This window comes from Crocodylus siamensis, chromosome 2 (genome assembly GCF_052110815.1).
Source record: "Crocodylus siamensis isolate JL-2025a chromosome 2, ASM5211081v1, whole genome shotgun sequence".
Lineage (NCBI taxonomy): Eukaryota > Metazoa > Chordata > Crocodylia > Crocodylidae > Crocodylus > Crocodylus siamensis.
The window spans coordinates 268,831,939-268,976,117 of record NC_143396.1 but is presented as its reverse complement, the minus strand read 5'-3'; the positions used below and the strand labels follow the sequence as shown (position 1 = coordinate 268,976,117).

Genomic DNA, 144,179 nt, shown 5'->3' with positions numbered 1-144,179 from the left:
CTAAAAATCATCTTAAAGACAGAGATGTTGCTCAGCCTTCCTGCTGACACAAAGCTCAACTGTACACAGGATTTTATATATGTATTGGCATACAGCATTAGAGGCATTATCATAAATTTATCAGATTAGTAGGACAGGACGCAGAATAACCCAGCCCTTCATTAGGGAGAGCATTGTTTTGCACCTGCCAGGTCACTTCTGACTTAGCCAGAGTGAAGCTCAAAAACAGGATGCAACAGCTGGATCCAAAAGGACTTAATTGGCCAAAGGGTGCAAGCACTTAGCATCCTCAGAACTTCTACACTTCCTACTGACCAGAGTCTGAAAGGTTTTAGGCACTGAATTCCTGCTGAATTCATCTGGGCTATGGACAGACATTCAAAAAGCCTGAGCTTGAATGGATTCAATCTTTGCAGGTTAGTTTAACCTGCCTAGATTGAATCAGTTTGCAACTGTAAAGACATTCCCTCTGGACTGAGGAAATGCAGACACATGTCTGCAGTGGCTCAGGCTAAAAGCCAGGGGCATTAGTGCAGCCCTTCCTTCCCTTCTACAATGCTGAGCTGAGGGAGGTGTGGCCAGATCCCAGCAGAATGCTCTGATTAGGGAGGGGTTTAAACCCCCATCCTGCCTACACAGTCCCAGGCTGTTTCCCACTCACTGCTCAAAAGGCAGGAGTGTTGCTAGCCCCCAGTTAGCACTGAGGCAAAGGTGGAGGGGGAGCGGGGGTTCAATGCATGCATCTTTTGATGATACTGAGCTTTTCAATCTCCCTCCCTGCTTCATCATACTGTTTGCAAACCTGGTGAGGGAACCAGCTGGGAGCTGATAGTACAGCATTTATCAGCCCATCAACAAAACAAAAGCCTCTCTCTTTAGTTCAAGCTCTTCTTAAACAGCTTTTTCCAAGGAAGGAATGGAGCTGACCTGTTGATTAGCATTAAAAAGCCCTAAAAAGCAGACTGTTCTGTCTGCCTGTCCCAGTAAAATTGGAGACACACACACACACACACACACACACACACACACAGATACCTCTCACCATTAGTTAGGATACCACATGCCTAGGATCTATGGGTTAGGGGTCTGTGCTGTGGGACATGGGAGGGAGGGACAGGGTGGATCCCTCCTTGATCAGTGAGTGATGAGGAGGGGTTGGGCAGAGGGAAGCCAGGAAGACCCTGATGTGCCTGTAGTCTCCACCAGGGCTCTGGCTAGAGAGCAGAGGGGTAGGGCCTACTCTGTTCTCTGGAGCAGACAGCATAGCCCAGGGCTACAAAGCATCCGGGATGTTTGAGGACTCTGGTTTAACTTAAACCAGGAAGGGGTCTGAGACAGACACTGCATAAACTGGTTTGACCCAAATCTGGTAAGTCTGATACTACTTTCAACCAGGTTTACCTTAAACTAGTTTTAGCCATTTTGAAACTGGTTTATGTACACTGAACTTATGTTCTGTTACAGAAGGGTGGGCTATTATTTTGGGCAGAGGGCTGCTTACTGAGTTCCAGCAAGTCATCAAGGGCCACATGACAGGCAGCCCAGGAAAGATTAATATTAATTTTCTAAATTTTTTAGGGGCCCTGTGGGATGGATAGAATGGCCTGGCAGGCCACATCTGGCCCACAGGCTGCATTTTGCCCACCCCTGTGTTACAGGCTTTAAACCAGTTTCTGATCACTTAAACTGCTTTCTGTGTAATGTCTGTCCCTAGCCCTGGAGTTTGGTGCCTAATACCTCTGAGGATTTTGACCTACATACATAGGTTTCTGCATACCTTGGCACCCAGGGCATTTATACACATGCTCTTGAAGGCACAGGGGGTAGTGCTTTAATTAGAGAAGCTCTGAGAGCCGCTTTAATTAAAGTGCCCAGAGCGTCACTTGTATCAGTGCCCCCACACTGAAAAATGGCAGCAAGGTGCTTTAACTAAAGCTAATTGAATGAGCTTTAGTTAAAGCATGCCCCCCCACCACCATTTTTCAGCATGGGGATACTGATACATGTGACGTTGGAGTCTGTTGGCATACTGTAATTACCATGCTCCAGCAGACTTGATTAATTAAGTCTACGCTGATGTGTTGTAATTACAGAGTGTCAAACCAGCCTCAATGTACATGTATAGCTGCCCCTAAGGTTCACAAATGGGCACATTGCCTATGTTCTGACTCCTTGGTACAGCTCAGTCCCTTAGCCCCAGTGGATTCTCAAAGGAGGTATCCCCCACCTATCTTGCTTACAAGTGACTTTTGCAGAGCATACCTGATGGATCAGACTTTGCACGTACCACAAAAAGAGAAAAAAACCCTTCTTCTATTTCATCCAAGAACCCACCATTTTGGTGCCTCCCTGCTCAGCTTTCTGATTCTTTTTTTAAATCCCATTCTTAGGCATCTAACTCTACCACTCAATGGCAGGGAGGAGAGAAAGAGAGAGTCCAGATAACAAACTTAGGCTGAGCAACTAAAACTTAATTGTGCAAAATTGAATAGTGAAGCATTTAATCTTATTGCTGGAAAGGGAACTGTGCTTCATCTTACGTTTCAGATGCTTATTCTCTACCCAAGCCCCAGCTTTCTCTTGTACACTTGCAAGGAACAGAGAAGGTACCCTTGAACTTCAGATTTTTTTGCCACCACTACAGATGGTTTTGCTTAGCATTGGTCCTGCTATCACCTCAGGCCCAAACTGATAAGACACCTCATGGTATCAGACACCATCAGATGGTCACAGGACACTGATGTCAAACACCTCACCGGCCATTATCAATATGAAGAGGGCCAGCTAGAAGTGAAAGTGGAGACAGACTGAAAAATACTTCCCCTTATACTGTTGATGCTACTAAATGCTTCACCCCTGGCAAATATAGATTGCATGCCTAAGTCATGCCTTACAATCTTACAACTATGTACTAATGTGGTTATCATGTATGGTGTCCTGTCTCTCTCATGACCAAAGCATCACATGAAAATTTCTTAACTACCAGCATTCTACTCCAGGAAAATGTAGACTGCATGATTAACCAAATGACAAGACCACTTAAACATCCCACAAATGAGTTGTTATTTGACTATCATGTGCAGGGTCCTGTTTGTCTTCTAACTGTACAGTACTGCGCAAAGATTTTAATATCACCATTTTCTTAGTAAAGCTTTTCAATCTGACTTTCCCTTGCACCCAGCCTGTGTTTGCTCTGAAACTAGAGTTTAACTTGTGGCACGTTCAATTGGATTGAGGCTCTCAGATCAGATTGCAGGAGATAACGCAAACTTTTCAGGTATGTCTATACTATTTTCCACTGTGCCCCTGGGAGTGCTGCTCTCAAGTATGCCTTGATAATTCACTCTCTCTGCATGCGCCAAACCCATTAACAAGGCAGTGAAGATGCAAGAAGGGAACCCCATTCCTCTAATCTCAAACATGCCAGAGGCAGAAATCGCAAGAGTCACAGCAGGAGTTGCCCTCAAAGCAGCTTTACCACCTCACTTCTAGGACTAGCTTTTGTAATGTGGGAGGGGTTGGAAACAGATGTGCTTGAGAGTGGCTGTCTCACACTTTGAACATACTGAACACTCTGTTGCTTTATTAAACTATTTCAGTTTTACTGCTGGGAATTTATCTCATGCCCAGAGAGGAAGGCGCCTTTTCGAAAATGTCTTTTTTTAGAGGTCAGGATATGCAAGGTGAGTAAAACTCTTTTTGACTCAAACAGAGTAGTTTTACCCAGCTACTGTAAATTGACTCTGAATTTACCAGTACTCTAACTAATCTTTTATGTATTAAGAACATTACTGGGCAGATTAGTGTTCCATAGTTTCATAGGTGTTAGGGCCTGGTGGCTCTATTCTTAAGTCAGAGAGGGTTTTTAGGGCTACTGGCTAGAAACAGGACTCAGGGGTTCAGTTGTGATCTCCTAGTCTTTTTCTGTCAGTTTTTGCAGAATGCTCTGAAGTTGCTAATGCATTAGGAAGCTACCCAAAGGAAAATCCATTGTCTGATAAAAATATTTTTGAATGGCTGTGCTGATGTTGCATTTTTTAACATAGATCTTGTCATGTGCAACATAGGGCAATTTTATGCCCTGAGAGAGATTTACAGAGTGATCCCTCTGTCAGGGCAAAAAATAACTGTGACTTCAAATGAGGGGGGACAGCTTCTCAGCATCTGTGCACTTGTAACATCAAGGACATTAAAGGCTCTCAGGAGGCAGATTTCTCTGTACATTAACTTTTCCACTGCCAACGTCCCTCCACTGTTAGAGAAATTCCCCATTATAGCTGGGTGTAGGAGGACTAAGCAGGTGAATAAGAACATTTGATATAACTAGTTTGAACTGGACATGAGGCCTATGTCTTCTTCTAAGTAATCTAAGCCTTTGCCACCACTAGCCTCAAAATTACATACTTTACCACGGCAAATTGCTTAGCTCTTCCATTTTCCCACTGGGAAGCCTAGTGCACCCCTAGTAGCTGCTCTGTTTTTTTTTTTTATCCCCTCAACAGGCAGACTTACACACCTCAGCCATGTCAGGATCCACTATGCTCAGTCCACTTGAGCCAGTGATTCTAACAGACACATAGCATTGGCTGTCAGGGGAAGGGGAAGGGGAAGGGAAGATGGAGCCTAATGGTGCTCAGCAGCCTAGTGCAGGGGTATCAAATATACAAGCCACAGAGTCCTATCATCCAGGTCATGGTGCTGCCAACGGGTCTTGGACTAGAGTCACATGCTGCATGCAGTATGCACTGGGCTGGGCTGCGCGCTGCATGTGGCACCCATGCAAAGCCAGGCCATGCCATGTGCTGGATACAGCATGCAGGGTTGGTCTATGGGTTTGATCTGGCCTGTGGGGCCAGTCTAGCACCATTCATCCAGTCTGCAGGCTGGCCCTGAACCATTCCCTGAACCATTCATCCAGTCCACAGGGCCTGCATGAGTTTGACACCCCTGGGCTGGTGGATAAAGCAGTCACCCAGGAAGTGTTAAATCAAGCTTTCAAGTTCAATTCACCAGAGGGAGTTTGAACCCACATCTCCCATTTTCTAGGAAAATATCCTAATCAACAGACCATGGGCTAGATAGGGCCCAGGCCATCTGCTATTCCCCCTGGTAAAACTGGGATACTGGGGAAAAAGGGATACAAGACTCACAGGACCAGGAGGAAAGCATGTAAGGGGGAGCCTCACTTTATAGCTGTTAGGGTAGACCAGGGCATAGTGGTTCAGTCAAGAAGCCAGATAGAACAAGTGTTTCCATGCTGAGTGCCAAGGTCGAGCCAAGTTTCAGTCTGCGTCCAGAGTATCAGGCCAGAGTTGCAATGCAACCAGGAGTAAGGCAAGCCAGTGATCATATCAGGAGATCCAAGCCAGATGCAGATGCAGTCAGGAACAGGCAGAGCAGGAACTGTGCAACCCATCACAGGAACAGGTAGACACAGCAGCAGGAACAAAGACAAGCAGGTACTAGGCAAGGACCCAGGCAGGAATGAGGTTCAAGCTAATCAAAGGCGTGGATTCAAGCTAAGGATCAAGGTAAAGGGTTAGGGTAAGCAACGGTCAGATGGGATCTTTCCAGAAACAAGCACATTGGCAGGGTTCAACACAAAGCAGGAGACACAGCCAGTCTGCTACTCGGGCAGCTCTCTGCTGTATGGTCTGAACTTAAATATGCCAGTGTTGGTGGAGCCCTTGAGGGCCCCAGGGACAACTCAGCCAGAACCTGATCACCTCCAGCTGGAGCCTGGACTCATTACAATAACCCACCAGGGTGGGCACTTGTAAGAGAAAGAGAGTCCTGGGCACTGTTCCCTACCCGCAAGGATGTTTGTGCATGAATAATAAAAAAACTAATACAGAAGTAAGAACTGTAGAAAATACAGAGAATGGAGCAGGTGATGGGAGAAGTGGTCACTGGTGGAAGACATGCCATTGAAGAAAATTGGTTGTAGCTGCCTCCTTATATGTGTGATGGTACCCAATGACCACATACTGCTGTGTGGGTGAGTCATGGATAGACGGCCAGACTGTGATATTTGCTCAGCATGAGTAAGACCACTACACACAGCAGTGAATGGGGCTCTTTGTGATAAAAGGAATTATTCCAGTAGGAGATCATTGTGAATAAAGTTATCAGAAGGCCAGGTTTAATTCAAACCTGGCCGTTTATGGTTGTTAAGATCACCCACCATGTATTTGGTTTTTGGTAAGTGAAATCTACCATTGAACTTATCCCTTCTGCAGTTTTAGATGTAAAAAAACCCCCAAAAAACAAAAAACCACCCCATGGTACTGGGGGATCACGGAGTACTTGGGATGGGCTGAACAAGAACTAACTCACAAAAAATAAGGAGGGTTTTCCTGGGACCAGCGGCAAACCCAGAGGCTGGAGAACAGACTGATTTGATCGTGTGCGTGCAGCTGTTCTTCACAGCAGGAAGTGGAGAAGCAGCACGACCCTTGGAGAAAGACAAGACAGAGTTCATTTTGGGCAAAGTACTCCCTGGAAAGGCAGGTGTAGAAGTCATGAGCAAGGAAATTCCCTCTTGTTTGCTTGTACTGCATTGAGGGAAAAGCAACTTTCTGAACAGTCTTTGTAAACACACAGGATTTCACCAAAGTATAAACTTGACTCATTATCAAGTTGTCTTCTTAATGAAAATGTCCCACATGGCCCTGAAAATGAGGGAAGCAGCATATGCCAAAGGGCAGAAATGGGAGAGACTGAGAATAATGATTTATCTGGTCTTTGTTTGCTGTGAACATGGGAAGGCTTGCAGACAAAAACAGATATTCACACAGAGAGGTTTTCCAGCTACTTCCAATGCCCATCAGCTTTTAATCTGCTGTGTTTATTTTGAGAGTCAAACGGCCCAGAACAAGCCCACAGACAACCACGACTGTGCCGGCACTCCAAAGCAAGGGTGGCAAACATCTGGCCCACAGAGCTGTTCCCCCTGCCCACTAGGCTACCAGTGGGCCAGAGAATCTGGGGAGCAGCGGTGGGAATAGACGGCCACAGAAGCTGGGGCCCTGTGCCCCTGGCGGAGAGAGTCATCACTGGCAAGTAGGTGAAAAGCCCTGCAGTCCAGATCCAGCCTGGGCTGCAAGGTGAGTTGATACCCCTGCTCTAAAGGTTCAAAACTGCATCAGATGTGCAGGAACAGAGGATATTGTTGACTTTTGTATTGTGGTGAGCCATACAAATGCTCTTCTGTTTGGAGAAAAGGTGGATTCAAGGCAGCATACAAAAGTGTGCCATCAAAAGATACCGAACTACCACTCCCTTCCCCCCCCTCCCCTTGCCGCAACACACAAGGGCAGCGTTTGTGGAGATAGAAGCGAGTTGCCCACCTCTGTATCTAACTTGCAGGTTTGTTGAGGTGGCTACTTTGCACAAATAAGAGCAGTCATCTTCAGTTTCATACCCTAAGGCGCAAGGGATAATAAGGTGTGCCACAGTACTATAAACCACAGGAGAGCTTTGGGTGCCTCAGGCAAAGTGATACGTGCTTGCCTAGCATAAAAACTGCTGGTGCCAAGCCACTTTTCATGAGGAAGCAGCTACATCAGGGGCAAAGAAAAAAATATGAATGTTTGATAATGTCAAAGAGTACATCACAGAATCTCTCCTGATGAAGTGGGACCACATTCTTTCAGGATTGGAGTAGTGATCTCCCTCGCACAGCTTGGAACAAGAGCCCAACATGTTCTGCCTATCAATGGTGATGTCCAAATGTGTACAGAAGGTACAAAAATCACTCACTGTTGGAGAGAATAGTTCAGTGATTTGCCCATGCTATTTTTTTCTCGTTTATCTCATATTTCATGGCCATGGGGATGACTCATGGGCTTTGGTGACTGAAGGCAAGGACACCCTGTGGTGTATTTGGCCTTCAAGTGGGTAGCATAGATGTCTCAGAAGTTAATTACTGGACCCCAGAAGTAAGTCAGATCTGCACTGGAATGGATGGAGGTTCATGGCTATTGTTGACTTTGTAGCAGGAAGGGCCACATGAATGTCTCAGCACGCATTTACTGAAAAAAAACAGTTTGGAAATCTAGTGAAGGGATACAGGAAAGATGAAAGGTAGAGCTAAACTTTTGTTCCAAGGTAATTGTAATTTGCCTTGAGAGCTTACAGCAGAGAAAACACAAGGCTTTCAAGGCTAGACAAAGCTACAAAACAGGTAAATTATTTGCTGCCTCAATTTAAAAAAGGAATAAAAGGTAATTTCCCATCATGCAAGTGCATGTCCAGTATCTGAATTTCAAGAGAGCAGTGATCCACCTCTCTGTCTGTGGAGTATATATAATCTGGCTGCTTGTTGCAAAATAGTACTTAAGAATCTAGTCCATGTGGAGAGAAGTAGCCAGGCAAACTGCTGATAGATGTGCAGAACTGATAATGAGTCAACATGGGCTTTGGTTCCTCCATAAATTAGAACTGGAAATAGATAAAGACATTTTCTGAAGATTATACATGGGGTTGGGGCTCATAATGATTAGCAGAAAGGACAGAAATCCTTCTTCTTCTCTCCATCTCAGACACTACCATGAAGAAGGGTTTTGGGTCCTAGCAATGTGTCTGGACTTTTGACAGAGTAAAGGAATGGATTAAGTTACTGGTGGATACTTCCCAGAGGTATTACTTAAGCATTTGTGTCTTAATTAAATAACATTCCCAATGTCTTGGCTTCCTTGCAGCGCACCAGAAAATTAATAAAGTGTCTTCAGAAACTACAGTCTAAAGAAAAAGGTAGGCAGTCATTTTCTCTTCAGTATGCAACCATCACTTTTCATTTGAGTTACTCATTACTCTGTGTAATTTAACTAAAGCTTGAACTCTAGGTGCCTTGTTCTCATTTACCCAGTTCTGGCTGCATAAAAGGGCCTTGCAATGGAAATGGAATCTGTTTCCACTCACTACACATTCCCTTTATGTAGCCAGAAGGGTGTAAAGGGGCCTTATGTAAGTGAAACTCTGACCATAGATGCTCAGGAACCCATTGTTCTTAGAAGAGAAGATGGATCATTTTAATATACAGGCTTCTGTAAAAACAGAGATGTCCAGCCTGAATTGGCTGCCCAATTGGTGAATTGAGCAGAAAGAATTATTCCTGTGTAGATGTTAACTTTGTATTTTAATAAATGTTTTAAATAAAGGGAAAGTTACTTCACATTGGTTTCTCTGCAGTTTTGCTTCATTCTAATGAAATATTTACCATGCTGTAATTGCAGTCCATCCCTCAGGCAGAGGGATACTGCCAGACATATAATAAATATTCACTAGGCCTCAGTGGGGCTTTTTGAAAATGAAACTGCCCTCAATAGATAACAATTGTTTGATAATGACCTGTTTTGAGATGAGCACCAGGGCTTTGTTCACTAACTGGATTAATTATCTTTAGAGATGGTGAGGGCTTAAGTTGCAGTTCACCACATCATAGTTTGCTAATCATTTCTATATTTGGAAGAGTTTACTGTACAATGCATTGCCGAGGAGAATTTCGAACAGGCCACATAGGTCAAGTTGCCAAATTACTTCTCAACTTCAGGCACTTGCTAAAAGACACTCCTAAGAGATACAGGAAAGTGGTTCAATTATAAGCAGAAAAGCCAGCCAAGTGAGATCCTCAGGGCACTTACAGAAGTTATATTTTTTGTGCGATGAAGCCTCTGAAAGCGCTCTACAGACATTATGTAAATAAACATTTATGGCTGCAGAGTACTTTTAAAATGGCTGATTGCACGGAAATTTAACTGCTGTCTAATGAAGTATCAGCCAGGGGTGCTCTAAGGCAGAGTGCCTTTTAGGAACCTGAATGAGGGATCTGCCTGAATCCCATGCACCTTTGTGGGGCTAGGCTGGTACTTATATGTAAAAGTACCAGCCCAGCCCCAGCCCCAGGGCTGTCACAGAGAGAAGACAGAAAACCTTTGTCTCCTCCATGTATAGCAGGTGGAGGGAAGGGGGGAGGAATATGAAAGGGAGACCCCCTTGCTTGTATGTCCACCCCAGCTACCCCTGCTGGGGTCCTGGGGGAGCTAGGCCAGGTCTGCAAGTTTGGTGGGGGTGCTCCCTTTCCCTCCCGCCCCCTGTACAAGCATCTTGGCAGCAGTAGAGGCTGCCACACCTGGAGCCGTGTGGTGGTAGTGGGGAAATGAAGCCCCCAGCAGGAGTAGCTGGGCTAGGCTCACACAGCAGAGGGGCTTCATTCCTTCCCCCATCTGAGGCTCTTGACAATGGCATCCTTGTGACTGCCACACCTGAACCTGAGGTGGGGAAGGAAATAGAGCTATTTCTGCTAGGATCTTGAGGGGAGCCAGGCCAGACCCATGATGTGGGGGGCTCCGCTCTTGCTCCAGGCATGGCAACTTCTGCTGCTGTCAAGATGCTTGTGTGGGGGACAGAGGAAATAGGCTCGCCCAGCTCCATCCCTTCCCCTTCCACTTCCCCTTCCCCTTCCCCTTCCCCTTCCCCTTCCCCTCAGCTGTTATTTACAGTTGCCAGCTGGTGGGGGAGAGGCTGAGGAGAAGAGACTTCTGGGATGATGCTGGAGCATCCCCACCTGCTGGTCAGGGCTGGTGCAGGCAGGATCCGAGTCCCTCTGCCCCTCTCCCCCACACAATCACAAAGGACAAATGCCTGTTGGGTTCAATGGTGCTCCAACTCATGGCATTCTATGAAAAGCACCATGGGTTAAAGCACCTCCCCAACATGCTGCCTGCACTTGTGTACACACCTTCAGTCTTGCTCCATCATAGTCAATGGAGGTAGTCTGATGTAAGCCAGCAGGAGGATAGGGATGTATTTTTTTTCTTTTTTAAATAAGGTGCTCTGATCTCACCTGACCTCTGTGCAACAGAGGAGGTTAAAAGAGCCCTGTGGCAGAATACTGTTGGTGTCACTGGGCATAACCCCAGGTAACTCAGAGGGATGGAAGACCACGAGCATTGAGGAAGTCCTTCTGCTCTGGGCTCAGACGAGCCAGGACCCCCTCTTGCCCAACCTTTGTAACCCTTTCTATGGTGCCTGTAATCTCCTGTCCTTCTGGAAAACAGGCGAACTAAAACTGTTATCTGTGGAATGCAAGGGCACCGCTCGGAGAGAGAAGGGAGGAGGGAAAGGGGAGGAAGATGGGGGCCAGCTGGTGGAAAATCACTGGGAATGACTGGGGTATAAAAAATGCCACTGTTGCAGGGTTAAGCACACAGGATTTGAGACCATACACTCTCTCTGTGCCTTTTACTTGAGCTCAAATAAACTCTTGTCTGCTTCTCCCCCCAGTGTGTTTATTGGTGCGATGCACACCGGGCAATGAACCCAATTGTTGCCTCCCTCGGGCACCTTGTGCCGGCAACAATACCATCTCTCTCTTTCCCCAAACTCTGTTATCTGACAATTTGGTTACCATGGTCACTGCAAAGGGCAGGCACCTCTTCCCCATCTCTTAAAGTAACCCTGAGTTGTAACCTGAGCTGAATACATTCCTGAATAAACATTTCCCTCTGCCTATGTGACTGGCATCACATACCTGGGTGTGTGGCTTAAGCTCCCTATTGTTCTAAGCAATGCCAACATGACTAGGAGGGGGCTAAAGACCCTGCCAGTCTACCCGGCAACCAGTGATGCATTTCAGCTTGGTTGGCTGCCAGCTAACAGTTGTTTGCATTCATTGGATTAGGTAATTGAGGTCGTAAGTTCTATATAAGTGAAGGACTGCCCAGGAGAAGAGGCAGTAGTCATTATGAAAACTCACAGAGAGAAGCTGGACCTTCTGAAACTTGCTCTTTCTCTTGAAAGTCATGATCAATGAACTGCTTGCCTCCAGAGGGAATCTCCACATGCCTCTGGATAATACTTGTAAGTAAGCTAGCTGAGATTTAACTAGATATATAGATTGCAGTATAGATGCGTAATCAAAGGCTACCATTCCACTTTGCTCTAAGGGATTTCTCTGATATTGCTCTACCCTGTATCCTATTTCAAACCTAGTCCTTGTAGCCAATAAAGTTCTCCTTTGTACCTCGCATGGGAGACTTATTGAGAGAGAGTCTAGATTATACCTTAAGGTCCTCTTGGTTCAGCTGACTAAGGGAGACCATTATTTGTGCTTCAAACTGAGGGAAGCACCCCAAGTTCTTGTAGTGGGTCAAGCACCCTCAAGGGCTAAGTGTTTCCCAGAGGGCATAGGTCCATGATCAATTCAGACGCTGGGTGGTGGCTACGTTACCCCAGGCTAGCGGGTGTGCTCTAGGAAGGGGGTCAGCGAGACATGAGGCACCCCCAGGGAAGCACTCAGGGCCTGGAAGGTGGCCAGGAGCAGTGAGGTGGCTGGCTCAGGCCAGGAGCACCTGCTATGACCCATCACGCACCCCACACTTCAAAGGCCATGCTACAATTTGCACAAAGGCCAATGGTACCCAAAATAGAAGCTGTAGCACAAAGCCACCTGTTTTCATTTCCATCACAGATGCCCCAGGATTGAAATCCTGGATTGTTGGTCCCACAAGTCCACATCACAACTGCAGGCCACCTTTGTTGTTTGAGTTTCAATTTTCATAAGTGTATGAAAACTTATATAGACTTTTTACTAATAAGACCAGAAGAATCAGACTTGTCAGAGTTCATAGGATTCTTTAAAAAAGGCCAGAAGTTTAAAATATTTGCTTGGTGAGCAAAGACTGAAGATCATCATAAGGATCTCAATAAAAATCAGAGTAGCCAAAAACTTATCAGGCTTTCCATAACAGGTATATGGAAGAAGTAATCAAACAACAGTGGAAGGATCAGTTAACATAAAAAAACTTTTGTGGGAAAAGCAGAAGTGGCCAAAGGTGACTTGTGTCTAACCCAACATTTTGAAGCACAGGAGAAATTTAAAAAAGTAATGACCAACCTGACATCTGAGAATGCATATGAAGGCCAAATAGGGAGGACATCTGGGATTTTGTGAACACATTTTGTAAATCCTATTTAAAAAGTGCTACCGTAGAGATGCAAAAAATATACCAGCATGAAAAGAAAAAAGAAAAGAAAAAAAAAGAAGGAAGAAAGTTGGACGAATGCCTTTCAACTTATGGGCATACTTCTGTTTTAAAGCAAAACAATAACTGCTTCACTTCAGATTTCAGCAGGATTAGGTACAAGCCTCATACGTCAAAGTAGCTCTTCCATTGAAGCCAGTGGAGTTACATCACTACAGCTATGGCCAAAGACCTTCCTCAGTGTGAGTAAAACTAAGTCCTGAGGCAAATATTGGCTCAACATCTATAAAACACAGAACCCAGTCCTGAATCCAGTTCTTCATTCCCTAAAAACCTAAAATCTCTCCCATATTACAAGCAAAGAGTAAATATATCTACTACTGATCAGGAAGCCTCCTTCATGAAGGATGGAGGAGGCATACATGGTGAGCTGAAGGCTGTTTGTCATAGCTTTACTTCTTCTATCCCTTTGCATTGCCTATACTTCCTCTTCAGGTTTTCATCTCTTGCTTTCACCCTATTTTGTCAGTTGGCAAGTATCTCTAGCAGGAGATGAATGAGTAGGTCTTATCATACATCAGTTTTCTCTATGCTTCTTAAAAAGTGGAGTCCTATCACTCTCTCTCAACATGGTTCCTTTGTGATAGAGAAAGGACTATGCAAGAGAAAAATATTTTTTCCGTCTATAGTTCAAATATTTTTCTTTTCCCTTCCACTTAGCACCACAGATACATAGAGTTGTTACACTGCCTACAACTGGGTTTTAAACATTTATTGTTCATGTGGTTAAAAAATAATGTAATCAAATGCCAAACAATTCTCTACAGATTGGCCTTCTAATGATATTTCATGCTCTGTGGAAAGTGTGCTCATGCTGACTAGTGCCTTCTTCTGTCAGTAGCTCTATTCTGTTAGGACCTTCAAAGTGGAGTGGGGAATAATAAGAGATCAACGATAAGGATCCCACTCTTTCACAGCTCCCAGAAGGGCAAGTTACATTTGCAGCTCAAGGAAGGCATGGTAGGGCTGGAGAAGCTATGCCCACGGCTACCCCTGCGTGTAACCACCATATAGTAATGTTGAGCCTGAAGGAAAGGAAAAACTGCTCATCGCAAAGGGCTTGCTTGTATTTTCTAAAATACTGATCCAGAATCTCTGAGAGGCATTCTGCCCACTCTTTTGAAAGCACTGCTTTTTGATACGGTGCATTTGCAGCATAGACATGCTCTTAGTTAGCTCTATATTTATTTTTTCATTATGTAGTACATCAGTAACAAAACATTAGGTGCATAATCAATAAGTATATTAAAAACATACATAAAGAGTCAAGAAGCTTTCCTTATGCTATTTTGTTACACTGGGAAATTTTCTTTTTGAGGGTATAATTGGTAGACAATATTATTTTTGGTGTGTACACACATACACACACACGTGCGTGCATACACACACTACAATTTCTCCTATACAGTTCTCATGAGAGATTTACCATGAAAGAATTTTTTTATCTCCATTCATGCAAGCAAATAAAATCAGGATCTGCCACAGTGAAGAAAAGGTTATCGCATTATCAGCACCTGAGAGGTTTGTTGGTATCTTCTGCACAAAGTAGGACAGTGACCTGTTATACACTCTACAAATGCAAACTGACAAGATCCAAGCAGACTAATTGTGTCAGAAGCAGGTGGAAAGGGACTATCTGAAGTCACCTTGAGATAAATATAAGCAACAGTCTTAGTAAACAAGGACAGATCCCAAAGATATTTACTTGGGCTGTAATCTTAACCCTACTGAAAGAAAAAAAATGGAGAATGTGCTGGGCCTGTTTTTCTTGTCACTGGGATGGAAAGAGTCAACAAACATTTTAACATACTTTTGTTTTTGGGAGATAGGTACAAAAGAAGTGTTGTTTTAAACAATGAGGTAATGGTAAAAATACAGAAAGCACTGGAACAGAATTGACATCTAAAAATCACATACCTATGAATGATCATTCCTTACCACGAGTTAGAGCATTTAGGGATAAAGACATCATTGGCAAAAAGAAAGGTTAAAAAACCTTGATTGTCTACAGCAGGGGCAGGCAATTATTTCAGGTGGAGGGCTACTTACTGAGTTTTGGCAAGCCATAGAGGGCTGCATGACAGGCAGCCCAGGGTAGATAAATATTAATTCTCTAAATCTTTAGGGGCCCCGCGGGCCGGATAGAATGGCCTGGCGGGAGGCATCCAGCCTGCGGGTCGCATTTTGCCCACCATAAATAGACCTTGTCTTTGGAGCAGAATCACCTGTGCTAGGCTGTGTCCCAGTAAGATGATCTGCCTCACTGGGAGACATAGACATCAACTGTTGTGCCAAGTTGGACTGTGGCAACTTAATAGGTGCATACAGATACTCTCCTGGTGGCCCATTGCCAGGGCATGCCGGGAAACCTGGGCGGGCACTCCTGGGGCTTCAGGGGCATGATCCTGCAAGAGAATTCCCAGGGCATGTAGGATCAAGCCTGTGAAGTCCCAGCAGTGCCTACATGGGGAGCCTGGAGAGGGCAGGAAGCTCTGATCTGCCTACATTTTCCTACCATAAAGCAAACAGACATCTGCCACAAAAAAGAGTACACATTTTTTCCACCTATTATCACAGCCACAATTTTGGGCATTTGTGGCACAAGAATGGGTATGAACATATGTTTGCTAGGGCTTTGTGCTGCCATAAACATTTATGGTGGCACAAACATGACGTCTGTTTCCAGCCTAAGTTACCTGTATCACAAATAATTGTGTGGGGGGAGGGAGGGGAGGGAGGAAGGGAGGGAAGAGGAAAGGTTATGCTACAAAGGTCACAGATTGGGCATTTTTGTAAACTGCAGAGATGAAAAATGCACAAGGATAAAGGCAGATATTTGTATGCTGTGAAAGAGAACAGCTACGATCAAGGTTCAAAAACAACAGTTAAGAGCAGCAGAAGGAAACCTTGAAACAAGTCCCATGACAAAACAGATGCAGAGAAGAAAAGATGTGGCAAGAAGCATGTGCCCACAAGCTGTCTTGTGTTTGGGTAAACAAGCTGCAGAAAATGCACACAAAAACTTGATGCTCTTTCTACTTAGGCTAACCTGGGACTTGAGATTCTCCAGCATTTTATGTCAATGGATTAAACTAACGTAAACCCAGGTAATTAGGCCCTGGGCATGGGGCAGTTGTTTATTTTCTGCAGTTCGCCTGCAATAAGCAGGAGTATCGTCATAACCCTGAGTGCTCATCAAGTTCTGTTCTAATGAGAGGTGGGGACTTGAGTCAGTGAGCCAAATGCATTCCTGCTGTAACTCCATTGCAGTGGCATCACAGAAGGGATGAAGATGGCTCACACATGGAAGTATGTTCTGCACAACTATAACACATCTGAGATTACTGTCAGGGATTACATGTACACCAGGTACTTGTTATCTTTCATGCACCATGCAGTCAAAGTATTCAGATTTTTATGAATGGGGCTGTCATTGCTAATGGCAGAAATTCAGGGTGGAAAGGAACTAAGTGAATTAGGAACTGTGCAAATTACTGTATGTTTCCTCACTTTATCTTATGTATCATTTTCTTCACTCTCCACTCCTGAGTGTAGCCATGCAGGATTACCCTTTGTGGTCTGCAACTTTCCTCTTCATGAAGGTCACCTGATGCAATTTGGCTTTTTGGAGAAGTAAAATCGTTGGTCTCTAGAGCAAACAGGCAAAAAGAAGTTCAGACCAACATGACTCTGGCTTTCCTTGGACAACAAAGCTCCTTTTAGTCTAGTAATCTTGGAGTAGTAGTTATTTTGGGGCTACCTGGTTTTTTGGGTTTTTTCCCCAATTTAAAGAATTCCATAGCCCTTTCTTGCAAACTTTGCCCCCACTCCTTGAGCAATCACTTCACTCCTCCCCAGTATCCTTCTATAGTCTGCCTATCTCTAGTCCTCTTTTCAGATTGTTCCTCCTGCCATCCTGATTTAAAAATTTACTTCAGACCTCTTTAGACTAGGGAAGCCTGGCTTCCCCAGCTCATAGCACCGTGGTTCCTTCCCCACAGAGCGTTCTCCAGCAAAATGCAGCCATGCCTGGGTTGTCGTCCCCCTTAAACAGACCATCCTACCCTTCCACCTAACCTCACTTTAGCTTGACACCAACAGGATTAGTTCTCAGAAACACTGCAGGATTGGGCTGTCAGTAAACAAGGAGACAAAACCTCTGTAATGGCTCTACCTGCTTCCAAATGTAGAAGTGTTTACAACTTCTTTAGCTCCTTCAGATGACCTGAAGGTCTGCAGTATTCCTGAAAAAATAAAAGTCTTGCACTTCTGTGACAGGGAAGAAACCAGAGTACAGGTGAAATATAGCCACTCACCAGTATGAGAGCACTGGTGGTCCAGGGCTGTTATTTGTTATTTCCAAAGAAGGAAGTTTCCTTTTCTGAAGGCAAAACAAGAGAACCGAGCAGGAATTACATAAAATGTTTAAAAATGGGATCTATTAAAGGCAGGCATGTAAAGGAAGATGTTCTTGCCAATGTATATTAAACCATTTAGATTTTAGTGCATCTATAACTACTCAGCAGGAAAGTCACATTAACTTCAGTGTTTTTCAGCGGTTCCCTTTTTCCAAAAATGTTATGGATACTATGATAATAGAATGGTTTATACAGCAAAGAAAATGACAAGCAGGTATACCCCTAAGTTAAAAGAAAACACAACCGCTTAATTAAATGCATATGTGAAGCTAACTATGCACCGAATAAAAGCACATTCTACTAATAACTCATACTTTACTGACTCTTGGGGCACGTCCACACAAGCATGCATGTGAGCTTTGTGGCACTTCATAGGCTTTTGAGATGCCACAAAAAGCACCCCACACATGTGATTTGGTTCTCCATGCTGCTTATTTACAGCGTGGAACCAAACTTAGATACCAGGAAATCCCAGGATCAAAAAAAAAAGTGCGCTAAAAAAAGCAGCGTGGCACATGGGCAGCAGCATGAGATCCCTGAAAATGGAGCCTGGTTGGCCAAAGCCACACTCCAGCTGCTGGCCAGGCTCTGCATGCCCAGATTGCTGCTGCTGGAGCCCAGGACCCCAGGTAAGTCTGCTGGGGCAATTTGCCATGCGCCATAGCACACATGCAGGGGCATTCTCCAGGGACAACTAGCAGTGGCATAACTATGTGCTGCTGCTATTTGTCCTCAGGGAAACACACATGCACGCTCATCTGGATGTGCCCTTGGTTCCCATATTGCTCTGCAGCCCACTTCTGTCTTGAACTGAGTAGTGGTTATTCACACAGAATGTCCCACTGACTTCATTATGAGACCTCACATGAATTAGTACTGAGACTGAGTGCTTAAGATTCCCAACCTCTTGGACTGGATTAGATTCTTTTTCTAAGGCTTTCCTTGCATGCTGAAAGGAAAAAACAGCACTAAGAAAATGTGGCAATGCAAGTAGGCAGCTTTATTGAGCAGCATCTCCTTTATACATTGCTACAAATGTTAGATTAGATTAGTTTGGACCTGCTAAACATGAAATCAGCTTGGTCGGCTGCTAGTAGCTTAATGCTGCAAAAACAAAAATTGCAGACAGTAAAGTATAGTTGCATCCTTGTCCTAAGCTTCTTTATCAAGCACCTCAGAGACCTTATTAAAACTGGTACGATTTTTTCAGTGCTCCTCATCTGTCGACTGAAGCATTCATAAAAGTGTGGGGGGGAGGCAGAGAAATCACCCAGGAATTAAATAGTTGTTTTTCTTCAAATAATTTTTTTAACTTGCCACTTTGATAGATTTTGTTATTTATCTACCAGAAACCGCAACTACTGTTTTTGCTGATTATAACTAAAGCACAGTTTTCAAAACACTTGTGCCTCAGTTATACTGAGAAGGTAATGGTGATAACTGCCCAACCAGATGATTAATTAGTGGTGCAGACAATCATGAAACTACTATATATTTAAATTCCCTGATTCTGTAATTCCCTTGTTCTGTAATTTAAATTCCCTGATTCTCAGGGGCGGGCAAAATACAGCCCCTGGCATCCAGCCCACCAGGCCATTCCATCTGGCCTGCGAGGCCCCTCTAAAATTTAGGCACTTACTACCTGCCAGTGGCTGCCTTCTAAAGGCTGACCAAGTGCCAGTGGCAGGAGCCACTGGCTGCAGGAGGTGCCAACTATAGCACCAAACAGTTCAGGCTCTGGTTGCTACACGACCAATCCAACCCCTGCCCTGCCCCACCCCACCACCAGCAGCTTCTGCAGATTGGGAGCTTCAACCTAGCTGCAGAAGCTGGCACCCCTCTGGCTTTACCCCAGCCCTCCCTCCCTCCCTCCCTTTGAGAGTGGAAATTCAGGTAAGAAGCAGGGGGGAATCACCAGTGATTGCCCCACTCCATGGAGCTTGCAAGACATGGGCTTCATGCCTCTACGTGCTGCTCCCAGCTAGAGTGCTAAAAGCACCATGTGGAGGCACAGAGCCAGCCCATTCTGATGGCACAGGACTTCCCACAGCTCCTGGCACTCTAGCATGCCACTGTGCCAGGCCAGGCTCACTCTGTGCTGCATTGTGTGGGTCCCAGCCATGGAGCGGGAATGATGTGCTGCTGGGTTGGCACCATGCAGGTCCCAGCCATGCAGGGGGTGGTGGGAGCTGGGAGCTCAGGTGGGCAGGCTGTGGGAATGAGGGAGGGTGGGAGTGCATGGTGACCCCCTATACATGCACCCCCCCACACACACGGTGGACAGCCCCTGCTTCTGGCATGGTGGACAGCCCTGCAACTCTGGCTAGCACTGCACATGACAACAAAGAGCTCCCAGCACCACTGAGGGAAGCCCCACACCATGGAGCTGGCTGCTTTCCCTGCCACGTGCAGCTGCCGGGGACTCTGCCGTATGTGGCAGGGAGCCCTGCCATTTGTTTCTGTGGTGGAGCTGACTCCATCACATGGGGATTCCCCTGGCGGTTCTCAAATGCCAGGAGCGGCACATGCACCATGGGAAGCCCTGTGCAAGAGAGGTTGGCCAGCCTGGCTATGCTCCTTGTCACCATGTGCAGCTCTGGCCAGAGCCACACACTGATGGACAGCAGGTGGGGTAGGGCAGGGTTGGGTGGGGTGGGCCCTACCCCCAGTGTGGGGCTTACCTCATGGCCAGAGCTGGCAAGGTTGGCAACTCAGGGTGGTCCTCCCTGTCAGCAACAGTATGCAGCTGCACCTGGTGTCCTTGGCCCATGGGATACACCATGCAAGTGCCCAACTGGGCCCCCTCCTGGAAAGAGCTGTTGCTGCTGGTGGCCAACTGCTCCTTGTGTTTGGCCCCAAGGCTGTACAGCTGGCAATGCAGGCGCTGGCCAGGGCTCCTCAAGCTGCTGGTGGGAACTGGATCTGGGGAGCTGGGTGGGACAGGATGCTGCATGCCCAAGGGTTCCTCCTCTGGTGACATGTCATCAGATGTGGCAGGCTGGAGCAGGGGCTTGGGCAGGCTGCCCATGCTGCTAAAGATACCATGGCTGTGGCCTGGGTCCCAGGGTGCAAGAATTTCCATCAGTTGCCACATAAAGGTTCACGGTGGCCCACTGTTCCCTGTAAGGCCTTGACCTTTATGCGGCACTGCTGTTCAGGCTGGTTGTGCCTGCATTCATGCATCTGGCCTGGCAGGGCCTCATAAATGTGAGTGTTGGAGTGCCTGCCCTGCTCAAACTGGCACAGCAATTCTGCTTTGTCCCAGAGTGCCATGAAGTCACCAGTCTCCTCCTGGCTCCAACTGGGGCCCTGGGTGGAGTGCTGGGGCATGCGCACACATGTGGTCACAGGCCTGGGTGAGGTGGAGAATGCCATGTGCTAGCTCTCTGGTCTCCTGCATGACTGTCCTGGTGATGATGGCCCTAAGCAGCTGCCAGTAGCACCCAGCACAGGGGCAAAGCAAGGGCTGTATGGCAAAGGCATTGCCCCACAGCACCTGCAGGCACAGGGCAGGCTGCTGGAGGCTTGCTTCAGGCAGGTGGCAGTGGCCCTGCTGCCCAGAAACTGCCTACAAGCAGCCCTGGGGAGGCTCACAGGCCTGACAAGAGACTACAGCAGTCTGCAGTACCCTTCAGCACCCTGCTGGCCCTGACGACACTGCCTTGGCAAATGCAAAGCAACGCAGTGCTAAGCAGAAGCACTAGGGTGCTTGCAGGTAATCACAGGCAGCCTGTGGCCTGCCCAGGGAGACACACAGGACCTACAGTGCCCTCAGACTCCCTGGTGAGTGTTGATGAGGAATGGAAAAGTACTGAAAGGAGTGTATATGTGTCGGGTCAGGATATGGGGGGGCAGATGTGATGTGGGTAAAGGCCGAGCAAGAACAACACAGCAGTCTTCAGGATAAGCTTATCAGGAGACAGCTTGAGAAAACTTGCTCGGCCCAGCCAAACACCGAGACTGTATGTGATTTATCAGTATATAAAGCAGCCTGTATTTTACTCTCATTGAGCATCAGCCGCCTCTAGCTGATCTCCTGTGGCCATGCAAAATAAAGCACTTCTGTTAGCCAGACAGTGATCCTTGTCTGAATTTCCACCTCATCTTGGCGCCCAACATGGGGCCTGTCCTCACACAGACCGCCCCGAGTAGGACCCTTGTCTCAACTCTTCAACTCCGTCACTCCGAGAAGGCTATCCTCGACTCGGTTCTTTGGCTCTGCGGCCTCTACACCCCGGACCCTGATCTACCATCTGTCTGTTTGGCTCTGGAAAAATCCCTGGCCAGGGTGAGTACCCACCTGTTTCAGTGTCAGTAAGTCCTAGGTGTGACAGTGGGTAGTGGGACCTCTAAGCTCCCGCCGCGGGATCCTGCCCGGTTTATGTTTCTAAAATATAGGCCCTGGTCAACACAGTACTTAATTAAATGGATTAAATGGAACCAGTATACCGATTGTGACCCCAAATTGCGCTGGCCCTTAGATGGGTCATGGGATCATAATATCCTCAAACATCCACAAGTCTGAAAAGCACTTCCTTGTGGCTTCCTGTAAGGATAACGAAGAAAAATTTAAAAAGCAAAAGCCAGAAGAGCATCCTGCCGACTACTGTTCTCGCCTGATCCAAGCCTTTAAGGCACATTCTGGCATTCAAGACCCAGAGGCTAGCATTTCTGCCATGGTTATTCAGACCTTTGTTTTGGGGCTGTTACCTAGGATTTCTGAGTCTCTGCAAAACACTGTGATCGGATGGGAAGCCAAACCCCTCACTGAAATTTTGGCTGCTGCCACTCATTTCTATACTGAAGTCCAACAGCAAAAATCGAAGGCTCAGGACAAGCTGATGGCTTTGCAAATCAGAGATCTCCAGGGTGGCGCCAAACCACGGTACCCTGCAGAACCATTTCGCTCAGCCCAACCACCTGGTCCCTCTGAGAGTCCCAAAGATGTCTGCCACTACTGTAAGCAGAGAGGCCATTGGAAGAATGAGCGCCCAAACAAGCCCAGGGGGCCCCCTCTCTCAGCTAGTGCTCCTCCATTTCAGCCAGGTGCCCACCAAGCTCCACTGCCCGGACCAGCTCCTCTCCAGTTCTTCAAAGGTGAAAATAAGTATTAGGACAGCTGAGAAGACCCAGAGACTCTAGCCCCTTTACTTTCTGCCTTTTCCGATGCTACAATACCTGTTACTGTGGGAGGATGAACTGTTCCCTTTCTTGTTGACACCGGTGCTTCCTTATCTATGCTTAGTTCTGGTTTAGTTTCTAAGGTTCCTGTTTCTGATAAAGTAATCACTGCTGTAGGTATTGGGGATCAACCCATTGACCACCCCGTTACACAGCCGCTCTCATTTACCTTGGGTCCCCTTACTGAGCAACATGCCTTTTTGCCGAGCCCCTGAGCCTCTGTAAATCGGTTGGGGCAACACCTCCTTTGCAAATTACAGGCAACAGTACACTGTTCTCCAGATGGGGTTTTCCTCACATTACCCCAGACTCAAATTCCTGCCTTGATGATGACACTGATGGAACAGGAACCCAAGTTCAGTTCTTCCTCATTGCAACAGGAACTATTGGCTCACCTTCCTGAGTCCTTTTAGTCCCACTCCACAACCAATGTGGGACTCCTCAAGGGTGCCATCCCAGTTTCTATCAAGGTTAAATCAGGAGTGTCTCCCCCATTGATCCCGCAATACCTGCTATCAGTTGCTGCCTCCCGAGGCATTGCTCCTGTAATACAAGGTCTCCTAGAACAGAGTGTCCTTGTACCTGCCCGCTCTTGTTGTAATACCCCGATCCTACCAGTCTAAAAGAAGGAGAAGTGTGAACCTGAGGGGTTGCCTGTTTATCATTTTGTTCAAGATTTGCGTGCTATTAACAATTTTGTGATTCCCTTGACAGCTGTGGTACCCAACCCACCACTGTATTTTCTCAAATACCTGCTTCTGCTCTTTATTTTTCTGTGGTGGATCTCTGTAATGCTTTCTTTTCTATACCAGTTCACCCTGACTCTCAATATTTAAAGCAAGAAAGTCCATAAAGTTATTTGATAGCTTTGTCAGAAAGCATTTGGTAAGATCATATTGTGGTGGAAAGCCAGTCTGAAGGCCTTCCTTCTTGGCACTACCAGTGCCAGAAATTTTTTAAACAGATGCTTCAGAAGCAGGCTGGGGGGCTTTTATGGGACATCAAAATTGTAGTGGCCATTGGAAATTGTCAACTTTTTGTAAGCACATACAATCTGGAGTTTGTATCAGTCTGCAGAGTGCTCAAGATACTTCAAATTTAAGAGGATTTCAGCATACAGGAACTAGTGGAAAATAACGCAGTGGTATTCTTTCTTGTCCAGTGAGGGATGTAGGAGTAAATTTAGTCAGCTTCTGACCTATTTGACTAGAAAAACAGAGAGAGACCAGAAGGCTGATACTGCTTATTTCAGTTACGTGTTCTGAGATAAGAAATCCTGCATGCCTTGGGTTATCCATAGGTTATCTTGATATATTGCCCTGTGCACAGTTTGTTTAAGTAAACTTCCTAAATTTCTGTGTAATTTACTATTGTTTTGTTTCTCCAAGGTCATATTTTTTTTCTCTTTCTCTGTCTTAAGTATAAATATGCTTGTAAACTTAGAGAGTGCGAGAAATCCTTTGAGACAAGTGGGTGATTCCCCTTGCTGTATGGAATTCTCCCTGTGATCACAGTATAGCCCAAAATAAAGAAAAGCTGGCTCTGTCAGTTCTGATTCAACCACAATGTGAAGTTTGATTTCTTCCACAGGGACTAACAGGTGGGAATGGCTGACATTCCTACTTCTAAGGATTCTGTTGCTGGTCCAGAGAGTGTAGTACTTGTGGCTCTGTCCTTGGCAGATAGTGGGTATAGGCCTTGTCTCTGCTAGCAAACTTGGTAGCATCCATTAACCAATTGTTGAAACAGCAGTGAAGCTATAGCATATTTAAAACTCTGATGTCTTAAATTGTCATGTCAGAGATGCACGATTAACTCCTGGTTTCTGTGCACACCATAGCCTCTACTGCTGCTGCTGATTCTGTGTCTCTGGGAAACAATAGGGAGGATGCCACAGCCAAAACCACCACCCTGTCAGAACTCTTGGCTCCGGTCCTTCAGGCCGCTCTCTACCTTTCTTCCCCGGTCTCCCCTGACCTTCCCGTTCTCCAGGATGCCGCCCCAGATGCTGAAAAGGACTCCTGGATCTCCACGGGCTGCTCTCTCCACTCCAACTCCTTGTGGCAGCACCTGTCTGGTCGCCTTGTAGCCCCCAGGGCCCTGTTACCCCTATTGGCTCAAATGGCCCACTCAGTGGCCCATTCAGCCAAAGGGGGGATGGTAGCTGAAGTTGGCCACCATTGGTATGCCCCCAGTTTTTCCACCGTGGCTGCCCATTTTTGTCGCCAGTGTCCGCAGTGTCAGCAACACAATCCTGGCTGGCCACCCCACCAGCCACATGCATTCCACAGGCCTTTAGGTCTTTACCCCTTTTCCCATCTCCAGATGGACTTCATCAAGTTGCCCAGCTCAGGGCCCTGGACATATGTGTTGGTCATTGTCTGCCTTTTTAGCAGCTGGCCTGAGGCATACCCTTGCTGATGGGCTGATGCCCTCACTGTGCCCAAAAAGCTTCTTTTTGACCTGCTGTCCTGTTTCGGTCTACCCCTTTCCCTGGACTCAGTCTGTGGCTCCCATTTTGTTTGCCAGGTGGTCCAACAAGTTTGGAAGGTCCTTTCCATCTGATGCCAGCTCCACACCCCAAATCATCCTCAGAGTGGGGGTAAAGTGGAACAGAAGAGCTTTGATATTAAGCTTCGCTTGGTGAAGACTTGTGAACAAACTGGTCTAAAGCGGCCAGAGGCCCTCCCATTGGTACTTTTCCAAATCTGAAATTCTGTTCAGAGGTCCTCGGGTCTGACCCCTTTTGAGATTGTTATGGGTTGACCCATGAGGGGACTTGCCGCACCTCTACCCCAACACCTGACCCATCTCCATGATTCTTTATTAATCTACTGCCAAGGGCTCACCAAGGCCCTCAAGGTTATCTCGTTGCAGGTTAAAGCCACAGCGCAGCATCAGTCTCTAGATGGTGGCTCGGTTGGCAACCCGGTCCAACCGGGAGATTGGATCCTGATTAAAGTACACTGCAGCCTCAGTGGAAGGGGCCTTTCCAGGTCCTGCTAACCATCCCAACTGCTGTGAAGGTTGCCGAGGTTTCTGCTTGGGTTTATACCTCCCACTGCAAGAAGGTAACCACCCCAACAGAGTGGAAGGCTTCTCTCACCAGTGATACCTCCATGAAGATCCAGAGGGTTCCTGCGAGTGAAGATCAGACAACGAAATCTCAAAGAGGTTTCTTGTGAGTGAAGGTCAGACAACAAAGTCTCGAAAAATAGCGTGCACGGCTAGCCAAGTTTTACCTGAGGCTATGAACTTTTGTTCTATGTGTTGAATTGCCTTTAGTATTGTCTTTAATAACTTAGTATGAATTACACTAACCCTTGGGAAGTCACAGATAATTATGTAAATTTAGAAACTCCCCAGGGGGTAATGCTGCTCTGAATTCTTGTGGTCAGTATTTTATTGGTAGTACTGTGCTGGAGGATGAAATTTTAGTCAAGGGTAGTCCCTTGAAGTTCCAAGGGATAGCAGCATCTGGGATACCGCTCGAGTAGGCCCCAAGATGTTTCCTTCTCTTTTACTCTGCTTCATGCCAGGAGTTTTGGTTGGGGCATGGGAGGAGAACAGTTCCTGGGGCAGAGCATTGCTAGTGCAGGCAAGCTTACAAACTGCTGTGTGTGCATACATGGACCTATGCACCCAGCCAGAGAAATCCCAATGCTTGGGGTACCGATTCCCCTTGAGGACTGGGGAAACAGTACCGATACCAGCTTCATCAGATTTTCCTCCCACTCTAGTAGAACACAGCAGTCAGTCCCTGAATGGTGAAAAGTGACTTGAGATAACTGGAAGCTGTCTTTTAAACTTGAAGCAGCCCTCTGTTATAGGTCCAGTGGGAGTGGTAGGACAGGCGAAGCTGGTTACTCAGTGGGGCACTACGCCAAATGTCATAGAATCATAGAATCTATGAGTCAGAAGGAACCTAGACAGATCATCTAGTCCGACCTCCTGCCATGGGCAGGAAGGAGCACTGGGGGTGGCAGTCGAGTAACTTTCAATGATCACTCCCATAATGTGTCTGGGATCCTGCTGGGAAACACGTCCCTTCAGTGCACCAATGGGTCTCTCACTATTCATAGAACCCCACAAGACACCCATAGTCTGGTAATGAACAGGTCTGAATTTTACGTGTTGTTAGATTTTACTTCTTGTAACCAATCAATATCTCGATGCAGGTATATCAATATCTCGACACGTGCCCCTTCCTATACCTTACAAGTCAATTGAAACACCAAATTGAGAACACAACCTGTAGGGACCTCAGCACTGTAGCCACTCCAGGCTTGTTCTGGCTACGTGGGAATGATGCTCGCAAGATTTTGCCCTGGCATTGGGTCAGCACCTGTACCCTGGGGAGTCTTGTCCTGGAATTTGACTTATACCTGAGCCTCTCTCTGCATGAGGTGTCTAATCTCCCACCTGGCTTGCCCACATCTAGGCAAGATGTTGAAAACCCACTGGTTCATTGACCTACAGGATTCCATCAATTTACTAGGGCATTTGCCCCTTGGTTGAGGGTACCTGAATTACAACAAACTATTTTAAACATTTCGAGAGTTAAGGAGAAATTCTTTTTAATGCCAGTGACAATGCTTTAGGAGCTCTTAATGATGAAGTCACCCAGATAGGGCAGCTGGCTACTGAAAACCATATGGCTTTGGATTAGCTCTTAGCTGCCAAGGGCAGGGTCTGTGCTGTTATTAATCACACTTGATGTACCTGGAATCGATCAGCACCAACAAGTGGAAAAAGACCTCCGCACCATAAGAAGGCAGTTGCAGGTGATCCATGCGGTTGCAGAGGAGAAACCCTTTGATTGGTGGGGGGTGGCTACCAGATGTAGGGGGATGGTTGAAATCCCTGCTAAAATGGTGTATTCTGAGTTTATGATGCATTTTTGCTGTTTTTATTATTATCCAAATGATTCTGTGTTGCTTATGCTGTTGTCTATAAAAAACTGCTCAGAGTGTTTCTAGGCTCTCTAGGACCAAGTTTCAGATGATGGTACTCAAGGAGGTGGCCTATGAGTGCAAAAGACAAGAAAATGTCAAAGGCCTTATGAGTATAGAGGTGTAAGCACAAGCGCTTACAAGGGGGGAATGATGAGGAATGGAAAAGTACTGAAAGGAGTGTATACATGTCAGGTCAGGATGGGGGGGATGATGTGATGTGGGTAAAGGCCAAGCAAGAACAACACAGCGGCCTTCAGGATAAGCTTATTAGGAGACAGCTTGAGAAAACTCACTTGGCCCAGCCAGACAGCGAGATGAGTTGCTGTCAGACTGCCAAGAGCCTGGTGCGGGAGGGCAGGTTGACCTGTATGTGATTTATCAATATATAAAGCAGCCTGTGTTTTACTCCCAGTGAGCGTCAGACACCTCTTGCTGATCTCCCATAGCCATGCAAAATAAAGCACTTCTGTTAGCCAAACAGTGATCCTGTCTGAATTTCCACTTCAGTTTGTCCCATGGCTCAAAATGTCTGCAGGCTTTTATAGCCTGCAGGCAGGGGCTGCCATAGGAGGCAGCCCAGCCCTGAACCAGGAGAAGTCTTAGGCTGCAGCCCTGGGGCTGGACAGACCCAGGACCAAACTTGCTCCCAGGTCATGTCTATACACGTGCTAATGGGCATTAACTAATACTGCTTAAATTTGCTATTTGCATTTGCAAGTAGCAAATTAAGTGGGATTAACGGCTTTTACTGTGTTTTAAGCATGCACATGTGTTTACTGAACAAGTAAACTATGCTAATGTGCAATAACACATCTCCTGTAGGCATGCCTTATAAGTAGTTCCATTAATCTCAGTGGGGCAGTTCACACTTTACCAGGTTTAACTCGTGCTAACCTTTACAGGATCTCAACCTTAACACTGAAACATCAGAATGCCTCTGCTCCCTTGTGTTTACTTCTCAATGTAAGATTTCTCTTTAGGTAAATAATTTCTGTCTCCGTATAAACTAAAGAAATCTGAAACTTTTTATATCACCTTAAATGCAGGTAGGTTGCGAGTATGCAGACTGCAGCCTTGTTTTCTTTTTCAAGTCCCACTGAGATTTATAAAATTAGGAAAAAAATATTTAGAAGGGAGGTTCCAATTTTATCTTGTTTTGCACAGAAAATATACCTATATATACACACCTTTATATCATTGTTATGATATAAATACTTTACACTGCAGTCACAAAACTGGCTTCACTCCATAGGATTTCATGAAGCTAAAAGCTTTGAAAATAAAAATGTAAAAGCTGGAAAGTAAACAGGGAGACAATGACACCATGTATTAAATATTTAACAAAAACACATTTAAACAAAAGGAATGTATTTTTAGTCATTTCTTTTAACACTAGTTCATTGATCTGTAACAGGCATGCTGCACACAGCACAGAAACCCTAATTCTCAGGGGACTTAAGCAAATGATTAGCTAATCCCACCAAAGTCAACAACACTACTTGTATGCTTAAAGTTAGTCATGCATTTAAGTATTTTGTTGCTGTTTGTAGTAGGTACATATGACTTTCAATACTTTTCTCCATAAGCTGTAATTGTACCTCTAAGGCAGCCATCTTACAATATCTCTGAACTGTAGGGAGGAATTCAAGCTACACAAGTAATGCTTGCAATAATTACCCCCATGCAAATAGACTTTAGCTTGGTTTTGTGTATAGACTAGTATTTGGCTCTCAGTTACTGAGTTAAGTAGAACGGTTAGATTAAAATACCACGTGACAGCACACTGTCACCTGGCAGCACCCACTTCTTGTTGAGAAGTACAAAGTGCCAGGCTAATAGTATTATTCAAAGTCATGTAAATATTTTATTTTGGGCAAATAGTTCTGAGGGATGCTCAAGGACCATTACAAGTATGATGTGTTGGCTTGTTTCCTTTTCCTTCCATTGTCTGCTAAAATACATTAAATAATGTATCAAACCCCACTCCCTAACAAAGCCACACACACCCCACCCAACCGCACGCTCCCCTCTCTATGTCTATAATAAACAGAGCCAAAACACTGGTGTAGTGTTGCAGCTATGACAAGAAAAGTGTGCTTGTGTTCAGCGTGCTGGTACAGCCATGACGGCAGAACGCAGGTAGCATGTCCACAAGGGGGCCCTGCTGATGTAAGTGTGCCTGGCACAGCTAAATTTGTAGTCTCATCTAGTATAAAAAAGCCCTTAAACACCTGACTCCCATTTTCAATGGTTTTATTTAGAGCTAGATTTCAAAAGGCATAAAGATACCTAAGGTGCAGAGGTACCTAATGAGATTTTCATAAGTGCCTAAGTATATCGGATAACTAACTTCCATTGGCATTGCTAAACATTGTACACTGGATGATTGCAATGCATAAAGAAGCTAACCAGGAAGAAAACACTATAACTGTTACTATGATTTGAGTGTTCAAAGCTACATTTTGCCAAAATGATGATTGGCTCTGCTCTCCAAAACATATAGTCTAAGGCTATGCAGACATTTGTAAAATCCCAGATAGACATTGAATGCCTGTTTTGAGAAATATGCCTTAATCAAGGGAGGATCTCTCAATAAGGAGGACACAGTCACAGGGATATGCAGATATGTGGTTATTTATGAATGATTTAGCATAATAAAACACTGGGTACATTTGCAACTAGCACAGATTAAATCAATTGGGATTGCTTTATTTTACATAGTCCCAGCCACAATATTGCATTCTTGTGCAAGATGCACTGTTACTTTAATTTGGTCATTTAAATTTCATGTGTAGGTCTGGCCAAGTTTTCACAGTCATCGGGGCAACCTTTTAGGCAAGAGTGCCACAAATCATGACCCATACCTTCCCCAAGTGTTGTACCAATCCCCTTCCTCTGCCCAGTCTGCTGCTCTGCTTCCTGCACTATCTGCTGCTGTGCTGCCTGCCTCCTTCCTCATCTGCCACATGCCACACATAGAGGCTGTCTGTGCCACTTGTGGTACTCACGCCATAAGTTGGCCACCCTAGGGCTGGTCTAAGATATAGAGAGAATGTGAACCATTCTGAGAGAAGACTACATAGTTGTAAAGAACTTGGAAAGGAGATACTATGGTTGGGTTATTTGCTGTATAACTATTTCCTATGGGCTACACAGATGATGTTAGGAGGGAGTTGAGCCAGAAGAGATTGAGGGCCTGACTCCTGGGAAGAACTGCACATGTATAGGGAACAAAACAGAAAATGACCAGCAACTGCAATGAGATGAAGAGATGAGTGATGGAGGAAATAGAGAAGGATGAGACCCAGACCAGGAAAGATCTGCATAGTAAATCCAACACATTCAACTTCTAATATTGAAGTGGAGAAGCAGAGATGAAGATAATTTTAGCAGCTGTTTTCAGGATGGGCTGGACAGGGGTACTCTGGAGGTCAGGCAGAAGAAGGGAACTAAATTATGGTAATCAAGACAGGAGGTGAGTGTGTGGGACATGGATGATTGTTCTGGGTCTCCTACACCCTTATTCTTCTTGAAAGAAGCCCTCATCAAAAGGTAGCAAACTTCCTGAACAGAGAAGTACATGAAAATGCAGGACATTTTACCCCTGATGCAACATGGCACTTCAGGATGTACTTACCTTTAAGCATGTGGGTAATTCAGAAATTCAGTGGCACACATTGCCTCAGTTTTAAGTCCAACCATAAGTGCTTTTGCTGGACCAGGGTCTGAGAGTCAAGCAACCCTACTGACTTCAGTGGGGTTGCACCAATAACAGGGATTCAGTTCTACATCTATCCCATAAATGAAAATAAAACACCTTCCTAAAGGAAAGTCATTTAAAAGAATGAATTTAAATGAATGAATTTCAAACAGCCCGTGGACATACTCTACATCTTTCTGTTTCTGCCTCTCCTTAGAAAATAATGAAGTCTAAAAAGCTCATGCTGCTTCCAGGAATCTATAGATTGTTTTCTTCACAACTTCAGTAGATTATCATGAACTCTCATATATTTTGCTTTTTACATCCGGACTAATGAATTTTGTTTTAAAATATATTTCTTGTTTGCAATCACATATCAACATTATTATAATTATTATTAGGCAGGACATGGAGAGAAGTACAGAAGGAAGAAACCATCTGGTTTGGAAAAAAAAGTGCATCTTTATCCAGGGGACAAGAACTATAAATAAAAAGTTACTGATCTGAAAGGATATTTGAAAGTGTTGGTCAGACACTGTTTTCCTGTTAGTCACACTTCAGTAAACCTTACACTAACCCTAGCAAAACTGATGGAGAAATTGTCTCCAGGCTGCATGTTTATTGATTTTTTTCTTTATTTAGTTTCCAGGCAATGGAATCCCAGCACCAGGGGTCATTGTTTTAGGTTCCTTGCCATACTCTGGGAAAGAAATTGCAGGCTGCAGGAGGTTCTAGAAAAAAATAAAATAAATAAATAAATAAAATGGTAGAAGCAGGTCAAAACTGGAATCAGTAGCTCAGTTGCAGTCCCATTGAAATTAAATGAATTAATATCCAGGGTTTTAGATAGATGGGATTTGGATTTTAAAATCTAAAATCACACCTAATATTCCAATGGCTAATTTTACGGCTTTGATTGTCAGGACACAAGAGTTTAAATCTAATGTAAATTAATACTCACTCTTTCTTTATTTATCATAACCCTTTGGGTTTTGCTGCAGACACCACTTGCTATGAACACTCCAGGTTTTAAATCATGCATATAAGAAAAATGGTTCATCCTGTAGCAGACGGCTTGTGTAATGCCTACTTGCCACTTAAGGGGCATGTCTAAATGAGATGCTTTACTGTGCAGTAGACTAATCTACTGTGCAGTAAGTCACTATAGGTGTGCCTATACATGCATTAGATCTACACATGTAGGGAAGTGGGAGCAGATTTACTGCTAATGGCAGCAAACTGTTCTCACTTCCTGGGGCCCTGCGACGCACTTCTGCCACCACCATGGGGAGTTTTATGCTCTCCCTGGGTGCTAGCCCAGGGGCTGACAGGGAGCTCCTGCTATCTTCTGGTCAGGGCTGGAACATTGCTTCTTGCCCAGGGGGATCTGCCTGCTGCCAGGGTGGGGACAATGTCCCCTGCCCCGGCAGCAAACAGCTCCCAGCCCCAGCTCCCTGACTGGGGCATAGGACTTGAAAGACCTGCAGGTAAAGGGCAGGTCCCAGCCCCCTGCTGTTATCGATCAGTGGGGCACCTAGCAGCAAGTCCTGGGCTGGGCGGGAAATCCCCACTTAGCCAGGGGCTTGCTGATAGCTGCTTCACTGGCAGATCAGGGCTAGGAGCTGGAACCTACCCCCAACTCAAGCTCTTTCCAAACCTTGTGCCTCGATCGCCAGATAGGGTAGCAGGGATGAGACCTGCCCCTGAATGGGACAGTTCCCAGACCCTGCTCCATGATCACAAGGTGGTGGCCGGAGAGCTTGGTCCCTCCTCAGGTCTGTGATCACAGAGTTGGCTGGGGAACAGGTTTTCCAGCCCTCACCCCAGTGCCAGCTCTATAACTGGGGAGCTGGTGCAGAGGGATAAGGATCTCCCAGGTGCTCCACTCCCCAATCACAATGATGAAACGGGGGCTTAGAGATAAGGATCTCCCAGCCTCCACTTCCCATTCACCATCTTGGAGTAGGGTGCTTGGAGCTCCCTGCTGCCAAGGCAGGAGGACATAGTCCCTGCCTGGGCTCTGGTGGTGGAGCCCACCTGAGCAGCAGGCAGGTTCTGGAGGCAAGGAGCAATCTCCTTTCTCCTGGTGGCTGGCTGACTGAGAAGATTTACTCTGGGTCAGGTGTCTACATGAGCACTACTGCACAGTTAGAAAATGCAAGTAAATTTGCTACTTGCAGTTGCAGGTTGTAAATTTACTCACAATTAGTGAGGTTTGCTGAGCAGTAAGCATGTGTACATGTAGATCAGGGGTGGGCAAAATATGGCCCATGGGCCAGATTTGGCCCTCCAAGCACTTGCATCTGGTCCATGGCAACTGTTAGGGTGACAGTATTTGGATCTTGGGGATCACTGGATTTGCAGCTGAACAAAGGCTTTAACCTGTGGCTAGCAAAGCTATTGACCACAAGGCAGAATGATATATTAAAAGTAACTTTGCAAATGCTTAGGCAAGCAGTTTTCTAACAATGTCATAGTATTGTAAAGTATAGAGCTCACTGTGTAAGAAGAACAAGATGCAGCCCACCAGCTATCTTCAGGAGATAAAGCAGAAGCAAGACCTTGGAGATAAAAAAAAGGAGTCATCAGGAAACCACAGCTGACTGGGAGAAGCCAGGTTCATGGTCTTATGCATGCGCTCATAGCAAAAAGACATGTAAATGAATTAAATGCATAGGCAATCCCATTCTAATGAAGTAAACAGTAAACAGAGGTGGTGCTTGAGAGAGGAGGAGATATGGGTGGAACCAAAGGAGAGGCAAAGGTGGAGTAAATGTTAATGACCATAAACCAAGGTGTATAAATGTGGAAAGAACTATGGTTCACTGCTGCTCCCCGGTTTCAAAGGCTGTGTGTCTGTGAGGGACCTCACCCAAAGCTGTCTCCATTTTGAATAAAGCTGTTGCGACCAATGTGTGCTGGTGTTAGCTCCCTGCTTAATGAGTAACAGGACCCATGAGCAACTGGATCATTGTCTTCCTAGTTATTGGAGTTGGGGTCTAACAGCAACCACCTTGCTCCCCCCTTGTGGGCAGAAGGGCCCAGCCCCACCAGCACACAGCTTCTGGGCAGGGCTGCTGCTGCTACAGCCCCTGGAGACCTGCTCCACTTCCCCAGTCTCCTGCTGGCTGGGCAGCATGTGGATGTAAGAAAGGGTGGGGAACCCCCCATGGGGACCCCCCCACAGTCTCCCCACACTCCCCTTCATGGTGCATAGCCCTGGCAGGATCAGTAGCAGAAGGCAGGTGCCTGGAGTGGTGTAGCTCTAGCCAGTGTTGCACATCACAGTGAGGGGTGCAGTCCCCTACAGGCTCTCTGTATCACCAGCACTCCCTGCCACTTACACATAGCCCCTGCACTCTATGGGTACGGGAGGGAAGCCCACACACCTGACACCCCACCATAAACCACATGCACGCACCCCCCCACACACGCACACCCCACCACCTACATACTCCCAGACCCCCCATACACACATCCCACCCACCACACACACACACACACACACACACACACACACACACACACACACACCAACGTATACACAAAGACAACCACTCCCCACCATACACCCCCCCACAATATACAAGTCACCTTTATATACATTACACAAATGCAATTTTTTTTTAAAATGAAATTAAAATATGTTACAGGAGGTGTTTAATTTTTAGTGTATGATTTGGGGGTTTTTTTCTGGTTTTAAGATGGCAACCCCCCCCAGAGTATGTCTGGTGGGCAAGGGGAGGGACTTCTGGTGGCAAAGATCAGGAGTTAGCGGGTGGGACTTCTGGTCCCAAGAATGTGACAAGGGGATGGGGTAACTATCAAGGGGAGCAGCTATCCACGTGGCCCTTGACTGCTCACCAAAACTCAGTAAGTGGCCCTTCACCATAAATTATTGCCCAAAAGTGTGCATGTGTAGATGCCTTCCCAGGGCTGGCTTACTACACAGTAAATTGCTGTGCAGTAAGCCTAAATAGCATTAATTGCACATGTAGACACACCTAAGATGTATTAAAGACCCATTCCACATTTACAAATACTCACTGAGCACATCTACGCAAGACTCTACATTTCCATAGCAATGAGCTACAGTGATTTAGATCGTTGTTATGGTGGCATAGTGTTGGTGGGCACAAACTGTGACACCACTGCAATTGTAGCTCATTGCTATGGTGCAGTAGGGTCGGAAACAACCTATGCTGGAACAGCACAGTATTGGCAGTTACTGTACAGTCACTTAGTATTTGATAAAGCACAGTAACAACTGCACAGTTGGGTGCATGTGTAGGTGCGCCCACTGTATAGGTACCGATGGACAAATAAGATACTAATATCAACTGGACATTGCTCTTTGCAGAGTGGAGATGCAAGGACCAGAGTGAATGGACCAGCAGCTATAGAGTAGCCCCATGGTCCTGGGCAAGTCATTTAATCTTGTGCCTCAGTTACTACCTGGAATATAAATTTTGAAAAACCTTACTCACCTCGTAGGGATAGTGTCAGACTTAGTTCATTAATACTTGTCAATCCCAGAGAACCTTGGATGGGTGGAGTTATTAAAGCAGCACTATTATTATTCTGTATAATATACAATACATTATATATTATGGATTATATAAACACCGATTCAAGAAATTGAAATAGCCTTTACCTTCTCTCTAAACCCTTCAAAAAATCAAAGTAATTCAAAATTGGATTTTACAAAAATCTTGGGTTGTTTGATACCGGTTATTCACAGGGATTGATAATGACTCCTGGGAGACAGAGGTACAGTTCTTAACCAACCCTTGTCTGTTCTGGATCTTTGGACACAACTTTACACATTTCTTATATTTCATAGATGTCATAGACATTAGGGCTGGAAGGGACCTCGGAAGATCATCGAGTCCAGCCCCCCGCCCCAGGGGCAGGAAGTCAGCTGGGGTCATAGGATCCTAGCAACATAAGCATCCAAATTTTTCTTGAAGGTGTTCAATGTGGGTGCTTGAACTACCTCCAATGGTGAGCTATTCCAGACCCTGGGGGCTCGGAAAGTAAAGAAATTGTTCCTTATGTCCAGCCTGAACCGTCTTTCTGGCGTTTATAACCGTTTGACCTTGTCATCCGTTGGGGCACTCTGGTGAACAATCGTTCCCCCAGATCCTGGTAAACACCCCTGACAAACTTACAGGTTGCCATCAGATCAGCCCTGAGCCTGTGCTTTTCCAGGCTAAAGAGCCCCATAGCTACCTCAGCCTGTGATCGTAAGGTCTGTTTTTCTGACCTATGATCATGCACGTGGCTCTTCTCTGGACTCTCTCAAGCTTCTCCACATCCTTTTAGAATTATGAAGCCCAAAACTAGACACAGTACTCCAGCTGTGGCCTCACCAAGGCTGAGTACAATGGGAGAATGATATCCCAGGATTTGCTTGAGAAGCATCTATGGATGCAAGCCAGTGTTTTGCTCACTTTACTAGCTGCAGCATCACATTGAAGGCACATATTCATCCTGTGGTCAATCATGACCCCCAAGTCCCTCTCATCCATAGTACTAGCCAGTGTAGCACTGCCAAGCCTACAAGGATGCTGCAGGTTTTTCCTCCCAAGGTGGAGAACCTTGCATTTTTCGGTGTTAAACACAATCAGGTTCTCATCCTCCCATTTCCTGAGCCTGTCCAGGTCAGCCTGGATCGCCCTCCTGTCCTCAGATGTGGACGCTTTACCCCAAAGTTTGGTGTCATCGGCGAACTTGGCCAGTCCACTTCTGACTCCCAATGTCCACATCATTAATGAAGATGTTGAATAGTACAGGTCCAAGGACAGAGCGTTGGGGGACCCCACTGGTCACAGGACACCATGGTGATTGACTTCCATCAACCACCACCCTCTGGATCTGACCATGGAGCCAATTCCCCAGCCAGCGGTTCCTGGTGGACCCAAGGCCACAGTTGAACAGTTTTGCCAAGAGGTGATCATGGGATACTAGATCTAAGGCTTTTCTGAAGTCAAGATATATGACATCAATCTCCTCTCCCTTGTCCAGGTGATTGGTCAAGCAAGACCTACCCGCATTTCCTTCTACAACCAGGTGACCTATCCCTCACATTAAGTGTCTCTCAATAAATTCCTTTGTGACAGTGTGAGGGAGTGGGGCCTAGGAGCGGCCGTGAACTCCCTAGCGCCCCCTACCGTCACTCAAGGCTGTATTCAGCACCCTCGGATTCTCGCCTGCCACGACTTTGATCACAAATGAGTTTTTAATGGGAGGCTGCCTTTATCTCCCTGGTGAACGGTACGTAATGTTTCTGCCCCTACTCCAAATGGGGTACCTCTATGCACCCCCGCCTTAAGGGCTATGCATGGGACGTTATGCGGTCCCTTGCCCTCTGGTGCTCTCTCTAGCACCCCGAGCTCATCACCCGCCTGGTGTCCCTGGGCCCGGCTCTCCGCCCACTGCCCCGCTCTGGGGCCTGAATCGCCCACCTCTGGGCTTTTGCACCCTTCTCAGGGCCTCTACCGTGCCTCCGGGGCCTCTCACCCCTCTCGAGTCTCTGCCGACCTATCCACGGCCGTTGCCCCCCTTCTGAGCCCACGCCTGTGCTCCTCGCATGCACTCTCTGCCCCCTCTGGGGCCTTGCCCTTTCTAGGGCCCACGCCGCGCTCTCCGTGGTGGTTGCCCTCCTACCGGACCTATACCGCGCTTTCGGTAGGCGCTCTCTGCCCCCCTCTGGGGCCTTGCCCTTTCTAGGGCCCACGCCGCACTCTACGCAGCCGCTGCCCTGCCTCTGGGCCTGCACCGTGCTTTCTGCCCCCCCCTCTGGGGCCTTGCCCTTTCTAGGGCCCACGCCGCGCTCTCCGCGGTGGTTGTCCTCCTACTGGGCCTATACCGCACTCCTCACGCTTGGGGCTCAGGTGGCTGCAGCTGTGCCTGGCCCCTTGACCCTTCTCTGGGTCCTTTGACCCACTGGGCAAACACCACGCCTCTCTCTGGCACAAACCGTGCCTCTCCAGCGCAAACTGTAGTGCCCTACTGGGCACTGGGAACCCCCAAGCTGCTGGGGAGCCCCCTGAGGCCTCCTCACTCCCCTACATCCTCACCCCATCCTCCGGTGTAACTGTAACTGAAACACAAGCCACCTGACTTCAACATAAACACAGAGCCTCCTGCTCATAACATAAACACTGAGCCCCCCCACCAGGGCCTCCAACCATACCTCTCATCAAGGTGCTCTCATCCCCAGCATCATCACAGCCAGTCAGCACCACAATGCTGCCACTACCAATTCAGGCCACTCAGCTCAGCCGCAGTGCTCCTGCTCCTGCTCCTGCTCCTGCTCCTGCTCCTGCTCCTGCTCCTGCTCCTGCTCCTGCTCCTGCTCCTGCTCCTGCTCCTGCCAGAAGGGATCTACTAGCTAGGCTTTGGCCTAGCTGTTTATAAGGGCCTGTCCCTGCCCCCTCCTGGCCACATGACCTGCCTGGTTGCCCTAGCAACCCGCAGCTGCACTGCCCTGTTGATTGGCAGCTCTGTCAATCAGCACCTGAGCTGCCCTGGTAACTGACAGCTCACCTTATCTCCTTCTCAGGCACGGAGCACCCCAGTGCCTCTGTGACAGACAGCTATATTTTTTAAGAATTAAAATATTATTTTAAATAACTCTTTTCTGTTTGTTTAACAAAACAGGGTTTTTTTTGATGGCTTCATAATTAGACAAAGAACTTTTAGCATAAAACTGTGTTAGGAGAAAAACAAGCCCAGAATTTTCTGACCTGTGTCTCTTCAGTTAGGATTACAGAAATATTTTTAGGAACTTAATTGATAGCTTGCTTTTCAGAGGTACTGAGTCCCTACAAATGCCTTTGAAATGAATGGGAAGTATAAGTGCTCAACAGCTTTGGAAACAAGAACAATTTTTTATTCAGTTCCAACCTTTGGATTTAGAAGCCAAAACTCCAACCACACATGAATACTTCAGTCCTAATGAAGATGATTTATCCAGCCATTGCATACATGCTCCCTACATAAGATGACCATATGTCCTGGATGTCTGGAATTGTTTGAGACAGTCCCAGATTTGGGAGACTGATCTCAGCCAGCCAGTGAAAATTAAAATGAGCATCCTGGACATGAGGTGTGAAATAGGAAGCCAAAGCAGACAGCTAAATCACCCTATATGTCCTGATAGGTTGGATTAATTAGCAGAATGACCATTACAAAGGGAATTGTTAACACCTTTGAAGTAAGGAACAGTGGATCATTAATGGGCCATTGACTCCTTAGCTGCCTGAATAGGAATACCAATGGTGCTCTGTCCTCACCTCTGCCTGCAGCAGTGGAAGAGGTGGGGGGCAGGGGCAGTGTCCTGGATTTCACATTGACCCATATGATCACCCTATCCCTACAGCACATTTACAGGCACTGTAAATTTAATTTGACTTCTGGGCTTTCATCTTGCATTACTTACACATCCAAACTTCCAGCTAGAGATGATGGGAGTTTTGGGTATACAGGTAATGGAGGAGCAAAATGCTCTTAAATCTCTAGAAAGAAGGGTGATGGAATGCTTAGGTGCTGAAGACTATAAGCAGGAAAGGGCACAATATGCCTCACCAATGTCCCTGCAACACAAAGAAGTAGTATCGTCATATTTAGGAGGACACTTTTTCAGCCCACATGAACTGAAGGGTGAGAAGCATTAACATTTGATAAAACCAGGGAGATCCAAGAAAGATGACTTTAAAAAGATGTACATTTTAGGTAAGGGTTGGGTCAGTTCATTTGGTATAAATCATAGTGTTGAGGCTACTTGCTACAATATATTTATATGCAGCTTTATTTGAGATTCCTTTATGTAGCATTTAAAATGCTGGCAATCAAAGATATGACAAGTTTTCACTTTCAAACAACATATCCCAGATAGCCATGAAAATGGAGAACTCTGGTACAATAGGATGATAGATAAGCTCCATGGAAACCTGTGATAGCCATAGACAGATGCCTTTACCCAGAGGATCATAACATTGGTATGAACCCTTAGACATAATGGCCTGGACCCTCCAATGCCTTGCCCCTTTTTGTAGTCTTTCATACCAAAACCAAGTACTGAATAGAACACACATGGAATTGTTCTGAATGATAGCCTCATTCTGTGCTCACTTTGGTGGCAGAGGGCAAAATGCAATGAAATTTATTCCACTCTATTCTGCACTGGGGAGGTCACATACGGAGTACTGTGTCCAGTTTTGGGCTCCCACTACAGAAAGGATGTGGACAAGTTGGAGAGAGTCCAGCAGAGTTCAGGGACTGGGGCACATGACTATGAGAAGAGGCTGAGGGAACTGGGTTTATTTAGTCTTCAGAAGAGAAGACTGGGCGGGGATTTGATAACAGCCTTTAACTAACTGAAGAGTGGTTCCGAAGAAGATGGAGCTAGACTGTTCTCAATGGTGACAGACCACAGAACAAGGAGCAATGGTCTCAAGTTGCAGCAAGGGAGGTTAAGTTGGATATTAGGAAAAACTCTCTCACAAAGAGGGTGGTGAAGCACTGGAACAGGTTACCTAGAGAGGTGGTGGAATCTCTATCCTTGGAGGTTTTTAAGGCCCAGCTTGACAAAGCCATGTCTAGAATTGGGGTGATCTTGCTTTGAGCAGGGGGTTGGACTAAATGACCTCCTGAGGTCACTTCCAACTTTAATTTTTTATGACTCTATGCCTTGATGCTGGTATAAATTATTATATCAATCATGATAACACTTCAAGGTTAGGAGTATGGGTCTTAACTGGAAATTTTCTTTCTTCAAGTATGAAGGACAACATCAAACAGTCTGCTAGCAAAATTCTACTTCCTAGAAACAACCTACAGCCTAAACCTGTAAGTCTCTCATACCCGGGACTCCTGCCATGGGGTTTGACCATATGGGTATATTGCAGAATTAGAACCCTAATTTATAGAAGCTAAGCAGCTTTCATCTACATTTTTAATCATCTTTGTATAGTCAAAGGTAGTGTGTTGGCAGAAGTACGAAGGTAGGTTTCTCGTTCTGATCTTTATTGTTGTTTTCATTATATCCCATTTTCAACCAGAAAAATGGGAAAGAAACCAAAGCAGAATAGTGCTTTCAGCTGTAGAAACCTTGTATCTAATAATAATTTAAGAATATATACTGAGATTTGCTAAGCAGTCTAAGGATTTTCAAGACACATTTTCTATTGAAGCTATTGGAAGGTACATGCTGAAACCTCCCTAAATTGCTTCAAGCTTCTTTTCTGATTACATTAATCAGTAATTAACTTTAATAGTATTAATGATATGAACACCAATAGATCAGGTAAACAAAAGTCAATCAGGATATGATTAGTATCTCATTGGATAGGAATTGTATACGTTCCACCTGACCAGCTGGCCAGTGGCAGGGAGGTGACTCACATGCAGTGGCCACCACTGCACCACTGCTGCTTCCCCGCAACTGGCCACATGGCTCCATGGCCATGACTCTGCGGTGGCAAGGGGGGGTGGCTGTGGCGGCTGCATGCTAGCTGCAGGGGGCTTGCACACAGCACTTGCCATCGCTGTCCCTTGCCTGTGGAGTTATACCTGCAGAGCCGTGCAGCCGGCCATGGGGCAGCAGCAGTGGTGTGGTGGTGGCTGCGGCTGCCGCTTGCAAGCCCCCCACCCCGTCTGCAGGCACAGCTTCTTAGACAAGCAGCAGCAGCAGTACAGGATGGTGGTGGTGACGGCTACGTGCCAGCCAGTGGGGGAGTTCTGCATATGGTAGCTGCCACTACCTTGCACCACCAGTGCTGTTTGTCTCCAGAGTTATGCCCACAGACAGGGGGCTCTTGCAAGGTAGCCACCTCCATGCAAGCACAATTCCATAGGCATGCAGCATCAGTGGCAGCTGCCACATGTGAGGCCCTCCCCACCCCCCAGCCAGCACGCAACTGCCACAGCCAGCCCTCCACACCACCACGGAGCTGTGCAGCCAGCCATGGGGCAGAAATGGCGGTGCAGTGGCGCCTGCCTCATGCAAACCCCGCCTCCTTCTCTCTCTCCGTTGCCAGCCAGCTGGCCAGGTGGCACATATGCAGCCCACACAGCAGCCGCCACTGTGCTGCTACACCCCATGCTACTTGCCTGCAACACTGTGCTGCTGGCTGCAGGAAGGCAGCATGGGGCACAGTAGCAGAGTTGCGGTGGTGGCCATCGTGTGCAAACCCACCCCGTCAGGCTGGCTGGTGTGTATGCAGCCTGCAGAGGGGCACTCCTGCCCTCATCTCCCGGCCCTGTTCCTGGGAATGAGCAGAGAGATGCACTCTCCCCCCTGCTTCTCGATCTGGACCCCCCAGCTCCTTCCCTTTCCCCCTCCTTGCCCCATGCATTCCCCCCACACACACTTACCTGCTGGGTGGATGTCAGTGTGTGTGCATGCATGTGTGTCTGCATGTCTGTGCCTGCACATCTATGCCTGTGGAGGGGTTAGGGGGGCTGTTGTGGGAGAGTGAGGGGCATCAGGAGGGCTGAGGAGGCTGTGGGAGGGGGGAGTAAAGGGCACTAGCAGCACCAGGGGGTAGGGGGGAGTTCTGGAGGGCCTTTAATTATAATCACGGATTTTGGATTTTTAATCAGATAATTTGCAATTTTTAATTGGAGAAAACCAGGATCCCTGCTTATGATCTAATCTGTTGCCTGTGAAACATCTGTGGGTGCAGGCAATCATAGCAGAATGTAGCCTCACATATAATTTTAGAATCTGTTACAAATTAGGACATGTTAAATACATTACTTTTACACTAATGCAAATATGTTAGTTTCTGGTGCATATTTGTCGAAATTTGAATATAAGAATTATATCACATCAAAGACTCCTTTGTCCCATCGGATTCCTTTGGCATATAGGCATTATGTTATCAGATTATGATAAAATACTACCATCATTGTGAATGGATGCAAATAAATATATTGAATATATTTTCTTATTCACTTCAAGGGGGGGGAATTATTGACAGTATTACCTTCTCTCCTCTTACAGTGATCCAATGTCAGCACTTTGGAATTAAAGACCTGTGTTACAGATATGACATCTTTCAACCTAAAACTGAGTTGGTCTCTGGGGGAAAAAAGGCAACACAATACAAATAAAAAAGGCATGCAGCATTCCAAGAGACAAAGCCAGCATTACTTCTAACATGCTTTCCATTAAGACTGCAAAACTTACAGGTGCCAAGTCACATCTATACTTCACATACATATTAACAATGACTTTGCTGGCCAAAACCTGCTACTCTTATAAATCTAGAAAAAAACAACACACTGTGATCCTCAGAAGGTCATCTGAATGGAATCATTTGCTACCACACCATCTCTAGCCTCTAGAGTCTCCGTCTCGATCTCCCCAGCAGTAGAGCTCCATTAAAGCTGTGCTACTGGCCAGGGTTCACATGGCAGTGAGAGATATGTGGGCTCAGGGCCTAAATATCCATGTAATAAGCTCATGCCTTAGGGACCCAGATATTAGAGTAATGTAACTACATCAGAATTTCATCCTTAATATTTTTAAAGTAAGTCTCTGGCTCATCTGGTGAGGAGTAGGAGCTGGAAAAGTTTGACCTCAGTTAATTAATGCATATGAATTTCCCATGCATGTCAGTGGAGCGCTATCTTCACAATTATATATTCTTGGGGAGGTGAAGGACTCCAGTTGGCTGTATAAGAAAAATATCCCAAATTGCATGGTGTTCTGTCCCCATGATAGTAGATAGTTTGTCTGAAATGCATGAAATAATGATGAATCAGTGTGAAAACTGCCTCTTCCCTGGGTCCCTAAAGGCTGTTTTATCCACTTTCCTGGTGCAGTGCGGCCAAAGCATACTCTTCACAGATAAGATAAGTGTTACCCAGAAGGGTGGTCAAAATTTGTTTTTTCATGACAAGGACAAGCTTTCCAGGGAAAATGTTGAGTTTTTAATCCAGAAACAAAACGCCAAAAACTATTTTCTTTAGCTGAAAATAAAAATATTTCACTTGAAAACCTCTTGAAAAATATTTGAAAAATATAGAAAACTTGAAAACTATTTCACTTGTGGTGCCTCATGTGGTCTGTAGTTGAATTGCTGGATGTCCCCATTATCCTGGAGTAGATGGGCTTCCGGGTGGACTGTATTTCATATGTTGGTCAATGGTCAGGGACTTCCATAGGGCACTGACTACTCACTGTGAGAGATGAAACTTTGGTGCTTCATGGGAGATATAGTAATATTAAGGATTACAAAAAGGAGGCAAATGGAAATATAAAACACCTGGATTAGAACTGCCAGGAGACCTCATGACAACATTCCCAAATCCAGGGATTTAGATATTGGACCAGAATTTATCAGCATTTCAATTTATGTTGACAAATCAATATTTTCTCTAAGGAAAACTTTCAACCAGCCTTAGGTACCTCCCAGATTATCTGAATATTGTATGAGACTTACCACTGATTACTCCTCAAATTTGGACAGATTATATAATACTATATTGTATTACATGGTATGGGAGTTAGTTTAACATACATCAGTTACTCCATGGTAAGTTTTATGTGCTTATAACACTTTTTGTGTTCTGTCTTATGATAAATGAAACCTAAACCACAGCAATTTAGCAATTGTTTCATGAAGAGGTAAACTGTTCTAGTTCAGGTTCCACTTTCTGTAGAAATGAGTGGACACATGAAATGTGTCTAAGTATTACCGTTTCCCACTCTGTTCATGTCCCTGAAAAAAATGTTCACGTGCCTTCTTTTGTAACCATTATCTTAGCTGTAAAACTAAGCCACAAAAAGCAGCAAACAGGAAGACCCATATATTTGTTGTGGTAACTGTTTTATGGACTCAAATAGGGTGAAATAGGATCTCACTTAATAGGTAAGAAGGAATCTGGCCCTTAGTGTGAATCAGATGATATTAATAAGCATCTTATCTTTTAACTCGCTACAATTTTCCCTCTATCCACCCCACAGCAGTTCTGCTATGTCTCTGGAACCAAGAAAGGATCTCTCTAAACAGAAACTCATTCTTAGAGATGAACAGAAATTGCAGTGGTCACTGTGGTAGTGTGGGGGAGAGAAACCAATGGCTTGTATGTCTTCTGTAGAAGAAAAGACAATCTAAAATATCAGCAAAGTATTCAGGATTGTCCAATATAAAAGTATGACTAGATATTTAGGAGATGGAGGTGAGCTGATGCCTTTAGAGGAGATCACATAATCTAAAGGTGAAAATTCTAATTTCCCATGTATTCTTGTCACCTCTCTCAAAACTGTATTATTTGTGAAGCTAGTCTGAATCAAGTTCTCTCTTTTCCATACTCATTCCTAACCTTTTGCATATATATACACCTCATCCATTCTACGTGAAAAGACTGCTTGCAGCACACACCAGACAAACATAAAGAAAGCATCAATATTTGGAACTTGAATACTTGTAGAAAACCATTATTAATTCAAATAACATGAAAATCCAAATTAGGTGAGGCATATATAAGACACAGTGACTCCCTTTGAGTATAAAGGCGTAAAGTGTTGGTTTGATACTAAGATATAGCCTGAAACAAGCACTCTGTAGAAGCTAATTTTTATCTGCCCTTCTTGTAAAGCTGAAGTCTTCAGTCATTAATGAGATACAGTTTTACTCACAATCATTTATAAAACTATTATGCTTCAAGTACCAGGTTATAATTGGGAGGTAAACCTGGAAAGTTACACTCACCCCTTTTGTTGTGAAAACAGCCTTGCAGCACAGTTCTCTAATTAGGCATTGGATTAACATATGTATGTGTTTATCAAAGTTCCTTTAATGTGAATGTTGTTATCTCACTAAATGTACTGTAAAAATGTAAAAATATGGCATAGGTATAGCATATTTTTGTGGGGGTGAGATTTCCCAAAACAATCATTAGTGACCTAATTCTACTCCTGCTGACATCAGTGGTAAAATTCCCATTCACTTAATTAGGATCCGTTACTCAGTACACCAACCACATTTAAAAAGCCCAGTATTAATGCTTACTATCACATATAAAGATTTTTTCACAGCATTAAATCAAGCACAACGCTAGAATTTGCCAACTATCAGGCACCCAAATTTTGTTCCACATAGTTTCATAATGGCAAATTATTAGGTACCTAATTTACCTGAAATGGAGCAGCAATTCCCTTCTTTAATAAGGAACTGTTGTTTGCAGAAACTACAGGTTCCTGCAACAATGCTTCATTTATATTGGAATAAGTAAAAATGGCTTTAGGCTACATTGTAGGATTTTGTAAGCTGAATTTGGACACCCCTGCTGTTGTTATATTATCAAAGTTGTTAATGCTAGAAGATAATCCAGAACGTTTCAATCACATCACAGTGCCGTGTGCTGACAGACAAAAACACAGCCTGTTACTTAAAAAAATAATTAAAACACAATTCTTGGATACTTGTATAAAATGTCTACAAATATTCCTGCAAACATATTTTTTGCTTAAATCAATAATCATGAAAACAAATAACAAGGTATAGAAAATACCTTCAAAGGAAAGTCATGTTTTTTATTTGAATGTATACTTAATGAATCCATTTCAGCAGCATTTTCCCCAGTTCTAGGAATAATCTCTCTCCAACCAGAAGCCAATAAAGTAAAAAATATTAAGGAATATAGATATATATGGTAAATAAATGCAAGTTAAACTTTTCATATGTTGAAATGAAACTGTCTTGCGCCATTGATAGGTAAAGAAAATACTACAGTTAGCCATACAACAAACAGCCATGAAATTAAAAATGGGAATAGTGGATATACAGCTGAATATACTGTATATGTTTGTCTTTAAGACCCATACTACATTAACAAATCAAAGCTAATATTCAGCAAGCCAAAAAGCTTTCTAAATTGTTTTAATACTGATGAAAAATTTAAGGTCAACCACATGAGACACTGGAATGCTTTGTTTACCAAAAGAATAGGTACAGCACAGACTTTAGCAGCATAAGCTTTCCCAGAGTGCTCTAGTTCTAGGGAGAAAGAGAGGAAGTGTAGTTAACGGTTGCATGGCTTTTCTGTCCTTGGTATCTGCTGAGGCTCTCAACAGTTGCGTTCATTGGGGCCATTCTTGATGTCTTCTTGTGACATTTGTCTAGTCTAGTGTCTGCAAGAGGCATAAGCAAACTGAACAACTGAGACAGTTAATTTAAACGTGGCTATTTTGGTATGCTGTTTTACAATGTAGGCATTATATGTTTAACACAAGTGCTACAATCAGATCTGTTTGCACTCCTGTAACATCCCCAGCAAATATTTCCAAAGCACATTAAAAAATCATTCACTGAGTTTCATGATACCTCTGTAAGATAAGCATTATCACCTGAAGCAGGGGGAGGTTTAGGGCCCTCTACATGCCATCAACACGGAGGAAGTATGAAGCAGAAACAGAGCTGTCCCCCATTCACTTCTCAGTGTAAGACTTCATCCACAAGGCCACCCTTCCTTTCTCTCTTGGGACCTGCTACTGAAATTGTTGACTGTGAAACTTGATTCCCATTGACTTCACTGGGAGCTGCAGCAGGTTTTTACACAAAGTATTTGTAAAATACAAACTCAAAATTTCCCAAGCACAAAGTCATGGTTTGTCTTTACACATGTACAGAGCTCCTCTTGCCTCTGAAATGGTTTTCACGGCTTTGCATTACTTGGTAAGCAATAATAAATATGTTCTACAGTATAACCAATGTTCATTATTTTACTGAGTTTTACAATATCTGTGTTTTTTTTGTAATGGCCCATCTGCTGAACTCATACAGTTGTAACACATACTCTCAGCTTTTCTTTTTATAAAAAGAATTTTTGGCCTTTTGCATCGAAACTTACGGACTCAAAAACTGGAAGGCAAATAAAAAGAACACCGTGTGTTAACTGCAAATACAATAAAATAAAAAATCCATGGTTTGTAAGTTAATCTCAAGATTTCTTGAGGCCTGACTACTGATTTGTGTATGCTTGGCATTGGCATTGCTGTCTCTGCCTTAATACAGCTCCAAGAATCAGGTTCTGCATGTATTGGCTTTGTGTGGCATTTGATGCTAAGGCAAACTTTTGGCATTTAAAAACTGCAGGTTCAACTTACAAGTGCCATCCTGTCAGGGTTGCACTGAGATATGAGCTGTCCATATTCAATGAGAAGCTAAAGAGTTTTGGAATCATCCCTTCGCATTTGCTGGAGGAATTGAGGAAGGGTGTAGGAGACTGTGGATAGACATGGTTGTCAATAATGGAAGTCCCCAAAAGGAGGAAGCCGGTTGGCCTGTTGGGGAAGTCTGGAGCTTATATTTTGGGAGGGCACTGCCAAAGAGGCGGGTATTTCCTGCCACATACAGGTTTCCCTTACTTTATGCTCTACATGTTTTCCTGAAAAATGGCGCATAACTTGAATTCGCATAAAGGGAACCCACTTTACAATGTAAAAAATAGGGATACGTTCTAAGACCTTGACTGTACCGACCCCCAGACCCATTTCTACCACTTTTACAAGACAATTTTGGCGCTCACCAACAGCAGATAGTACGAACAACAACAGGATGGTGGTGAATGTTTAGCTGGTGTGAAGAGAGGGTGGTGTAGGGTTAATTGATGAACCTGGGAGAGGTAGGAGATAAGCTAGTGGGACACTTAGAAGCCATAATGGGGGGCAACTACAGAAACACATCACAGACAACAAACAAGGGGCACAGATCCACACAGGAGACTATATTTTGGTGCACATCTCTCCCACAATGCACTGCACAAAGCAGCTGACTGCAGACTTCCACCACACCAATCACATAAGAGTGAGTTTACCTCACATAAAATGAATTTTTGGTATTAAAAGGGTCATTGCATAAGAGCAAATTCACACATACGGAACCCACTTAAAGCGAGGGAAACCTGTATCAAAACAGTTTTTGCCTGAATAAGGGCTGCAGAACCAAGGCCTGTACTATTTATCCATTCCCTTTTCATTCAGAGTAAATAAAAATGGCCCTATTTAGGCTCCCAATGTCCTGCCACCACTTTGAAATGACTAAAACAAGATGCAGCACCAGCCTGACCAAGGAGTTATAAACGCTAATGATAAACACATCATTCAGTACTGGTTCCTCAGTTCCATAGAGCTGCCATTCACAAAGCACTTTTCAAACACTAAAGATTGACTCCCTGCACACCCTTGATTGCTTGGATCCTCCTTGCGGTAGTGTCCTACTTTTAGTCAGACCTCTGCTCATGCTCTTGCTCCAGCTCTCCTCAAGGCTCCATTAGCCTGTCACTTTTGTCCATCCTGCAGTTCTTTCTGCTCTTCCAATTTAGGCTTTTGTATTGGATTTCATTTACATTTATCCCCTGAACTTGTTCTTTTTCCTAATAGATTTGTCCTTGAGGGCTTGAGTTCACAAGAGTCAGCACCTCTCCAGGTGCTGCTGACTGCCTGTCTTGAATCACAAAACCAAGGGAAAGGTTACTTACCTCAGAAGTGGGGTATTAAGGGTTAGGGTCTAGATCAAAAGCCCACTGCAGTCAATGGAAGCCTTTCCATTGATTACAGCAGCAGTTCTCAACCTTTTTAGCCTCATGACACCCCTCCATAACTTTCTGGAATTCATGTACCCTGTTGTGAAACACCGAGCTAAAATCTAGCTGGTGCTAGTTGAGGATGGCAGGAGCAGGACATGACCACATCATTTCCTGCTTTGTCCACATTCTGCCCCCTCCCTGCCCCCGGTCTGCTCCTGAAGGGGCAAGAGTAGCTCCCACTGCCACAGCTTCTCCTCCAGCAACTTGCATACAGGCAACTGGAACCACATGCACCTGTTGCCTGTATGCAAGTTGCTGGAGAAGCTGTGGCAGTAGAAGCTACTCTTCTCCCTTCAGGTGCAGATCAAAGGCAGGGAGGGGGCAGAATGTGGAAAAAGGGCCCTTCCTGCTAGCCCTGGGAACATGGGAGCAGGGAAGGGATGAGCCAGACTGAAAAAAGCAGCTTCATGTCTCCCCATCCCTTTTTGCATATAGCAGAGTGCACTGCTGGGAGCAGACGGATGGCTGGGGCGTGTGCTGCTGGGGCATGTGGAGCAGCGGCAGGCGTCACTTGTCTTAAGTATGCTTGGGTGCTGGTCCCAGGCAGGAGTAGGAGTGATTATTTTCTCTTGGCACAGAGACTGGCACCCTTGGAAATGTCTCATGGCATCCCACAGTTCTACAACATCCAAATGAGAATCACTGGATTACACCCAGTGTTGGATCAGGCACTACAGCAACTCTCATTAGTTTTCATGTGAGTTCTACATGCATATCAGAGGATACCCCTTGATCCATAATTCAGCTCAAATTGATTTTCCAACTTATTAAGAATCTAGTTATACCCCCAGATAATATACTTAAATCAATGGGAGCTGCACCTAAGTATTTGAGAGCAGAATTGGGATCTAATTCTTAACAACCAATAGAACCATAATGTTCAGAAGGAAAATTATGACCTTGTGTGAACTTCTACAAAACACAGATCACAGATTTTTGTCATGTGGGTCCTGCATCAAGACCATAACTTTAGGTTGAGCCAGGTCGTGGTTTTTAGACAGACATTCTTTGGCCAATTAAATATAAAAGGTTAACTTCGCAGGTTAAAAAAAAAGTTCCTTTATTTCTAGTTTGAATTTATCTACCTTCAGCTCCTAGCCACTGGTTCCCGTTATGCCTTGAACTGTTCCATTAAAGAACCTTTATCTTCTCCCCATGCTGGTATTTATTAAATGTGATAGGGTTTTGAGAAGCCAGTATTTTGTGGATTTGTTAGATAGCCTACTATTCTTTTATTTGTCATTTTTCTATAAATAGAGCCATGTCTCTGCAACCCTTCTACAAAGGTCACCTTATAATGTTTTCCTGTCTCTTATATTAAAAAGCAATGCTTTTCAGATGACATTCCAACTTCAAGTCATGCATATGAGCATGATGAGAGTTTGCTTTAGACCAAAATGAAATGGCTGCAAATAGGATTGCTATCTAATTGCTGAAGAGCATAACATCCATTGTCAAAAAGGGCACTTCATCAAACAAAATCTGGATGTATGAATACAAGAGTGTCTCCAAATAGTTGTTTCATGCTAAAAATATAGCACATTTATTAAAAATATATATTTATAAACATTGGTATGAACAGACACAGATGTCAAGCAAACGAGAAAGAAAAATAATCATGTAAGTTATTTCTCCCAACATGTCATCATTTTCAGGCAGATCTTGCTCAATGGAATTGTTTTTCCGTGATTGCACCATATGGTCCTTCTAAATAAAAAGCTTGTCAGCTTCAGTGTAAACAAAATTAAAGTCAGGGAGGAAAAAAGGAATTGTTTGACCTAATAGACAAAAAATCTGTGCTATGCAGCTATCTTTGAGTTAGATCTTTGAGAGTATATAGTATACATTTGTAACTGTACATAGCGTACAGTCTCTTTCTATTGTGTGACACTATATATCCCAGGTGGATTTCTTCAAGCTGAAACTTACGTAATTGTAGTCATTTCCCCCCAAACCAAAACCAGAAATAAATAGGGCCAGGACAGAAGAGTAAACTTGCTACTGTGTGGAAAATTCTTGTTAAATTAATTGTGCTTCAGCTTTTGCCGCCCACAGGCAGTGCTTTTATGATGTGTTAATGTAGTACAGAGTCAATTCTGATTAAACAGCATGTCAATAACCTGCCATTTTTGTTGTCACCTTTCACAGTTGTTTTGTCTGTTCTCTTTGTATGTCAAAGTTCACAATGTTGTGTAAATATACACGAAAATGATCACAACGAGGTTCAGAATGGTCCCAATAATCCCAAGCATTGCCAGAATGCTTTCTTCTTTGCTCTCCTTTTCTTGATTGCCTTTATCTTCTTCATTTCCACTAGTGATTACCATCTTGGTGGACAGTTTCTTTATTCTCTGCCTCAGGCAAACCTAGAATTAAAAAGACAAGCATTAATGGAGGTTATTAGTTTCAAACATGTATTAATATTGGATCCAGTGGTGCAATCCTGATACCATCATACTTTACATGTTGGGCATGTTTAAAAGTAGGATAACTAAATAGTTAAGAAATGCTTTATTATATGGTTAACAAGCCCTAAAACTCGGTAAGCTACATGTAGGACTTCTATACCTTCTACTCATGTGTTTATAACTATGTATTACATATACAACTTATATCTGTAATGTGCAAAAATGTCTATCTTTTTATGCTTTATATAACATTGATAAATGTACCATTAATATAAAGCCTGCTTCATGACCCAGACAAAACACCCACCAAGGTCAATGAGATCTTTGCTGACATTAAGCAAGACAGAACCCCATGAAATGATGGTGACAGTCTGTTTAGACTATACTGTCATACAACAAGAGGTAAGTGAAATAAAACTAAGCCGACCTTGTTTCTTTTTATAGGAAAAGCAACAGGACAAAGACATTTTGTTTCCTGACTAAAAGGAAGACAACAATGACCTTCCAATAAATAATTCAGAATAAAAGCAGAGCCAAAATAACACCCATCTTTGCTTTTATCATCTTCATTCTTACTGCACGGCAAAAAGTTACGAATGATGTAGTCAGCTGAAAAGTATTGATCCCTCCAGCATGGAGGAACCTGCCACTTTCCAAGAAGCAGTCTCAGAAACTATGAAGTTTTTACTGAGGACATTCTTCAGCTTGTGCCAATTACACTGTTATAGCTAATGGCTCTGGGTGTACTGCATAAGCCAGAAGTTTCCTACAAAACTGGAAAGGGCAGTTTTGTTTCTAACAGGAAACTGACCTGCCAAGAACGGGTTCAGGTTATACCCTGCAATATACACCCAAGTTATACTCAAGCAGCAGGCTGAATTCTGTCGTTCCTGCCACAGAAGCAGGTCATGATGTTGTGGAGATGCACATACAGCATCTTTGGTCAGAACGGAAGGGAGAACACGTGAGGCACTAACAGATACAACCGTTTGTCACATGATTGGCCACTGAAAGTGCTCTGACAGAAATGTATGGCTGCAGAACACTTTAAAATGCCCAATTATGTGACAATGTGAACCCTCACTGAATTCAGATGAAGACTCTCCAAAGCAAAATGCCTTCATTAATGTCTGTCTGAGAAGGGCTGGGCTGATGCAGCCTAGCTTCGCTTCATGAGCTGTCTTCAGGATGGAAGGAGGGGAAGGGAATGGAGTGAGTTTAGTCTGTCGGTTTCCCAGACAGTGGTGGAGGATAGGGTGGGTGGATTGGAGCCTCCCACCCCAAAGATTGGGGGAAGGGGGGCTCCAATCCACAGCCACCCGCTTTCCTCCCCAACTCCAACCTGGCTGGAGAAACCCGACTGAACTCACTCCCCTGCCTTCCTCCCTCCCATCCTGAGAGAGCACAGTTGCTTGGAGAGGGGGATGAGGATACAGAACAAAGGCTGCAGACATGCAGCCTCTTTCCCCCAGTGAAGTCCAAAGGAGAGCTCAATCACGCAACCTCCTAATGGATCAATGAACGTCTTTTGGATTGGGAGGGTCAGTTTAACTCATGACGCTTTCTGTGAAACATTGTGAGTTAAACTGGGGAGCTGCTCATAATGTAGATCAGCTCTTCTCTGTCTCTTTTCCACTCCTACCCATTCCCAGATATGATCTTTAAGGGCAGAGTCTTTACAGCACATGCAGCCACCAGAACAGGGGCTTAGGGGACAGCTATGTTGTCAGGTCAGCTGACTGGGGCATCATATGACCGAAAGAGGAGTCATGCCTGAGCTAACTAAGCTCTAAGCTTGAGCCAGTCAAGGAGGGCAAGCCGAGACTTGCAGAGTGTGGAGCTCCTAACAGCAGCATGGTGGGGCCCCTGAGTAACAGTAAAGTGACTCCCATGTAAGTTGTGTGGTGCTCCCCCTCTCTCTCTTTGTCCTGGGTGAGTGTAATCTCTCCATGGATGGGGAGTGACAAGCCACAATTTTGGTGATGAAGGCAGGATTTTCATTTGTGTTGGTGCATGGAGCCACAGTCTACATGACACAGAGCAGTAAAAAAATTCTAATATTATAAAAGTCTTAGTCTGTCTGTCTGTCCATAACACTTTATTTGCACTCTGACTGGTTGTCTGAAACAACCAATCAGAGTGCTCCTGTAGCATTCTGGACAGGGAACGATGGCAGTGGCATGGCCCCCATGATGGTAGGAACAGAGTGGGGATGAGGCCAGCACCACTGGCCTCTCCCCCTGCCCCCTCCCTGCTCCCTTCAGGTGGTGGCGGTGGAGCAGCCTTGCACAGGGCCACGTGCGGAGGGCTGAGGGGGGCGAACGAGGCCAGAGGCAGAGTGGCAACAGTGCGGGGTGCTGAGTGGCGGTGCCCCATCTCCACCCATCCCCCCGTCATTCTTGAAGGGCAATGGACTAGTAAATTTATATTACTATATATGCACAAAACAGATTTCCTACAAGCACCCAGTTAGGCCCATGGTGATGCAGTAATCACCATAGAAAAGTTGTCAAGAGAAATCAGTGTGGCAAAATTATACTAAGGTGCATGCAATGCAATCACTGTAGAAATACAGCAGGGGAAAGTGCAGGAGGGGAAAGCTGCCATGTTATTTTCCAGCCTAGTGTAACTATCCTGCAGCCTGCACTGAAGGAATTTTGTCAGCAGAGGGAGCTCAAGTGTGGACAGGCCAAAAAAGAAAACAAAAAAGAGAGAGAAATGGCCACTCGAATAGGCCATATTGGTGAATTTGATGAAAACCAAGACTTGGGTAGTGTATCTTGAACATTTCAAACAATGTCCTGCAACTCAGTTTCAGAAGGATGATGGTTTGTAACCTTGCTGATGGTGACGGACTCCAGGTCACATGACGTACTACGGGCCCTTTGCTCTCCAACCTTGCCAGGGCAGGCTGCCTATGTAAAAATTACTGCAACAATGACAGAATATTTCTCCCCTACCCCATCCATAATAGTAGAACACTACCAGTTCCCCCAGTGAACTCAGAGGATATGGGGAGTCAATAACACAGTTTGCCACTACTTTACTTTAAAAAAGGTGTCATAGAATCATATAATAGAATCATAGAAGTCGGGTCAGAAGGGACCTTGTAGATCTTCAAGTCTGACCCCCTGCCTGGGCAGGAGAAAAAAATGGACTCAAATGAGTCCAGCTAGGTAGGCATCAAGCCTCTTCTTAAAGACCCCCAGGGTAGGAGTCAGCACCACTTCCCTTGGAAGTCAGTTCCAGCTCCTAGCTGCCCTGACTGTGAAGTAGTTCTTGCAGATGTCTAATCTAAACCTACTCTCCAATAATTGGTGTCCATTGTTTCTTGTTATGCCAGGGGGCGCTAGGGGAAACAGTGTCTCCCCTAAACCCTTCTGTTCCCCCCAGTGAGTTTATAGACGGTCACCAGGTCCCCCCTCAGCCTTCTCTTGTGTCAGAGCTCCTCTGTCAGTTTGAAGTGCTGAGCAGTGCCCTACAAGATCAGTTTGTTTCAGGGTTGCACAATGACCAAATCTGAAAGAAGTTATTCACTGTGCCAACTCCTGCATTTAAAAAGGCCATAGAAAGGTTGCCATGGAGATGCAACATAAGAGATGGCAGGTAAAAGATGGCACTGGGGAGATGCTCTTAATTGAAGGCATCCCTATCAGAATGGTATGAACAGCCCTTGATACAGATACCTTTGGAGAAAAACTTTGTGCTTCTGAAGACTTATACTGGGGGAAAGGTGGTCCCGGAAGGGGTACACCTTAATTACAACTTAATTACATGGACAGTCCATTAATTTATCTTTGCATGTGATTAAAGGAAATTATCCAACACTTGTTTGGCAGATCTTGGCTTGAAAAGATGAAGGTAAATTGGAATGAGGTCAAGTCAGTCAGGAAGGCACTTCTACACCTTAAAGAAATACTGAAGAGAACAACAAAGTTCTGTGCTGCATGTCAGCAAATTCAGCAAGATCATGGCCCTGCTTATCTGAAACCCTGGTCATGGCCTCAGACTCTATGGGCACATATTCATGTTGATTTTGCAGGGCCAAGAGAAGGCCAGTTATTTTTAGTAGTAGCCAATGCACACTCTAAATGGACAGACATTTTTAAAAATATCCTCTTTTACAGATACCCAAGCTATCTAGCATCTTCATGCCTTAGTCACTTTGGACTACCAATGCAGCTGGTGACAGATAGTAGACCTCAGTTCTGTTTGGAGGAGTTTCAGAAGTTCCTGGTTTCCAGTATAATTCAACATATACAATCTGTTCCTTATCTTCCTGCTACAAATGGACTGGCTGAACATTTTTCACAAACTCTCAAGCTTGCTTTATAAACCAATCAGTCTACTGTAAGTCTCCAGAACAAATTGGACAGCTTCTTACTTCTTTGTTGTAACACACCATCCATGGTGGTTACAGATAGAGGAATCACCTGCTGTTCTTTTCTTGAAAAGACCTTTCTGTATTTGTTGCAATCTTTTATGCCCTGAAGTTGCCTCATGTACTCAAATCCCAAGCTAGACAAATTGATCAACAGCACATGTCTTACCATTGCTCATTCCAAGTAGGAGACTTCATCAGGGCTTGTAGTTACTCTGGTAGAGTAAAATAAAATGGGTATTTGTGGAACTCACTAAATGCATGAGGCCTTTTTAATTTATCCTGCAACTCTATGATGGTACTTCATGGAAACAACATATAGAACAGTCATAACCATGATATATATTCAAGAGTCTGTGGATTCTCCATTTGGATCTCCAGTTCCCCCAGTTAAGTTTCCTCCAATTACAAGTTGTGATTGTGATGAAGTACCAAAGAAATGATTCCTTACCACTAGCTGCTGCTGTGGTACAGAGAAACACTACTTTGTCCTAACATACTCTAAGACGTTATGAAAACCTGTGCTATGCCGAACCTCTAAATTGTCTACGTAGTGAGTTGCAAGAAGGAGTTGAATATTCTCATACAGTTCAAGAATATGTGGTTGGTCACTTACACCAATTCAAGAATATGTGGTTGGGCAGTCAGGCCACCTAATGTTATGATCTAAAAATTTAGCAATTTTAGGGTGTGGTGGAGGAATGTGATGTATTGTTCATTTGCCATTATATACGGTACTGTTTCTTTAAAAGCTGTTACACTCTGTGTCCCCTCAGGCACTGTGGTATTGTACAGACATTCAGTTCCTTCTGAGAGACTTGCTGATTTCCCAGGAGAAACCATGAGTGTACGGATGTTCAGACTTTTTCTTCCAGAATAAAAAGGCCATTCCAGGAGAAAAATAAGCTAGGTAACAATCAGGGTTAAAGCACACCCACCAGGAGTTTCTCTTGTGACAGCAAATGTCTTGTCTATTCCATGCTTTTCTTGGAAGAGAACATAGTCCTCCAGAATCTCTTTCTTTCCCATGCATTCCCAGAAGCAGAACACACCCCCTTCACAATCTCCACATTGTGCTGCAAGGAAACAAGCTGTTCATGAGCAGCCTGGACCAGCCAATCAGGGCTGTCTAATGTACTGCTGCTGTCTGAAGCCAGGCAGACTAAGGGAGCTTGAAAAATATGCTGAGATGTGTGCACTGGGTCTCCCCCCTTTTGTCCCCCCTGGGCTGTACAGTGTCAGTGCCACAACATCTCTGTTCATCAGGGCCTCAGCATTTGAATGCTTATACTATGGCTCTAGGTAAGTTTCTTTACTAGGAGAACAAACCTAGGAGAATTATCCCAGATTATTTGCAATGTTTTCTTTTCCACCAGCCTAAGTTTTCTTTCAGTTTTGGATTCCTGGTTAAAATAATACAGTTACCAGTCACGTAAACTGTGTAATGCTCTCTCTCTCCTGGAATAGTCTAATCTCCCCAACTTTGTGGGGCCACAAGTTGTAATACACACAAGACAATGATGAAGTAGGAATATTCATGGTTTTTATGCAGCTCTCTACAGTGAACATGGCACAGCAGAGGGTGTATAAAGACCATGGACCGCCAATTGAATGTGACTTCAAATTAGAGAGACCTGAAGTCTTGTCCATACTCCTATAGCAGCTGCTACCAGAGCATGAATAAATCCATGCATTTCTGGCAGCTCTACGTGGCTTCATTGCAGAAGCTGTGCTGCAGAGCAAAAAGGCACCAGCTGCTGGAAGGACCAGTACAACTGGCAGAAGGTGCAGGAGTGTCTACATAAACCTATGCCAGCTGCCAGACAGTGGTAGAAGCCTTGCTCCCTTCAACAAAGGGACACAATGGCTGGCAGAAAAGAAGGTTCTGCTGCTGCAGAGGAGATCGGGTGGGAATGCACTAAAGTTTGCCAAAAGAACTTGAAATCTGTTGGCAAAACTTTATCTTGTAGACTAGGCTTTTTGGTACAGACAGTGGGGGGGTTTGCCTGCCTCTGTAGCGGATGGCATGGCCCTCTACCAGGGATCTCTTTAGCATAGATTAATAACCTTTTAGAGAAGTAGGATGTTGGCTGTTGTGGTTCCCCTGCTTTACCTGTGGCAGGTCAGGGTGTTATGTCTTGTATCAGGGTTGATGATAGTTTTGAAGAGTTTAGATTATGGATTTGTATTTGATAATTTGCATATGGATGATCCTGCCTCAGGCAGGGGTTTAGACTAGATGACCTCTGGAGGTCCCTTCCAGTCCTACTTCTCTATGATTCTATAATTCTATGACCAGGTGGCAGAAAGAAAAAAGGGGAAAAAAGGCCTAAAAGCTAAGAGAACCTTTATAGGACAGAGAAAGCTGGACTGGCAGGACGGAGGAAGGTCTGGGAGCACTTCCATCTGCTATTTGTATTTGTGTGAGACTTTTCATAGTATAGTCCAGCAAATACATTCCTAATGACTTTCCCTAAGAGGCTGAGCTTTGCCAGTGCCTGAGTAGGTGTACAAGGTTAGAGTTCAGAAGAAAATAGCTCTAATTCCATGCACAACTGCAGAAGTGGAGATGGGAGCCTGCCTCTGAATTCAAATTTGAATTGGCAGATACCCACCAGTTTCGACTCTGGTGTTTTCCTTTTCCACCAAACCACATAGGGATACTAAGTCACAGTGTGTATCTGTAGCAAGCACAAGACACCAGACACTACACATGAACTTTGGCCTAACAGTGCCTGCCCTAGAACAGAAGAGCATCTCAGATGTCTGCTATGTACAGCACATCTGAGAAACTGCTATAACCCACAATGTGCTGGCATACCCAGGCCCTGGCCCTTAAAAGTCTCAGTAGAATCTCTACTAGAACCTTTTATGTTAATCTTTCATATTCACAATTTCCCATCATTATGTCCTCATTATATCTTCATATTACTAGTATCACATTACACCACAAGCATACATACTTTACCATTCCCAGATATATCATCACACCTCTAAACTATCTAAGCATTTAGTTGTCTTCTCAAATGTTTCCAAAATGAAAATATTCTCCCTATAACAATACGGAAAATATTTTTTCACACCAGAAAATCCATTGCAAGGCTTTGCTCAAAAATATTATAGTAATAAAAAAATAAGAACACATAATAAAATCAAATGATACTGAAATAGAAACCAAGGCTCAGAACACAGACATGTCACTTTGCTTGAGCTGTGGACAAAAGTTCTGCAAAATTACTGCCCAATTTGAGTTTATTCCTTCAGAGTATTATGGACCTCTGCCATGATGTTTTAGATTTACAGAAATATGGGACTTGAAGAGACATGGTGGGAAATCATTTCCAGGCCCCTGTAACTGCAAACAAACCATGTAACAGACTTTTGTCCAAAGGGCCCATAAAAGCATCCAACCTGGTCCTTCACACACATTATGCCCACAAAGCACATGGTAAAACCAAAATCTGCTATGCCACAGACAGATAGGAGTAGGGACAATGGCTCCACGAATTCCAAGTGAAAATAAAGGCACATTGTGACTTGTAGGTCCAAGTCTAGCAAGTACCATCAGCTCCTCATTTTCAGAAATTTACTAACTTCAAAACTAAAATAAATACGGTGTCTAGAAGTCTTGGAACTACTGCTGGAAGAATCCTGAGACAAAGCACTGTTGCTTGGCACTTCCTGGGTGAAGTATTAATCATCTACAATGAGATGCTGAGTACCTTCAAATCCTGGTGATCTCAGGGAAACCTGCCACACAGCCCATTTACAGAGGTGTCACTCGCATCAGTTTGTATGCTGCTAAAATTGCACTGGAGCCTAAAGCACTGCCTTAAGATGAAGGCAGCTCCTGAAGAGGTGAAGCCTAGTTACAGGTTGCAGCAGGATTGAGCCCAGTAAGTGCCTGTAGTTCCCACAACAGGCTGACACAAGGTGTGGTTTCGAAACCTGGTTCTCAGTGTTACCAGCTGGGGGAGCAGTTTTCCCCAGCTCCCAGTACTTACACAGCACCTATAGGAAAAAATCCTTACCAGCTAGGCAGCCTTGGTTGCTGGCCACAACTGTCACCATGCAGTATAAGTTGGCTTATGGGCGGCTCAAGGTAGGCTGCTCATGCTCAGGGCAAATGGCATGGGTTTTAACCTCCATGGGCATCATTATGCTGCCCCTCTTCTGCCATGGTTGAGTAACTACCACTGGCCACCTGGTATAATGCTAGCAAACCATAGCTGCATTTGGGACTACCCAGTAAGGATGGACTGTCAAGTCCCAAATGTCACAAATGAGTGAGGCAAGGATGAGCCGTGTAGCTCCCTGTGCCCTCAGGGACCATGACCCCAGGGAGATGGGAGTTCAAGAAGAGTGGTTGCTTCTCAAGGAAACGATCCTCAGTGCACAAGCTAAATCTATTCCAACACGGAGGAAAGGCAGCAAGAAGGCACAGCAGCCCCCCGGCTCTCCAGAGACCTAGCGGACCTCCTGTGGCTAAAAAGGAAAGCCTACAAAGGATGGAGGACGGGATTCACCTCCAAGGAGGATTACTCCGTGCTGGTCCGGTCCTGCAGGGAGCAAACCAGGAAAGCCAAGGCTGCAACTGAACTCCAACTAGCTTCAGGCATCAAGGACAACAAAAAGTCCTTTTTCAGATATGTGGGGAGCCGGAGGAAAAGCAAGGGCAATGTTGGACCCCTGCTAAACCAGATGGGGCAACTGACAACTGACGCCCAGGAAAAAGCCAACCTATTAAATAGGTACTTTGCGTCAGTCTTTCATCAGTCACACGGGATGCCCATGCCTGCTATGGGACAGGGAAATCTGGGTGAGGGGAATCCCCTACCTTCCATCAATGCTGACCTCGTGAAGGAACACCTTGAGAAGCTGGATACCTTCAAGTCAGCTGGCCCTGACAACCTGCACCCCAGGGTACTCAAGGAGCTGGCAAGCGTCATAGCCCAGCCCCTGGCATGGATCTTTGAAAACTCCTGGCGCTCTGGTGTAGTGCCCGAAGACTGGAAGAAGGCCAATGTGGTGCCGATCTTCAAGAGAGGGAGGAGAGTGGATCCGGCTAACTACAGGCCCATTAGCCTGACTTCTATCCTGGGGAAGATCTTAGAAAAGTTTATTAAGGAGGCCATCCTTGATGGACTGGCCCAGGCTAACATTCTAAGGGATAGCCAGCACAGGTTTGTTGCGGGTAGGTCTTGTTTGACCAATCTCATTTCCTTCTATGACCAGGTGACCTATCACCTGGACAAGGGAGAAGAGATTGATGTCATATATCTTGACTTCAAAAAAGCTTTTGATCTGGTATCCCATGATCACCTCTTGGCCAAACTGGCCGGTTGTGGCCTTGGCTCCACCACTATCTGCTGGCTGGGAAATTGGCTTCGTGGTCAGACCCAGAGGGTTGTGACTGATGGCAGTCACTCATCATGGTGCCCTGTAACCAGTGGGGTCCCTCAAGGCTCTGTCCTGGGACCCATACTGTTCAACATCTTCATTAACGATGTGGACATTGGAGTTAGGAGTGGACTGGCCAAGTTCGCCGATGACACCAAACTTTGGGGCAAAGCATCCACGCCAGAAGATATGCGGGTGATCCAGGCTGACCTGGACAAGCTCAGCAAATGGGCAGACGAGAACCTCAAGGTGTTTAACACCGAAAAATGCAAGGTTCTCCACCTTGGGAGGAAAAACCTGCAGCACCCTTATAGGCTCGGCAGTGCTACGTTGGTTAGCACTACAGAAGAAAAAGACTTGGGGGTCATCATTGACCACAAGATGAACATGAGCCTGCAATGCGATGCTGCGGCTAGTAAAACGACCAAAATGCTGGCGTGCATCCATAGATGCTTCTCGAGCAAATCCCGGGACGTCATTCTCCCCTTGTACTCGGCCTTGGTGAGGCCACAGCTGGAGTACTGCATCCAGTTTTGGGCTCCACAATTCAAAAAGGATGTGGAGAAGCTTGAGAGAGTCCAGAGGAGAGCCACGCGCATGATCAGAGGTCAGGAAAACAGATATTACGATGACAGGCTGAGAGACATGGGACTCTTTAGCCTGGAAAAGCGCAGGCTCAGGGGTGATCTGATGGCCACCTATAAGTTTATCAGGGGTGAGCACCAGGATCTGGGGGAATGTTTGTTCACCAGAGCACCCCAAGGGATGACAAGGTCAAACGGTCACAAACTCCTGCGAGACCGTTTCAGGCTGGACACAAGGAAGAATTTCTTTACTGTCCGAGCCCCCAAGGTCTGGAACAGTCTGCCAGCGGAGGTGGTTCAAGCGCCTACACTGAGCACCTTCAAGAGTAAATTGGATGCTTATCTTGCTGGGATCCTATGACCCCAGCTGACTTCCTGCCCTTTGGGCAGGGGGCTGGACTCGATGATCTCCCGAGGTCCCTTCCAGCCCTAATGTCTATGAAATCTATGAAAATCAGGTTTCCATATCCAAATTTAACTTTCTCCTTCTGTGTTATGTTTCCTCTATCTTAGCATTTTATGTTTAAGATGTCCTCTCCTGCTGTGCTCTTTTTTTCTCTATAGTTGGGCAATCCTGTGATAATTATAACAACCATACAGTCGGGATCATGACAGTTATCAATTGACTTCTGTCTCAGGACAGACTGGCTGCTTGGGGCTTCAGCCCTGAATAATCCAAAACAGGTCCCTCTTGCAGGGGTCATCCTAAATAGCTGCTCGAAGCAGACACTGTTACCATACTTTGCTACCAAGTAGTGGGAGAAATGTTTTTGTTGAAAAAATTGCTACCTCAGGATAAAACTAACCAGAACTGTGGACACAAGACTCCTACACTCGCATACAATTACTCCTGACTTTCCATGGAATAGTTTATCAGTAGAGGAGCTTACACTGGCACAGAGGTGTGTGTGGTGTGTGATGTGTCTGCTACATGTTCACAGTGGCATAAAGGCAGATCACACCACCGTATAGATGCTGTGTATCCACACCATTAGGGAAATCATCACCTTGATTGGGCCTCATTTGTGAGGAGAAGCATAGAGCAGCCTGGGGAAACAGGCGTTGTTCACAACATGCTCAAATGCTGGCGAGCAGGGGAAGTGTATGCAGGGATAGGATGCAGCTGAGGCAGAGGGTTTTAAATGCCCAGTGCAAAGCACTATGATTAAGTTCTTCACTGACTCCTGATTTTATCCAGGGGAAATTGTGACCTGGAGAGAGCTTACGAGCTGCACTTAAATGAAAATAAGAGCAGGGGATATTTTGATGCAATTGCACCTCTTACAGCCAATAGCTCAGTGTCTGTATTAACCTGTTCTCTCGTCTTCACCCGCTGGATTGGAACGTAAGTTCCAGGTGCAGTGCTCGGCAGCCCTGTCACTAGCTCAGCACCGCTTTCTCACAACTCTGCTGGTGAATCCACGGGAGTCTAAATCAGGGCTGTCCAGCAGCCCGTGAGTCACAGGCAGCCCCCTAAGAGGTTCACCTGCAGCCCCCAGTCTCCTGGTGCAGATGCCACTCCCCAGTTTGCTCTCTTGCTTCTACTACCTGAGTCCCCAGACTTCCTCTCCATGCTCCACACTTCTGCTGCCCCTTGGGGACAGGGCAGGGCAGAGTGGTTGGAGCCCATGAGGCTGAGGGAGCCTATGTCCAGAGGGCTTGTGGGAGATCTAGGGGCTCCATACAGCATCTGCACCAGTGCTCACTGTGTGGTGGGCACAAGAGGGGAAAGGAGTCATCTGTTGTGTCCGTGTGCAGGGCCTGCATGGTGCAGTATGTTCACACGCTGGGGCTGTGAGGTCTATCACAGGCCATGCAGCGTGACAGACCAGAGGGTGTCCTGCATAGTACAGCCATTGTGTGTAGCTGGAGAGCCTACTCATAATCACTGAACTTAGTTTTTTAAGGTGTTTGTCATTCTTAGCTACCTCAGCAGTCAACAGAACCAGACCATTCCAGTGCTGCCAGGATGGAGTCCGAACCATTATCTTATTAGTAGTTGTCCCAGTCTAGCAAAGCAGAAAAACAAAAAACAGAATCAAAGTTACTTCCACACATTTAAGGGCTGATACTGAGAGGTGCGGAGCATAATCATTTCCCATTGAAATCAGTGGCAGTAGTGATCACTCAAGTTATTGCAGAATCAGGCTTTTAATCTTCCCTGGTGCTCAGAAGCTATTTAATTTCTACTGGAAAACTATCTGCAAGCAGCTTTCAGATTATGTCCTCATTCTAGAAGTTCTCTCCCTCTGGTTTGCTGTAACCTCCTGCAGTCCCTGTGGTTTCCTTTTGTGCTGTGATCTCATTTACAAGACAATGTTTTGTATTTTTGAGATATCAATATCCTCTGTTTCCTTTCTTTCACAGCTGATAGGACTTTGCTCTTATCAAACAACAGTACTGCTCTCCCCTTCAAGAATGTATCTGTCGATGCATTATCAGCTTGGCTGGACACCAACTGTCTTAGAACGTGACTGCTTGTTCCTCCAAGTATCACTTCACTAACTCCTGGTCCTCTGCTCTAAGTATAACAATTCTGGTCTTTACTTCATTTTATGGGGATCTGTTGTTAATTTAATGCTGTTTGAAAGTAAGTTCTATTCACTGGTACTTTACTGTGAGCAGGAGGGAAAGGACAGTTCAGTGGTTAGGATGGCAGCCCTAGAACTCAGGAGACCAGGATCCAGCATACATGCTGGCTTCTTGTCTTCTCATCAGTAGAGAAGGCACTTAGAGTAAGACGTAGAAAAGCACTAGGCTTCACAATACCTATAAATTACATGGATGGCCACAGGAAGCACCTAGCCCACATGCACTGATACAAGATACATAATTTTATTCCTTTTAATCACTATATAATCAATAGGGAAAGACAGGTACCTGCAACGGCCCTGGGAAAGAGCACTAATTTGCCTGTCTGCAGCACTGCACAAACATGGGTATGCTGATTCTGATTCAGGAAGCCTACACAGAGTAGCATACAGTGTTTGAGCAGACTATTCCCCAGCATATTTAGTTTGCAGTTTATATGTGCCCTTAGAGGAATCTGGCATTCATCAAGGTATTGCCTAGAGCTAGCTAACATGAAAACACTGGGCACAAGGGTGCAGCTGTATTCCTAGCCCTTTCTAGAGCATATGCACTTGACTTAGAGCAGACATTAGCTGCAGCTCTCTCCTTGAGCTCTAGACTACATTGTCCTCCTCTGAGGGTAGACATGAAGGAGCAGAAGGCAGTGCTGCACACCTGTCTAGTGCTTGGAGTGCTTGCCCAGGAAATGCTCTCCTCAGCCTCAGGGAATATAAACTCACATCTCCTGTTCCCAGGAGTGTCCCGACTACCAGGTTGTAGAGCAGTCTGAGTAAGGGCACACTATCTCCATCCTGTTCAAGAAGTTGGGCCACTGAGTAGCTCAGAATGCAAGAACATGGGGCTAGAAAGTGAAAAAGCAAGAAGAAACCTTCCTCTGACCTGGTCATGGTACTCCTCCAAGAAGTCCTAGGTGCTAGTCCCAGAACTAATACCCAGGTCACCATCCTTCCAGCTGAGTGACATGGTGTAGTGAAAGTGAACCACATCTTCTGTGTTTTGTAGTGCATTAAAAGCTGTCAGTAAAAGCTTGACATGCTTAATGGATGATTAAGTAGAGGGCAGATGGTGCCCCTGCTCTGATATGGAGGTTAGATGGGGAGTTCTGCATATGCTCAGAAGCCTAAATGTAGGCAGCCCAGCATCTCTGTCTGGTCCAAAATTCAGACACCTTCAGGATTAAGTCACTGCTAAGTGAAGACTTCCTCTCTGCTAGCCTCAATAGATACCAAATGTGCCAAAAATTATGTTAGTAATACTATGTCTGACACAAACAGATCAGAAGGATCATGATACTGGAAGAAGATAGTAGTAAACTCATGCAGGCTAATTTATTGCGGTAGGTTTGTCACAAATAGGATAGAAAGTGTCTCCCTAACAGAGTGCATGGACCTGCATGCTGCAAACATGCTGGCTCCTTGACTTGCTGTTGAAGAGTTTTTTTGGGTTTTTTTAAAACTTGAGTCATTTCACTTCTAAGTAATTATTGATAAGGTCCCCAGACAGGCTGCGTACTAAGGCATCAGCCAGCACGGGGCTGAGCAGCACCAGTGAGCACTGGTGCAACTGAGGTTGATACATTAGTTACCAGAGGAGAGGAGTCTCTTGCTGGATAATGTTAATGCCATCACATATTATCTGATGCTTTGAAAAACAACAATTATTTCTGCATGATGCCAGTGCCTTCAATAGAAGTGCATCATTTTATACCAGGCCCTCTGGGTTTAATCTAGTTTGAATTTCAGCTCCTACTAATTCATATTCTTAATCCATTATCACCAACAATCACCAGGAAAATTGTTCTGATACTTAAGCTTGTTTACAGTACTGAGGCTATTAGCTGTGATGACACATTAAGAAATAAGAGAACTTTAATTTTCTGAGGATCCTTTCACCCACTAGGGATAAGGAGTACAGAACAGAAACTTGTTTTGCTTAGCCAGCTGGAGAGGGCACAAGAGTCACCCTATAAGGAGCATGAGTTCATAAACGGTTAGATGCAACACTTTCCTTAACTCCCTGTAAGCAGGGTTTTTGAAGAGGGGGAGGATTGGTTTTGTTTTTTTGTTGGGTTTTTTTTGGGGGGGGGGGAACAGGGTAAGGAAAAATATTTGCGTCCAAAGTCAAATAAGCCAAATCAATTCCAAATCCACGAGTCACTCAAGAACCACGTCGCCCTGCTACCAGCAAGCATCCTGCACCCCCACCTGTGGCTTCAGATGCTTCCAAATCCTTTGGCCAGCATCCTATGTGCAGGCCTAAGCCTGGAGGTTTGGGGCGCAGATGCCACCAAGTTTCGTTTGCCCTCAGCAGGAGCGAGCTAGGGAGGAGTCTCCCATTTTCCCGAAAGTTGCCATGTAGCCGAGATCCTCCCACCTGAAGCTGGCCAGTGGGAAGCTAACTATGAGGCTCTCATAGGGAATCCTGTCTGCAAGCAGACAAAGGAGCAACCCTCCACTACACAGTGCCATTTTAATTGTATTACCTCAGTCAGGGTACTCTTTGTAAGCAGGTTTGGGGGGGGGGGGGGTTGGGGGGAAGGGTAGGTTTAAGGAAAATTGTTCATGTTCCAAGCCAAGTCAGCCAAATCAATTCCAAATCTGTGAGTCATTCAAGAAGAGACATATATGGCTCTACTATCAGCAAACATCCTCCGCCTGCACCTGGGGCTTCAGATGTTTCCAAATCATTTGGTGGGTGCCCTACATGCAAGCCCAAGCCCAGAGGCTTGGGGTTTGTATGCCCCCGGGTTTTGTTTACCCTCAGCCATAGGCCTCAGGTGCAAGCCAGGCCTGCTGGTTTCTGAAGGCAGGTTCTGCTCCCTGAGCACCCCCTTAGTCAGTCCTCCCACATAAAGCAAGTCAACAAGCACATGAACAAAACTAACTCCTTCTGCCCTGCTCCCCTGACACTAGGAGGGGAATCCTTTGGCCCTGGTTTGAGCACAGCAGCCTGGCCCCTCCTGGGTAGCAAGCTTCTTCTGCTCACAGCTTTCCTCTTACTTGCAAACTGCTCCCTCATCACTTGCTTCCTTTCTGCTCTCTCCCCTGAGGTTTTAAGCTCCCAGTTGGACAGTCCCTCTCCTTATCCAGACGTCCTGCAGCAGGACGCTCTCCACAGGGCTTAAAGGGACAAGAGCACCTTGTTATACTCCCACAGAAGAAGAGCCCTGGAAGTACACACATTACAAAGCTGAGAAGAGAAAAGATGCTGAAGAATTTAACCCTTTTGACCAGCAAGATGAGTATGGAAAAATACACATAGAAGTTTCTTTTTTTTTCCTTTTTAAACTACAAGTTTTAATTTTATTTTAATCACATTTTAATCCCTTAAGGATGGACTTTGGGGGGAAAGTTGAGCAGCCACTCACATGAAAAAAGGCCTCACTCCAGGCAGTAAAGATACAGTGAGGAGAGGAGGTAGTGAGAGGAGACACTGTACTGCTGGAGGTTGTCTCTTGAATGAGAGTAAAGCCAACAGCCTAGCACTTGTATGCGCTAAAGATCTTATAGCACTTTTTCTAAGAGTTGTTTTGGCCACATTTCTGCATGGGTAAGAAACTTGGGCAGTTCCAGTTGGAAAGATTTTTCTTTATTTCCTTTCATAAATTGAATTTCCTCCATTAATTGTTAAATCTTGGTCATGTTCCTTCCTGGACATTTTCATAATGGATGGACACACATCTGTATTTGTTTGTAAGAATGCTTGGGATCCATTAGGATAAAGGGCATCATACATGTGAGGCAGACAAGGTTCTTGGAGTGGGTCTGATATCTTTTATTAAACCAACTTAAATAGTTGGGGGAATTTTTTTGGCAAGCTTTCAGGTTTAAAAACCCTAGCCAGGCTGAGGAAGTCTCTGCAGTTGGTGTGTGCTCTCCCTGGATGGAAGGCATACCATACATGTGAGGCATTACTAAGAAAAAGAGACAGAAAGAGTAAGGAAACACTGGAGCCAGAGGGAAATTTCATTAAAAGTGTATTCAATCAAAGTAGCATACATAATACAGTAAGGCAGCATGGGTACCTGGCAGGAGACTTGGAACAAGGTTAGAAGCTGTGTAAGAGAAATATGATATGGGAGAGAAACCAGGATTTCTCAAGAAGGGGCTACTGTCATTAATGGAGGGTGGGGGAAAGAATGAAGGAAAAGAAAAGGCAAAAGGAATGAATCTTGACTCAGAGAAAAATGGGCATGACAGCAGAGAAATTCAGGAAAGATAATAGGCCAGCTCTGCAATACTCCAGCAATGTTTAAGGCAATAAGAGACCAGACAGACCCAACCAGGGATAAGACACTATGATTAAACTGACTCAAAAAGGAAAAAACTCCAAGGTCAAAGACTGCTGCTATCTGCCAAATCCTGGGCCAGTGGGGATATAACAACCCACTATTTATAAAGTGTCTTTCAGCAAAAACTAATCCCCACACTCTTAATGACATGGGACCTACAGCAGCATGTACAACTACAAGAGAAAAATGTAAGTGAGCAAAACACAATTAAATATGATGGGGTTAAGTCTAACCTGCCATGGGCCCTATATACCATTTGAGGAGAATGCAGGTGTCCTAAGTGTGCCACAGCTGGTCAAAGAAAAATCCCAGACCAGATGAGCAGACTAAGGCTGCTGTACGTGGGTTAGCTCCAGTTGATACTGAGGTCTGCATTGGTCCCTAGCTGGCTCAGGATCCAGGAAGCATGAGGGAATCTTACAGCCAACTTGGTAATCTTTCTGCTTGGCTCTGCCCTGTTATAGAATCATAGAAAATTAGGGTTAGACAGGACCTCAGGAGGTAACCGAGTCCAACCTCTTCTTCAAAGCAGGACCATCCCCAACTAGATCATCCCATCCAAGGCTTTGTCTAGCCAGGTCTTAAAAACCTCCAAGGATGGAGATTCCACAACCACTCTGGGGAACCTGTTCCAGAGTTTTACTACCCTCCTAGTGAGCAAGAGTGATCTGAGGGGTACTGCAAGTCACTGAGGCCTGATGCAAGCATGCAGAGCTAGGCAGGAGTGATATAGGGTACCAAGGCCTGATCCTGGCTCACAGGGCTGGGTGGCATGGAGTCTGATCCTGCACAGGGCCTAATTCTGGTACATACAGCCCGATTTGGACATACAGGGACAGCCAAGGCCACGTGGGGCCTGATCTGGGCATGCAGGGCCAAGTGGAGACAGTGCAGAGCCCAATACTCAATACTTGAATGTGGTACAGGCCCAGAGCCACTCTTCTGTCCTGTGAGGCCAAATGGTTGAGCACCACTGTTCAAGAAAATGCAATGGGATCTTTAATGAAGCATTTTTGTGAGTCGGTTAAAAAAAAAAAAGCAACAGCAAGAGCAATGCCCCTTCACACCTATTTGATGCCAGAAACTTGGTTCTCTACTGCCTCAAAAAAGAGAGTGCCACCTGCCGTCACATACATACTTGCTCCTAAGGTAGTTGCATTCTCAGGAAGGTGTCTCATCCAAGGACTTATCTGTCCTCACACAGCTTAGTTTGTTAAAGCTAAAGAAATTCCAGCCCAAGGCAGAAAGCTGCAGGCCAAGGATTGCATTACGCTCTACCATTTGCCTATACTGTATTTTTAGACTTGAATGAATTTATAGTAACAATCACCATTTAAATTATGCATCTGTAGAGGATGTATTATGATGAATGTGTGGTTGCTACTAAAAAAAATCAACTTCCCCTAACACAGGGACACTAGAATTGGGTCCGTTTGAATCCAAAATCCCATAAATTTAGGTAAATCTGAATTTGAATTTTCCTGGCTCAGCCGAAAGGGCAACAAATTTCTGGACCAGTTCACAAAGTCTGTGCGCCAGAATACTGGCAGATACCCATTGCTATGCTACAAGATGCACTGCATGCTTTTGGAATGCTAATGCTTCCCTCAGAGGCAGAAAGATGACTGTTGGTCCTGCAATAGTCACACTTGCCATTTTTATATTCCTCTATAAATACTTGATGTTTCTTTTTAGACCTTTATTTAGCTGCTGAGTCAGAAGACTCTCTCCCCCCATTTCTCCTGAGATTAACTTCTGAGCACTCTATATTAGCAAGAAGAAGGGAACAGCAACAGTGTCTACTTTTATTTTGTTTACGTGAATTTTTTTGCAATATGCAGAAGTAAATTATTTTTTAAAAAGTAAAAAGAAAGCTGGGAGTGACAAGGTATATTCTTTATTTTCAGAAAATTTACTTGTCTGTTGTCTGTAGACAGCTGAGTACTGTGGCCAAAGGATCTCTGAGTATTGGGACTACACTCACCCGTGGTATACTCAGGCAGAACAGGGTTCAAGCTACAGAGTTTGAGCTGGGAGTCAGGCTTTCTCCATCTCATGTAAAGTATACTGGTATCATTATAGGATTTCCATGCTATTGGCACAAAGGAGGGGGGTAAACCCTTAGGTCTCTGGTGTTTGGAAAGAATGTGGGGTTCAGGGGGGAAGAGTGCTACCTCCATGAATGGCTTCTGTTCCTCGTCAGGCGACTAAACCCTCTTCATAAAGGCTTGAGCGTTTCCAGCTCCCCAGACATAATGGGGCTGACTGTCACCAAACAGGCAGTGCTACGCAGCAGAAGTTGCTTCTACTTTCTCCTCTGCACTGGAGAACACCCACCAGCACCACTACTAAGCAGGCTGTCGTAGCGAGGGTCCCTGCCATCACAACACTCAAAGTATCAGGTTGTCAAAAGGAGGCAGGTGAGTATGAAGGATTCAGCATGGAGCTAGGTTGCAGTTCAGTGCAAGAAGTCTTCAGACCAAAGCCTCTTACTTCTGTTAAGTCCCAATGCCCAGCACAGATCTTAGGGGTCTGAGAGAATGGAACTACATGTAGAGTAAGGTATCATACTAGTTAGAAAAAAACTATTAAATTTGGTCAGTGCATTTGAGAGTGAGGTTTTATGCTGGGCTTCTTAGCCATTTGTAGTTTGTTTTCTAAACTGTTTTAACTGATTTGCATTACACTGTTTGAATCAAGTTTCAATTTGAATTAAAGGTTAATAGGCGATCCTTGACCATCAGGGAGGTTTTCCTCCATTTCTGCTCTTCAGGGCCACAGAACTGCACTCACTTGCTACACCTGGTGTTGGCATGAGCAACAGCAAGTCCTAAATAGCTGCAGTATATACATGTTAATTAATACAATTTAAGTTGCCTAGTTCAGACTGCCCTAGTCTGCATTAACTTTAATCCTCATTCAATGAAGATTAGTTAATTTGGACTACAGCTAATTTTAATTTGGACTACAGATATACAGATGCCCATAGTGATGGCTGTAGCCCAGATTAAACCTAGAAAAATGTAATGTCTATAAATGGCCCCTGTCTAAAATGTTGGTAGCTCAGGCATATTGCTATAGTCCTCAGCCCAATTTTTGAGCCTAAAGTTGTCTTATTAAGTTCCTATAATGAGAGAATTCTATTGGGCAGCTCCAGGTCTTATCCAGCCTTTTAATAGAGCAAATATCTCCCTGTGATATTTAAAGCACTGTATGCATGTTTTTATGCACACATGCACATGCACACAAAGTCCCAATTGTAAATCAAGAGTAGAATTTGGATCTACCACTTCCTGACTTGCCCCCTGATTCTGTGCATTTTTAAGTGATGGAGATTGTCCCAACTACTATTTTGCAGTAACGTTCAACTTCACAATGTGGTTAGAATGGGCAACAGGAGTAAATGACAAGATTCAATGACCCTTAAATTAAACCAAAAAAGTTAATATATTTTAAATGTAAACCTGTACAATAGACTAATCAGTAACTAAAGGTATTTCACTAGAGCCTATATCAACGTCCTATCAATCTAGCAAATGCATAGTTCTACCTCAAAGAGCTCACAATCCAAAAGAACAAAGAATGATAAAAAGGATGTCTTACAATTGCAAGATTAGGTAGAAAGAGATATAATGACTGGCTTGAGGGAAATTGTGGCAGAGCCAAGAACTGAACTCAGCTCTTCTGAGAGATATAATGCAATGTTTTAAGCCACAGCCAGACATTCATTTCTAGCAGTAAAAATGTGTAGTAAAAACACTTGAACTTGAACATACATATTTCAGCCCCTGGCTGGACAGCTACTCAGGCAAGTTCTCCATCCAGGGAGCACTAGAGGGTTTCTCCCTGGGCCACCCTTACCATGACGGGGGGCGCATTAATTTACAGCCCTTCCTCTCCCCTGCCTGGGATTGGGGGCGTACTGTCAACTGGCAGTTGGCAGCTGCTGGAAAGCAGCAGGTCCTACAAACAGCCCCAGGGGCATGCCTCCTGCTTTCCTGCCAGTCAGCTGATGGGTGGGATGAGGGGGCCATTCTCCCACAGCAGGAACCCTGCCAGTTCCCACCATGGCTGTATAACCCCAGCTCCATCTACTCCCCTGGGACGACATAGAGGAGTCAGGGGGTAGGGGGCATTCTCCTGGGGCAGCAAGGCTCAGGGATCTTGCCCCTGCAGCACAGCAGCTGCCTCCTCCTGTGACTCAACACAGGACAGTTCCCCCCGAGAGCCGACTGGCAGGAGTGGAGGGGAATGGAGGGGATCCCACAGGGCTCCCTGGCAGCTCACCCCTAGGCAGGCTATCAGGGAGCCAGTGCTCTCCCACCTCCGTGGAAGGAGGGAGAGGGAGCAGAGTACTGTGAGGTATTGGGTGCCCTCAACACCCAAGCATGCAGCCGTTCACATTAGATCAGGAGGGGAGAGATCTTTCTCGTGGGAATCTACCTTTCTGGTGGACCAGCCAGCTCTCTTCCACCAAAACCCCCCCCGAATGGCTGTGCACTCTCTTTTTGTGCCAAGAGAAAGGCCTTAACACAAGCTCCTCCTTTCTGAGGGTAGAAAACAAAGCAACTCTGGAGGAATTATCGTAGGATGCGGGAAGATACAAACATATGTCCTGCTTATAATTTGTGGATATAATTTGATAAATGAATAGGAACCCCCAGGTATTTATCTTTGAATAGTATTACTCAGTAATATGTATTCCATGTAAAGCAGTAGTGCTCAACCTTTCTACCCCGGGGCTAGGTGGGTGGTGTCAGGTCCATACACAGGCCAGATCCAGAGGGTGGGCCCAATCGGACCACATGGCAATAGTCCAGCCCAGGCCTGATCCAGCCATACGGGGCTTGGAAATTTGGCAGTGGGGGAAGAGTAGCAATGTTAATTGACACTGCTCCCACCTTGCCAAATTTCCTGACCCATAGGGAGCCTCACAGGCTCGCTGCCCTGGCTCCAAGAGCCAGATTTGTCCCAAAGGCTGGGAGTTGTTCACACATTTGGAGAAAGAAAAAAGCCCTGAGAACTTTTGTTTTTACACACCTTAGCAAAGTGAAGGAAACACTCACCAAAATCCTTGTAGGAACCTGATTAGGTAAAGCTAATATGCTAAAGCAATGGCTCCAGGTTTTCTGACCTCAGCTCCTCAGCTCTGGTTCTCTTCTATAAGAATTAGAAAGCAAGAACTCAGAAAAGAAAAACCTGAGTGCCTGGATCTCAGTGAGACCATCCTCCAAATACCTGCAAAATGGTTGCATATCCTGTGTCACAGGTAAGCTGAAAAACTGCCAGTGCCCCACTGTACTTAAAGCTACAGAGTATTTTTTAAAAGTAATAGAAAAAAGCACAACCTAGTAAAAAAAAAGAAAAGGAAAAATTAGACTTCACCTTTTCAGTGGTGTGACTCCCCTGAATGTAAGTTCCACCAGGAGATAACCTGGCCCTTACTGTGGCAAACTATCTTTAAATGGAAAAGTACTTTGCAGTGGAACTCAAAAGTGTGTCTTTTAATAGCACACAAAGCAGCCTTATAATATAAATAGGAAGGGGTGGCATCATAACACTTAAATCAATCATTTTTTTTATAAAGCTGCTTTTGGCTTGGGTTATGTAGCAATCACCTAGAAAACCTGAAGACTCAGCTTTTAATTCAAGCTGTGCCTTTTCTGTAAAAATTAATTATAGGCAGGACTAATGGCACCACATGTAATTTGGGTTGACTGATACTTCCCAGTATAAAAGCCTGCTGAAATGTTACATTTCAGAGGTCTGGTCAAGGATGATTTATTTTTTTCATTTCTTGTTTGTTTTTTCTTTTAAAAATTTCAACCTTGGTGGTTGTCCCATTTTTATGAATAAGGTTAGGGAAAACAGATTGTTAAAAAATTCTTACAGCTTTTGCTTTGAAAGCCTTTAGTAGCCTCGTGTATTAAAACAAGGACTTGACATATGGGCTGTCTCTCTCTCTCTCTCTCTCTCTGCTTTGAAAAATTACAGTTTGAAAATAGTGGACACATTGATTTTAATAGGTAAAATTGCCAAAGATTCCATTTTCACTGAGCATGTGCTATCCTCTCCGAGCTCCTGGGTGACAGGACTTCACATGTACCAACCCTATAGAAAAATAGAACATTCTCCAGTCCATCCAGGCTCAGGGGGGACTTTCCCAGTAATAGCTGCTTTAGGGCAGGTGGGACTGGCTAACAGAGTGAGGTGCCTGTCTTTCCTGTGCTCCCAATGATGCAGCATGACAGTACATTCTGCTGGTGTGACTGTACTATGGAGGAAGAAGCTGTCTGATTTGAATGTAGACAAGATAAAACCTAGTCAAGGCTGGGAGGGAGAGGAAATAACAGTCAGGTGAGATGATCCCTGCATCTACCATAGAGTTTCTATATGATGATGGTCAAGACACTAAAACCAGATGTGGTCACTAACTGCATACAGGAAACCCTCTCTGTTTGCGGGTTTGGCATTCATGGTTTCAAATATTCACGAATGCTGAACCCGCATTTTAAATACACTTTATACACTTACAGGAGCTGCTTGGAAGCTCCTCACTTGCTGCTGCTGAGCTCCTGCCACCACTGCCGGGCTCCCACCGCTGCCACCAGAACCATGCCTCCACCCTGCCAGCCGCCGGGGACACTGTGTTCGTGAATGCAGTACCTTATTCGCAGATTTTGTCATTTGCGGGGGATACAAGAACGTATCCCCTGTGAATGGCGAGGGTCGCCTGTATTCCTTATGTTTTGGGTCCAGATGGTTGAGAACATGAGTGAGATGGCTCCACTCCCTTAGGCATGACTTGAAGAAGAGCTCTGCTGTACATCAGCAGATGGGAGAAAAGTAGATATTTTAGGGGCATGGTTAGTAGGTCCAGACACACTGCAAGTCCATTAAGTCTGTAGATCCTTTGTGCCTAATACTGCAAAAAAAGGGCCAAGCAAAGGACTATATTCCCTAATACTTTTGCACTGGGGTCATGTACCATTGCACTGGGGTCATGTACCATTGGTTTCTGGCTATCACAAAGCTGAGGATGGGGATTATCCCTCAGCTATGGATTGCTGGCCTGGTGTGGTATCCAGAGCAAATAATACTCTGGCATGAATCAACTGACACATCTCCAGCAAGACCAAGGAGGTGATTCTTCTGCTCTATTCGGCACTGGTGAGACCCCAACTGAAGTAGTGCATCCAGTTCTGGGTGCTGCGCTTTAAGAAGGACATGGTAAAACTTGAGAGTCCAGAGAAGGGTCACCTGTATGAGTAGAGGTTTGCACGGCAAGCCATATGAGGAAACGCTGAGGGACCTGAGACTCTTCAACCTGAAAAAGAAAAGGCTGAGAGTGGACTTGGTAGTAGCTTACTACTCCCACTCAGGGGAGTACAACAACTATTCACCAGGGTGCCCTTGGGGAAAACCAGGAGTAATGGCCACAGATTCTGGAAGACTGTTTCAGGCTCAACATTAGGAAAAACTTCTTCATAGTGTTCAGGCTATGGAATAAGCTCCCTCCAGAGGTGATGCGATTGCCTACCCTGGAAATCTTCAAAAGGAAACTGGACAGTCATCTTGCTAGGATCACCTGATGCCACCTGTCATTTTTCCTGCCTGGTGCAGGGGGATGCACCCAATGAACTTCTGAGGTCCCTTCCAGCCCTACAATGTATGAATATATGAATCAGTGAATCAAAGCTCCTTTTGATTGGGTTGTTATCTGTGGTCTACTATGAGTCTCTTTGGCTACAGATTTAGTAGATGATTTGCAGATAGGTTGCAGTCCTATATAGCATTCACAATGACCCATACTATTTTACTGTTTTCAGTGGCTAGTATACTACATAAGGAACATATTTTGATGTCTAATGTAATGCAACATACACATCATGTTGCCTCAAGGTCGTAGTAGGTTGCATTCATTTATGTAATGCATCCTGACACACTCTAATGTAGTGTCAGTAATTTTAAAGAATGCTCATGTAAAATAGGAATAAAAGAAAGAATTTACCCACAAAACAAAAAAAAAAATTGCTACCTTGTGCAAAAAGCATATAGTAATGCACTGTCATCTCTCTAAGGATTTAGAAAAAAAATGTGTTCTATTTTGATTTATGAACACTAACTATTCTGAATTTTTACCTGCAGAACTAAAAGGCAAATTTGTCCCTAGTAATTCATGAAGATCTTTGTATCATATACAGCAGATTGTTTGAAAGACATCACAGGTAAGAAAAAAATGGTTATTCATTTGAAAGTAAAATACCGAAATTATTTGGGTTATATAAAACTTTAAAAATGTAGCTGCTTCCTTCCCCCATCACTGGTTACAGTTTATTGGATGTTTAGACCCAAGAGGGAAATTGGGAAATTGGTATGGTAAATTAGTTTGTAGATAAGAACATTTGTTGATCATCCATTTTTAATTATTATTAACAGTCTGGAAGATTATCTATTAGCATAGGCTGATGCATAAAATATTCTCCTTCAGAAATACTTGTGAATATTTGCCTTGTTTTCAAAATGCTGCCATATTGTATTGTGAGCAATGGGATTGAGGCTACAGGCTGTCCCTGGTTATAAAATGATTATCACTTCCCATTGCTTACAATGCATGAGAGGCCACCTGCTCTCAGCAAAGATGGTGGTCACTGTTCTGTAGGAAGATAGATGGGAACCACAGGTGTGCATGTGAATGAAGTCCACAGGCTTTTTTAGCCTAGAAAAGCGCAGGCTCAGGGGTGACCTGATGGCCACCTATAAGTTTATCGGGGGTGACCACCAGGATCTGGGGGAACATTTGATCACCAGAGCGCCCCAAGGGATGATGAGGTTGAACGGTCATAAACTACTGCGAGAACATTGCAGGCTGGACATAAGGAAGAATTTCTTTACTGTCTGAGCCCCCAAGGTCTGGAACAGCCTGCCGTCAGAGGTGGTTCAAGCACCTACATTGAACACCTTCAAGAGCAAATTGGATGCTTATCTTGCTGGGATCCTATGACCCCAGCTGACTTCCTGCCCTTTCAGCGGGGAGCTTGATGATCTTCTGAGGTCCCTTCCAGCTCTAATGTCTATGAAATCTATGAAATCTATGAAACCACCTTGGTGAAGGACAGCCTGTGGCTTCAGTCCACCTGCGAACAGAATGAGATGGAAGGCCGTTTAAGGAAGAGTCGTTCTTCATGGAATTCTCTGTGATAGAACCAAATTCTTTGGCTTCTGCAGAAGAAGAGACTTTCACTTACAAATAATCAGGAGAAATGATGACTAATCATAGAAACATTCTTCAGCTATGGGGCTATTCATAAGATTTTCCTGATTTTTTGCTATATGGGAAGTTTAAAGAGTCTGCATTATTCCATTATCTAGCATCATTTGGTCCAAGGACTACCTGAGATTTTATTCATGGCTTCACTTGCAAGTGTTCAGAAAATTCATTTCTACACTAAGAATAAGTGCTGCTATTTTGGGAAGGGTTTGCTTTACTTTTCATGGTTCAGAAAGGTGCAGTCTCTGCTTTAAATACAAAAGTCAGCTCAGTCTTATCTATGGAGCTAACATTAGTGCTTTCTTAATAATGATTGATTCCCAGAAGAGAGACAGCAGAATTCTGGCTATCCTCAATACAGATATCACTTTACAGAATTAGTCAGCTTGTCCAGTAATACTATAGAAATCATAGATATCATGATAATAGGGGCTATGGAACAATGTAAGCTAAACAAAAAATCATAATCACTGGAGTTATTATATTTTGCATTCTTCATTCATAGATCTTCAAATACTTTGCAAAATGCAGTACTTTTTGCCAGTGATCATAAGGAGAAACTTTACATTTGATATTGCATTAAAGTACTGATGTAGCAGAATAACTTTTTAACAGCTTGTGGTCTAGATTCTCAGCTGGTCTAAATTGATCACACATCATTGTCTCTACTGGGACTACTTCAGCTTATGCCACCTGGACCCATGTCCTTCACCTTGGTGGGATTGTAGTCCCGAGGGCAGAAAGCTGAGCAGGAAAACTCTCTTTCCAGTTCTGCTATTGATCAGCAATATGGGCTTCAGCATGTCATTTTACCTCTCAGTGCCAAATACAGAGACATAAGTGGAAAATATGGGGGTTTTGTTGGATGTAATTAAGTCTGTGCAATTAAAACAGCATAGATGGAAAACTTAGAACATACGATACAGAGGATGGAAACAGGGTGTGTGTGTCTAATACAGCACACTGAAGAAATTGTTCAAGAAACGACTGATCCTACTAAAATATTATATCCCAAAAAGCTGCCAAGGTCAATGTCATCTTAGATTATCCCCAGCATAAGTACCAGCCACACAAGTTAGACCCGTCCACAGGCTCTACAATCTCTGGCATCAAGTCAGGAAATACTAGCAATTGATCTATGGCTCCCTAGATTCAAAGGAGTACACCTATAAGCAAATTGTGAAGTTTTCATTTTGTTGGCTTGAATATGTATTATTTTATTACATGTGTAGATGACTGAAATACACCTCAGTGGGGTAAAACCTATCGCTGAGTGCAGGGACTGCAACCTGCCAGCTGGATCCAGCCTGCAAAGAGCTTGAATCTAAGCTGCAGCAGCAAGCGGGATCAGTGACATGCTTAATTTGGTGCATCTCCTCTCTCTGCCCTGTAACATGCCATTGATCACCCCCATAGAGCATCTCTCCCCACAGCACCCCAGGTGCGCCTCCCCTCCCCCAATCACTATGGCACATACTATTCCCAGTTGCCATCAAGTTCAGCTCCTTCCCATTGCCACTGAGCCCGGGATCAGTGGTGCACAGTGGAAGCAGTGGCATATGGTGAAGAAGGCAGCAAGTGTTCTGGGCAATGCAGAGGTGGGTAATGGCTCAGGGCAGCAGAGGGGATCTACTGCCTGCAATAGCAGCTGGGTCACAAGTAGCAGCTCACTACATTTAAAGGTCACCGTTCCCTAGGCTAGTGCATTTAAAGCATTGTTCAGACAGAATCCTAGGGAAGTCACCTGCCTTAAGAGGTAGCATGTGATCTGCAAAAAGGCCACCCACTGAACTGAATTCCACTGATTGCTAGATAAACAGATCAGGAGAAGTTCATCTGAGCCATTTCTACTGGTAATTGCCTCAGTGGCATCTCTCGCCTTTTATAAGCCTGATCTGCAACCTAATAAAGTCAATGGGAAGACTGACTGACTTTAGCTGACTAACTCTATATAAATCCATCTGGTATTAACGATTAGATAAGGAACCAGCAACAGAAAGTGTCATCTTCATGCAGGGTACATCAGAGAGACAATTCAGTGAAAATAGAGTAGGTTGTCTTATTTTAAAGACAGTTCTTCAGAAAGTGGATTTCATGACTAGCATGAGCACAGAAGTTGTCTCCAGATGTGGACATAGATATGATCTTCCTTCAAGTTTGACTGAGATGTGTCCCTGCAGCCAGACCATTCTTTCTATGACTATCTAACCCAAAGTGCCTAATTTTAATGTTGAGCTCAGCCCCATAAAATGCTTGCACTTATCAGGTAGTTTGAAGCACAGTGGATGTATCACAATGTGTGTTTCTGCTGAAAATCTAACCGTGTCTATATGGGGAAAGGAAGTTTATTCTGCATACGTTTTCCAGTCTTTGCCGTCTTTGCCAGACCTATCAGAGACTGCAACCAGCAAGTTGACATTTCTGTGATGTGAGTACTCCTCCGCACAGACACCAAATAACCCTCAAATGGTAATAATTCTTTAGGTTTAGCCTCTGGAGCTGTGCCATAACAGCAACCCAGACTCCAAATAATATGTCCAGCCCAAGATCCAGCTTTGTCAATCACTTCAATGCTAGTGAGAGGTAGAAAAAAGCTACCACATGGCCAGGATGTACCAACCCCCTAATCCATTTCCTCCCCACTCCCTCCTGATGCAAAAGCCGACTCTCTAAAAGTCTTTTTTTGAGTTCATGTTCAGGAGAACAGTTAGCACAATGCATCCTTTCTGTCCGAATGCCAAATCTCCTCAGGCCCAGTTGTTCACATTGGCCTGACTGATCTCAGCACTTGACCAGTTCCATGTTGCTCTCTTCCTCCTAAACCTCATAGCCCAGCCTTTGGACCTCTGACTTGTTCATTTCTCTAGCAAGGCTGGTCTTCTCAGTTTTCCTTCCATGCTCCTTAGTGTTGGTGATAGTAGGTCAGACACACACTTTAAAGGCAGGATATGTCCTCTAAAGGCATCTTTTCCTCAGAGCCTTCTTCCCAAGAGTCCCCATATCTCTCCTAGTCCCAGCTAGGCACACAATCCCTGCGACATCCATCAGAGGGCCATGGAAATGTACATTTTTTTAATATTTAAATGACACCTTTCACTCCCAAAGATCCTGAAAGTCTTTATAGCCCTTGGTAATTGCTATGCAAGCAGTGCAAAGTGACTAATGAATTCTGGGCTGAAACAGCCAAGTATAAGCAGCTCATGGATATATCAAACAGTCTATAGGCAGGAAGGGATGAAGAACTTGCTAAACAAAGCTGCTATGAGAATTTATTCAGAAGAAATTTTTCATTAATGGTATCAGGAGGTATAATTTTCCTTGCCAGAAAATACAGGAACTAAGAAATTAAAAATCTTAATTAGTTTACCAATAATATTAACTTCCCTGTATTTTAAAAATCCAAAGTAAGGAGTTTAATGTTCCCGATTTTGCTTTTAAAACAAAAACTGAGTGCCACACTAGACAAACTCCAATTTAAACTCCCAGCGGGGCTGACAGTAGCATGGAAGTAGAAAGCTTTTTTTTTCCTGGGATGAGTTTGTTCATTGATTTTAATAATGGACGCTTTCTTTCTGTGGCTTTGATATTTATGTAAATGTTGTTATGTGAAAACCTGTCTAGGGAGAAATAAAATCTCCCTGCACTGTAATTACACTTCCCTACATTTCATGCGCACGTGTATATTCAGAGAAGGAGCTACTGAAGCAGCTATCTGAGCTCTCTGGAAGTGGACAGTCCACTCTGTGGAAGGTTCTGATAATGTTAAAATAATCTACCCAAAACTGCTGCACTTGCAGGGGTCATGGGATCCTAAATTCAGTCTTTTGTCCCAATATTTGCTTGCATTTTAAGGAAGCCTAGGTTTTGCCATTGGCCTTCTACACTATATGGCTCTTTGGAAAAAAAGAGTAGCTGAAGGAGAAAACAAAAAGTGCCCTTTCGAGAGGTCACTGCTCCTTTTCTTCCAGCTCCTCCAAATTCCCTACTCACTTCTTTACAGGTCTTTTATTTATTTACTTTTCCATAAAGACAGATGACATATTTATACTTTAATAATTTACCTCCATTTTGTACACCAGAATTATATTGGGACGTGCGGTAGACAGACAAGCAGCTATCCCAGGCTAGTTGCCTGTAACAGGCTACGTTACAGGGTTTCACTCCTAGGTGGCAAGGGAGCAGGTAATAGCCTGGATGCCATGAGCAAACAGCTACTCCAGTCAGAGGTTTCCCACATCAGTGTAAATTATGCCAATGACATTTTACTGTGATCCCCTTAAAGATATTTTTACACCAGACTGGAAAAAGTTACCCCTGCGCAGTGATTTACATAATGTCTGCTCCTTTTATACATTGGTGCAATTGTGTCACCTGTGCAGACCCTACAAAGAATATCTCCAAAAGAGGCAGAGAAATTTTCTGAGGGGGCTAAGCTTGGGGTTAGGAGGCTATGTACATAGTGCTGGGGAGCTGGGTTATACCTACTGTCATGGCAGATTGAGAAGAGAAAGAAGTGTGAGCTGACAGGCTTCTTCTTGAACCTATACCTGTGCTTCCAAGTGTCTGCTCTTGGCTCATCTTTCAGACACACACACATTCCCTGAGTACCATCTCATATCAAAACCACTCCACAAAATCCAAAAGAATTTTTGGAGGCACAATTTGCAGTTAGAGTCAAACACAGACAGGAGCTATCCAAAAATTAATCCTTTAAAAGAATCCACCAGCAAAATTTACTTTGAAACACTTTACTGCAGAGACTACAAGTGTTATTTCTACTGGCGGGGATTCCTGGGAAACCCTTTTTAATATTCGGACACTAAATCTGGTTGACTTCTGTGACTCTGATAAAGTCAACCCCTCTCTTGAAAAAGCTAAGCTGTCCTGCCTATACCTGCAGCTCAAGAACATTTTAATGCAGGGCAAATATGTTTGCTTTTGAAAATCATCAGATTTCACCAAAGGCAAGAATTTGCAAAGGAGCAAAATAAAACCACCTTGGATCACCTCATATCCCCACCTTCCACCCCAGCTTGTCTGTTGTATTATACTTGAACGTTCCATACAAATAAAAGTGCAAAGTATTGTTATGGCTCGAGAAATCATTTCTATTTAAACAATCATCCAGCTATTGATGCACCTCTGCCTGGAAAATGAACCACGAGAAAGATACTGTGACCAGATTTCAGGAATATTATTAAATAGACTGATCTTCACCAACAGGCAATTACAATATATGCTGCTTCTCTCTCATTGCTTCTAGGCAGTGATTGCTACCTGACAAACAGCAATGAGTGATGTACAGACTCCTCCTTGTAATGGTGCATAACCCCATTAAAAGTCATAACCATCATCTTCAGTATGTGCATGGACCTTCGTCCTTCTTTCTCAGTGTTAGTGATTTTAAACATAGTGTTAGTGACTTTAGTGCAGCTAAGTATATAGAAATAATGTTGGCTTTACATCTGTTTGGTCTTCAGTTTTCATGCTCTTATGTTTTTGTTTTACTGACCATTTTTTAAATTGTAAAACACTAGCTAATAATGCACATGAAGCATAAAGGAGGTTTCCTTATAGATTCTTTCCGACTCACCTGCAATGGTTTATGATTTCCATGAAGTACATCTACATGCCACTGAGAGGTACAACTGTAAAATGTGAAGGCACATCCAAGGTTCCCTTAGCCTTGCTGGCCCTAGCAAGGATTGTAGTGTAGATGCAATAGCATGAGCTTCATCTAAGTATGTCCACAAGGTCCCTGGCAGGTTTGTGCAGCCTGAAGCCCAGTGGAATTGTTCTGCAAACTAGGTAAATTAAAGCAAGGTAGGTTTTGCCTTTTTGTGCTATAATATTTTCTTCCAGTTACGGTGTAGCAGTACCCAAAGATATATATTTGTTTTATACAAGAGAATATGAAATGTATAGTCCTTCCTTCCTGTTGTGGAACTGTGCCCAGAGGAGGCATTTTATTAACAGGCCTTTTGAGCAAAAACAACAATGAGAATATTGAAGATTGGACATATACAAGTATGAGGCAGCCCAGCATTTCTTCATCAGTTATTGACATCAATGGAAGTTTATAATGTCCAAGCAATGTGTGACTGGGTCTTTGATACACCAAGCTATGCCCTAAATACCTTTATTAAGGCCCACAGTATAGTCTAGTTATATCAAATGCAGAAAAGGAGCAGGAATTTTAGATAAAGAAATGCTTTACACAACCAGTTCTGGGCTCTTCTTTTGACAAGGATCATGCATTCCACTCAGTACAGTGCTGATTGCTAGAATGAAACCAATGATAACCTGATCTGAGGATCATTAAAATCAAAGACAAACTCCTCATTGATTTCAGTGGGAATTGGATCATGTCCTGTATGAGTCAGAGACTGTTTGAGATATGAGAACTATCTATACTCCCTTAAAATTCTGGTTTTCCCATGGAAGTGATCCAAAACTTGAGTCACTGAGACTTTTCTGTGACAATAATAAAGGGTCAGTCTACACATACATTTAATGTGGCAGCAGTTTACGCATGAGTAAATGGTGTCAAGTACACGTCCACTCATGCAGAGAAGTGGGAGAAAATTTGTTGCCAATCTGCTACTGCTTCCAGGGGCCCTGCTATGGGCCCCTGCCATCACCCAGGGGAGCTCCAGGCTCTAGCTGCACCTGCCAGCATCCAGCAGCCCTCTCCAAAAGGCAGCCCCATTCACTATTCTTTGGCCAGCCGCTTCCATGGCCAGTAACAGCATGCCCAGCATAGGGACAACATGCAGCAGTGCTCTCCTTGCCACCTGTGCCTCCCCACGCTATGGCTGCTCTAGCCCCTGCCCCTAGCAGTGCCCTGCTCTTCTGCTAGCTGCTGCACTGGCCCTGCTGGCCTGCTGTGCAAACTACCACCTGGCCCACAGCCATCTGGGCCCTCCCAGCTTCCCCATATGCAGCAATGGCCTGCCTGCCCACTGTGCACCATCCCAGGGCTGCCACTGTGCACCTGCTGCTTCCACCCCATCCGCCTGCTTTAACCCCGGGATGCTGCCAACATGGTCTAGGATGTCAGGGCTGCCATCGCCCTCCTGGGCCTCTAGCCCTGTTGCCTCTGGGCCTACCAGGCCAGTCAGGACTGGTGGCAGTACATTGTCCAGCACACCTGGGATGATATGCAGCGGCTGGAAGACTTTCACATGACCTGAGCCACCTTCCAGGACCTCCTGGAGAAGCTCCAGTCCCACCTGGAGTGGCAACACACTGGCATGTGGCCACCCCTCCCTGCAGACACCCACCTGGCCCTCACCCTGCTGAAGCTGGCTGCACCCACCAGCCTGCATACATCAGCCACCTGTTTGACATGGGCAAGGCCACCACTGTGGAAGCTGTGTTGGAGGTGTGCAGTGCCCTCTACAATGTGCTGAGGCACACCATGCTCCATGTGAATGACCCCCAGGCAATGGTGGTGGGGTTCTGTCTCCTGGGATTCTCCCAGTGCATCTGAGTTCTCAACGGGACCCACATCCTTGTCACCTGCCTGCCCCATGGCGACCACCCCTACTACAGCTGGAGAGGATTTCAGTCCATGATGCTCTAGCCCGTCGTGGACAACCAAGGTGCCGTCACATATGTGAGTGCTGGCTGGGCAGGCAGAGCCCATGACACCCACGTCTTCTGGAACTCCAGCCTGCTGAGCCTGGTAGAGAGTGAGTGCTTGGAGCCGGGATGAGTGGCAGGCTTGGACCCAGGAGGAGGGACTGGGTGGCACCAAACCTGGGACAGTGTTCATGGACGGGGCTCCTGGCTGCTGGAGGCAGCACAGAACCTCCTCCCAGGCCTAGGCAGGGCCTGCTGTTTGGGTGGCAGGTGGCTGCCAGGGGTCGGGTGGGGCTAAGGTTGGGGACCAGGCAGCAGGTGGCATAAAGGTGATTTCCAGGGCCAGAACAGTGCCCAGAACCCAGCAATCATCATCCGTGATCTGTACTGCTCAGGCCAGGGTGGCATTCTTCTGCCACAGTGCCTCCGCCTGCTCACACTCCCGGGCCAGGCTCTGTACTTGGAACTCCCAGTCAGCCCCATCCTATGCCCCCTCCTCATGCCAGTCCTGCATGCTGGCCCTGCTGACCCAAGACAGGCACCTTGCTGTGGCTCCAGACCCCACTCCTCACCTCTCCTCTGCTCAGCCCATGGCATCCAGGCTCAGGGACACAGGGCTCCTGGACAGCTGGGATGAGCTGCTGCCTGTCTGACCCACTGTGCCCTGCTGCTGATGGCCATGGTGCCCCGGGAGCACCTGCACATGTTACAGGACTCTGAGCTACAAGGCCATGGGGGCAAGCCTAGGCTACCCCACAACCTCCACCACCACCACCTACAGGGCTACCCATCCCTGCCCCCTGCTGCAAAGAAGGACATTGCTGCCGGCATCAATGCATTCCTCAGTATGGGAGAGGCTTATGTCTGCCTAGCTGCAGGGGCACAGGCTGCTAAATAAAATTTGGCACTGTCTCCTGCCTCTTTGTGTGCTGTGGGGGAGGTGCGGGTGGAAGAACGCAGGGCCAGGGGAGTGCCAGCAGGCTGGGTGGGGAGGGAGGGCAGTGGCAGGGGCTGGGGCAGGGGTTGGGATGGGGAGAGCCCTCTCCACAAAGCAGGGATTATCATGTGGCCAGGGCAGGCATGGCTGGTGGCTCTGCGTGATCACAGTGGTCAGTGATGGTGTGTGGCTCCAGGTGGTGTCCTCGGATGGCAGTGTGCAGTGCGTGGGATGCCGGCTGGGGGTCCTCCCATGGAGGAGCTGGCACTGCTGGTGGCCAGTAGTATCACAGGCAGCCATGCCTTGTGGTGGGGGCTGGGGCTATGGAACTGATGGGGCAGGCACTGGCTTTGGCTCCCCAAGCTGCTGGTGGAGGGTGCAGCTGGGAAGTTTGGGGGGTTGGGCTGCTGGACACCCAAAGGACCCTCCCCTGGTGACACGTCACTGGGGTGCCAGGCAGCGGTGGGGGCTTGGCCAGGCCACCCATGCTGCTATAGACCTGGCTTGGGTCCTGGGACACGAAGATGTCTGTCAGGGCATGGACTTAAGGGGCACTCCCTGACTGACGATCGGTCAGTGATGGAAACCCACTGTACCTGCAAGGCCTTGACCTTTTTGCAGTACTGCCATGCCAACCGATCCTGCCTGTGCTCCTGCATCTGGGCCTCATAGATGTGGGCATTGGAGTACCCACCCCGCTTGAACTGCTGTTGAACCTCAGCCTCAACACACGGTGCCGTGAAGTCACCAGTCTCCTCCATGAACCAGTGGGGCCCTGAGTGGTGAGCACTGGTGTGGGCATGACCATGGATGAGGAGGATGACATTGTGTGTCCCCTGTCACCTCTATGGGCTGTCCCTGTGTTGCTGGGTCTGGACAGCTGCCTGCAACACCCAGTGCAGGGGCCCTGCATGGGACTGGAAACTGCACAGCAGAAGCAATGGCCTGAAGCACATGCAATCTCAGGGTAGGTTGCTGGGGGTGGGCTTTGGGCATGTGGAGCTGGCCCTACTGGCCTCAGCACGGTGTGCCTTTGGACCTGCCTGCAGCTAGGCCTGGGGGCTGGTAGGTCTGGCTGGAGCCTACAGCAGCCCGCAGGCCTGGATAGTGTAGGCTTGGCAGCCACGCAGCAGTGCAGTGCTGGGCAGCAGTGCTGGGGTGCAGGTAGACTAGGGCAGCTGGCCTGTGGCCTGCCCAGGGGGACACAGGGGTCTGGCTCCCAGGTTGCATCTATACGTGCATAACTGCACAGTAACTAATCTAGGTAGCAAATTTACTCACAATTAAGCATTTTTACTGCACAGTAAGCATGCCTACATGTAGACTCATGTACTTACTGCACAGTAAACTATGTTTCCTTCCAGTTAAGCAGCTCATGTAGATATACCATCTTTCTTCTAAAAATAAACAAAGAGCTTTATTAGTATAAAGAAACAGCAGTTGCCTAGAAATTTCCCCAGTCCCACATACCATCACATACAGCCCTATTCTCATAGGCACATTATTGAACAGAGGTTTTTCAAAAGACAAAAAAGGAAAGATACACTTCCAAACAAAGATCAATATGGATTTCATGCTATGATTAATCAATGGACTTGCCATGCATTAAATGTTAGTAAACATGGCCAAAGACTCTGTTGTTTGTCTTGGTGGCTGATATTTTATATTTCTAATTACTAACTGAGTTAGTTGGATTCAGTAGGAACATTTATGTAGAGGCTAAGCTCTTCAGGAAAGGTATCCTTTTTTCTTAAGCATTTCTCTTTTTTGCAATGCAGAATACAATGGGGTCCAATCCCAGTGGCTGATGCCGATATGCAAGTAATCAGTAATAAGAGTTATGGTTCAGTGTGCTAAGCACAAGATGGAAAAGTAGGAACTTCTGAGTTTTCATCGCAGATTTACCACTGAGTCACTCATGGTATTTGGGCTGATTTTCAGCTATGCTACAGCTTCCACTGAAATCAGCCCCGTGAAGTTGCTGTACCTATTATTTAGTACATGACTTCCAACCTATGGAGAAGGGGTTGGGGAAAGATTAAATTCTTTCCTTCAACCTTCTTTGTCCTTCATGTGCAGCACAATAACTTGCGTTAACCAGAGATGCATACAAGCTGGTGAGAATCAAAAGTGTCCTGGTTAAAACTTACTCTTACAAAGTCTCTTCAGATTGGGAACATCAGGTTACTTTGGACCTGAAACACTGCAAGTAATATTAACTTGTATTGCACAATGATTTTTTAAAAGTCTTTTTGTCTGGATAAAAATAGGTAGCTATTAGTACAGACTATCTATTTTGACAGTATCCTCTGCAGCAAAAATAGGAGGTTTCCTTTCATAGCATATCCTAACTGTAACAGATACATATGTACAGATTTTTAATGCATTGTATGAAAGAAACAGCAGGCTTTTTCATTTTGCAGTCCATCTGCCATAGATGAACTAAGGGAGTCAGGCCAGATCCTCAGCTTTTATAAACAGGTAGCGCTTCACTGAAATCCATTACATTAGTAAATACCAAGAGATAATCCTGTATCCTAGACACCCCTAAGACACTAAGAGAAACAGCCAGCACATGATTCACATACAGATTGGGAGCCTGATTTTCAGAAGGATCGAGCATCCTTGGCTCTAATATAAGAGAATATATAAGCAAAGGAGGGGCCTCGAATTCATGTTCCTACCTCCATACTCTGGGAAGGAAGACAACATTATACAGGGAATTTAGCAGATGGGGAGTACACAAATGTGAATCCTACCTCCTTATCTGCTCAGAGAGTGTCAATTCTAAGTTGAAGGGAATTCACCCCCATGACACCTAGGGTACAGAAACCTTCGAAGCTATCCTGCCTTACATACACACAACCCCACAACAAAGGTTACGAAATAGGGATTTTGAGTGATCCATCTGCATCTGAGTGATTTTTTCAGCCTAAATGAATCTATCCAATACAGATGCTTAAGATGATATATCTGTTCGCTACACAACTCCTGTTGTGCATTACCCATAACCAGAAGGAAATATGACTACATCCTGCTTACCACCAAACAACTTGGAGGTAAACAGACTATTCTGTGGCAATACGTGGGGGTGCACGGGGGTTCACATGCACCACCTCATTGTGCTGGTGTACCCCCTGACAGCCAGCGTTCCCAGGCCGGGGGGAGAGGCAGGCGAGAGTGCTGGTGGCCCCGCTCAGAGTGCCGGCCGAGGAGTGGGGGTGCCAGGAGAAGTGGTCCCCCCACAGTCAATCATGCTCACCCAGAAGTGCCAGCAGTGTACCCGGAAGTGCCAGCAGCGCACCACTGCCATTTGCATGTTGCCAGGTTTGGCCGTGGGGACCTCCTCCCCCCAGTTTGTGGGATCCCCTGGTTGTTGACTGTCTGTGGGGGAGGCAGGTCCTCCCCTCGCAATTCAGGAGGCACCAGTCACCCATGAGACTATTCCAATTTTCTCTGAGCTTAATCTGTATATAAAATGAACTGTTCCAAACAGGAGATTTTATCACAACTTCAACTCTCCTATGAATTATAAAGTTTCATTTCTACCAAGAGAACTTTTACAATCTTTTCTCCTATGCCTGAAGAAGGGGTTTGTACCTGAAAGCCTGCAATTAAAGAAATGTTTTTGCAAAAATCAAGTTGGTCTACTAAAAGATATCACCTCTACCACACATTCAGATTCCTTGTACCCACATTAAAACATATAATAATCAAATTAAAGGACTGGTCACAGAAAACAGAAATTTCTGCTTTGCAAAAAAAAAAGGACTAGTAAAATACATGGCCAGATGTAGGATTTTCGGAGATCTCATAAGCAGGAACAGAAGGGACAGGCTAACTTTATTTCTCTATGCTTGACTGCACTGAAGTCACTAAAAATATATTTAAAATCACTAACGTTGCTTCCTATAGGTGTTTCTGATGACAAAATACACTATAACACACACTTCAGGGGAAATCATGTCAAATAATTAGTTAACAACTTCATATTAAGTATCCAGATAATAAATTACACAATGATTCCAAAGGATCAGTTACAATGTGCACTATCAGACATGTATGTGCTGCTGTTTAAATGTTCTCTTGAGTTGCCCCAAAGTTTACTGTGCCAAACCATAGCAAACTTTGGGGCAACTCAAGAGAACATTTACTGTGGAATGCTCAAGGCTGGGAAACTGGGTCTTTGTACATGCCACAGGAGTTTAATTTGGGGTAGTTCTCCCTAAATTGAAACTGTGGGTTTTTAAAAACCCACCTTTTTCACTGCTTCAATTTGGGGAGAATTAAACCAAACTAAACCCTCATGGCATGTACACAAGGGTGGGGCCTGATCCTTACCTGCCTCTCCAGCAGCAGGGGGGTGGGCTGCCAGCAGGCCGAGTAGTCCCTGAGCTACACGGCAGCAGCAGTGCCTCCCAGGTGGCACCCACCCACTGGCACCTGGCCTGGGTAGTCCCGGGGGAGTGTGCCACAGTCATGGAAGGAAGCACTGGGCCCCTGCACACCTCAGGCAGGCTTTGGGGAGAAAAAATAAATCAGGCTTCTCGCTGCTTTTTTTTTTCTTCAGTAGAGCCTGCCTGCATGGGCTGCCGCCAGGTCCCACAGCTCCTGAGCTGTGCAGGGCCCGGTGCTTCCCTTTGTGGCTGTGACGCCCCCCCATGCCAGCAGATGAGTGGTGCCTGGGGGGCCCTGCTGCTGTGGAGGAAAGCACCAGGGTCCCCCACAACTCAGGGGGGTCATGCAACCTGCAGGTAGCTCCCCCCCACACTACCGGAAAGGCAGATAAGCTCTAGCGCCCCTGCACCAACCCCACCATCGCAGACCACCCCGGAATGGCTTGCTCCTGGGGCAGAGCAGCAAGGTAGCAGGTGGGCAGCGGGGTGTGCTGGCGGCAGGAGAAGGCGGCAGGGATGGTGCATAGGGCACTGGAAGCATGCCGAGCCCCAAGGATGTTGGCTTCCGGTACCCTGTGCACTGTTGCACTTTGTTAGGTAGCAAATTAAAACACCTCAGAGGTGTTTTATCTTGCTACATAACAAAGTCATTTAAAGTGCAATACACCACCGAATGTGCAGACAGCAACAATATTAAAGTAGCGCAAACAGGAATTTAAGCCACTTTAAAGGCCAATTTTGTTGCATGTACAAAGGCCCCTGGAAACTACATGGAAAGGACATCAGCAAAATGGATGACCTGCTGTAGGCAAAGATCAATGTTCTGATGTTCACTATATGCAAAGGAGAATATCTGATTTGGCTTTGGTTTTTCTTTTGCTTTTGTGTAGCAACATGGAAGCAAGTTGTTGAGATCCATTGTTTTTAGTTAACTTTGGTTTCTTTGCTTTTTTTTACCCTCTCAAAAAGCCTTCTACAGAGTGACTTTTCCAGGACTTCTTGTAAAATAAGGCACAGATGAATCTTATCAAAGATATAAGAGGGTGCAGCTACACAGGATGCTATGACGCCATTGCTTATCACTATGGCGACGTAGTATCAGCGAGCACTAACCAAGACGCCAGTGCTGCTGCGCTGGAAACCCATCCTGTTCTCATTTGCCCACCCCTGTAACCTGTCTAGGTCCGATTGCAGCCTACTCCTCCCTTCTCGCTTGCCCACATCCCCCCACATCTTAGTGTCATCAGCAAATTTAAACAGGGGGCTTTTTACCCCCTCGTCCAAGTCACTGATGAAGATGTACTTCAGTCTACTTATGAACTACTCGGTACATTTAACTTCCCTCTGGGCCTCTTATGACTGAAGTTTAATATTACAAAATATTTCTGTGCAGATCCTCAAAAGCTATTTAGCAATTGATTTCAAAGCTATGTACCTAAATAAGGGCTAGGTGACCAACTATCTTTTGGATCTGGGGCTTAGTACTTTTACAGAACCTTCCATCCAAAGATCTCTGAACAGGTCCTTTTATGCCCACCCATTAAAACTTGAACGTAGTAGCTAAGGCAGATGTTAATTGGGTAAGAAATTTTGAGTGCACCTCATTAAAGTTATTCTTGCTAAGACAAATAATAACTAATAATCAGAGCATGATGGGCCAATAAGATCATCTGCTTTTAAAGAGAAACTTCAGAGAAGTTAAAGGGAGTCCTTGTATTCATCTTTACCACCAAGCAGGGGAGAATAGTACCTGTCCCACCATCACCCCAAAAAGATAAATATTATCATAGATATTTTACAGATGGGGAACTTAGGCAGCGAGCTGTCAGGTGACTTGTTGTCCTAGGTCACACAATGTGAGATGAGACTAGAACATGGTTCCTATATTTCAAGATGAGACTAGAATACAGACATCCTTATTTTCAATCCTGGGCTCAGTGTATTACACCACTGCTGCCCTTTCAGAGAATAATATTTTTGAACAAATATCTTCAGAGGTGTAACAGTAGTTTTTATACCCTGGGCAGCAGCAGTGCCAGGGCTGATGCTAATTACCCTACTGCCTTCCATGCACTATCGCTCTGCTTTGATATGTAATCACACTCCTAAATGGAGCATTCCGATATCCCCTTCTTCCTCAAAAAAACTAATAAGTGACCTATACTAGGAATGGTGAAAGTGTGTGATTAATGCATTACTGTGTATTTTCATCCCTTTTGTTAATACTTCTCACAGATAAAATATAGTCAAAAGGTGAAGTTTCCAGGAAAAGCTTTGCTTTTAATTGCTTTCTTCTCTTGTATAGTTGGATCAAAACAACATTCTTCACCCTCTGCAGGTGTATCATTCATGGAGCTGTATCACCATTCACTCATCTAGACACATCCTTTTATGTATGTGGAGGAATTATTTCCCAAACCCTAGCACATTTGCAGAGAGATTGCCCATCAACAGATAAAATATAGTAATTGGATTACATTAAGGTGACAAACTGGATTTTCTTCACTTGCTGATGTATTCTTAGCAACAAGATATTTTTACTCAAACCATCATAAAAAGGGGAACAAATCTTTAGGATTATTTTAGGTATAAGAGTCACAATATGATTATTAAGAGTATCTGTTTTGTGCGGTATTCTGTGTCACTATTTTGTGCACTAGTACAGTATGAATGTCTTGCACAAACTGCATATGATCAGTGATCAACCCTGTTATTTCACATCTGGATTTGTCCCTATAATGGCATTTGAATTATTTACTGAGATTTCTGAAAAGTAACACTACATACAGGTCGTTTAAACATATATACACACACACACCTCAAAACTGATACAGTATGCTTTGGTTTCTTCATTTTGGAAATTCTCTGCTGAATCTAGGATTTAACTTTCCAACAGAATATATAATTATATATATAATTATATACTTAGGGTTCACAGTTAAAGAGATGCTTCAAAAGAGATCATACTTTGATGGATGCATTTATTTCAATGTTAGAAATACACACCAGAAAATTCCATTCATATCTGGTATCTAAAAATAGCTAAGATTATTAACCTTAAAATCTAAAAGCAAATTCTTCAGAGAATATTAATGGAAAGAAGAATGGTTTTGCAGTGGCAACACTAGAGTAGGATTTAGGAAATCTGGATTAAATCTGAGTTCTTCAAGTGCCTGTGTGACCTCGGTAAACTGAAGAATATTAATATTTCCTTTTCATCACTCTTTGTCTTGTCTCTTTAAGAATGTAAGTTCTTTGAGAAAGAGACTACCTTTTGCTATTATGTACAGGTTCTAGCACAATGGAGTCTGTAGCAACACTACTCAAGTAGTGTATCAGAGACACTACTATAATAAAAATAATGAATCATAACAATAATGGATGTCACTCATAGACCTAAGAAAGACATTCTTAATTATTAATAATATTTCCATAATGAAAATACATTTCCAAATGTACATGATACTGTACAATTCATAATAATAAAACTAGTCCTTTACTGCAGAGAGCTTGCACTTAAAGAACAGAGGCATGGCAACATCAATAGCAAAAAAAAGATTCTAACATTTTTCTTGTTGGAGAATGAGGTTTTGACAAAAGTTGAGCTTTTCATAGGGAAAAAAATGTCTATGGAATTATCCATAGGAAAAAGGAAAGGTTCTCTTTTGATTGAAAATGCTGAAACATAATATTATGACACTTCCACGGTGTTTTTCATTCTATAAAAAGTTTCACTATCTTGACCTTTTCTTCCAAACGGAAAAAAACACAAAGAGCAACCTGTTGGCATTTCCTATAGAATGAAAATTCAGTTCTTCTATTACTCTTCCATTTGTATTATTTCCTGCATATACAAAGTTGAAGACTTGTTACTGCTGAATTGGTCTTGTGGAAGAAACTGGTATTGAGAGGATCTTGAATTAGGACTGTGTGGGTGTGAACTGACTGGTCTGGGGAAGGCATTTTGTATACAGAAATTGTGCTGTATTGTGTACATGTTGTATTATTCAAATAAATACCCCCTGAACATAAGTAATTGCACTAAAATCTTTCTATCATATCCTCATTCATGCAGTACTCAATAATGTGAGTCCTCATTCACATGAGTTATCCCACGGAATCATTCACATGCCCTGGGAATAAGTGCACATGTGCATGCAGAATAAAACATGTATTGGATAATAACCTATATTGAAAAGGAATGTCTGCACTTTAGAGTCTACAGAGAGATAGTGATGAGCTAAATACAGGTCTTGCAGAACTACTTTCAAGTAAATGAGTGAAGGGGGCTGGATGCTGCACTCAAATCTCAGTATCAACATCAACCAATAACACAATGTAAAAGTGACTGAGGATTTTGACATTAAGTACAAGATTCTCTCTCAAAATAGCATATATCCAAACTACAAAACCAGCATGAGCAAACTTTGGATTTGTCTTACTATTTTAGAAATGAAAACTCCGCAGCCCTGTTGGTGATTTGACCTTTTATACATAATATGCTTTAAAGGTTGATGTCCACAAGGTCTACCTGCCATTTGATCTTTTTTCATATTTTTTTATAGCAGACCTTAATCAATCTCTTACTGTGCTCACTGTATTCTGAAAAGATCCTATTCTTTGTCACTTGCAACCAAGTAATAATTATGTTCATTCTAATGCATTACTCTAATAATAAATACTCCTGTAAAGATACAGAATAAAATCTGAAAAAAATTGGAAACGGTATTTACTTTGTGTGTATCAGTACATTTGTATGCAATATTAATTCTAAGTTTCTAGACCCTAAAGCTAAAATATATTCCTGGATCTAGCGAACAGATAAATATAAACTAATAATTAAGAAATGAATGGATCTAACCTTGTGGAAAACTTGTAAATCCTATAATATATTTAGGTGTTCTTATGCAGAACTCTGACTTTTTTAAAAGGAATAGGCATTCCTTGATGAACTCCAGGGATCTATCCATATTTGTCCTCCCTAAAATCTTCAGCGATTTCACAATAAAGGAATTAAAGAGTCAATAAAGCATTTTGGCTCATAATTAAGAACCACTAATATTAAATTTTGTTGAATATGATCAATTCTTCACAGAAGAAAGTTGCTATGATTGAAAATCTTCAAAAAAAATCTGTCGTTAAGCCGTTAGATTTATTCTAATGATATGGCAAAGAGGGATTTACACAGGCAGAAGAATGACTTTGTTTAGAAAAGAAAATAAGTTCAGCTTAAACAGTAATTCTGGCACAATGACAAAAAGCCCAGTCTTATAAAACCTTAACCCATTTACTCTCAGAAGAAATTCCTACTCAAATGAGCTGTCCCATTGATTGCAATGAAATTACTGATATGAGTTACTATTCTCAAAATTAGAATCAAATTTAGGGGTCCGATCCTGCAACCCTTATTCAGATGAACTGTTTAGTAGGACTAGTTGTAAGATGATCATGTGTCCTGTTTTAGGTGGGACAGTCCTGGAATTCAAAGACTGGCTTTGGCTGGCTGTTGGGAAGTGTAAATGCAAGGGTGCAGTCTGGCTAGCAGTCGGAGTGACACAAAGCACCTTGCAGGTAGGCAGGCCTGGCATGCAGCCCTGTCCCCACCAATTTGTGAGAGCATAGGGGTGGGGGCCAGTGTCCTGGGTTTCCTGGATGATGTCCCACATTTCCGAGATTTCCATATAGTCAGCCTAACTATTTGTGTAAGTGAGAACTTCTTGCAAGAGTGAAGATTTCAAGCTGTGCCTTATCAACTGCATCTTTTCAGTTTCTCATGGTTCTGTTATGAGCTCCATCATCTGTACATTTGAGATAGTAAAATGCATGAAAGTGTATTTAATTGCATTTGTGTGTTTTGGGCTGTTGCTCCTGAAATCAAGTTCAGGATTATGGAACGGCTGTCAAACTTCAGGCTTCTGCCTTTAAAAGCTATGTCTTTAAAAGCTTCTGTCTTTAAAAGCTCCAACTGTGCAAATTTGTACAAGTACCATTTCCAGCGTTTGTCTGTTGCACACTTTGTAAAAGGTCTTCATCTTAAAAGCAGGAGGTATGTTAGGAACCTGCCTCCAAATACTTCAGAATGATGGCAGGGACCTTCCTCTACAATAGAAAACTTAAAACCCATTCAAAAGATCTGCCAGCTTTTCAGTCTTGTTCATTAACACCCTGGCTTGTCCTGGCCTTGCCTGGCCTGGTGTCTGATCTGACTTGGCCTGTCTCTCTAGAGTCTTTGTGCCTTCCAGAGCTGTTGCTAGGAAACCATTGCTGCTCTCCATCCCAGTGTATATTTCTGAAGCATATGAAATCTGCCAAGTATATCCATAAATGGTCTGATTCTTGGGAATTTTGCCATGGATTTGAATGGGATCAGGATCAGACCTTTTCTTTAGTTCTCTCCTCAAGATGCAGATGCTTCTCTCTTCCCCATACTAACTGACCACCCAGTGTGAAGAAAAGCTACCTATGCTACCTGCTCACTCAATATTATTCAGGAAACTAACACCTCCCCAAACAATTCCACTTTTCAATATTGCCCTTTTTTCAGAGCACAGATCCAAACATGTTTTCTAAAGAAGTCAACTGCACTCCCCTGCCCATCACACTCATCTTGTGCTTTCTGATCTGTTTGGCAACCTCCTGACCGTGATCCTAACTTTTGGCAGATAAGACTGTTGGTTAATAACGTCACTTTACTTCTCCAGCCCCGTCCATCTAGGGAACAGGAAACACATCACCGTTGTTAATGAATAAGGCCTTACACCATCCTCCTAAGTAATAATTTGCAATCAGCCCCCACAATCCCATTAACATATGACAAAAATCACTCCATATGAAACAATTTGCAGGCAGGTTTTTCTGTGAACTAATTTTCAACAGTCATTTTGTAGGATTCGTCAAGCTGCTTATTTCTGACATAGTTAATAGCACAATATGTCCACATCCCTCACATGTTAATTACATCATTTGCATATACACAATTGTGCATTTAACATTTCTTTGCCCACAGGGAACAAAACGAGGGAAATCTACTGTATCTGCTTGTTTGGCATAAAACACAGCAGAACTTAAAATCTCTGCTGTAGGTTTTATTGATTCAGCTCATACTCATTCAAAACCAGGTTCAAATCACTTTTTGCTTAAATCTTCTACTTTTGCCTTCTGGCTGTCGGTCAGAACATCACAGACTCAACTTGGATATATGAAAGGTAGGGCACATATGACCCTTCTCAAAATGTACGGAGAGAGAAACATTGAGGGAAACTCTTAAATAGCAACGATAGCCTGGATAGTTTTACAACAAATCTATCAATGCCCATCTCAAAATATAATTGACAGCCCCCCCAACACACTCATCTGAGAAACAAATGGACAAAAAAAAGAAAAACGCAGAAAGAACTACAGAGGTGACCAGGATACTTGGTCAGAGAAACAACCAAGTTTTGAAACATTCTTGTATTTGTCTTTTAATATTCTTTTTTTAAACTCTCACCATAACCAAAGCATTTTTAAGGAAGAAAAAGGCCTTACCATGCAGTGCATCAGGAAGAGAAGAGACTCACAGAGCATGCTGCAGAGATTATGCTCAGCATGGCATTCAGATATCCTTTGGAATTGAAGAAAATTGTCCAACCCATTCTTTCTAACAACGCGGACAAGTTTTCTCTAGGCTTGAAATTTTCACCGGAAGTCAGATCCTTAAAATGCATTACATTTTCTTCTTCGGGAGATATATTTCCTCGAGTTACGTTTCAGCTCAGCAATGCCATTTCCAATCAGCTCTAAGAAGTTCTTCATTCTCAGATCCGTGGTGTCATCAGAGGGACTCCAAAGAAAATTAAAGAAAGGAAGAAAAGAGGAGGGGAAAAAAGAAGAAAAAAGGGGAAAAAAAACCTTACTAAAACCCTGAAATTACTATGCAAAAAAAAGGAAAAATTGCATTCTATGTTTCACAATAAGCAAGCCCACTTATTTGACCTATTGTACACAGAGACAGTTAGCACGTAATACACAAATAAACAACCTCCCCCCCAAAAGAAAGCCCTTTGCCAGTGCTCACATGATGCCGTTTCATTATAGTTGCTTGACTGTGCACAACTGAACCGAACCAAACCGAACCATGTAATCTGACCCAACCTTTGAAACCATCTTACCAAAGCATCAATTGTCACTTTCCTTTCACAACTAGCAACAGGATTAGCAATTCTAGATTGCTTTGGAGAACGCTTGGCAAAATTAATAAATAATAAAAAAGAGCCAGTAAATTAAATATAAAAGCAACACTCCCTGTAAGATAGGAGAGCTTAAGAGGTGCCTTGCTTGAAGTGCTAGGGAGATGCACAAGCTAAAACACTGTGGGGGAAGGAGAAGGGATAAAGAATAGTGTTGCAAGAAGGTTGGGGATAAGCCAGGGGATGTGAGGGGGGGAATAAATGGGTGTCAGACTTGAATGGGATCCCGAGTGCCCCCCTGAAACCTCCTGTTTTCTTGCTGACAGCAGCTTGGGCTTCCCCTGTGCTTTCTGCAAAGCATATTAATTGATTCTGGTTGCTGAGCAACTAACTCTGGGGAGCTACATTGATGCCTTCACCACAGCCTCAGCAGAAACAACACTGAGAAGAGATAATCCAGGGAGGATGGTCTCCTCTGCCTCCCACCTCCTCCTCTCCTACTTATTTAATCCTCTCAGGGTATGTTCCTGGCCCTGGAGGAAAGCTTGGCAGATTTTTGCACTGGAAAGGAAACAGCCCACATTAATGCAGTGGGGAGAAGATGCAGGTTGCCCCCTCCCTTCTATGCTGCGCTGACAGGACTCGGCTGAGCCTTGTTTCATGCTGACAGCACTGATGCTGCTGCAAATGGGAGTCCTCTGTTGCTACAGAACCAGACAGGATCCGTACTGGATGGGGACACTCCAGGCCAGGAGGGCTAGCTTGGCCCTGGAAAACCAATCCGTGCTCATAAGAGAGGGATGAGGAGGGGAAGAGGGGATGAAATGAAAGATATATACAGCTTTCCCTGAAGAGCAGAGTGGAAGTAACCTCCCGGCTGTATAGGCATGCTGCAAAAGATTTAACTAAGGCAAGAAATAACTTCCATAGCTGGAAAGATACTGTACTACTGACCGCCACCAAAGCAATGGCAGCTTGGACCCTGCTGTTACAATCCTGCTCACTTCACGGTTTCATTATTTCAAATTGCTTGCATTATGTTGTACATTATGAACACAGAGGAAGACACATTCACTGACCAGAAGAGCTTTTAAACTAGAGTTTATAATCTAAAGCAGTTGTCTGGATGCATTTCCAACCATCTGCATTATTGAGTTAGCCAACTGAATTCCTATACTGACTTATTTGATCTTCCTTTTAATTTGATCAAACTTCAGGAGCCAAATCATATGTAGTTTAAAAAAAACAAAGAACAAAAAAAAAAGCAGAAATGTCAGGTTTGATTCCAGTCATTTTTGACTTCTTGAAGCAGGTAGTACAGGATAATTGAGTCACCAGTAATAGCAAATTTCCCTTTAGGCTTCATTCAAGCAGTCACTCCTTTTGCCCAGCTGGATCATTAATAAGGAAGGCCAACATGCTGACTGGGACAGAAGAGCAGGAAATAGAAGAGACACCAGTGTTAGGACGACAAACCAAAACCAGTGAACTGGCTTGATTTGGAACTTGGTGAAGTCAATGGTTTCCAATGACTTAAATGGTTTCTGGCCTACAGACACAGGGGCTGGGGGGGAGACAGGGTTGTGGTATGAAGAGTCAGGTTTGTACCAACAAACTAGCTAAGGAGGTAGGCCTCTACTATGCTGTGCCTTGATACATTACCCTAACAGACTTTCCTCAATTTGGGTCAAATATTTTCATGGAATGAGAGGCCTTGTGTCTATTAATAGTTTTTAAGCTCAGGGGGACCATTAGATGATCTTCCTGACCTCTTGGGCAAACCAGGCCATAGAATGTCATTGAGTTTGTTTCATCCAATATGCCTGTTGTTTGTATGTGTAACTTCAGTGTCTTCATTAGTTAGCTTGAAAATAAGCATCATGCCTGTGTTTCTTCCAGTGTCTTAGCTCTTGTCTCTGTTTGATAGCATATTTCATCACAGTCACTGATGGGGAGTTTTTTCCAGGTCCATATACATAGAACTATGGGAATTGTCACACTGCTTAGTCAAGTAGTCTGTGTAGTCTAGTATCCTATTACAACGAATGGATGATAGAAGACATGTCAGAGGATGGTACAAGAATCCCTGCAGTTAATCTTCCCCAGGTGAAGTTTCTTCCTGATCTCACTAAGCATAGGCCCTGCAGCATGAGGCTTTACATCACTTCCAAAATGCTTATTAAATTTTAATACAGTATCTCCGGTTATAGTTCTGGATAGTTGTGATATTAATTTTACCCAAATAAATAATTCTGTTTTCTTTTTTTAATAGACAGTGGTTTGTCTTGGTGTTGGCTTGCAGTGAGTTCTCCTAAGTGTGCACTGTGTGTAAAGAACAACCAACAACCCCACTATGTGTAAAATTATTTCTCCTATCAGTTTTGTGCAATCTTCTGATTCCACTGCCTATTCCAGGAGTCTTGTCTTGTGAAAAGCCAAGAATCCCCTGTGAAAAGGAATTCCAGCTCCATTCTCTCTGCCATTCATTATTTTGCATTTTTTATCATACCCTCATATTGCTCTCCTCGATAAGGCAAACAAGTCCCAAGATTTCCAATCTGTCTCTTCATGAGGTTTTTCCCATGCTCTTATCATTCATCATGCTTATCCCCGAACAGTTTATTTCAGCTTTGGGAAGTGGGGTAAACAGAACTGAACAGTGTTCCACTTAATGGCTCTTGATATATGCAATCAATTCTGCACTATTCATTCAGCCCAGTGCCTCTTTTTGACTCTTCAGCCTCTGATAATACTGTACAGTTATGAGATAAGAATAGGTCCAGTGTAGGCCTTTGGAGGCAGAGAATGACAAAAACAGTTTATTTAGCTTGTCAGCACTGCCTTGGAACTCCTAATTTGCTTCCTTTACCCCTTCATATACATACCTGAATTTATTAAATTAAAACAGTGCTAGTGAGTCTCCAGCTCCTGTCCAAGGATCTCTTTCTGGTAGTGTACAAGGTAAGAAGAACATACAGAAAATGTAATGAGAAAAGTAGTTGTGTGTGGGTGTGCTTGCACATATTTATACATGGACAGGGGGAATGATTTTGTGAGATGAGCTCTCTCCTGCTAAGTATTTCACTGAGTAAAACAGCGGGAGAACCAAGGATAAAGTTTAGGGTCATTTCCAGAAGGAAGATGCTTGTGTGCCGTTTCTGCTTAGTGTTGTCTGTTTGTTACTTGAATAAATCGGGAAAAGGACGGAGACAGATTTAGCCACATGTCCTGTCTGTCATAGGGCTAAGATAATTTCTCTCACCTGGAGATGGAGAAAGAGAAGATGTGAGAATGTGGGTCTATGAGAAGAAAGGAAACTAATCTCTACTCAGTATTTGTCTGGTGACTTATCAAGTTGCATAGGGCAGAGGGGAGTCGCACTATGGTCTCAAAACTTCACACCAGGTAAACTGTACATTGTCAGGTTGAAAATTATAGAACTATAAAAGGGAGATGCTGCCCTGGAGCCTGGGATATTCTTGATGGTTTAAACTAGGGGGACATGTAGCATTGGGAAGGTTTTCTTAATTCTTACACATAAGTTTCTCAGTTTGAAGGGAATTTGGTATATACAGAACACATACTGGTTCTGTTCAACAGAACAGTTCAGAATTGCTGTTCTAGTTTCCTTCTGTCGTGCACATTTCTTACCCTGTTACATTTAGATATGTATCTGGTTGTATTGCGAACTGATTTCTTTAAGAAGTATCACAATGTGTTTTTGTATTTTCATATACTTTTCATTGCATTTTATTTCTAGTGGGTATCCATTTCTTTGTAAAGGAAATAAGGTTCAAGCTCCCTGCACAGGAGAGAATTTCGTCAAAAGTACTGGAAGGGCAGCAGAAAGATGAAACAAGGACAGAAAAGACTAAATCTGACTATTTCAGATCAAGAACAAAGTGCTGGGTGCACATAAAGAGGGAGGCTTCAGATTATTGACTGACCTACTGTGTGAAATGGAAAAGGTAGGTTCTGAGATGTTAGGAGCTGCATATTCTTTAGAAAAGGTACACCATTAGGTTTAAGATTCACACTGTGTAAAGCCCAACACAGGAACTTATTTTACTTACATTGTTAGGACAGTGCTATATAGTGCTTGTATTTCATCCTGTATTAGTATTTATTATGATGCATTCAAAAGCCTGGTAGTATATGAGCTCTATTTCCTCTTCCACTTTTTTTTTTAGTCTGTCCTACCCTGCCTTCATTATCAACATTACCACTTGTCACTGGCCCTTTAAGGCATAATTACCCCAACTGTGACTTTTGCTACCCAACTCCCTGCATGGAAAAATTATTTAGGTCACATGACCAGTAGGTCACATAGCTAAACCAGAACAGACACCGAGATAAGAGAGAAGTCTTCAGAGAGGCAAAGGGGGAGAGAGGAGGCTTTGTCTGTTTGGCAGCCTTTCATAGCCCAGAGAAGGGAATGTTGAAAGGGGCCTAGCTTGGGGAAGCTAAGTGAGGACTGCAGCTGGCCTGAGTTAGCAGTGCAGACTTCAGAAAAAGGCTGCCACAGGGTGGAGGGATAAATTACCAGTGCAGACCCAAAAGGGAAGTCTGTAGGACTCCTGCCTCAAGGGGTGCATCCCCATGAGCATGCACATGCAGTTTGTGGCACCACAAACCCATCTGCAGTGCTACAAACTGCACGTGCTGGATGTGCGTGCATTTGCTGTGTTGCTAATTTGCAATAAAGTGGGAATTTTTTGACACCAGGAGTTCCTGGTATAAAAAAACTGCAGCCAAAAAAGCAGGGCAGAGCATGTAGCTGTAGGGTGTGCTGCCCAAAACTAGAGCCTGGCTGGCCAGAGCCACTCTCCAGCTGCTGGCCAGGCTCTGTGCACCTGGATTGCCACCACTGCAACCTCCCCTGCCTCATACAGGGCAATTTGCCATGCACCAGAGTGTGTGTGCAAGGGCATGCCCACGGACAGCTAGCAGTAGCACAAATATATGCCATTCTATTTGCCCCCAGGGAAACACATATTCCCACTCACAGGGAGACACCAAAGGAGGGGAGATCTACCCAATGTCACACTGACCAAATGGGAAAGCTGTGGCATCCCTCAATCAAGAGGAACACAGACTGAACTTGAGGAGTGAAGGAAGTTTGATGTGCTTTAGGAGACTGAATAAATGAAACCCCATAAGGGGGGTGGAATATTATTTAAAGAAAAACAAGAAGTGAGTAATTACAAGGGCAGAAGAAGAAGCTGAAAGCAGTGCACCTAGAGGGTTGTTATGGCATCAAAGTGGGTTTGTGAAGATACCACACATACCATCACTTCTAACTGTGTCAGTACTCCCAAGAGTACTCGCTACTAGTGGGATGCCCAGACAGTGAGGTGTGTGATCTTCCTACATCTTTCTCCAAAGCATTACATGAACACTACCTATTGTCTGGTATGAATCCCGTGAAAGGAAAAAAAAAATAAGCAGCACTAATTCCATCCAACCCCCCACCAGATTTTGCTTGAGTTTAGCAGCAATTCCTTGAGGAAATCTTGACTACCAGAAATCAACCCTTATTCCAAATGTTGCCACATTTCAGTACCTTAAAGGGATCATCACTTTTCTACCTGTAAATTTTAGTCCTCCCAAATAGCTGCTATTTCTCTGTCTCTGAATTGCCTTTTTAAAGACAGTATCATGTGTTAGAAGGTAGAGTATTTTAGCATATTTGCTAAGGTGTGGAAGGATTCTGGAAATAACTTTTTGTTAGATAATATGCATAATTTAAATACATATTGAATTTTAACTAAGAAAATGTGAATATAAGCCATCTGTGAATCATAAGAAGTTTCTAGATTTGTTTCTAGTTTTGCCCTTTTGGTACCTTGCATCTCAATTACTATTCAGCCAATTGCAGTAAAACAGCCTAATTGATTTCTTGGCTTTTTAGTTTAAATACTGCATAAGACATGCACGGGAACTTCAGGTTTAATGACCACATTTCCAAATCACATTCAGCAACTAGTCAAAAAATTTGGCCACATCAAAACTACAAAGATATTTGCTTTTTAAAAAATTTCCAATACACATTGTGGAAATATACTTGTATAATCCTATCTGTGGTATATTTTTCACTTCAGTCTAAAAATTAATGTTCTTTGTTTTGTACATATGTTCAGAAAAATCCCACCAATAAATTTCTCAGAAAGTTCTGAAGGATTCTTACAAAGCAAATAACAGGGAAAATAATTTCTCAAATTACTATTGTAATAATATTATCTATTTCTATATTCAGTAAGGTAACAGCTTAGACTCTTCTCTTATTTATAGAAGGGCAACTCAGATGTAATGCCACTGAAATCAGTGGAGCTAAACCAGGGTTAAACTGATAATAATCAGAAGAAAATCAGGCCCGTAATATGCAAACAATTAAGAATTGATATTCCCTGCCTACTATTAGATCCAGGGTTTTGTTTGTTTAAAATAAGTGTTACTATAGTGGAATTCAACAAGCACCTTGGATAATGAAAAATAAGGCTCCAGATTTAAATTATTTATCTGATGGGCTTGCTTTCATCTAAAGTTTTAATGGATCTGATTCTAATCTCACTTGCGCTGACTTAACACATGTGTATCTTCACTGACTTCAGCAGACTTGCTCCTGATTTATGCCAGTGTAACTTTAACTATTAGGATACATTCTGCTCTGATAACATGCACTTAAATCCTTCATATCCCATTGTTTCCATGAAGTTACTCCAGATTTTCATACAGCAATGCATATACTAAACATTATTTCTCTGAGAAGTTCCTTGCTTCAAACTCACCTCCTGTGTATAAATGAAATACAGACACAGGCCAATTCCAGGAAATTTAAAAAGTGACAGCTTGTACTAAAATACAATTTTTATAAAATAAAAAAGATTTTTTTTCCCTTTCCTTATCAATACTGAATCAACATTATGCGTCATATTGAGGGTTTTGATTCTACTCCCAGCACAATCAATGGCAAAGCTTCAACTGATTTCTGTGGTATCAGGATTGAGCCCTGGTTTTATAATTGGCCATATTCTTTTCCATACCAGTGTAGTTGGCTTATTACACCAAATGAATATCAGGCTAATGCGTATAAAATTACTTAAATAACATGATGCAAATTGTATGTTAAAACATCCTGGGAGATTTGGGTACCATTTTCTGAGTGGCCTAAGAGATTCAGTGATGTATTTGCACATTCTCTTTTTGTATCTGAAGCTCATCAGAAAAGCAGTAATCTTGCTGTACAGCCGTGTAATAAGACAGGACATGTAATGCATGAATTGACTGAATCCCAAGGGTGATCATCTGCCTGAAATCCTTTAATAGAGAAGCATGTTCACACTAGGTAAAGAACAGCTCTCAAGTAAGTTAAGCAAAGCAACAGTTATTGCTGAAGAATAAATATGCACATTTTTTTGAACTGGCAGCATATCCATTGGGCAAAAACACTCTAGTATGCTGAAGAAGGATTGAACAGGCATAGCCTAAATTACTCCTGTTACAATTCTGTTAACAACTCTAATATGTGTTAAATGTGTTACTGATAATTAACAGCTTTATTTTGGAATAATAGTTTAAAAAAAAAGGGGGGGGTGTCTGGGAGATTTCCTCCTCTGGGATAAACCCCCAAGTTTTAGGAGACATAAAAGAAAGGTTTTTTTCACATAGCTCACATGTAAAGTAGAAGTTTTCATAGATAAACTAGACTCCAATGCAAGTCCTGTTGATACTTTAAACACAATATTCAGTCCTGCAAATGTCATTCAGAGTAGTCCAAAAGATTATTAACTACTTTGAATGCAAGAGTGTGCGCACAAACAGGAAATTATTCTAGAGAATAAAGTAGGTTGAACAATTCCATGTTACCTTGTTTTTGATGGTCTGTTCTCATGGTTGCTATTAACATTTCCAAAATTATTTTTTTTATCAAGTTATGACTTTAAAAACATAGCACTGTTTGTTATTTCTTTTTTATACATACAAGGCTCATCAAGCAAATTGGTTAATATCTGCAGATTTGTTTCCTGCCAACAGTGGAGGCAACTTTAAGCTTACTTTTCCTGAAAGGCATTCAAAAGAAACTGTCCTGTCTTTAAGTTTCTCCAGAGGTGACGACTTAGCCACAGAATCATAGGGTTGGAAGGGACCTTACCGCAAAAAAATGATTTTACTTATAGTTCTTTGCCAGTCTCTTTTGAGAGCATGCAAATAGTCAGTCCACTGATAAATATTTGTAAAAATTTACAAATAAATAATGCACAGGCATGTACAGTGATCCTTCAGAGGCAGCAAGGAAAACAAAACAAGTGCCCCCATAAAGATTTCCTCTCTGTTCGAAAAGGTCAGAAAACTTTAAAACCCCTAACTCTCACACAGAATTGAATTTTCTTAGTATCATCTCCTTTCCTGTTTAGTCCAATTTCTTTAGTGTCCCACTGTTTAATTAAGACGCATGTGCATCTTAAATCCTTTCTATTTTATTGTCTCAATTTCTTTCCTTAACTGATCTGCTATGAGAGGTGTTTCTTATGCTCTTCTGCTAAATTATTATACGGAGGAGAAAGTGATTATAGCCCTGCCCTCTGTTAATTACACATCTAACTATTCATAGATGTTTATTTCTAATTATTTCCTGTCAGTATGCTTGGTTGCAGTTATCATAGCCAAATTGGAAAACACAGTTTAAATTAATTATTTTCTGTAAACAAGCATACTTATTGCCTTTAAAAAAACCCGAAAAATATTAATATTGCAACCCAGCATTGTCTTATCCATTAATCATTCCTGTGAAACAAGAAAGTAATAATAATCATTCTTTTAAAAGATAACAAATGTTCTCAGATGACAAAGAAACCACATTAACAGAGAGGGACCTTGCCACACTTGATTTATAATAAGAGTTTTAACAAAAGATAATAGCCATATTTTTCCTTCTTTCAATGGTTTGGCTCAGTGTTAGAACAATATTAGTGATAATATTTTAAGAGAAAAACTCATCGTTTGGGGATAAAGTAAAAAAAGGAATTTTTGGTTCCAATCTACTTGAGGGCTAGCAACCTCCTGCTTGCCACTGTAATTCTGCCAAGATACAAGATGTAAAACTTCTCTGAATTGTAAAGTGACAAGAAATTTCAGTTCAGAGAAACATGTTTACTCAGAAAAGCTAATCAAAGGCATCTGGAGAAAGGCTTAAGTGAAAGATACCTCTACCCCAATAATTAGCTCTATCAAATATATTAATGTTGTTGTAATCAGAGGAACAAATTGGGTGATAAATACCTAATTATGTCCAATCTAGATATGTGAGGAAGGAGAGTGACTTAGGCACCAGTTCCTTATCAGGTAAGGCTACTTAAAGAATAAGTAGTATTGTAATAATTGAAAAAAAATCTTCAAATCGGTAGCAGCTTTGTATGGTAGGGTTTTCTTTCATAGCTTTGAATGTGGACACTAATAATATATCAAAAGAGATTTTACAACCTACAGGTAGTGAGTGGACTTGTATCCTGATCAACAAAATATAGCATGTAAAGTAGTGCTGCATATTTAACAGTAGATTAATAAACTATTTGCCTCTGTATCAAACACACCTCCCCATCACTTCTGCCCCACAATTTTACAAAAAAAAGAGATTTACCTGTTTGGTGGCAGGTGATTAAGAAGTTTAAACCATCAAAGTTTTCAGGGCATTCCCTCTCATGGCAATCAGCAGCTGGAATTTAGCTTACATGAAAATAATTACATTCTTCCATCTCTTAACTGCCCCTGTAGGTGAAAGCTGTCGATGGATGCCAGCAACCTTGTTAAAATCGCATTGTAATCCATTCAGGTTTCTGGAAATGGCTCAGAAAACCAAGTCCATAAATGTGCACCGTCTTTGGTGTCATGAGCAGCTCGGCATTTCCTTGAAGTGTGTCTCTTCCTTTTTCAGTACTGTATTTTAAGAACACTTCAAATTGGATGGAATGCAGGCTTTGCTCTCTATACAGTACTCTATGCTGCTTGATTTCAATAGAAAGGAGAGAGTACATGAAAGTAAACTCAACAGAAATGAAAATGCTTTTACATGTTTAGACTCTTCCAGATAAAATGGTTATCATTTTAGGAGCAGAAGGCAGCCTGTAGGTTAAAAAAAGATTAAAATGGGTAGAGAAGCAGTAAGGCAGGAAGAAGATATAACTAGCAGCTCAGGAAGCAGCAGGCAGAGATGGGTGTCTTGTGATTGCTTTGAGTTAATACTCCTCAGGGGGAGATGAAAAAAGCACAAATACAGCAAAATCTGTCTTAGAGAGTGGAAATCTGGTGGATCAGCCAGGCTCTGGCAAAGTAAGACAGTATGTGTTCTTCCTCTGTTTATTCTTTTGTCTTTAACTACAATGCAAACAATTCAATTAAATGAACAGCCTTATCCTTGGTATAAATATACAGGGGGGGAAAGGAAAATTAAGACATTAGATAACATATTGGGCTTGATCCTGTTTCCCTTCAAACTCCATGAACTGGTCACCAATATCAGTTGCAATATTGGGCGTATTTTTTTTATTTGGTAAAAACTACAGTATTAAAAGGTTTGAATGCATCTAATATGCATTTATGTAATTTTTTTGTGATGTTTGCAGTACATGGGGCTGATCTTGCCAGGTACCAAACATACTGAACTCCCAGTACAGCAATGGTAGGTGGGAGAACACCTGTTTGGGTCATTGATTTTGTCTTTAATTAGAATGTACTCCTCAATCTAAATATAATTCCAGAGAATGTCATAGGAAAAGTACTCAGATTATGGCCACTTTTTAATAACTCCAGTTTTGGGGCATTATTAGGATTAAAATGACCTCTTGGGCTGATATGTCCAGTGCCCCTTATCGTGTCATATTTGCAGGCTTTGTTTATTTTGGTGAGGTTTGCTCTCATTCTACTTGGTAAGTCATTTTAATTCAGCAGAAATCCTTTCATGCTTTAAAAACATTGTCTTTATGCCTGCTTGCCTGTGGATAGCTGAAAATAAATCAGTGTTTAAAATTCCCCATTTCTGTTAATTCCTATGGTTATGAGAGCAGCTCACAGGTCAGATCTGCACACTGGACAAACATAGAGGTGGACAAAGAACTAGCCTCAAAGATACTGGATTCTCCCCTTGCAATTAATTTCAGAATGGACAAAATAAGAAGAAACTTATTAGAAAGGCATAGAGTCAGTCGAAGAGGTATTCTGGAACCAGTATATGTAATTGCTCACAGACCATTTTGTGGGGTCTACAGTCTTAGTTGGAGTATGAAGGAAGGACAGCGGTTCTCTCAGTTGCATCCCCAGAGAGTATAGTAGAAGACTGAGATGGTAGCTGAAAAGCTTATTCCTGAAGTTATCTTCAAACTATGCATCCTGGGTGCTGCTGAACACATGGATATACGGGTCACAACCAGAATTATGGGTACCAGGCGATTTTTATAATCTGGACCTGCCTGCTGATACTAAGCAGTTTAAACTGGCCCTAAGAGTTTGATCCAAATCCTATCAAGATGCATAGAAACTGGAATCTACCCTGCATACCTACCAAAGGTTAACTATTAATAACCCTATGGGGCCTAGAGTTTTCCATGAGATGTGGCCCATTTCAAACATTGACCTTATAAAATGGAATTTGTTCCAACTGTTGTTTTCTTACAGGAAAGTGTAACGCCCCAGGTAGAGGGAGTACTGCTGGGTATTTCAGCACATTATCCTGTGAGGTGCAGAATGCCTTCGTAGAAGTACTGACTATCCTCAACTCCCACTGTAGTCAATAGGAGCTGACAGCATCCAGCACCATCCAGAACCGGGCTCCTAGCAAACATCTTGATGCACAGAATGTCATTTAGATTTTCACACATATTGTTCTAGCATGAAAATGGCTTTGACAGGCTAGGATCAATTCATTTTAGACATTACATGCATCTCCCTGGGCACCAGAGACATTCAAATATTTTTTTTCTTAGTGTCATCTTGAAAGGATTATAGACAATATAATTTTTCCATATATGTCTATTTACTAATGCCCACAGTGAAGCATATTAAAATGGCAAAACAGTTAGTGAGCTAAATCCAGAAACCTAAAAATGTAAAGACTACTAAAAGATAGCACTGTCCCATATGTAACATCTTATAAGAGGAAACAATAAACAAGGAATACTAAAGAGGAAGGGGAGTGATAACTCCTGCCCGCATAACTATCGGTAACATGATTGTTAGCTATGAATAAAAAGCAGATGCAATGTGGCCTTTTCAAATCCAAATTAAGCTTGATAGTTTAGTTCCCTGTGTATAAATCATAATCTCTCATACCTAAGACTGCCTGTATTTCAGATACAAGAAACAGCTTGTATTCTGTTGGCTCCGACCTTCTATCATTCATGTATTTGGCTGTGCAAGCCTGCATACTTATATTTTTCTCTTTTGACCAAGATGTATCATGATTCCTATAAAGCAGTAAAATACATACTGAGAATGTGTCTTAGCATACTGACATATTCACCACAGCTGGTAGTTGTTATTTAATAAAACGAAGTATTGTTTTATTAAAAGTATTGCCATTGCAGGATGACACAAAGCAGAAGTAATGGAGCTGTCTTAGTACACCAGTGCACATGGACCAGTAAGCTCTCTTGATCAGTCTCAGTAGAGCTGACTGGTGCACACTCAGCACCATGCCTTGGAAGGAAGTGAGCACAGTGTAAGCAGCATGGTAGCCCTCATGCACAGTAGTGAAACAGTACAGACAGGTATTTAAAGTCTCATCTTAAAACCGGGTGAAGCCTGCTGCGCCCCCGCTCCCCCGAAGCCCCCCAGACACCCCCTCAGCAGCCGCGGAGCCCCCTGCCGACCCCCAGCACATCCAGAGGTAAGCGGGCTCGTGGTGGGAAGGGGTTAACTCCTCGCTTGCTGGGACGAGGCGGCTGCATGGAGCAGGGCCGGGTCAACCCTCGCCCAGGACCCTACTTGGCCCAGCCCCCCAGGAAGCCCCACGACCGGAGCCGTGCGAACAGGCTGCATAAACAGGCGCTCGAGTTAGCGTGGAGTTCGTGCAGGAGAGGACGTGGGAGGGCACGAGACCCTGCCTGTGACCCCCACAGAGTAGTCAGCCCCAGCCGTAGCCAGCATACCAGAGGCATGACACGGATGGGCACGTGCCGCACCCCGAGGGTCCCCTCGGGCTCTGCGGCCCCCGCATCGGGCCCCGCAGAGACGGCCACCCAGACGGAGCCCATGGTTCCGGGCTCCACGCAGATAGAGCCCCTGGCTCTTGGCTGTGGGGGCTGCCTGTCCCTTTTTCAGGCTCTGGGACCCGGGAGCATGGCCACCTCCCCTTGCGGGGTCTGCTCCCTACTGGGGTCTCTGGCACGCCAGCTGGAGGAGCTCCAGGCCACAGTCCAGAGACTGCGTGCCATCAGGGACTGCGAGCAGGAGATAGACTTCTATTGCCAGGCCCTTCTCCCCTGGGAGCCACAGGGTAGAGCGCCGTCTCCCTCCACGACTAAGGAGGACTCTGGGACCTCTCACTCTGCCCAGTCAGGGGCATGGACCAAGGTGGTCAAGGGCCCCAAGGCCCGCCGCACCAAGGCCCCTCCCTCACCGGAGCTTAGCAACAGGTTCGCACCTCTTGCAGCCCCAGCAGAGCCTGCTCAGTTGCCAGCTCCCGCAGGCAACCCAGGCTCAACCGCAGCTACTGGCCCCGCTCTCCCCAAGTCAAAGCAAAAGGTGTTTGTTGTGGGAGACTCCATCCTGTGGGTCACTGAAGGGGCAATCTGCCGCCCCGACCCCTTAGCCCGGGAAGTCTGCTGCTTCCCGGGGGCCTGTATCCGAGACATTGCAGAGAGGATCCCGCAGCTCCTCTGGCCCGCAGACCACTACCCCATGCTCCTTATTCACATGGGCACCAATGACACGGCTCGAAGCACCCCCAGCCAGGTCATGAGGCGCTACAGGGATTTGGGAGCGGGGCTTAGGGGTCTGGGAGCTCAGGTGGTGTTTTCGTCCATCCTCCCAGTCTCGGGCTATGGGCTGAGGAGGGAGAGGAGGATCCACGCAGTGAACCAAAGACTGCGGAGCTGGTGTCATCGGGAAGGCTTTGGCTTCCATGACCACAGCCCGCTCTTTGGCGAGAGAGGCAGCGAGCTGCTGGGAAGAGATGGCCTCCACCTCTCTCCCCTGGGGAGGAGGCTCTTCTCAGCCAGGCTGGCTGACCTGCTCCACCGGGCTTTAAACTAAGGCCGCTGGGGGATGGGGGAACTACTGCCACTGCTGGCCCGCTAAGCGACCCTTGCAAAGCCAGCAGACCAAGACACTTAAGGGAGCCCACCCCTGCCCCAGCCCTGGCACAATCTGTGGGCAAGGCAAGAGCCCCTAAGGGCACACTTGCCTGCCTGTACACTAATGCCGGGAGCCTGTGTAACAAGCAGGAGGAGCTTGTTCTCCTGCTCAGTGCAAAGAATTATGACATCATTGGGATAACAGAGACCTGGTGGGACTCCACCCATGACTGGACCACGGGTATAGATGGCTATACCCTGTTCAGGAGGGATCGTGTTGACAAAAAGGGCGGGGGTGTAGCTCTCTATGTGAAGGAAAGCTACATGTCCCTGGAAGCTGATGTTGGCGACCGGCATGGACAGCTAGAGACCCTCTGGGTAAAAATTCATGGGAAAAATGGCACAGGGGACACAATGGTGGGAGTCTACTACAGACCTCCCACTCAAAGTCCTGAGCTTGACCAGGAGTTCGCCCGGGAATTGACTGAGGCCGCTTGCTCCAGGACCTTGGTTGTCATGGCTGACTTCAATTACCCGGACATCTCCTGGGAAGATCACTCAGCAAAATCCGAGCGGTCGCAAAGCTTCTCTCGTGCGTGGATGACCTCTACCTGACTCAAGAAGTCTATGGGCCACTGAGAGGCAAAGCGCTGCTCGACCTGGTACTGGCTACGGGGGACGACCTAATCAGCGACCTAGTGATCAATGGGAAGCTGGGTGACAGCGACCACAAGTGATCACCTTCACCATCCACCGTAAAGCTGGCAAGTCAGCCAACAACACAGAAGTCCTGGACTTCAGAAAAGCTGACTTTGACAAGCTCAAGAGGCTTGTCGGTCAGGCCCTCAGGGACCATGACCCCAGGGAGAGGGGAGTTCAAGAAAAGTGGTTGCTTCTCAAGGAAGCGATCCTCAATGCACAAGCTAAATCTATTCCAACACAGAGGAAAGGCAGCAAGAAGGCACAGCAGCCCTCCTGGCTCTCTAGGGACCTAGCGGACCTTCTGCAGCTAAAAAAGAAAGCCTACAAAGGATGGAGGATGGGATTCACCTCCAAGGAGGATTATTCTGCACTGGTCCAGTCCTGCAGGGAGCAAACCAGGAAAGCCAAGGCTGCAACTGAACTCCAACTAGCTTCAGGCATCAAGGACAACAAAAAGTCCTTTTTCAGATATGTGGGGAGCCGGAGGAAAAGCAAGGGCAATGTTGGACCCCTGCTAAACCAGATGGGGCAACTGACAACTGACGCCCAGGAAAAAGCCAACCTATTAAATAGGTACTTTGCGTCAGTCTTTCATCAGTCCCATGGGACGCCCATGCCTGCTATGGGACAGGGAAATCCGGGTGAGGGGGATCCCCTACGCTCCATAAATGCTGACCTCATGAAGGAACATCTTGAGAAGCTGGATACCTTCAAGTCAGCTGGCCTTGACAATCTGCACGCCAGGGTACTCAAGGAGCTGGCGAGCGTCATAGCCCAGCCCCTGGCACGGATCTTTGAAAACTCCTGGCGCTCTGGTGTAGTGCCCGAAGACTGGAAGAAGGCCACTGTGGTGCCGATCTTCAAGAGGAGGAGAGTGGATCCGGCTAACTACAGGCCCATTAGCCTGACTTCTATCCTGGGGAAGATCTTAGAAAAGTTTATTAAGGAGGCCATCCTTGATGGACTGGCCCAGGCTAACATTCTAAGGGATAGCCAGCACGGGTTTGTTGCGGGTTGGTCTCGTTTGACCAATCTCATTTCCTTCTATGACCAGGTGACCTATCACCTGGACAAGGGAGAAGAGATTGATGTCATATATCTTGACTTCAAAAAAGCCTTTGATCTGGTATCCCACGATCACCTCTTGGCCAAACTGGCCAGTTGTGGCCTTGGCTCCACCACGATCCGCTGGCTGGGAAACTGGCTCCGTGGTCAGACCCAGAGGGTTGTAATCGATGGCAGTCACTTATCGTGGTGTCCTGTGACCAGTGGGGTCCCTCAAGGCTCTGTCCTGGGACCTATCCTGTTCAACATATTCATTAATGATGTGGACATTGGAGTCAGGAGTGGACTGCCCAAGTTCGCCGATGACACCAAACTTTGGGGCAAAGCATCCACACCAGAAGACAGGCGAGTGATCCAGGCTGACCTGGACAAGCTCAGCAAATGGGCAGACGAGAACCTGATGGTGTTTAACATGGAAAAATGCAAGATTCTCCACCTTGGGAGGAAAAACCTGCAGCATCTTTATAGGCTCGGCAGTGCTACGTTGGATAATACTACAGAAGAAAGAGACTTGGGGGTCATCATTGACCACAAGATGAACATGAGCCTGCAATGCGATGTTGCGGCTAATAAAGCGACCAAAACGCTGGCTTGCATCCATAGATGCTTCTCAAGCAAATCCCGGGACGTCATTCTCCCCTTGTACTCGGCCTTGGTGAGGCCACAGCTGGAGTACTGCGTCCAGTTTTGGGCTCCACAATTCAAAAAGAATGTGGAGAAGCTTGAGAGAGTCCAGAGGAGAGCCACGTGCATGATCAGCAGTCAGGAAAACAGATCTTACGATGATAGGCTGAGAGCCATGGGATTCTTTAGCCTGGAAAGGCGTAGGCTCAGGGGTGATCTGATGGCCACCTATAAGTTTATCAGGGGTGACCACCAGGATCTGGGGGAACGTTTGTTCACCAGAGCGCCCCAAGGGATGATGAGGTTGAACGATCACAAACTCCTGCAAGACCGGTTCAGGCTGGACATAAGGAAGAATTTCTTTACTGTCCGAGCCCCCAAGGTCTGGAACAGTCTGCCAGCAGAGGTGGTTCAAGCACCTACATTGAACACCTTCAAGAGTAAATTGGATGCTTATCTTGCTGGGATCCTATGACCCCAGCTGACTTCCTGCCCTTTGGGCAGGGGGGTGGACTCGATGATCTCCCAAGGTCCCTTCCAGCCCTAATGTCTATGAAATCTATGAAACCCACCTCAGACAATGACCACGTTTCCATTTCTCCAGTCTGATTTGGATCAGGTCCTCAGTATCTTGTCTAATAAATCCACCAACCTGCTGATTATTTTGAATTCTGTGCTCTCAAGCTTCTCAGGTTTCTCAGTCTTTCAGATGCTGAAATGAATGTACTGTTCGAAACCCCAAACAGTCTTTCTTTGTGTGTTTCTGCCATGTAGGGACCTAAAGAGCCTGACATTCAAAGGAGAAAGACAACAAACAGCTGAATAACTATAACTTATTACCATCACTATCAAATGTTTTTTATTGCACTAAAACCCAGGCACACCTTAGGAAAGAGAATGGTGTAAAACCTAGTCTCTCACTGTTTTCCAACAAAACCCAATAGCTATACTAATAACTTCCTTATGAAGGCTCCAGGCTTTGTTCCACAGCCTTGTTAAAGCAAGTCTGTAACAAGCTATTAGAAGTTAGTCTTATGGTGAAGAGGATGTATTAGAACAGATCAGTCTGTTCAGTTTCTTAAGTCTGGTCCCAACATTTTCTGATGCTTTTGTGAATTTGTGTATATGTAAGTGAGACATATCATAACTAGAACGGAACTAGCACTAGAACTTCTTCTCCGAAAATCAATCAAACAAAGAATCCTCACCTTTCTGAGTATGGGGCTTTCTGAGGTGTTTCATCATAGATTTCCTAGATTTCATAGACATTAGGGCTGGAAGGGACCTCGGAAGATCATCGAGTCCAGCCCCCTGCCCAAAGTCATAGGATCCCAGCAAGATAAGCATCCAATTTACTCTTGAAGGTGTTCAATGTAGGTACTTGAACCACCTCTGCTGGCAGACTGTTCCAGACCTTGGGGGCTCAGACAATAAAGAAATTCTTCCTTATGTCCAGCCTGAAATGGTCTCTCAGTAGTTTATAACGGGTCGACCTCATCGTCCTTTGGGGCGCTCTGGTGAACAAACATTCCCCCAGATACTGGTGGTCATCAGTTTGAAAGTAAGTGTGAAGAGGAGAAAAGGGTGAATAAAAAAGGAAAGGTAAAAAGTAAAAGGAAGAAAAGGCTAGCATGGGAAAAGATGTAGTTGGGGAAAGGTAAAGAGGGAAGCAAAAGCAAAATGAGGAAAAAAATAAGTCAAAAGAAGTGAACTAAAGAAGAAAAGAGGCTGTGCACAAGGGGAGTAGCACAGAATGAAATTTTGATACCTAGGGAAAAACAGAGGTTGATGTAAATGAAGTCGACAATACAGAGTGGAGAAAGTAAAAAGGAAAATATGATATCAAAGATGATGTGGGCTGATATCAAGATGATGTGGGATGTAGAAAAGCACATGAGAAGGAAAAAATCGTGATTGGGAAGAGAAGACGGTGCAGTAAAAGACAGTAAGTACAGGAATTTCTTTCCAACTTTATGAAGTGGCTGTAACCCAAAGTATTTCTTATCACTAATCCTATATGGCTGGATGATCAGCAAAATAACCTCAGAATAAGCAACAACAGTTTAATATTTCTCATGTTTCTATATATTGTCCTTCCTATCCATACTTTACATTTACAAAAGTCAGTTTTGCAGATAGCATTCTGACCTTATTATATTTATTCATGCCGATTCCTTGTAATAAGGAAAAATAATGTTTATCACTTTGCAATAAACAAGATTGGTTGAGTGGAAATAAGAAGGGGATGCCTGCTCACAAAGTCATCAATGTCAAGTACACGCAGCTCTGCTAGCCACTGAGTCATCTGCTCACAGCTCTGCTGACGCAGGGGATGGATATTAGAGCAATAGGAGCAGAGTAAAATCATATTGTGTGCCAATGACTCTGATCTCCTTTGTAATAGTTTGAAGGGGACTACTAGCAATTAGCACAACTTAGAGCAACCTTGAGGACACTAAATACTGTCAGAAACCAGTAACAGTGAGACAGAAAGATGGAGTAATAACAGCACTTGCCTCTTCTTTTGGGCTGACCAGAGTATGCTCTTGCTGGACACAAGTATCACAAAAATTGTCTTTGTAAGAAAATAAACAATGTAATTCAAGATTAAAAATGACAAAACCTTTAACTTTTCTCACAAAAAATGTCAGAATTATTGTTATTAATGCCTTCAGTTTCAGATCCTACTGCACTCAGGTGATGAGCCCAGGTACAAGGAAAGTGCTAGATGTGAGGCCTGCTTCTGAGCTTTGCTCTCACAGCTGATATGACAGATCTCAGGCAGTTCTGAGTAGTCACTTCAGCAACTCGTGAAATATCCAAACTTTAGAATAGAAAGCAGGGTTGATTTATGGTCAAAATGGAGATCAGAAGTGAAGAATACCATGCCCAGTTAAAATCCTAAAAGGACTTTAGAAGAAGGATGTGATACTCCTTCCTGGAATTTGGCTAGATTACACCAAAATTCTTATCTGATTTATTACCCAGAAAAACAATGCATATAGTTTATGGGAGAAGAACCCATCTCTTTGAAAAAATGCAAGTCCTGTGGGTCTTTGGAAGATCAGAAATTAATCATGAACTTTGCTGGAGGTTTCATACGAAAGGCAGTGATTTCAGCTCCACAGTGGTCATACTACATTCAGCAGTGTTTTAGAAGCAAGCATGCCACTTACTGGATGCATCTACTTGTGCTATTAATTTGAAGTAGGCTTACTGCACAATAAAAATCCTGCACAGTAAGCCTGTCTGGGAGCGCATCTACATGTGCTCCTTCTTAGCTATGCCCAGACAAGCGTGGCTGTGCTGTATGTGACACCGCAAATGTCTGTGGTGCCACATACCGTACATTCACATGTTCTCCACCCTGCAACGGAGCGCTGCCCATGCATGTGCAGCTCTGCTCTCTTTTCTGTGGGTTCTTTTGACCCCTGGATAGCTGGGGTTCAAAAAAACCTGCAGAGAAAAAAGCAGAGCAGCACATGCATGGGCAGCATGCACCATTCAAAAGCAGAACTGGGATGCCCGGAGTTGCACTGCAGCTGCTGGCGAGGGTCCGCATAGCAGAATTGCTGCTGCTGCACCACCAGAAGGCCCCCAGGACCCCAGATAAGGCTGCTAGGGCTAGCACAGTGCTGGCCCCAGGTAACCCTGGGCATGGTAGTGGAGACTGGAGCCAGCACTACCCCACCCTGGGTAACTACTGTACACCAAAACATTCATGGCATGGGCATTCCCAAGGGACAAGTAGAGGCAGCACAAAGTGTGTTCTCAAACTGCTTTGAGGCACCACAACAGGCACATGGTCGCTCGTCTAGATATAGCCAATGGAAGCCAATGATCCAGGGATGCTCCCACCCTTCTCTGCCCACTACAGCAGCCTGGGTGCTAGCCCGAGGGCTGGCAGAGAGCACAGGGCAGTCCCCATGCACATGGGTTCCGGAGAGCTCTGCCAGCTGCAGCAGTAGTCGTCTCATGCCCGGTACACATCGGGAGAGTTCATGATGTGCACGGGGCTGAGAGAAAGCTGCTGCTGCAGAGCTCTCCCGCCCCATGCACATGGGGACAAGCCCCGTGCCCAGCGAGGCTTCCTCACACTGCCTTGAGCTGGCCGGGAATTGTCCAACTTCTGGCTGTGTAGGGAACTCCTCATGCACCACGGAGCTGGCTGGGATGTGCCCCAGAACGGGACAGTTCCCAGCCAACCCCAGGCTGTGCAGGGAACTCCTCATGCAGCCTGAAGGCTGGGATCTGCCACAGAGCGGGACCGTTCCTGGCCAGTTCTGGACTAGGCAGGGAAACAGAGAGTTCCCGAGGCCTGGCACTGCTTGGCTTCCAACCTCTTCATGCAGGCACACCCACTGAGGCCCCAGCTTCACTCTCTACATTGTATTAGTTTTCCCTTAAGGGTCTTGCAGCAAGACTGGCCATGTCCAACAATGTTTAGCTTATGAAATCTGAAGAGATTGTATCTTTGGGTGTTATGGCAGCAATCACAATACAGTAATTTTGAAAAGAAAGATTTCTGCATGTTTGGCGAAAGTCTCCCGCCATTTTCTCAGTGAATATGTTTTGCTCTATTTACATATGCATAGATCTTACACAAATAGCTTGAGAAAAGGTAATAGATTTTACTGCTTTTCTTCTCTTCTGATTTTTCTTTAATGTCATACCCTGAAGAAAAGAAAATACCTGAATATTATGAATATACAATAACAAGTCTTACCATAAGTTCTTAGTAAGCTTGGCAAACCATTGATAGCATTAGCTGCTATTACAATGCATACAGTGGATGGCAAAGATTGTGCATTTGTGTGAAAAACAGCACATAAAACCCTTTGTCAGTGAGCCATTCATAACAGCATTCCTATTAGACATGGCTCGAAACCACAACCTTGAAATCAAACACTCCTATATGCAGCTCAAGTTACATATTTCAAGCACAACAAAGTCATATTTGTGCCTGGTGCAATTCTACTGTACAAAATTGGTTTATACTGTGGAACAACGTAACCCATCATACATCAATCAAGCTACAACTAAGGAGAACCATAATATTACAACACATTTGCGCTCCTGTTTCATATTAGTAATGGCTAAAGAAACATACAATTTAGTGTGGGTAAGTGTTCTTTTATGCCTATGAAATGGAAAAATAATGAAAACAGAAAGAAAGGACTTCAAGTCCAGAAAACCTGTTTGTTTTTTTCTGTTTGTCTTTGCTACTCTGGTTCCACCTCACCTTGCAGTTTTATATTAGAGATAGCACTCCTGGCTATTGCCATTGCTCTCTTTTCAGTTTCCCACATGTAATATTTACTGCTCACAGTAGGGTCTGGTATAGCTTTACATTAATTTTTGTCAAGTGCTTCAAGATCCACAGGTGCAAAGAGCCATATAAATTCAGAGCGTTATTTTTAATTATGAAGTTATTACCTTTACAGCTGCCTTAAAAACATATTCACTCTCACATAATAATACTGTGGTACTGTTTCTTATTCCTGTATGGTCTCTCTTCATGCTTTGGAAATGGATTATGTTGTGCCCAGCCTTATGTTTTGCATGTTTCCCTACTGATTATTGAAGAGACTCACCAGTTAAGGGAGTCAGTAGAAGGTCAACTTTCAGTTTCCTAAAACATTAGCATCATTCCCATAATCAAATATCCTTCCACAGTATTGATTATACATTCAGTCACTATTACGTCCAATGTAGGAACAACACTGCATGATTTTAGCCTTCAAGACTTCTTGTTAAATTATTGTAGGCATTCTTTAATTTTTTTTAATTTAATTTATGGAGGCTATAGGAACTTCAGATACGTGACATTGCTTGTATTAGCACTGTCCCTAGCATGGTGTACAAGAATTCATGATGCATAAGGCGGTACCCATGGAATCTCATGCTCGTAAAATGAAGCTGTTTACAATCATTTCTCTGAGGTAAATGTTCAAGTGGTTCAATGCTGCAGAAAAATCACACAATATAGTTCAGGACAGGGAGCGAAAAAATACATTTAATCCAAAAGATTACATATTCCATATGCAGCCTTTGGGATTAGATACTACATCTAGGGTTTGATCATGTATGCTCATTTGTACAGGTGCCTGATGCTACTTTCCATGAGTTCTGGGTGGTGATTCCAGTGGCAAACTCTACCTTGGGAAATTACCTTATAACTACCCACAATTAATTAGGTAGAGTCAATTGGGTATTTTTTTCACTCCTTGTCCTAAACTCTGGTGTAGGATCACTGTGCATCACTGAACAGCTTGAACATTTACTCCAAAGAAGTGATTCTAAACAGCTTCATTTTACAAGCATGTGATTCCCTGAGTTGGAAGGAACTAGAGAAATATTAGTTGTTACATTTCTCAGTTTTAACTGAAGAAATGGTGTGTTTGCATATGTGCACTGAATTCCTCATCCATTGTTTTCCATTAGCAAAGTTTCTTTAAGAGCAAACAGTGATTAAATACTTACCGTTTTGAGTGTTCCAGTTACAGCCTGCACATCAGTGTCCATTTCCCTTTTTTTTAAGATACAAAAGGTAAGAAAATGTGTTTATAGGAGATTACCAGAAACCTCAGGTGTGTTAAAAAAGATTGCATCTAAAAGTTGATTTTTTTCCAGCCACTAGAAAAGTCTCTAAAATATGCTCCCTGCTGTCTTGCATTGCTGTTATGAAGTGCAATTTATGGAGGAAATTAGAAAAACTGTTCTGTAAATACATTGGCTGAGGATTCTGGGCACAGCCAACACAATAACACCAGTGAAGAGAGACATTTAGACTTGATGTTCCACAGCCATTTCATAATTATATAATGTCTGCCTCTCCATATCAGCAGCATCTAGAAGGTGACCACTTCTGACTAGACACCTCAGCTCCTTTCCAGTAACTTGAACGGGGTGAGGCTTATTGTTAATGAAGGGACTTTTTTGTCTTCTTTTTTGGTGCGCTGGGAATGTCACACTAGATTACCTTTAATGGACTTGTTTTGCAGACACATTGTGAGACCCATTGGAAATCTAAAATATTCAACTTAATTTGGTGTTCTACTTTTCTTCTGAAATACATGTGGTAGTTGCATAAATGTTTTATGCTTTTTCCTACTTGAAGGTGTGTCTTTAGAAGTACAGGAAAGTTAAAATGACATCCTGTTTCCCATATTTTTAACTATTTCTGAGTCTCGTAAAACCTGATGTTGTTAAATGCTAAAAAGATACCTTGTTAGAGGATTCTTTTGAACAAGGCAGACTCATTTCCAAAAGATTGCATACATTTTTGCTTGTATTTACAGATGAGATGGCAGTATTGTTCTCTGCTAAGCAAGAACTTTTAAATTATTATATTCTATCAAAAACTTACATTAAAATAACATGGAGGTTTGGAGGTTAAGAACTCAGAAGACATTAATACCAATTTTACATTTGTGCCTGCAACCATAATTCTACCCTCTTGGGCATACACAGACTTTAACTACATGATCATATATTCTTCCCCACATTATTACAGTTTTCTAATGTCCTTACAAAGGTACACAGAGCAGTGTGCATTTAGCAGTAAATAAGATTTTGTGAATGCCAAACCAACCAAATCCATTAAATGTATTTACATACAAAATATGTAGAACATGAAGCAAAAGATTCTGCCTTATTCACTGCAATTTTGCAAGATGTAATTTTAAAATGACATGATAATATATTATTTGACAAATTACATGAAATCATTCATTTAAAGGAGTACCCTTTTATTATATTCTGACCTGTTCTTGTTGTAATTCATACACAGAGTCAACCTTGCACATGTATTTTCTGACTCCTGAGAGTCTAAACAACGAAAAATCTTTGATTTTTTTTAATAGAATTTCCAAGTGTTTTTATATTTGGAGGGTGGGACAGTCTGATAGGAATGTAGCGTGTAATACAGCAAATATTATTCACTCAGGGCCCCTCTAGATGCTCAAGTAAAGGCGTGATACAATCTGATGTGCAATCTACACAGTTGTGCTTCCTGCCATGCCACATCTGCATGGCAGGAGATGTGATTGTGGGATCCAGCATCAGATCCTATGACACCTTATTGCTGGTGGAGGCTCTCCCAGCACCAACATGCTAGTAGCAAGCTCCTGAACCCATGGGATGCTGTCACAGCTGGGAGTCTCATCAGCAGACATGATACCCAGCCATGGCAGTGCATGGTGCCCCCATTTGCAGGGAGTCCCTTCAGCTGACGGGTCTCCCAGCCATGGAGGCATAGACCTTGCTACACCTGCAAATTAAAATTGGCTAGAAACCAGCTATAAAGTCATGATTGATCATTTGTATGTTTAGCCAGTCTAAATTAGTTGCACAATTACCCAGGTAATTGCATAATATATGTAATGTGTAAAGGGGCCTCAGACTAACCCTGCTATGACATGCTTAGAGCATATTAGAGCACCTCCTTTCCTACACTCTTTAAGAACTACATTGTACAATGCAACAGGATTCTTTCTCAAGCTTTTGGAACTTTAACTCTATCTCTTCCAAATACCTTGCTTAGCCCCAGCTCCTCCCCACTAACACTATAGGTTTGCTGCAAACATCCCACAAATCCTATAAGGAACTGCTTAAATATTTCTTTGTCTTTTTGTTCACTATGTGCAAGAAATTGGGCCACACATTACCATAAGTCTTAAAATAGCATATTAATTTATCCTCAGTTTTAGCAAAATACAAATCTTCCATCTCTAAATAAATTACAAGAGAATACCTATTAGATAAGTGAAGAAGTGCATGGGAAAACTGAAAATGCTGATTTAACTTTACTATAGTCTTACATGCTCTTACCTAGGCAAAAAATGACTTTGTGAAAACACAAAAGAATCCTTTCTATCAATCTAACAAACAGATATTATGCATAGCCTAGCTCAATACACGAACCCATATGCTTTGCTCATCAAAAACTTGAAGGCTGTGTGATGTTCCTCCAGAAGAAGTTGTAAGGAATCAGGCAGTAAGCAAATTTCATCTAGTAGCTTGCTGGCCTACCTGAAGAAAGTTATAACCGTTAATTGATTTTTTTTCCTTAAGTCGGATATTTTCCATAGCCTTAGAAATCATTATGTCTGGCTTTTGCACTGAAGCTTCCAAAAAGAATGAGAAGTATTAATTGGTTAATTTTAAGGAAATGTAAAATTCCTAGTACCTTTTTGTACAGTTTTGTCAAGTTTCAGTGTGATTCATTGCCCCTCTCTTTCCAAGTGGAAACAAACCTTCATAAATGTCAGCTTTAAAAACTGTGGAACATATATGATTCCCAGTTTCTCTGTAAAGACTCTATTCACTTATATGGGAGTTAGTGCAGATTCACTGCAGAGTAACTGAATTAGACTGTGTCCTCCATAAGGGCCAGTGACTCATTAAATTCCCTTATCCAATTAAATTATCTTCTGAATTGGATTTCCAGCATGCATTAGAAATAAGATGTGCTTCAGGTAAAGAGGACAGGGAAAATAAACATGCATGCAGGTCACATTCAAAGGGTCAAGGGTTGAATATTCAAAAGAGCCTTACATCTCCATTTTTGCAGTCTACATTTTGCATGCATGATTTTTTGAACATCAACAACTGCATATGCAGGTGATGGCATTTTAGCAATCGTCTCCATACAGGGGGGGCTGGTTCCTGAACTGGAAAAACTCAATAGGTTGAACTTCAGTGCATCTACACATGCATTTATTCTGGCCTAAATTTACTCTGGTGTAGGCTATGCTGGAGTAAGGCTTTTTGGGAAGGCATCTACACATGGGAGGATGAGGGAGCAGATTTGCACCCAGTTCCCTGCAGCCCTGGTTGGGGGGGGAGCTCTAGACTCCAGCTGCAACTGCCAGCACCTGGCAGCCCTCTTTAACAGCCAGCCCCACATGCTGCTCTCTGGCTAGCTTTTTCCTTGCCCAGGAGCAGCGTGCCAAGAGCAGGGACAGCACCTGGCAGGTTTCCCCTTGCCTACTCTGCCTCCTTGTGCTATGGGTGCTTCAGCCGCTGACTCTGGCAGTGATGACCAGTGCCCCGCACTCCTGCTGGCCACCACAATTGTCCTGCTGGCCTGCTGTGCTGACTGCCTGGTCCACAACTATCTCACCCCACTTGGCTCCCCCATGAACAGCAACCACCTGCCCGGATGCAGCGCATTGTCCCCGGGCTGCTGCCATTGCCCCACTACTGCCACTGGATGCTGACAAGGGGCTCCACAATGCCAGTGTCAGGCAGCATTCCCTCTAAGCTGTGCAGTGTGCATGGCCACACAGGCACACTCATGCTGCACTGCCAGGCATGCCTGTGCAGCCGCACATGCCACACAGCTTAGCGGGAACCTGCTGCCAGGACCACCATTGCCTTTCTGGGCCTCCAGCCCCACTGTCTCTGAGCCCACCATGCCAGCCAGCTCTGGTGGCTACATGTCATCCAGCACACCTGGAACAATGAACAGTGGCTGGATGACTTCCACATGGCACCTTCCAGGACCTGCTCCAGCAACTCCAGTCCCAGCTGGAGCAGCAGGACACTGGCATGCACTGGTCCTTCTCGCAGACACCCAGCTGGTCATTGCTATACTCAAGCTGGCCATGTCTGCCTGTCTTCAGTATGTCAGACACCTGTTTGGCATGGGCAAAGCCACCACCAGGGATGCCATCCTGGAGGTGTGTCAGGCCCTCCAGAATATGCTGGGCCATACCATGATCTGGATGTAAGACTCCTTGGCAGTGGTGGTGGGGTTTCATGCCCTGGGATTCCCACAGTGTATCAGGGCCCTGGACAGGATCCACATCCCCATCACCTGCCCACCCCGTGGAGACCAGCCCTACTACAGCTGCAGGGGATTTCACTCTGTGGTTCTGAAGGCTGTCGTGGACCACTGTGGCACATTCACACGTGTGAGTGCCAGCTGGACAGACAGTGTTGATGCCCATGTTTCCCAACTCCAGCCTAGCAGGACTGGTAGAGAGTGGGAGCTACTGGTGGAGAGTGCTGGACCTGAATCTGGGTGCCATCATGGTCCCACCCCTACTTATGGGGGACCCTGCCTACCCACTTCTGCCCAGGTTTGTGTGGCCCTACACCAGCTCCCTGGACCTCTGTCAAGCCCACACCCTAGTGGAGTGCACTGCCTCACGGGCCGCTGGCATGCCTTCACCACTTGCCTCAAGGCAGGGCCGTCCCTAGGGGGGGCAAATCAGGGAGACTCAGGCCCCATGATTTGGGGGGCCCCGTGGAGCTGGGTGGAGCAGCGGTGGTGTGGAGCTGGGCAGAGTGGCAACTCCATGTCCAGCCTCTCACTACTGCCACCTGCCCCCGGCACAGCCACCAATGGTGGCAGCAGCTTCTTCAGGTCTGGGGCCCATGGGATGGGAGCAGGGGCAGGGCCCCACATAGGCTGATTTACCCGAGGCCCGACACCCTGCTTAGGTTGACTCTGCCTCAAGGTCACCAAAGACAACCTCCCCTGGGTCATTGTTGCAACCTGTATGCTGCATAACATCTGCAAGGCCCAGGGGGAGCTATTCCCCTCCCCACCTCTGCTCCCCCCAAGCACCATGCTTAGTCCACACACTTGCCAGAATAAAAAGCCTTTATTCCCCTTGCATGAAACAGACACCCCTCCCTCCCTTCACAACACCAGAGTCCCCCTCCTCCCTCCCTCCCCAACATACAGAGCTAGTCCAACACCTACCCCACCCACCAACAAGAAAAAACCCTCTTCCCTGTGCAAACTATTTACAAAGTCATTTTTGTGGTGTCCCAGAGTGGGGAGCCATGGGGTGGGGGCACTTAGGGGGAAGATCCTAGGGGCAGGTGGCCAGCACCCTGGCCTCTAGCTGTTTCCCCATGAGTCCAGATGCTACAGTAAGTATGGCAGGCAGGGGCTCACCCAGGGGTGATAGTGACCGGTGCTCTTCCGGTGTGGGTGACTCTTCCACTGACTGGTGGAGTCTAGGACCAGTGCAGCTGGTATGTGGTCCTGGTGCTGCTCCTAGCAGCTCTAGCTCTGTGTCCACATGGAGCCAGGGTGATCAGTGGGGCTGGGTGGCAGTGAACATGAGGCAGAGGCTAGGCTAGGGGCTCCTGCTGGCTGGAAGCAGCTCAGGAACTCCTCCCAGGCCCAGGCCAGGACCTACTGCAGGGTGAGTCGTGGCTGCCAAGGGGCCTGCGGGGCTAGGGACGGGGGCTGGACTGCAGGCAGGTGCAAAGGAGCCCTTCAGGCCCAGAATGGTGTCCAGCACCTGATAGTCATCATTCATGGCCTCCACTGCCCAGCCCAGGATGCTGTTTTCCTCCTGCAGGACCTGGATCTGCTCATGGTCCAGATCCAGGAGCTCAGCTGGGAACTCCTGGTTGGCCTGGTCCTGTGCCGTCTCCCAGGCAACATCCTCCACCTGCCACCTGTCCTTGTGGGCCATGTTCTCTTCCTGCCAGGCCTGTTCATTCTCCTATTCCACCACCACCAGCCACTGGAGGAAGAGGATCTGGTCAACTGTGTGCCTATCCAGAGGGTCCCATCTGTGGGTGGTGAACACCCTGAGCTGGCATTCCCACTGCCAACTGTGGCTTCTCCCCTGCATCCAGATGCAGGCCCTGTAGTGGCATGAGACAGAAGCTTTTGTGAGAGTTTGCAACATTTGACCGATAAGATACTCTGTACCAGAGGCCGTGAGCTGCTCAGCCTCAGATTGGAGGTCAGGCATGCAAGTGTGCCCAGGGACCATGGTAAGTTGAGCTGGACAGACCCGGGCCCAGGTGGCCGCTGGGCAAGCCCCCTGTCTCTGCATGCTCCCCTGTAGCCAGCAGCTTGCTGAGTGCTGGCCACAGGCACTCTTCCTCCCCCACCCCATCCCCAGAGTGGGTGGGAAAGGCTGGGCTCCTGGCAGCACCTGATGCCATGGCTCAGAACCCTGCTGCCCTCCCTGTCCCCCTGCAGGCCAGCTGCTCTGCTGTGCTGCTGCCCAGCCCATGGCACCTGGGCTGGGGGCGTGTGGGGCTCCCGAATAACTGGGACAAGGATCTGGACATGCCCCTGTCCTCCCTACATGGGGCCTCACCTGCACTGCTGCTGGACCCCAAGCATGCTTCTACTACACATACCCCAGGCGGTATGTCATAAGCTATTTGCATGGGCCAAGAGGTGTCACAACCCACTACACCCTGCTGCTGCTGATTCTCATGGTTCCCCAGGTGCACCTGAGCTCCTGGTTTGGGACACTGAGCTTTGATGGCATGGGGACAAGGCCAGGCCACCACAACATCTGCCACAGGCTGGAGAGCTACCTTTGGCAATACTACATGTCCCTGTTCCAAGCTACTGAGGAAGACATCGCCACTGGCATTGACACATTCCTTGGCATGTGGGAGGCCCATGGCCACCTACCTCTCAGGGTACAGGCTACTCAGTAAAGTTTGGCACTGTCTGCTATTTCTCCGTGTGCTGTGGTGAGGAACCCAGCACCAGGGGAGTTTGGGTGTGCTGGACAGGTAGGGGCAGGGGCAGAAGCAGGGGATGGGACCAGGGTGGGTAGGACCCTCCCCCCAGTATGGGGCTTACCATGTATCCATGGCTGGCAAGTCTGGTGGCTGGAAGCAGTCCTCTTCTCTGACAATGCTGTACAGTTGTGCCTGGTGTCCTCAGCCTGTGGGGCACAGTGTGCAGGTTCCCAGCCAAGAGCCCCCTCCCGGGAGAATCTGGCACTGCTGGTGGTCAGTGTTCTCATGGCCAGCCATGCCTCATGTCTGGCCCTCAGGCTGCACAGCTGGTGAGACAGGTGCTGGCCAGGGCTCCCCAAGCTGCTGGTGGAAACTGCAGTCAGAGAGCTGAGCAGGATGGGGTGCCGCACGCCCAAGGGTCCCTCCTCTGGTGATATGTTACCAGAGTTGCCAGGCTGGGGAGGGGGCCCAAGCAGGCTGTCCATGCTGGTATAAACCACATGGCTGCAACCTGGGTCCCAGGGCAACAGAACATTAGTCAGCTGCCACATAAAGAGCATTGTCTTGTGGGCTCAGCCAGAACCCACAAGACCATGTGATTGTGGTTGGTCACAGCTACTCATTGTGGCCTTGACCTTTATGCAGCACTGCTGCCAAGCAGTTGTGTCTGCACTTCCACATCCAGCCTGACAGGGCCTCATAAATGTGATAGTTGGAGCACCTACCCTGCTCAAACTGACACAGCATCTCTGCTTTGCCCCACAGTGCCATGAAGTCACCAGTCTTCTCCTGGCTCCAGTTGGGGCCCTGGGTGCACAGCACAGACATGTGGACATGTGTGGTCCAAGCCTGGCAGGGGAGGACAAGGCCACGCTGGGTCCTGCACCAGCTCTATGGGCCCCCACATAGCTTTTCCAGTGTTGCTGACCCTGGGCAGCTGCCAGCAGTGTCCAGCACAGGGAAACAGCACAAGACTGGCAGCACACAACAGAGGCAATGCCCCACAGCACCTATAGGTGTAGGGCAGGCTGCTGGGGACATGCTGCAGGGAGGTGGTGCTGGCCTTGCTGCCCAGAAGCTTCCTGCAAGCAGCCCAAGGGTGATGACAGGGTGGCCAGGGGTTACAGCAGCCTGCAGCACCCACCTGGCTCTGATGGCCCTGCCCTGACAGCTGTGCAGCAGTGCAGTGCCACTCAGTAGTGCAGGGGTCCAGGTAGTCAAGCACAGCTCAGCTGTGGTGTGCCCAGGGGAACACACAGGGTCTGCAGTGCCCTCAGGCTGCCTCTGGTGTGTGCCCCAGAGCATAACATGTCTGCAGGCTTTTATAACCTGCAGACAAGGGTTGCCATAGAGGCAGCCCAGCCCTGGAGCAGGAGAGGCTCCTGCATGCAACCATGGGGCTGGCCTCAGGCAGGCCCCCTAGTGCCTGGGTAAATTTGCTCCCAGGTCACATCTACCTGTGTGCTTCTGTGCATTAACTAATCCCTGTTAAATTTGCTACTTACAAATGCAAGTAGAAAATTTAAGCGGGATTAAAGGTTTTTACTGAGCAGTCAGAACTCATGGGGAGGATCCCCTGGGAAGCCAGTCTGAGGGGGAAGGAGTCCAAGAGAGCTGGCTGTACTTTAAAGAAGTCTTACTGACAGTGCAGGAACAAACCATCCTGATGTGCAGGAAGACTAGCAAGTATGGCACGAAGACCAGCTTGGCTCAGCAGGGCTTCAGTAAACTAAATCACAAAAGGAAGATTATAAGAAATGGAAACTTGGACAAACAATGAGGGAGGAGTATAAGAGCATTGCTCGGGCATGCAGGGATGAAGTCAGGAAGGCCAAAGTGCAACTGGAGCTGCAGCTAGCAAGGGACATGTAGGGTAACAAGAAAGGTTTCTACAAGTATGTTGGTAGCAAGAGGAGGATCAGGGAAAGTGTGGGTCCCTTACTGAATGGGGGAGGCAAACTTGTGACAGAGAATGAAAAAAAGGCTGAAGTGTTCAATACCTTTTTTGCCTCAGTCTTCAGAGGCAAGGTCAGCTTCCAGAGTACTGCAACAGGCAGCACAGTTTAGGGAGCAGGTGAGCAGCCAACAGTGGTGAAAGAACAGGTTAGGAACTACTTTAGAAAAGCTGGACACATACAAGTTCATGGGGATGGATGGGATGCACCTGTGGGTGTTGAGTTGGTAGATGTGACTGCAGAGTCACTAGCCATCATCTTTGAAAACTCATGGTTTTCAGGATCAGGAGAGGTCCTAGATGATTGGAAAAGGGCAAGCATAGTGCCCATATTTAAAAAAGGGAAAAAGGACGATGCAGAGGAACTACAGACCTCCATCCCTGGAAAAATTATGGAGCAGATCCTCAATGAATCCATTTCTAAGAACTTGGAGAAAAAGAAGGTGACTAGGAACAGTCAGCATGGATTCACCAAGGGCAAGTCATACCTGACCAACCTGATTGCCTTCTATGATGAGATGACTAGCTTTCTGGATGTAGAGATACCAGTGGATATGGTGTACCTTGATTTTAGCAAAGCTTTTGATATGGTCTCCTACATCATTCTTGCAGGAAAGCTAAGGAAATACAACAAGGATGAGTGCAAAGTCCTGCACTTAGGATAGAACAATCCCATGGCACCAGTACAGGCTGGGTTCTGACTGGCTGGGCAACAACTCTGAAGAAAAGGACCTGGGGGTTACAGTGGACAGTAAGCTGAAAATGAGCCAGCAGTGTGTCCTTGTTGCCAAGAAGGCTAATGGGTTGCACTGGCAGATGTGTTGCCAGTAGGTCAAGGGAAGTGATTCTTTTCCTCTATTCAGCACTGGTGAGGCCACATCTGGAGTACTGTGTTCAGTTTTGGGCCCCCCACTACAGAAAGGATGTGGACAAATTGGAGAGAGTTCAGTGGAGGGCAACAAAAATGGTGAGGGGGCTGGGGTACATGACTTATGAGGAGAAACTAGGGGAACTGGGCTTATTTAGTCTAGAGAAGAGGTTACTGAGAGGTAATTTCATAACATCCTTTAACTACTTGAATTGGGGTTCGACAGAGGATAGAGCTGGTCTGATCTCAGTGGTGGCAGATGACCGAACAAGGAGCAAGTCTCAAGTTGCCACAAAGGAAGTATACGTTAGATATTAGGAAGGAGTTTCTCACTAGGATAGTCCTAAAACACTGGAACAGGTTACCCAGAGCTCCATCCCTGGAAGTTTTTAAGACCTGGCTAGACAAAGCTTTGGTGAGATGATCTAGTTGGTGATGGTCATGCTTTGAGCAGGGGGTTGGACTAGATGACCTCCCAAGGTCCCTTCTAACCCTTATTTCCTATGATTCTATGATCTAGGGTGAGCCAGGGAGTGCAAGCACTGCTGCAGCGAAAGCAGCCCTGGCCCCAACCCTGGTCCTGGCCCCAAACTGGGCAGCCTAGCCCCTCTGTGTAGCAGGTGCCATACAGCCATGGCTGCAGTACACCAGCACCGCAGGATGGGGGTGGGCCATGGCTGGAGCCAGAGCCAGTCTGGGGTGGAGTACAGGCTCCACACCACCCCGGTTGCCCACCCAGGCCTCTGCCACCCTCAGCAGGATGGGATGGGACAGTCCTGCCCTATCTCAGTGGTGCTGGTGCCAGCTGCAGCTTACAGATAGCAGGGAGCAGGAGTGGGAATGCCCATTGTCCCTCCTGGGAGGAGCTGACACCAGGAAGCTGGCACTGCCCACAGGGAGCCCTGTGCTTGCTCCTGGTCTTGGTCCAGCTGGAGGGGAGAAGATGCACCCTGCCCTCCCCAGATGCCCACAGCCAGGATGCCCACTTGGGCCATTGGCAGCGGCCCCTTGCCCCAGCTCCTGTGGGCCTGCGTGTTAATCTGCCAGTGCTTTCAAGGCAATACTTCAAAAGTAATGGGAGAACGTAGGCACAGTAGCACAGGTATTGGGAGATGCCTACTGTCAGAGCAAAGTTTTGATTAGATGCTGCCAACACAGAAGATTGAGATGGACATGCATATTGGACTCTGTGAGTGGAAAGTTCCAAGGCTCACCCAGCCCGTGCCCCCTGGGTGACCTGCGGACCTGTCAATCATTGTTGACCTACTTTCCCCACAGACGCATGCTCAGATTGTGTCAGGTTCTGACTGAGAGCATGCTCAGTCAGAACCTGACATGAGGTAATCTGACTAGAAATTTCTCTGCGGAGAGCGTTCTGATTGGCCACTAAATTCAGATAAAAGTTCAGTGCGCCCCTCCCTCGGGGGGAGATCGCGTTAACTGGAGACAGAGGCTGGTGCTCCAGGGACCGTCGTCCAGTCAGGCTTTAGGGCCTATTGATCTCCTCCTTCACCTCCTTCGCTTGGCATTTCGTATTACTTGCTGTATTAACGGCTTTGACTCCGCTCACCTGGCTTCTGACTTACCTTGGCACTGACTACCGACTACAATTCCGGATCATCCATTGGACTTTGTTTGCAACTTCGGCTTGACTCACCTGGTTTTGACTTTGGCTTCCGACATCATCGCTTCTCATCGTTGTCTTACGGGACTGGCGTCACGCGACTTACCATGTACAGCGTGTTACAGTTTACGTGTTATTGTTTGTGTCCCCCATTAATGAGCTGTTGACCAACCCTGGGACTAGGTCTTCAGACTGAACCTTGTGGGCCAACAGACCCCTTTGTTGTTCACTGTTGTCAATGCTGTAACTGAAGACATCGCTGCCTATGCCTAAAGCGTAAGTTAAATAAATTCATCTTCATTCAAATCCACTCTGGGTCCATATCTCCTGACTCCACGCCAATAATCCCACCTGTCCGTATCTGATTGCCACCCCGGCCCACCGTGACCTTGGGGCCCGATTCATTCTGTTCGGTTGTACCTACTAGATACAAACTGGATGAGAATTTTTAGAAAATTCTCTACCCCTTACTAACAAAGATCAGAATTAACTCAAATTTCTCTTCCTGAGAGAATGTGCTAATGCCAGCTGGAACATAACACACAACAACAAGTATCTTTTTGGTCAGGAAGGCTTAATACATTGGTGACCATTTTTTAAAAATAGTCCAGTGGGGAAAATACATTTATCTATTTTATACTACTACTATCTCATGTATTAGTCCATTTGCCAAGAACAAGCTAACAGATTTGGTAACTCTGGTAAAAGCTGTTTGAATTGGAAAGTGCTATTAGCTATGAGCCCAAGCCTGATGTCATTGGTGAACAAAAATACTACATTGAATTCAGCGGGAATGTTACTACTTTATTCAACTGACACTTAGGTCTCTTCCCCAGGGTTCCATTTGAAATTCTGTTGCATTTAAATCTATGCAAGAATAGGTGGGGTGGATGTGCTTTTTATTTTTATTTTTTTAAGAAAGTGTAGCAAGTGCCACTTCTGAACATACCCCCTGCCTGTCTTTGTTGTCTGTAGCTCTAATGCCTCCAGACATTCTGGTTTGGATACTACACCATCAGCCAAGTGCGTCTCTGGCCAAAAAAAGGCATGAATTCAGCTCTTACCCTAACTAAACTATCAATAGGATGATTAGGTAGCTTATTTGAACCCAGCATGAATATTTTACACTCCAGAGCTAGCTCACGCATTCCTTACAGTCCAATCCAACTTTGCAGCAATGAAAACTCTAAATGAAGCTTTAAGGGCAACTGCAGCACTGGCAATGCTTAAACCATCTTATAATGTAATAAAATTGCATTGATCTTGGCTACCTGACTGGCAAGCAATGCAGAGAGCTTGACACATATGTATACCTCTTGCAAGTATTTTACCCAAATGTTACCCTGACATAAAAATTATAGCGGGTATTTAACTAAAGAACCTTTCGTAACAAACTCATACCATTTCTTTATTCCTGAGACACTTCCTTTTAGTTCACATAATTTGCATTTTTCATTACACCCTAGGGAATTTGTAGGTTATATAAAAATTTTATACATATGGAGCACATCCCCACATTCATGGGCATGCAGCTGCTGAAGCAAAAACAGCAGTGGCACAAATTTGTGCTGCCGCTGCCTTTTGCCACTGCACATGGCCCTGCATTTGGGGTTGGTGCGAAGTAAATTGTCCTGAGTGGGATAGGGGAAGCTGGGGCCAGTACCTGCACTGGCCTCAGTAGCCTTACCTGGGGCTCTGTGGGCTTCCCAAGGCAGCAGCAGCAGGGCTCTGGCTGGTCACACTCCATTTGGGGTGGTGCACACTGCTGCTGTGTGTGCTGCCTTTTGCAATGTATTTTTCTGTTGCTGTTGTTTTGGGATTGGGGGGGGTTGGGAGGGGCAGGGCACACACCAGGATCTCCTGGTATAAACTTCTGGTGCCACACTGCAAGTCTGCAGAATGGTGAATGTTTGCACATGATCACATATGGTTTGTGGAGCCTCAGACAGGTTTGAGATGCTGCAAACTGCATGTGCATGCTCATCCGGACATGCCCATGAGGTGTGTTTAAATGATTCAAGGATGCAACTATATCATTTTTTACTGCTCCATTTAGCTGAACAAAGAAAGGTTTGCTAAAACTTTTACAGTAGTGGCAAATTATTTAGTTTTATGGAAAAACAGCAGACCAGTTATTTAAAGAATGAGGTACGCATAAAATAGGAATATATTCATTGATTCTTAATATTATATTTACAAAATCTTATAACCAATTCTTTTTATTCCAGTTTCTCTCTTTCTGCAACAATCACTATTTTTTCTTGAGTTATTACCATTAATGTGAACTCTTCTTAATATAAAACATAATAAATATATAGGGAAGAGAAATGTTACAAATACATTTATGAGTTTTTAAATTGAAAATCAAAATTCAACCTTGTGCTTCAAGAAAAATTTGCATATTTTTTCTCATTCCAGGGGCAAGAAGTAGGTCAGTATTGGCTGAAATAACTCTATGAAGTCAATGGAGTCATGTGTGTTCGCTTCTAGGTTGGCAGACCTCCTCGGCGGGCTTTAAACTAGGCTCATCGGGGGAAGGGGAAGTTGAGGGCAGAGGATACATCGGACTGCCAGACCAAGCAACACCCACAACTACAGCCCAGCCTAGACCAACGAGTGAAAAAAATAAACAGGTAAGCAACAGGGGCCAGGGCAACACTGGGACAAGGGGTTCAGTATACACATCCACAAGAGGCCTCAAATGCCTCTTCACAAATGCTCGTAGTATGGGAAACAAGCAGGAGGAACTCACCCTCCTGCTAGCTGACACCAGCCCAGACATAGTGGGAATCACTGAAACGTGGTGGCACTCAGCACATGACTGGGCGGTGAATGACATGGGCTATAGGCTGTGCAGGAGGGACAGGATAGGAAGGAGAGGTGGGGGCGTGGCACTCTACATCAAGGAGGAATACACATCCTCGTTAATTAGCAAGGAGCAGGAGGTAGGGCACTCTGAAGTGCTTTGGGTTAAAGTACAAGGCAGTCGAGGGGAAAGAGACTTAACGGTGAGGGTCTACTACAGACCTCCCAACCAGGGGGAAGAGCTTCACCAGAAATTCTTAGGTCAGCTCACTGAGGTAGTGAAGTCTAAGGATGTGGTAGTCATGGGGGACCTGAACTTCCCGGACAGGTGCTGGGAAGACCAGCTAGCCAGGTCTGACTGCTCACGTAGCTTCTTAGACAGAGTGCAGGACCTCCATCTCACCCAGGAGGTGCACAGCCCCACCAGGGGAGACGACTTGTTGGACCTAGTGCTGGCCACGGGTGATGACCTAGTGAGGGGGCTGCGGGTGCTTGACCACCTGGGCGATAGTGATCATCGTCTGCTGGAATTCACCATCCACCACAAGGTGGCAAAGGCCTGCAGTAAGGCACCAGCCCTAGATTTCAGGAGGGCAGACTTCAATGAGCTAAGGAGAATAGTTGGGGAAGCACTGAGGTCCCATACGGGAAGGGAGCCAGGTGTCCAAGGAGAGTGGTCACTCCTTAAGGAGATGATCCTCCAAGCCCAAAGGAAGGTAATCCCAATGAGGATCAAAGGGAGCAGGAGGGCACACAAGCCTCCATGGCTCACCAAGAGCATCCGGGAATGTCTCCTTGCTAAAAGGGTGGCATACACCCAATGGAAAGAAGGGGGAATCACCAGGGACGACTAGACTGCAGTTGTTCGGAGCTGTAGGGGGGCAGTCAGGAAGGCTAAGGCAGAGATGGAATTAGGGCTAGCTTCCCAGATTAAGGACAATAAGAAGTCCTTCTTTAAATACATAGGGGGTAAAAAGAAGGTTCCGGGTAATGTGGGGCCCCTGCAGGACACATTGGGAAATCTGGTCATCACACCAGATGACAAAGCCAACATATTTAACAATTTCTTTGCCTCCGTCTTCCTAAGTAGAGACCAAAACAGTCACCTCCCTGCTGGGCCCCCCTCGGGCCCCGGGGGAGGCACACCTGGGCCAAGCATTAGTGAGGAACTAGTTAGGGAACTTCTGGAGGGACTGGACGTATTTAAGTCAGCCGGTCCGGATGATCTCCAACCTAGAGTTCTAAAGGAATTGGCTGAGGTCATTGCAGGACCCCTGGCATGGCTTTACGAGCACTCGTGGTGCTCTGGTGCAGTGCCAGAGGACTGGAAGTGGGCCAACGTGGTTCCCATCTTCAAAAAGGGTAAGAAGGAGGACCCGGGAAACTATAGGCCAGTTAGTCTTACTTCGATCCTGGGCAAGCTTTTTGAGAAAATTATTCTGGAGCATATCCACGAGGGGCCAGCAGGGGGGATCATGCTTAAGGGCAACCAACACGGGTTGATTAGTGGCATGTCCTGTCAGACCAACTTGGTGGCCTTCTATGATCAGATCACCAGATCATTAGATGCACGGGTAGCAGTGGACATAGTCTTCCTGGACTTTCGGAAGGTCTTCGACACTGTCTCTCACCCTGTTCTCATTAAGAAACTGGGGGACTGTGGTGTTGACACCCACACAGTCAAATGGGTCGCCAACTGGCTGGAGGGCTGCACCCAGAGAGTGGTGGTGGATGGGTCATTTTTGACCTGGAGGGATGCGGGCAATGGGGTTCTGCAGGGCTCGGTCCTCAGGCCCTCAGAGTTCAACATTTTCATCGGTGACTTGGATGAGGGGGTGAAAAGCACCCTATTCAAATTTGCTGATGACACTAAGATGTGGGGGAATGTGGGCACGCTAGAAGGGAGGAATAGGCTGCAATCGGACCTAGACAGGTTACAAGGGTGGGCAGATGAGAATAGGATGGGATTCAACACAGACAAGGGCAAAGTGATGCACCTCGGGAGGAACAACCGGCTCCATACCTACAGGTTGGGGAACTCCCCTCTTGTCAGCACAGCACAGAGGCAGAAAAGGATCTTGGAGTCATCATTGACTCCAAGATGAACATGGGCCGGCAGTGTGGGGAGGCAGTCAGGAAGGCCAACCATACCTTGTCATGCATCCACAGATGCATCTCAAGCAGGTGCAAGGAGGTGATCCTCCCCCACTATGCGGCACTGGTCAGGCCGCAGCTGGAGTACTGCATTCAGTTCTGGGCGCCGCACTTCAAGAGGGATGTGGACAGCATGGAGAGGGTCCAGAGGAGGGCCACTCACATGATCAGGGGACAGCAGGGCAGGCCCTATAAGGAGAGGCTGAGGGACCTGAACCTGTTCAGTCTCCAAAAGAGAAGGCTGAGGGGGGATCTAGTGGCCAGTTATAAACTAGTCCGGGGGGACCAGCAGGCATTGGGGGAGTCCCTGTTCCCCCGAGCACTGCCAGGAGTGACCAAGAATAACGGTCATAAGCTGGCAGAGGGTAGATTTAGGTTAGATATCAGGAGGTGCTACTTCACAGTCAGAGCAGCTAGGATCTGGAACCAACTTCCAAGAGAAGTGGTGCAGGCTTCTACCCTGGGGGGTTTTAAGAAGAGGCTAGATGAACACCTTGCTGGGCTTGTTTGACCCCCAGTACTCCTTCCTGCCATGGCAGGGGGTCGGACTAGATCTACTCAGGTCCCTTCCGACCCTAGAAACTATGAAACTATATCAGTGGAGAATTTGATTCATAAAGTCTCACTTTTTATAAAGCTACAAGTACTGTCCAATTTAAATATTGCAGCTATATACTTTATCCAACTTTTTATAAAACCAGTAATCTGCATATTTAAGTATGAGGAAAATTAACTATTAAGTATAAGGATAATTACCCAAGGAATTGAGGGGGCAGGAAACAATTTTGGATACTTTAAAAAAATAATTACCCCAGTTTATGCAGGAATTAGTGTGTGTGTCTACATGAGATGTGTTACTGCGCATTAGCGTAGTTTACTGCACAGTGAGTATACATGTCTCCATGTGTGTACTTATATGCAGTAGCGCACATGTAGATGCAACCCAGAAGCAAGTTTGCTCCTGGGTCTGCCCAGCCCCTAGGGGGCCAGCCTGAAGCCAGCTCCAGGGTTGCAACCTAGGAGCCCCTCCTGCTCCAGGGCTGAGCTGCCTCGATGGCAGCCCCCGTCAGCAAGGTATAAAAGCCGGCAGACATTTTGTGCTCAGAGGCACACAGCATAGTCAGCCTGTGGACACTGCAGGCCCTGTGTCCTGTAGAGGCCTCAGCACTGCTGTGTCTGCTTGCCAGCACCTCAGCACGATACCTGGCATTTCACTGTCACATGGCTGCCAGGGCAGTGCCGTCAGAGCCAGCTGGGTACTGCATGCTGCTGCAACCCCTGGCCAGGCCTGTCAGCACCCCAGGGCTGCCTGCAGGCAGCTTCTGGGCAGCAGAGCCAATGCCACCTATGTGACCACACCCCCAGAAGTCTTCCCAGCACCTGCAGGTGCTGTGGGGCATAGCCTCTGCTGCACGCAGCCAGTCCCATGCAGTGCCCCTGTGCTGGGCACTGCTGGCAGCTGCCCAAGGCTGGAAACAGCATGACAGCTGCACAGGGACCAAGAGAGCTAGTGTGAGACACATGGTGTCATTTGTGCCAAGCATGGTGTTGACACAGCATGGTGTCATTGTGTCGAAGGCCCTGCAATGGTCATGCCTGCCACTGCCTGGTCCCTGTCCCTAGCCCCACAGGCCCCCTAGCAGCTGCCTGATGCCCCGCAGCAGGCCTCCACCTGAGCCTGGGAGGAAGTCCTCCACTGCCTTCAGCCAGAAGGAGCCCCTGCCCTGGCCCCCACCCCAGGTCCCCAGCCATTCAGCCCCCTGCCTGGGCCCAGGCCCACTTCTCTCCCTGGCTTCACATGGGTGTGGAGCTGGTGCAGCTAGCAGCAGGAAGAGAACCACATGCTGGCCCTGCTGGCCATGAACAGCACCTGGCAGAGGGGGAGCCACCCGTGCCAGAGGACCAACAGCTGCCATCACTCCAGGGAGAGTCCCCAGACTGCTGCATGCGCCACAGCATGTGCACCTGCCGGGAACTGGCCAGAGGCTGGGGTGCTGGCCACCTCCCTTAGGCTCTGTCTCCTAGACACTCCCACCCCATGACCCCCTACTCCAAGATAGCACACATATAACTTGGTGAATAGTTTTCATGGGGAAGAAGGTATTTTATTGTTGGTGGGTGGGGTGGGTGGTGGAGGGGCTTTTTTTTGTTAAGAAGGAAGGAGGAAGTGGGCCCTGAGTGTTGAGGAGGGAGAGGAGGGTGTGTGTTTTGAGGAGAATAAAGACTTATTTTTCAGACATGTGTCTACATTGTGAGTGGTGCGGGGGCTGGGCATGGGGTAGGGGGACTCTGGGCAGAGGGGCAGGCAGTCTACAGTGGGCAGTGCTGAAGGAGGTGGTCAGTTAGAACCCCCTGCACCCACTGCCCTGGTGCCTGGTGATCTGCTCCTGGTGCTGGCAGGTATGTGGCTCTGCTGGTGCTTTGGCAGGGGGGCCCTGCTGCTGCCGCTGCAGGTAATGCTCCCACCTCCAGGCATCCGCTGCAAGCTGCACCGCTTTTTCCCAGGCCTCACAGAACAGCTTCCCCTGGACCTCATAGATGTTATGCAGCACACAGGTTATGATGATGGCCCAGGGGAGGTTGTCTTCGGCGACCTTGAAAAAGGAGATGAGGGAGTGCCAGCAGCTCTTGAGGCTGCCAAAGACGCACTCCATCAGGCCATGGGTCCAGCCCAGGTAGCAGTTAAAGTGGGCCAGGAGGGGGTCCAGGTGGCCAGTGTACAGTCACATCAGCCAGGGCAGGAATGGGTAGGCAGAATCCTTGATAAGCAGGGGCTGGACCCCAAAGGCACACAGCTACACATCCAGTACAAAGTCCCCACTCTCCATGAGTTCCACCAGGCTGGAGTTGCAAAACATGTGGGCATCATGTGCTCTGCCTGCCTAGTCAGTGCTCATGTGGATGAAGGCCCTACAATGGTCCATGACAGCCTGCAGGACCATGGAGTGAAATCTCCTGTGGCTGTAATTATGCTGGTCTCCATGGGGAAGGCAGGTGATGGGGATGTGGGTCCCATCCAGGGCCCCAATACACTGGGGGAATCCCAAGGCACAGAACCCTGCCACCACCACCAGGGGGTCATGTACGCAGAGTAGGGTGTGCTCCAACACAGTGTACAAGAGAGCCCTGCACATCTCAGACTCCCCAGTGGTGGCTTTGCCAACACTAAACAGGTGGCCGATGAACGAGAGGCTGGTGGGTGTGGCCATCTTCAGCAGTACGAGGGCCATGGGACACATCTGCACAAGACTTTTACTGCACATTGGCCTAATAACACTGCGCAGTACCGTGTCACAGCAAAAAGTGTACTAATAGCCTACTGCACAGTGTTATAAGGCTAATGCACAATAAACATCACTAAATAACCATGCGCCCGTCCTACTGTGCAATAACTTTAGGTATTGCTTTACTAAGGAAGTAGTAAACCAAAAGTACAGTATCTAAAGTGCATTAATGAATGTGTAGATGCACCCCCTGTGTCCAATTTTGTTGCCTGTGTTATGCAAGAGGTCTGATTGCTTGAGCCTAATGGCCTTTTTTGGCCTGAAAATCTGTGAATCCACAAATCTATTGAAGTAGAGCAGGGTTTTTGGTTGTAGCCACATTGGTCTAAGGATATAGGCAGGCAAGGTTCTTTGAGTAGATGTGATATCTTTTATTAGACCAACTGAGCAGTTGGGAAAAAGTTCTTGGCAAGCTTTCAGGTGCAGTCACACTTCTTCAGGCATAGGGAGTCTCTGCTGTTCTGAGACTTCAAGAAATGAGAGAAGCTAAAAGTGTGGCTGCATGTCAGTGAGAATGTAAATAGGTAGAAATTAGAAAGACAAAAGGTAAAGCAGAGAGGGGAGGAGAAAGCAAGTAGGGGAAAAAAGGCTAGAGAGAGACATTACAGTGATAGAATACAAAGTAGCAAAGAGGCTGTCAGTGAAAAAGGAAATAGTTGGAGATCAGGAAAACAGGAATGAGAGAAGCTCAATGTGTGAGAGGATGTAGTGAAAATATAAATAGGTAAAAAAGGAAAAACAAAAGGTAAAGTAGGGGAAGAAAAAAGGCCCAAGGAAAACACTACAGGTAAAAAAGAGGAACTCAATAATGAAGGAAATAGTAGGAAATCAGGGAGACAAAGGGCAGTAAAGTAGGGAAGGGGAGAGGAGGAAAGGCGGGGAAAAAGAAGAAAGTAAAAGGTCAGGTCAGGCAGGTACCTGCTGAATCAGACATCAGGCAGGTTGGAATGTGTCATAAAACCAATGTCTAAATTGAGTTTATGATTTTTTGTATCCAGTAGATTTATGAAGTGAAGTTCATAGGCACATCTACAAAAGGTGTTTTGTAAGTTGCTTTTGAGGAGTAGAACAGAGATCAGAGAGGGAGTGATTGTCCTGTGAGAGGTGTGCCCCACAGGTAGTTGGGTATTCTTGTCTGTGGGCAGTCCCTGATCACTCCTGGCTGCTGCTGCCAGCAGCACCTGTGGGTGGTTGCTGACCCATGGTCGGTGCTCCCCATCTCCCGCTGCCAACAGTGACAGTGGCATCGCAGGAGCTCCCCGCTGACTGACTCCAGGCACCTGCTGTCATGCTCCTGACACCACCAGCATAGTCATTTCCCTCCCGCCCCCCGGCCGGCTGCCAGGGATATGCACCATTCACGTACATCATAACTAATGGTGTGCAATTGGTGGGGACTTTCTTTTTGTACTGCAGCAAATGTTCACATGCTAT

General features: G+C 45.2%; 1 protein-coding gene across 1 annotated transcript; it reads right to left on the bottom strand.

The window, feature by feature from the left end:
• Positions 1 to 50,296: 50,296 nt before the first annotated feature.
• On the bottom strand, positions 50,297 to 110,091 carry TUNAR (transmembrane neural differentiation associated intracellular calcium regulator). Its single transcript, XM_090035003.1, has 3 exons — positions 109,557 to 110,091; positions 99,279 to 99,573; positions 50,297 to 52,272 (listed from the first exon to the last, which is right to left on the bottom strand). Exons 2-3 carry the CDS (start codon positions 99,315 to 99,317, stop codon positions 52,087 to 52,089), a joined length of 225 nt encoding a protein of 74 aa, XP_089891129.1. The 5' UTR covers positions 99,318 to 99,573; positions 109,557 to 110,091; the 3' UTR covers positions 50,297 to 52,086.
• Between the last annotated feature and the right edge of the window lie 34,088 nt (positions 110,092 to 144,179).

Bases quoted from the DNA above. Each gene is read 5' to 3' on its own strand.
- TUNAR (XM_090035003.1), bottom strand. From the start codon at position 99,317: ATGCTCTGTGAGTCTCTTCTCTTCCTGATGCACTGCATG. The intron at 52,273-99,278 runs GTAAGGCCTTTT...TTTTAATTCTAG, and splicing joins TCTTCCTGATGCACTGCATG to GTTTGCCTGAGGCAGAGAAT.